A 144,179-nucleotide genomic window follows, 5' to 3' on the forward strand; every position below is an offset into this window, starting at 1 on the left:
AGAAGAGCATTTTTATGCACTTCCATAAATGTATCTATGAAACTGCCAGCATTTTCAAACAAGTGCCCTACCTTCTTTGTTGTTACTAAGGATAAATTGTCTATTTCCTGTCTAAAGTTATTAGGAGTAGGATTGTGCCCTTCAAAAATTTATGTACTGAAATATTAACCCCCAGCACCTCACAATGTGATCTGATTTAGAAATAGCATCTGTGCCAGTGTGATCAGTTAACATGAGGTCATAAGGTCATACTGCAATAGGGTGGGCCCCTAATGCAATACAGCTGGTGTCCTTATACAAACGGGAAATTAGTGCACAGACACTCACATAGAAAAGCCTTGTGAAAAAGACAGCAAGAACCAGGTGATATGCCCACAAGCTAAGAAATGGTAAACATTTACAGCAAACCACTAGAAGCTAGTGGTCAGGGACAGATTTTCCCTCTCAGACTTCAGGAGGAACCAACCTTGCTGGCACAGTGACCTTGGACTTCCAGCCTCCAGGACTGTGAGACAATATTTGCACTGCTTATGCCACCCAGTTTGTGGTACTTTGTTATCACAGCCCTAGAAAACTGTAACACAACACAACCCTTCCGTCCCCTGAAGTGACTCAATTCTACCCACTTGGACTACCCAAAAACATGGGTCCAGAAATGCTCCCCTTTTCTCCTAGTGCTAGTTCTTCCCTCTCTAACTGTACCATTCCCATCAGCATCCACACAGGCTGTTATTTGTCCCATATTAAAAAAAAATGTGTCATCCCTTGATCTGGCTTTCGCTGCCTTCTGTTACCTTTCTTCTCTGCAACACTTTGCAGCAAAATTACTTATGTCCATATACTCATTGTCTCCATTTCTTTCCTTTCAACACACTCAAACTAAGTTTTCATGCCCTTTACTCCACATAGAGTGTTCTTGTCAAGGTTACTAACAACTTGTGCATTGCTAAACCCAATGGCCAGTTCTCTGCCTTGTCCCTGTCTCAGCCACCAGGGATGTTGAACACAGTAGATCATTGCTGCTCGAAGCACTTCCTTCCCTTGGTTTCTGGGGGGACACATCCAAGCTTGGCATTCCCCTCTGCTTTTGCTTCTCATTCTCCTTGGGTCATTGCTCATCTTCTCCCAGACTCAGGGTGTGGAGACCGCAGAGCCTAGTCATCGGCTTCCCTCCGTCTGCACACATTCCCTCAGTGAGCTCATCCAAGCTCAAGGTTTTGATTACCATCTGTGTGCCAAAGGCTCCTATGTTTATACCTTCAGCCAAGCCTGTCCCCTGAACTCCAGACTCACATATCTCCCTGCCCGCTCCACAGATGCCACAAACTTAACATGTCCCAAACGGAACTCCTGATGTTTCCCCACAAGCCTTTTTCACCAGCATTCTTTTCCATCTTGGCTCAGCGCAACTCCATTCTTCCCAGTGCCCAAGCCAAAACCTGGTATTCACTTTTAGCCCCTTGCTTTCTCTCAGACCAAAGATTCAAGAAGTCCCACTGACTCTACATTTAAAGTATATCTGGGATCTAAACCTTTCTCAGCCCCTCTGCTGAGCTACCAGCATCTCTCACCAGGATTACTGTAATTGCTACCTAACTGGTCTCCTTACTTCTTCCCTTGTCTCCTATGCTCTTTTCTCAACACAGCAGTTGGAGAGATACTGTAAAACATGTCATATTAATCAAGTCCTTTAGTGGCTCCCCACTTGATTAGAGAGAAAGCTCAGCACTTACAGTGGCCCCCGAGGCCTTATGGCCCATGCCCACACTTAAGTCTCTGACCTCAGTCCCTCTCTGCTCCCACTCCCTCCACTCCAACCATGGAGACACTTGTTGGTTGGTCCAAGGGCATCACGACTGCTCTCACTGCAGCATCTGCACTGCCTCGTCCCTCAGCCTGGAACACTGGTCCCCCAAGTAACAATGCTTTTACTACCATCATTTCCACCACCATCTACACTCAGATATCACTTCCTCAATGAGGCCTACTTGGACCAATATATAAATTGTGATCCCTGCTCTCAAATACTCTCTTTCCCTTCCCGTGCCCCATCACTCCCTAATACACAATATAATATACTTATTCATTATGGTTATCATATATTTTGTCTCTCTGTGCCAGAATGTAAGCTCCAGAAAGCAGGGATTTGTTTTTCTGTTTTGTTTATTTATGTGTGTGTTAAATGCCCAATAAATATTTGTTCAATGAGTAGATGGATATAAAGTGTTTAGAATAGTATCTGGCACAAAGCAAGTGCTTAATAGTTATTATTCATCACTAATTATTATTATTAGTTTCCTCCTATTATCCAGATCTGATTTTGTAGCATGAAGATCTAGGAACTTGGTTGGCACAGTGCCCCTTGAAGGAAAGGCATTGGGGGTGGGCAGGACTTGCCAGTTAATGAAGCTCATCCATGGCTTGTTTGTTTCCAGTTGACTTTGCACCGGCTCTTTCCCTCCAACAGCTCTCTTGTGGCAGGCTTAGATAGATCCCTTGGACCCACCCTGGCAGATCTAAAATTCCTGCTGAAATCACTGCTCTGTGCTTCTCAGGAGAACCTCACGTCCAATTTAGCTGGCGGGAAATAAAAATTAATAACCTCAAAGAATTTGCAGCCTGTTTTTGCTGTTTCTTCATTTCTAGAATTTTTCAGTCCTTAAGAGGAAATAAGAAAATTAGGCCCAAACCCAAGAGCTCACAGTCCTTAATGCTACTGAACAAGAATGGGTAGATTCTGCTCCTCCTCTCAGGACATTCCAATGATCAGGAGAGAATACAAATGACTTTTATTTATTTTTTTAAGGAAACCATTTGGAAGGAAACTGTTTAATGTGACTTAGGTCTTACTGGACCACCCTGGCTGCAATTTTGAAAATACAGTGTAAGGAGGAAGGGTAGAGGAAGGGAGAACAGCTGGGAGGCAATAATTCTTGTGAGAGATGCTGGTAGCTGAGATCACAGCAGGAGAGGAGCAGTAGGATTTCCTGACTGGCTGGATATGTGGCCTGAGAGAAGCAGAGGGGTTAAAAATGACAGATGGTTTTGGAGCTAAGCCCCTGGAAGAATAGGGGCCTTCACAGCACCTCACCTCACCCATGGGACACTCGTGGTTCAGAACATATGTGTGTGGGTGCGCAGGGGGCAGGGAGAGGTAGCTATAAGTTGTTTCATACAGAAGTTGCACGCATCTTTTTTAAAGCAGATAGACCAGAGTTCATCAATTTCCTCAGCAACAAGAGAGAGGGTTTATGCTCACACTCCTCATCATTTCTCCTTGCCCTGCCTTTCCGCTCTGCCCAGGAAAATTAGTTTTCTGAATAATTCCCACAGAACAGAAGAGCCCCAGTCTGACATATCCTTCAATTGAAAATGTGATCTTAGCGATGTCCACACGCTCACACCCTTCCAGAGGGAACTCAGACCTCACTGTGTGGGTCTTGTCTGAAGCCCCAGCCTGGATTTAAGGCCACCCAGGGGGAGGGATGAGGACTCACATGACCAAGAGGGGTCCCAGCGAGAGGAGAGAGATGGTATGTTACATTTCTCAAAACTGGGTGAAGTGGAGCCCCGTTTTCTGGCCCAGAGTCCTCTGGGCTGTTGGACTGCTGTTTCTGCTCTGTCAGACTGTCCACTGACAGCGTTTACCCAGAAACAGAGCCCAGCCCAGAGTAGGGTCCTTGTTGGAGATGAAAAGGGAATAAGAGTGGGAAATGGGGGTCCAGGTTCTCCCAGCTCTCCATTATTAATACTAATTTACTTTGTATATGTAACCTGTGGTTATGGGAATTTAGGACCACATGAAGCAGTAAGATCAAACGGAAACCTTGAACTCCCAGGAATCATCTGCCCAGAAGGCTCAGGGCGCTGTGGGGAAGAACACAGAGGCCATGAAAGCATGGCTGTTGCCAGTACCCAGGACACCCAAAGTGGGCTGAATTAAGGCCAGAAGCCTGGGGCTCTCCCCTGCAACCCCAGAGAGGGCCTGCCCGTGGCTGCTGGCGCAAGGGCAATGCAGTGGCCATGCTCAGCAGGCGCTGAGTCACAAAGTGTTCCAATGATTCGCTGCTTTCCAAATCAGCTGAGACCTGGTTACCAGGTATGATAAAGACAGAGGGATCAGAGAGAGGAACCCTCAAGGGATGTGAGACTCAGAAGATGCCCTGGGATGCAGAGGTGGCCAGCAACATCCTGCCTATGTTCTCTGCATGATCACACTTCTCTGCCCAAACCTCAGTGGAGGACTTTGTGTTTTGCTTGAGTAATGGAGGTCCCGGTCCCACCAACTTATCTTCCAGGAAAAAGACTACTGAGGGAGAATGAGAAGGCCCAAGATGGTTGCAAATCAGCTGTGACCTCAATGTATCTCATACCATGGACGTGCCAGCCCCATTATAATCCCCCATCAACTGGAATTGAGGGCCATCAACTCTGCTTGGAGGTAACTTCCCCATATTTGTGATAATTGTGACCCTGAGTCTATGTCTTTGGCCATAAGAAGCTGCAGAAGCATTCAAATAAAAAGAGTAGGAGGATTGTATGTCAGCAGAGTGCTGTGTAAGCAACAAAAGGTGTTCAGATATGTTTTCTGAGTCTATTCTCAAACTGCCCCTGACTGTCAGCTTCATTAGGACACAGAAATCATGCCTGTCTCATGCTTCATGTCCATAGCACTTGGAGCAGTGAGTGGCACATACAGTGGTGCTCAATGCATATTTGTTGAGTAAATGAATCTTATAAGGTAAGAAAGCAGTCATTATCTCCATTTTATATGTGAAGCCAGGAGTCTCACAGTTAATAAAAGGCAGAGACAGAACCAAACAGAGACTCCCAACCCCCAGGCCATTGCTAGTCATTTTGTCCTGTGATGCTTCTAGGTCACTAGTTTGAGGAAGCAAAGAGCCCCAGCGGCACCTTTGAGATGCCATGCAGTCTACAGCAAAGCAGGCAGAATCTCTGGAGCTTTCCTGCACAGCGCAAGATTTGCAAAGAAAACTCAGGACAGAGGTGTGGAACCGTACCTGGCAGGAAGCTCACATGCTGCCCAGCAGCAGAGGCGTGTTCCCAGCCAGCAGGCACTGGCTGGGAGCATGTGTAGCTCTTTAGCCTCCCCTGGAGCAGAGCTTCAGAATGCAGCCTCTCCGGGCTGCTGAAGTGTTCCCAGGAAAACCCAGATCCAAACACATCAGAGGTGTGTCTAACTGATCCTTGCATGGTCTGCTATTTAGGGAATAGACTTGGGACTCATCACTCCCAGGACGTCTCTAGAAGAAATAACCAAGAGTTCAGTCTTTCTACAAAATTAGCTGGTCATTAAAACAGACCACACAACATTAGGTTCTTAAGGCTGAGAGGGTCCCAGGTGGCCCACTGCCTGGGTCCCTCGGATCCTGACAGGGACCCCTGATTCAAGTCCAGCCACATGAAGATCTAGAATTGCCTCTTCAGCCCCCAACTGTCCAGCTTTGCTCAAAGCCCAGGGATGGGCCTTTAATCTTTTGCACTGCAGCTCAAGCCATTTTCTGTGATCAATGCCTGCCTTTCACAGAGTGTGAGGGGTGGACAGGTGGTCCCACTGGGACATGAACAAAACCTCTCCCTCCGTGTGTGCAGAGTATGGGGTCAGAACTAAAGTTGTAGCATAGGAATGCTGGGACAATCTGCAAAGTTTGGCTGTAGGCACTGAAGGGCTGCTTTTAAATTTTATGGAAAGACTACTAATGACTAGTTGCCCCAAAGTGAGGTTTTCTAATGAGAATTTCTACTTATATGTCTCAAAAGAGGCTTATATAGAGGCCAGCCAGGCCCCGGGCTGGTGGCATCCGTGGGCTCCAAATTCTAGTGGCCTACCCCCAGGACGAAGTTTCAGCAATGAAGGCAAGGCCCGACTTTGTGCCGAAAGAGGTTCTCTGGTGCCATCTGGTGGCTACCACTTATTAATGCACCTTTTACGACACGTTGTACCAAGTTGCTATTTCTCATTTTTTTCAAGGATTTCAAAACTGAACTCAATTCAAACTCCTCCCTTTACACGCATGTAAATTGACGCTCAGGGATTGTCTAAGAAATGTGGCTAGTGGCTTATCCATGGCAGCCAAGATGGAGGCTCAGGTCTTCACACTGTCCATCTTCTCACACTGTACAATGTTCAACTTTTCCTATCTCTTCTTTCCCTAAGATAGGAATTTTCCATTCGGCACCGTGGTCTGGCTGGCTATCCTCCTCTATGGTCCCGCCATTCCCAGCATTTCCTTCTGTACCAGTATTCTCTACTCACATCATCCTTACTTACTTTTCTGTGTCATCACTCAACCAGAGACCCTTGAGAGCAGAGCCTGCTCAGCTGCGCTCCAGAGCCCAGCCAGGAGCCTGGCGCACATGACCAGGGAAGCGAAGTCAGCCGTCACCCAGGTGAGCGGCGAGGATGCGTCTGGGCCGAAGAGGCCTGGTAAGCCTGCCACTATGACTGCTGTCCTCCTGCCGGGTGCTATGGAGCCCCTATACTTTCGGGGTCCTAGAGAGAACAAGATGTCGTCCCCATTATGTGAGCCTCCAGTCAGGTCAGAGGCCCTGTGAGGCCAATCACTGACCACAGTACTGTGCACAATCCTTTCACGTGGGAGCCCTGGGGGCAAAGAGAAGATGCTGGGGGTGAGGCTGTGAAGCTCAAGGTAGTTTCAGAGCACAGGGTTCAAAGTGGTTTCTGATTTTTGAAGGTGAACGCATGTGAACTGAGGTGAAGGGTATTTGGCAGCAGGAACAGCCAGGCCCAGAGGTGCAAGCAAGTGAGTGTGTTAAAGGCAGACCTGGAGGACAGAGGGCATTTGAGAGTTGGAGGGAGAGCCCAAGCCAAGAGCTGCACAGGAGCCAGATCACAAAGGCTTTTAAGCCAGGATGTGGGAGCTTAGCTTTCATTTCTAGGGCTGAAATCCCCAAGAAGGGTGTAAGGGGAACAGTGAGATGAGGTCTGAGCAGCAGTGGGGTCAGTGAATTGGGAAACATTAGAACAACGTGTGCAACCTCGAGAAAGTCTGTAGAGCTGGTTCAGCCAAACTTCCCTGTGCCTTGGAGTCTCCAGGAGAGAATGCAGACCCCCAGGGCTGCTCCACAGACTGATTCAGGAGGTCTGGGCAAGGGCCCCAGGAGTGTGCACTTTTAGCAAGAAGCAAGGTCTTTGGGTGCTTCTGATACAAATGACTCTAGGGCCCCACTTGAGGCCCCACAGAACAATAAGAGATGGTGAGAGCCAAGGACAGAAGGTGAAGTGTAAGGGATGGGAAGTGAAAGGCACAGAGATGCCTCTGCTCAGGAACAGTCAGAGGGGTGGGGAGAGAAAAGGGAACAAGCAGTGCCTGTAAAACTGACAGAAGGTTGCTTTAAGGAGACAAGGATTCCCAAAAGAAAGCTCACCAGGAGGCTTCAATTAGGTGTGAACAGGAAAGGGTTGATGGGCTTTGGGCAACTGTGGGGTCCTCAGCTACTCTGCCCAGCTGCAGCTCTGCTGGAACAGTAGGAACAGAGGTGGACAACAGAGGGCAGGAAGCAACTGCACAAGAGGAATCCTGACATTCCGGGAAGCTCCTCCTCCAGAAGCTTGACTGGGAGAGAAAATTATAAAGGGGGTGGGGGCTGGATGAGAAGGGAAACTGTGCAGAGAAGGATTTTAGCTTTTAGATGGGAAAGACTTGACTATCTTTCTGTGCTATGCAGAAGGAGCAGGCAGAGATCACAGCCGAGGGCTCTGGGGGAGGTGTGGCTGGGGAAAGAAGGCCCTGGAGAGAGCAAGTAGGGCTGGGGAGAGGTCCAGAGCCGGGAGATGGGAGCAGGGCCCTCCTCTCCTAAGGCAGGTGGTGGAAGGAAGAGGGAAAGTATGAGTGAAAGTAGGTTTGCAGGCTGATAAAAGTTAGGGACAAAGAAAACCAACACTATAAACATATAAACTCACTTTGTCAAAATGTGAGTTGATATAAATCTGGGAGAAATAGTCCGTTAAGTAACGGAACAAACATTTGAAATTATATTAATAGTCTAGAATGAAGAGCTAAACACTAGCTTTAATAGTGCAAATATAACATTTTGTGCTCGGTTTAAACATTAGCTTCCACAAACACAGGAAAGCAACTTGGCCTAATAGTAGCCAATGATTTAAAAATAAATTGATGATATTCTGCATTTGACTAAAGTGAAATATAAGGGTTTTAGAAGCTGAGAATCAGAGGTTACCGATGTGGGATCCTGGAGTTGGCGAAATTCTAGCCTGTCAATTGTTACTGCACCCCTTTCTGACAGATGTGAGGGCAAAGAAGAGTGGGTGGTGCGATTGTTGAGACAATCCATATTTTAGCTATAATTGGAAACCAGTTCTTTGTGATCTATCTCAAAACTAATTACACTGATTTCGCCAAATGAATCTCACAAGTCTCCCTGACCACCTGGGAAAGTTCTTAAACCTCCCCCTGAAGAGATTAGGATTGTGTAGGTCTTGTGGCTGATCAGTTAGGTTTGGAAGCCAGGGGACTGGTTAGGAAATCTTTGGAGGTGTCTGGTTCCCACCCTCAGTAGACAAGGAGAGACAGCACATTCTTCCTTGTGCCTCACAAGCACCCAGGAGCCTTAGATTATGCTGTTAGTGAGTATGACAAGTATGCATACTTGAAATTATGGCTAGTTACAGTTTACTAATGACATTTGTTGGTATTGCATATAAAATTCCTTTTCTTGAAAGAGTTGTTTTCAGTATAAGTCTAATCACTGTATGCCTATACACTGTATGCATATATACTGTATATATGGAGTATATATATATTAGGTAAATATATATATTATATATGTAACATATATACATTAGGTAAAATGTATTTTTTACTGAGGATTGTGGTAAAATATTTTCTTGAAAAACATTTATCTAGGCAATGCCAAATAATATTCAAAATAAGACTCAAAGAAACAGTCCTGGAATAGGCTCACAAAGTTCATGGGACAGAATAAAGTTGGGACTCACAAAGTTCATGGGACAGATAAAGTGTCACACTTTACAGAAACAGAAACTGGGGCCTATGGGGAAAAGGTAACTGGCCCAAGTTTGTGCCAGAGTGCAAACTGGGGCCCTTCCTGGAAGCCACATCTTCCTGCAGCGCCGGATGCCCTGCTCTGCTCTGCTGCGGCTCCCTGTGCTGTTGACCCCCACCTCCAACTGAGGTTCTGCTGAGCCCATGTGGGCAAACAGCTGGGCAGGAGTCCCAGGCCAGCAGCCCACCAGTGCTCCTGACCCCTCTCTCCTCAGCCTGTCCTGGAGCTTCACTGAAGAAGTTTCCCCAGACAGCGCACTGCCCTGGTGGGTCTGACCCCAGATGACTGTTCCCTGTGTTCCTGTCCTCCCACCAGGGACAATGGAGTTGGCTTTTCTTCAAGGATTCTTCTTACAATGGAAAAAGAAAGCAGTGCCATCAATGTCAAATGGCTCTTACACAACGGCGCATCTTACTGGGAATCATGTAAATAGCCCAGGAACATATGGATTGAATTTCCCTCAACTTACCCAGGAATGTAATAAGTCAGAGCTGTGGAAGAAGGCTGCCACTTAGCCCTGGCATTGAGAACACTTGAAAGAGTCATTTCCCTACCCCAGGGACTTCTTATCCTGGAGCTCTCCCTGCCTCTCAAGTTCCAAGGGCTCCTTCCCTCAGCAAGACAGGGAGCACTTGGCTCTGTCCCTGACAGCCTGGCCTCCCTGGGACAGTGACATCCCAGGCAGACCCCTGTCACTTCCCTTCCAAAGAAGACTGTGCTCACAACCTCCCAAACTGGGTGGAATGCCTGCCCATGACTTCATTTATTCACCCACACATTCAATCAGTATTTATTGAGCATTGTGTTGGGGGGTAAGAATAGAACAGTGAAAGAGAAAGCATAGTCCTACACTCATGGCTTGTGAAAGAACTTTCTAGCACTCCTAGTTATCAAAGCTTTTGAGTAGGGGTGAGTTCCCAGCATTGACAGTGTTCAAGCAGAGGTGGACAGGGACTCAAGGATCAGATGAAGAATGGGCAGCCGGCTGCCAAGATCCCTCCCAAGTGCAAGCTTTCATGAGGTTTGAAGTTCCTGGAACACAGCCACCACTCCCACCCTGCCCGCTGCCTGCACAGTTCTCCATGGAAGGCACCTGCAGGGCCCAGAGGCTTTTGTTGGTTGGCCTGGGAAGCCCCTAGACAAGCAACACTGGGTCCAAAAAAAGCAGATGCCCATCTCTCCTTCTGAGAAAACCACTATCACTCCTACTTCTCTTCATTTTCTGTCTTCTCTGTCCCCTCAGAAGAGATTGGAACCTTCTCTCCCAAGGGAGGATAAGTGTAGAAAATAAAACCAAAATACATAAACAAACATAAAAGTTCTGGATAAAATGTTCCCATTGAGGAAAACTGCATTAAAGATACACAGGAACTCTCCGTATTATTTCTTATAACAGAATGTGAATCTATAATTACCTCAAAATAAAAAGTTTAATTAAACCCCTTGAAAGTCCTTCATAACTGTGCCATGAATATGTAAGATGTTACCTTTAGGAGAAGCAGAATGAGGGATCTAATGGGAATCTACACAGTTTCTGTAATTTTCTATAAATCTAAAAGGACTTGAAAATAAAAAGTTTAAAAACAATTTTTAAAATGCTAGAAACTACTTATTGATGGGTGGAGGACAGAGCACTTGGTAGACATTGACTTTTTATGTGACTTTGGGAAAAGTAACTTCTCCTTCTTGGCCTCAGTCTCTCCATCAATAAAATGAAGGTGTTCATACTGTGATCTTCGTGTGGAATGTCCTAGCCCAACTGTGCTCCAGTGTGCGGCCCCGTGTCATATCACTCTCACCCCTGCGCTTTACCATGTTCCCTGCCCAACTTCTCAGATACCACATCTGTAATAAAGGGATAAGTAACATTTGCTTTAAAATTTGTTATATCAAAAAGGAAAGGCAACAGTGCTTGCCAAGTGCCAAGTAAACATGGAATTCTCCTCCTCCCCTTCCCATCCCCATCCCCTGTTCCCAGAGCGAGGAAAGAGCCTTTAATGAAAATGGGAGGTTCTCACTGTGCTTGGCAAGAAGCTCAGGTCCTCAGTTTCCTTAGAATAATGGTTTTCACCATTGCGGTGCATCCAAATAACCAGGCGAGCTGGGTAAACACAGCTGCTGGGCATCCCCACCAAGTGTACACTTGGTAGCAGGTCTGGCATGCGGAACTTCAGGGAATGTGTGTCTCCAGCAAGTTCTCAGGTGGCACTGCTGCCAACATGGGTTCTTTGCAAACCCAGAGGACAGCTCCCTGTCCCATGGTCCAGAAGAAATCAGGCTTTCCAGGTAGCTGGCCCCAGAAGCTGGAGCAAGGAGACAGAGATGCAGACGTTGGGGAAGGGTGACAGATGGGAGGGGCTCAGGAGGTCAGAACGGGGACCCCTCCTGAGGTAAAGGAAGAAGTTGTTCCAGCCTTTCCTCATTTATTCTCCCTTCCCGCCCAAAATGAAGCACTGCTCTCCCAACCCCAGCCTTTGTACCTCTCACTCCCACCCCGGGAAGGCTCCAGAGCCAGGTGAGGTCAGGGCTCAGCGTGAAGCGCTGACTGCAAGGGTAGGGGGAGAGGAGGGCAGCAGGGCAGGAAAATCTCCAGGGCGCAGCACACACAAGCTGGGAGGGAATGGAAACTTGGTCAATTCCACACTGGTCTATTGGGGAACTGTTCCCCGATGGTTCGGCAAACTGCATAGGTAGGAGGTTGCCTATGGCTGTGTTTGTCAGCACCGGTGTGCTCTGGTGGAAAGTGAGATGCAAGATGAAGACGGGTTCACTTTTATTAAGTGTGCACATAAATGCCCAGTCCTGGGCTAAACTATACATTTTATCCCTGTGAAGTAGAAAGTAGACATTATCTCTGATCACAGAGGATAACACTTGCCAAGTTTCCCGGGTGCTCATACCAGGTGACGTCTGCCTTCAGGGCCTGCTCTCTCCCTGGGCTGGTGCTACCTCATGAACTTCCAAGCTCTGTCACTCCCAACAAGCTGTGTGACTTTGACCAAAATCAATTTTTCTGAGCCTCAGTATCTCTGTGAATTAAAAAAAAAGTTGATGTCCAATACTTACAGAAGGGTTTGCAGCACAGATAAACCAGCAGGTAGAACTGCCTAGTGAAATAGAGGTCTCTGTATGGTCATCCATACAGTGGCTACTCCACCACCCACCTGAAGGCTGACAGTAATGACTGTGGCCTCTGACATGCATGAGGGTAGCCACTTAGAGGCCTTACATTTGGTTCTGAATACCACTGCGTTACCATTTTCATACTTGTTTTAAATAAAACCATTACTCACCAATGTAACTAATGTTTTATTATTACTAATTCCAAAACCTTTATACCATGGAGCCAGAGTTTAAAAAGAATCAAATTGAAAACCAAAACATGTCCAGTAGCAATAACTGTTTCATAAATAATTTTTAGTCCAAATTCTAGCTTGGTACAAAAAGAGTTCTGGTATGTTTCATTTTTCAGTGTATGATATCCCCATGCAGAAACCTGAAATATTCAGAAACATAACAATAATAATAATCCTTCCCATGGCTACAGCACCAAAAGGCAGACTGAACAGCAACTTGTGTCCCTTCATTATAGTTGAAGAAACAAATCTAGGCAAATTATATGGGATGCTCGATTGTCAGAGCTGTGCCCATCCACCCAGGTAGTGTGGGTGCAGACGCGGCACTCTTTGGTTTGACCATGCTCCTTTCACAGTACATTTGAGAAAAGAACATTTCTCCCCACCAAATACCATCCACTCAGCCACGCCCCCTCTCAACCAGCTCCCTTTCTGCATGTGTGTGTTAGCCATCCACTGGAAATGCCCCCTCACAACCAAGACTCTGCTGGAATTGGAAAGGGCCTTGGAGATGGTCTAAAGATTAATATGAGGTATGAAAGTTGTGAGAAGTCTAAAGAATAGCCTAAGATCACACTGCGAGAAGGGGCTGGGGGTCTCCCCTCACCATCCTCAGCATGCAGAGATCTGAGGAGGAGGATTTTATTCATCAGTCCCAGAACTCCTGAGAGCAGAGGGTGCTGAGGTGGGATACACATTCCACCCCACCAACCCCTGACTGCTCAGTGTGCACCTGTCCAGTGCCAGAAGGATTTCTGGAACATTTGGATGTGAAAAACTATGCAGCTTTTCTTGAAAGCCCAAAATCTAAATTTTAATACATGTCATTGAATTACTAGTCCATTCACAGAAGTTTTTTAACTGTTGGAGCTGAATGGAATCCTAAAGAATCTATTCATTTTTCAAATGGGAGACTGAAGTGCAAAGCCTAAATGTGACTTGTTCAAAGCCACACAAATTTCATTGTAACAAAGACAATAATTAAAAACAACTACTTAAATTTAAGAACTAAACCATGTACCAGGCACAGTGCTAAGAGATTTCAATGTAATATCTCATGTAACGCTCACAACAATGAGTGAAGGGAAAGAAAAGGAAGTTTCTTTCCCAAGGTCAAACATCCAGGAAATGAGAGCCTGGATTCACAGCCAGTTCTGTCGGGTTTCAAGCTCATGTCTCCAACTCTCCAACCCGACCCGCTATTACCTCTAGTGATACTGTGATTTATGAAAAGAAATATATATATTGTCTCCATCTCCATTTCTGGGACAGAGCTCCTAAATCCCTTGGAACTTCTTAAGTGAAGGAAATGATCAAAGTGTCTTTTATTATGTTAATGAGGTGACTTTTGAACCCCACCTAAGGATGGGGACTGCTTGTCAGGGGAGCCAGCCAGGTAATTAGAAGGTTAGAACTTTCGGTACCACTCCCTGACCTCCAGGGAGGGGAGAAGAGCTGGAAATGGAATCAGTTGCCAATGGCCAATGATTTAATTAATCATGCCCATGCAATTAACCTCCACAGAAACGCAGCAGGACAGGGTTGAGAGAGCTTCCAAGTTGATGAACACATAGAAATTTGGAGGGTATGGAAATTCTGTGCCCTTTCTCTATACCTTGTTCTGTCAATCTCTTCTATCTAGCTGTTTCCAAATTATACGCTTTAATAATAAACTGGCAATCTAGTAAGTAAACTGTTTATCTGCTTTAGCAAATTAACCAAACCCAGGGAGGGAGTCATGGAACCTCTGATTTGTAGCCACTTGGTAAGAAGTACAAGTAACAATGTGGACTTGAGATTGGCATCCCGAGTTGGAGGAAGTCATTGGAAACAACAAAAATCTACAGCAGGTTGGTCAAAAGCACAAGTGACAACTGGCATTTGTGATTAGCATCTGATGGGAGGTGGAGGACAGTCTTATAAGACTGAGGAATCTGATGCTATCTCCAGGGAGATGGCATCAGAACTGAGTTGATTTGAGTTGCTTGGTGGCAGAGGGGAAAGCCTTCCCCCTCGACACCTTGGAATTGGGTACAGGAACTCAAATTACCTCGCAATCTTTGTTTGAGAAGGATTGATGGTGGACATGGTGGAGGATGATTTGGAAGTCATAGGCCTGGAAAAAGGAAAGACATGTCCTTTTTTTGGCTTTGAACAAGTCACATGTGAAACTTCACAGGTGGCCATGAAGTCCCCAATAACATACTGAGGGCTTGAACCAGGACACCATCAGAGCGATACTGAGGTGGATCCACTTCAGCATCTGCCTCATCCACTGCAGAGACTTGGTGCAATGTTAACATGAAGAAAAACGCTACTGTCCACAGGGAAGCCCCTATGGTCCACAGCATTTGTTCTAAGGAAGAGATACAGTTAGGAACAGGGTGGCCAAGAGTACTTCTGACGATTTTCTGAGCACAATAGAATGGACTTGGAGTACATTTCAGATACAGATTTTTGCCAGGACACAGTGGAGCACAACCAGTAAAAGGGGCTCAGTTGTTTAACATGCCTCACACCAGTGATGATGAAAATCACATAAGCCCATCAGGGACATTCTTGTGGACATCTTCACCTGGGTCCAATGGGATCTTTCTGAAATGTCTATAAATATAACATTATTTATAGTAATATTCAGTATGATAAGCTTTAATTGATTAAACACATGTTTATGGAGTATAAAGCATTCCTAAATATGTGGATCATTAAGCAAGTCACATTAAGCATAGAGCAATGAGGTAGTTATAGGTATGTTCCTCAAAGAGCCAACAGGATAGCAGAAAGTGTAAGACACAGATAAATGACCATAACAGATGAGCAGAGATAGATGACTTAGAAAGGTAATGAATCATGGCCTTGAAAATTGGAAGAAGATGCTTCTAGCTGGAGAGGTGTAAGGGAGGAGGCAGTCAGGGAGGCTTCCTGGAACAGGTGACAAATAGAATAATTTAGAGGGTTTTCCAGTATGTTCACTCCATTTCTCCCTGATTCTCTGGGATAACCCAAAGTAATGAACTGGAAAGGAATTATTATTATTATTATTATTATTATTATTATCACACTATCAAGAGGGATAATTTAGAGGGTTTTCCAGTATGTTCACTCCATTTCTCCCTGATTCTCTGGGATAACCCAAAGTAATGAACTGGAAAGGAATTATTATTATTATTATTATTATTATTATTATTATTATTATTATCACACTATCAAGAGGGATAATTTAGAGGGTTTTCCAGTATGTTCACTCCATTTCTCCCTGATTCTATGGGATAACCCAAAGTAATGAACTGGAAAGGAATTATTATTATTATTATTATTATTATTATTATTATTATTATTATCACACTATCAAGAGGGGGACTGAGGTTCTGGGGGGCAAATTTATTTGCCAAGGTTCACCCCACGTGAAGGGTGATAAAGCAGGACTGAAACCCAGATCTTCTGTCCCCTTCCCACTACGGATTTGGCCATGGCCCTGAGGCCATGTGGGAAGGGCTCCCTTACAGGTCATACCTTCCCGTCCCAACCCGAAGCAGCTGATTTTAGAGACCATTTCTCAGGCTCTGGGAGTGACTTTGAGCTGGACTTGACCAGCCAGCTGTGTTGGTAGTATTCTCTATAAGCATGTCCCTCAGGAGCTGTATGGATTCAAAGGGCTCTAGGAGTTTCCTGTTGAGACCATAATCCTGGAAAAAGCCTAGAATGACTCAGATGACCTGGTTTTTTCCCTCAGCAATATAAGCACGAGGCATTTCCTGGAGTGTGTGCTCACATGCTCTCTGACTCTTTTTCGTGATAGACAAGGGAATGTTGTGGTTAAGATTAGAGACTCTTGAGTCATGTGCATGTCACTCTGCCACTTGGTAGGTGTATGAAATTGGACAGCTTAATTTCTCTGGGCCTCAGTCTCCAAGTATGTACAACACAAATAATAATAATGCTTAACTCAGAGGTTTGTTGACATACAGTAAGTGTTTGATATATGTGAACTGTTATTTTAATTTTGCCTTTCTTCAAAATAATACGGACTCTTCTACTTCTAGTAAAAATATCTTTTAAAATCAAGGGCAAAATAAAGACTTTTCCAGAGACTTTTAAAATACAAAATTTGAAAGAATCCATCACCAGCAGACCCACATTAAAGTAAATATTAAAGGAACTCCTGAGGCTGAAGGAAAATATTACTAAATGGAAACATGGATCTACACAAAGGAATGAAGAGCATCAAAAGTGACAACATGGATACATTTTTTTATTATTATTATTTAGATGTCTCTAAAAGATACTGTCTTTTTAAAATAAAATAATGCCAATGTACTGAGTGGTTTATAGCATATGTATGAGGAGAATTAATGACAAGAGTATAGTGAGTGACATGAGGGGAAAATGAAAGTATATTATTGTCAGGTTTTTATAGCATGAAGTTGTATAATAACACCTAAAAATAGACTGTGGTAAGTTAAACCCCAAAACAACCAATAAAATTTTTAAATGAATTATAGTTAACAAGCCAACATATATATATATACTCAAACTCAACCATATCAGTAATCACATTAAATATAAATAATCTAAATACAAATTTGAAAGGCAGAGATTGTCATATGAATTAAAAATAGAACACAAGGCCCAACTACATGCTGCTTATAAAAAACACATTTTAAGTATAAAGAAAAAAATAGGTTAAAAGTAGAAAGAAAAAGATATACCACACTAACACTAATTAAAAGAAAGCTGGAGTGGCTATATTAGTATCAGACAAAGTAGTTTATAGAACAAAGAATATTACCAGGAATAAAGAAGATCATAATGCTAAATAAAAGAATTACTTGATAAATAGGATATAACAACCCTAATTGTATATGCCTAAAAACAGAGTCTTAAAATATATGAACCAAAACCAAATAGAACTGGAAGGAGAAATAGAAAATTGGCAATTATAGCTATAGATGTCAATATTCCTCCCTACATAAGTTGGTAGAACAAGAAGACAGAAAATCAGCAAGGACATAGAACACCTGAAAAACAAAATCAAGTGACTTGACATTTAAAGACAATTCCACTCAACCACAACAGAATATTTTCAAGTGCATGCAGAATACTTACCAAATTAATTATATTTCAGTCTAATAAGTAATCTCAATAAATTTTTTAAAGTTCAAATCATATGAAGTAGTTTATTTGACTAAGTAATGGAAATCAGTAACAGAAAGATTTCTGGAAAATCAGCAAATACTTTGAAACTAATCATTTCTAAATAACCAGAAGTCAAAATCAAAGAGAAAATGTTAAATGAATGAAAATGAAAGTGCAACGTACAGATAGATTCTTGTGGCAAGCTATCAAAGCAGTACTTAAGGGAAAATTATAACACTGAAGATCGAACCAAATTTAAACTCAAAGTAAGCAATACATATAATATTAAAGATCAGAGAGGAAATCAAGAAAATATAAACAGAAATATGATGAAGGAAAGTCAATGAAACGAACAGTCGTTTCTTTGAGGGTGTAATAAAACTAACAACTTTGCATATAAATTGATTAGGACAAAAAGATAGAAAATACAAATTACCAAATTCAGGAATAAGAGAGGATACATTATTAAACAGTTTAAAACATTAAAAGCATAATAAGGGAATATTGTGAACTATGTTATGCCAATAAGTTTGACAACATGGATAAAATGGATAAATTCCTTGAAAGACACAAACAACCAAAGTTCACTCAAGTGAAATAGATAACCTGAATAGTACCTATCAAAGAAATTGAATTTGTAGTTAAAAATCTTTCCAAAGATTTTCCAATCTTTCCAAAAGACAGGAGGAGGGGAACCTCAAGCCTAGATAACTTTACAGATAAATTCTGCTAACTTCTTAGGAAGAAACCATATCAATTCTACACAAACTCTTGCAGAAAACTGAAAATAAGAGAATAAGAGGTCAGTGTTTTCCTGATATCAAAACCAAACAAAAATGTTACAAAAAAAGTTCAAAGCAATATCCCTTATAACCATAGATACAAAAATTTTTAACAAAACCTTAGCAAATCAATTCAGTAATACACCGAAAGGATGATATAGCATGACCAAGCAGGGTTTATCCCAGGAATGCAAGATTAACTTTCCAGAAAAGTCAAGAAAATAAATCAATGTAATTTACCATATTAACAAATTCATTGAAAAATGAAAAATCATATGACTCTCTCAATAAATGCAAAGAAAGCAATTGGTGAAGTCCAACAAACATTCCTGATGTAAATGCTCAACAAACTAGGAATAGAAGGGAACTTCCTCAGCCTGATAAAGGGCAATTACAGAAAACCTATAGTTAACCTCTTACTCAGTGGTGAAAGACTGAATGCTTTTCTAGAAAGATCAAGAACAAGACATTTATGTTCACACTCACCACTTCTTCTCAGTATTATTCTTTTGGTTCAAGACAGCACAACAAAGCAAGGAAAACAAATAAAAGGCATGCATATTAGAAAAGAAGTTAAACTGTCTTTATTCTCTTAATGTTATGATCATCTATGTAGAAAATCTGATGGAATCTTAAAAAGTGTACTAGAATTGAACTGTGAATTCAGCAAGGTTGCAGGATATCAAATCAATATATAAAATCAATTGTATCTATGTATTAGCAATAAGCAATAAGGAATCACAATAAAAATATCATTTACAATGAAACCAAAATTTATGAAACACTTAGGGATAAATATGACAACAGGTAGACAACAACTATTCACTGAAAACAACAAATCATTACTGAGAGAAATTGAAGAATTATGAATGAATATATATTATATGTTACTAAGTCAGAACACTCAGTATTCTTAAGATGTCAACTCTCCCAAAATTGATATTTAGAATCAGCACAATCCCAATCAAAATCCCAGCAGACTTTCTGATAGAAAATGACAAGTTCTTCCTAAAACAACTTTGAAAAACAGCAACCAAGTTGGAGAGCTAACACTGTAAGACTTCAAGTCTTTCCTAAAGCTAAAGTAATCAAGACAAAGTAGTGTTGGCATAAAGACCAACAAATAGATAAATGAAAAGAATTGAGAGACCCAAAATAGATCCACATATTCTGAGACAATTGACAAAAGTGCAAAGGCAAATCAGTGGAGAAAGGATAATCCTTCTAAAAAATGGTGCTGAAACAATTGAGTACCTACACATAAAAAAAAAAAAAAAAAAGAACTTTGGTCCATATCTATGCTATATATAAAAGTCTGTTCAGCATGGATCATAGACCTAAATGTAAAACTAGAACTGTAAAAATTCTACAAGAAAATGGGAAAATATCATTGTGATCTTGGTGTTTCAGACTGAATGTTTGGGATACCCCAGAATTTATATGTTGAAGCCCTGACCCCAAATGTGATAGTATTTGGAGATGGAGCCTTTGGGAGGTAATTAGATTTGGATGAGATCATGAGGGTGGGATCCTCATAATGAGACGGTACCCTCATAAGAAAAGACACCAGAGGGGTTACTTCCCTCTCTCTTTCCCCCTCGTGAAACACAGCAAGAAAGCAGCCTGCAAGCCAGGAAGAGGGTCCAACTTCTGGCACCTAGACTTTGGACTTCCCAAACTCCATAACTATGAAAAATAAATGTCTAACAACACAGTATATGGTATTTTAGTGTGGCAGACACTTGGGCTGGGCAAACATATCCTTGACATGACACCAAAAGCATGATCCAAGGAAGAAAAAAATTAATGGATTGTTCATCAAAATCAAAAACATTTTTCTGCAAAAGACATTAAGATAATGAAAAGACGAGGCATAGACTCGGGGAAAATATCTGCAAATTATATATCTGATAATAGACTTGTATATATAACAGATTCATTATATATAAATAACAATAAAATTAGAAAATTAATTACACACCTTAAAATACAGGCAAAAATTTTGAACAGACACTTTACAAAAGGAGATAGATATAGTCATAATGAATAAATACATAAAAATGCTCAAAATCACTAATCATTTGGGAAATGCAAATTAAAACCCAGTCAGATACTGCTACATATATTTGAGAAGGACTAAAACTAAAAAGACTGACCTTAACAAGTGTCAACAAGGATGTAGCACAATTGGACTGTTCATTCACTATTAGTGGGAATGTAAAATAACACAACCACTTGGGAAAACTGGCAGTGTCTTAAAACATTAGACGTGTATCTACCATATGATCCAGCCATTCCGCTCCTACAGATGTACCCAGGAGAAATGAAAGCATATTTCCAAACAAAGACATGCACACAAATACTCACTGAAGCTTTATTTGTAACAGCTGAAACCTGAAAACAACCCATATGTCCACTAACAGATGAATGGATAAACAATTTGTGGCATATGAGCTAATGATGCATGCAGCAACTTGGGTGAATCTCAAAATAATTATGCTGAGTGGAAGAAGTCAGACAAAAGTGACTATATACTGTATGATTCCCTTTGCATAAAATTCTAGTAAATGCAAACTCATATGTACTGATACAAAGTACATACTGGTTCTTCCCAGGGAAGCAGAGGAAGGTGGAGTGGGGAAGGAGGGATTACAAAGGGACACAAGAAACTTTTGGGGGTGATAGATATTCTCATTATTTTGATTGTAGTGATGGTTTCAGAGGCATATACATATGTCAAAGATTTTCTCTAGAGAAGGTCAACAGCCTTCATCAAATCGTACACTTTGATTTTCTGTACCTCAGTAAAGCATCTTAGTAATAAAATAACATGAGCTACTGAGAAAGTATGAGTATAAACAGGTGAAAGAAAAGTATTAAATGATGCATAAGAATAATTTCGCCTTTTAAAAAAACCATGTACTCTAAGAGTTGGAAGAGTAGTTGGAAATCATTCTAATCACCTGCTTTTGCAGATGAGAATAAATATTGAAACTCAGGAAGACAAGGCCACATACCCAAAGTTGCCCAGGTAACAGGAATAAAGTGTGGTGGTCTTCCCATTAAGCCACCCTGTGGTATAGTAATTGCAGGGAGCAGGAGACTTAAAATATTTTATTATGAAATTTTTTAAGCATACACAAAATTAAGGAGAATGCCATAAAAACTAAAATATACTTTTAAGGTAAATCCCTCTCTCTACTCTTGCCTCACTCTTTACCTCCCTGATTCTCCATTTATTTATCTCTAAAGTGGAGCTAACAATAACTAACTTGTTGTGAAGATGGAATAAGATGGTGCATATAATGCCCGGCACACAGCAAGGGCTCAAGAAATCGTCCGTGCTGTAACTCGTTCTGCATGAGCCTTCTAGCAGTGATTTTCTCCCTCCACTTTCTCCACCACTGTAGCTCTTGCTCTTCCTTCAGCCTATTGAAATCTTACTCATCTTTTTAGTCCCATCCTGAGGGCCACTTTCTACTTAGACCATTCATGATCCATCTACCCCTACTTTCCAATTATGTTAATTGGTATTATTGGTTGAGTCCCCATAAAGTAACATTCACTTTGAAGGTGCTTTATAGACATTACCAAGGAGTTTTTCATCACTGATCCTATAAATACCCAGGTATATAAAAAGTTTTACTTGAATATATGTTTTTCTCTGGAGAAGGTCAACAGCCTTCATTTGCTTCTTAAAGGTATTAGTTATTTAAAAGATACTAAGAATAACTATGTCCTTGAAACAATATATAAGGAAAGTGTTATTACTCCCATATTATAGAGAAAAGAAACAAAACCACTCAGGCCCAGAGAGTTGTCATGGCCTACCTAAACAGCCACACCATCCTAGTAAATGCATCACTGAGCATTGTGTGCTGAGTGCTTAACTATTAAGGTCTGCTGGCATGTTTTTCCAAGAATCACCCTTTTTCTCCATCAGATATGGGTAAAGACAGAAGGTCCATAGGGCTTTGTGCCCCTTCCATGTCATCTGGGGACTGAAAATATTTTGAGCCCCAACCTTTTAAAACAATTGCCTGAGGGGTAGCCAGCTTTCCTAAAATGTTTTTTTGTGTGTGTGTGTGAACAAGTATTTTTGGTTTTTAAAAACCTGCTTTTAAAAAAAGTCATTGTCATTCAGGTTTGCTGTGTTGTGACAACTGAAGTGTTTAAATTAGCCCTGTGGTCTGGCCAGAGAATGCTGCCAGATACGAAGCCCATGTGCTCCACATGCCCCTGAATTTTAGCCAAGCTCTGCTCTGGGCTGGGTCTAGCTGGGAGGTCTTTCCTGCTCTTTTCCAAACTGCTTTAGGTTCATTATATTTTTCCTCGGCCTGGGAATGGCATGGGAACCAGGACGCCTGGGTACTTAGGTGTTGTTAGCTCCCTGGTTTATCCTCCAGTCTCATTAATTCATTTGTATCTCCTATACTCTTATCAAACATAATTTTTTAAACACTATAATCACTTATGAGTATATTCTCTCATACTGTAGATTGCCTTTTTGTTTTGCTGATGGCATCCTATGCTGTACAGAAGCTTTTTAGTTTGATCTCACTTGTTCATTTTTGCTTTTAGTTCCCTTGCCTGGGGAGACATGTTCAGAAAAAATTTGCCCATGCTTATGTTCAAGAGGTTTTTGCTTGTGTTCTCTTCTAAGAGTTTTATGGTTTCATGTCTCATATTTAGGTTTTTAAACCATTTCGAGTTTACTTTTGTGTATGGAGTTAGACAGTAGAATATATTTGTAAGTAATGCACCCAATAAGGGGTTAACATACAAAATATATAAAGAAATCATATGCCTTAACACCAAAAAAAAACACCAAATAATCCAATTAAAAAAATGGGCAGAGGATCTGAATAGATATTTTTCAAAGAAGAAACACAGATGGCCAACAGGCACATGAAAAGATGTTCCACATTGCTAATCATCAGGGAAATGCAAATCAATACCACAATGAGGTGTCACCTCACACCAGTCAAAATGGCCACTTTCCAAAAGACAAGCAATAACACTGCAGACACTGAGAAGTGACGGGTGGTTACCAAGGGGGAGGGGTTGGGGTGGGTGAAATAAGTGAACGGGATAAAGAAGCACAAAATCTCAGTCATAATATAAATCAGTCATGGTGATGAAAGTACAGCATAGAGAATACAGTCAATAGTTTTGTAACATCTTTCTATGTTGACAGATAGTAACTACACTGGTTGGGATAAAGATTTAATAATGTAGATAACCATTAAATCACTATATTATATACTTGAAACCAATATACTATTGTATATCAACTCTACTTCAATAAAAAAAATACTATAATCACATCAATCTCTATTTAAAAATCTTTTTTCTCTCTCTGTTCCCTAAAATTTCAACAGTGGTCTTCAACCCCTTTAAAATTCTGAATCAGTGGTAAATTTCCCGCATCTAGCCTGGCATGCAAAAACTCCTTACACCCCGACACCTGCTCACCTTCTACCTCTCTTCCCCATCTTGGTAAATGCCACCAACACATCTTAAGTCAGAATACTGAGATTTACCTTCACTTCCTCCCTTCATTCCCCACTCTCATTTTTTGACCAAATGCAGGCTTTTCTTCCTGAAATGTATATTTCATCTTTGTCCCTCGGCTCCATGTGCACTGCCTCGCTCTGCTCATTCAAGCATCTCTCTCCAAATCAGGGCTACTTTATGACATTCACGGGCCGTAGGCAATTCTGCCATTATGGACCCCTTCATCCATAAAAGAAAATTTTAGAAATAAAAATAATTTTTTAGTGTTGAATTGGTATAAAGGCAAATACAATCCAGGTTAGATTCATTATTATCTATTCATTATTTTTTTATTCTTTTTCTGAAAGAAATTAAAACAATTTCATGGGCCTCAGGCTCTGCCCACTGTGCCTCATGAAGGAATGGGCCCTAGTCCTAACTACCGCGACAGCCTCCTAGCTGGCCTACCTGCCTCCCCTCCTCCAAATCCATTTTCCTCACAATACTAGAAGGATCTTTTCTTATTGCAAATTGGATTGTGTCACTCCCCTGCTTCAACATCCCCAACCAGGCTCTAAAGGTTTTGCATTATTATAGATATGAATAAAGCCTCTCTGGACCACAGCCTCCACACAAGCAACTTCTTGCATTTGATACCTACTCTACATTTCTTCCAAGATCAATAGAAAATAGAAAAAATGTCTATGATATGTGTAAAATACGTATTGTTTGGTGAGCCAATTATTATTTTCATTAAATCAATGGTATCCTAGCATGCCTATCATTCTTCAACCTACACTTTTCAAGTTTTGGAGGTAAATCCATGTTGATACATTTAAATCTTTCTAATTCCTTCTAACTGGTGCTCCATATTTCATAGTAGGAATATATTATATTTAGTCACTATATTACTGGGACCCATTTTCACCATGACAAATACTACCAGAAGGAGCATGCTTGAACATGTGCTCCTCCGAGATACCTAGAAGTAAGATTCTTGATTTGCAGGCTATACACTCTTACCTTACTAATACCCCCAGATTGCTCACCAAGTGGCTTTGCCATTTTATATTCCTACATGCATTTGGAAATGTGCCTGTTTCCCCACAATTTCTCTAACATTAACCATCTCCAACATCCTACAGTAGTTCTGCGTAAAGGGCCTACAAATGGTAAGCTTTTAGAATCTGAGAATATCTTTATTTCAACTTTACTTGCATAACCATTTGGCTAGTGTAAAATGATAGGTTTAAAGGTATTTTCCTTCAGTCCTTTAAAATGTCTCTATTTCTTTCTTGTTTCCAGGTGGCTGATGAAAAACTCTGAATATTAATTTTCATTCCTTCTCTTTGCTCATTTTTAAGATTTTGATTTTATCCTTATATGTTGAAATTTCATTACAGGGGATCAGGTATAATTTGATGTGTATGTCTCACTTGGGGCTTGGTAGATCCTTTCAGTCTGAGAATTCATGTCTTTTCTCAATTCTAGGAAAACTGAGACCAACATTTCTTCAGAGATTGCTTCCTTTCCCTTCCCTTTGTTCTTTTTTTAGTGAAAATTTTATTTGCCACATAAAGGACTTTCTGAATCTATACTCCCTTTACATTTTTCATATTTCTGATCTCTTTAACTGAAAGAATTCCTCAGCTTGATTTTCCAAATCATTAATTAATTCTTCATTTGTGGCCATTCACCAATAAGTACAGCTGATTACATTTTATTTTTAATTTCCATAATTATGCTTAACATAATCATGTTTAGTAAATTATATTTAATAAATGCAAATTGTTTTGTTTTTATTTCTCCAATTATTCAATTGCTTTCTCTTACATTTCAACCTGTTCTTCTTTCAAATCTTCCTCCTCTTTTTGTTTCATAGATGGTGCTCCCCCTTTGAGCTCCCTGGGGATAACTTACTTTAAGATCTTGTTCTTATGGTTCCATTAACTATTTCCTTCCATGATATTCTTCTCATTGAGTTGATTATCCATTTTCCATATACTGATGTAAAAGAACTTAAAAGAAGCTCCCTGCTGTAGCTTCTCATCTACTGTCCTCCTTTTACAGACTTCTCATTTTCTCAGCCACAGATAATTCCTTTTCTTGATTCTAAGTGCAGCTGTTCATTTATTAATCTCATTTTTATGTCCTTCTTATTTTGCCTATGAACTGGGTACAGAAATGGAGAATTTCTACAGTTGCTGAAGTCCAGGTAGTATAGTCCATCATTTTGAACCTGCCAACTCTTCACTAACTGATATTCTGTTTAACTTAAATATCATAGCACCAAGATTTTGCCTATATAAATCAGGCCCTTCTGTTATTCTCTCTCATAAAACTCTTTTCTCACCCAACATAGTACTCATCGCAATTTGTAATTATAGATTCAGTTGATGTTTACCTGTCTTGATAACTTTTATAAAAAAGGTTTAGACATCTATGTATTCAAAAGGTATATATTGATCTCAAAGAACAAAGGATATTGTTCAGTCCCCCAAATTATTGTAGTGGAAGAGTGACAGAAGTAAACAAATATTCTATAATTTGACACATGCAGTAACTTAGAGCATGTGTAAGGAACAAACGTAGTGTTTACTTTTGTATGGAGTGATCAGAGAAGACTTCCCAGGGAAGCTGACATTTGAGAAAGATTTCAAAGGATAAGTAAGAGGAAGTTCTACAAACAAACGATGAAGAGAATGGCACTAAAGACCAAGAGAACCAAGTACATAAGTGCACACAGGCATGGTAGAGCATGACAGAATCTAGAATATGCAACTAGTTAGGTACCAGTTCCAAAGTGCGTGTGTACATGCCTAAATGTGCTGGTTGGGAGATAGAATATGGAGGTGAAAGGACAACCCCATATAGGAGCATTTTGTCAGTCAGATAGGCTAGACTGTCTACAGTAACAAACAATACCAAAAGCTCAGTGGCTCTTTTCCAACTCATGCACAGGCTGCCTGGGCCCAGGGGACTCTCCAGGGCAGCTGTCCTCCACATGTTGGCTCAGCAGTGCAGGCTACTTTAATTTCATGGCACCTCATGTCCACATGAGACTTGAGGGTTCAAAAGCTATTCCAGGACACTTTTATTTTATTCTGTAAGCAAAGGAGGGCTCTGAAAGTTCTCACAAAGGGAGAGAATTAGTGAGACTTGTATTTTTATAAGAGTGGCACTAAAGGCAGAGAAATCAACTAGGAGGTAGTTAAAATAATCCAGTGAGAACTAATGAAGCTCTCCGCTAATGTAGGGGCAGCAAGGAATATGCATGATGTTGCATTTGAAAGAAACTTAGGTGTAAACAATAAGACTTTTTGATTGATGGCATATGAGGAGAAATGGAAAAATAAATCAGGGACGACATGCAAATATCTGGCTTGGGTGTCTGAGTTGATGGTGGTTCATAGACATGGTGCAGGAGAATGAGTAAGAATGGAAAGATAATGACCTCTGTCCAATGGAACCTTCAGATGCAGGAGGGAGTAGACATTTGGTTTGTGGGTGAGGAACTGTGGAGAGACATTTAGGCTAAAGAAAAAGATTTGTAAGTGATCAGTATGTAATGGTATTTAAAACTATAGTTGTGGGGTATATGAGAAGTATTCAAGAAAAATGGTTCAAACTGAGATTCTGAGCTTTGTGGCCTTAGAAGGGCCATCAAACCCAGGAAATCATTTGCCAGGTTTTAAGAATATGTGCACATTTAAACTCTGTTGGAAGAAAGCACAAATGCTTATTAAGGTCCCATCATGTGCAAGTCCAAGCCACTATGCTTAGTACTGGAAATAGAGCAGTTAAAAGAAATACAGAAATATTTGTCTACTTGGAATTTCTGTAATTCTTGGGGGTGGGAGGCAGCAAGCAACAAACAAATAAGTCATTAACTAGTACCTTAAGTGGTGGTTAGTGCCTTGAAGAAAATTGAAACACAATAAGGGGATAGTGAGTGTGGGTGGAAACAGAAGTAATAGAACAGAGTGGTCAGGAGGGGCCCCACTGAGAAGGCAATGTTTGAGAAAGAATTGAGGGAGCTGAAGGGATGAACTCTGAGGCTTTTTGGGGTATTCCAGACAGAGGGACACTAGTTCTCATTCATTCAATTCTCAGTGATTCACCAGAAAGACAGAGAACCATTCCCCTGAAGTAAGAAGAGACTCAAGAAGCAGCTAGAGAAGCAGTAATCTGCAAAGGAGTGCTGGTGAGAGGTTGTGGATTCAGAGGAGGTGTGAAGCAACAGGATCTGATAGGCTGAACACTGAGTGTTATCCAAGGAGTGGATGTCTTAATGAGGTTGAAATCTAGATATAAGGCTATGGAAGGCACAGAAGATCTAGAAAGGTAGGAGATGGTAGTCGGAGAATGGGGCACTATGAGTTTAAGCCTTCCCAGGTGGATGTGGTTATGTGTATGTTAGATGGCTAAGGTGAAGTGGAAGAAGTCATCACTGAAGATGGGGAGGCCAAGGAATGAGAGCCCAGTGTCGACATCAGGAAGGACTGGGAATAAAATGTAAGCAGTGGCACCTCATGCCTAAATTCTAATGAAAGGAACGAAGGATAGGACCAAGAGGTTGGAAGGTGACAGTAACAGAGATGAGCAGGGTGTGTCCAAGTGATAGAAAAGCAGTGGAGATTGGAAGGAGGGTGGAAAGTAATGGTTATGAAACAACAACAGGGAATTAGAAATATGAAGTCCCCACAGTGATGTAAGTCCTGCCCCCAGCACGGTCTTATCCCAACTGTCCACTTGCTTCTTATGGGCTTATCAGCCCCGTCCTGTGGCTGGATCTGCTTGGGCTACACTGCCTCAGCACCTGGGGAACTTCTGGGACAGGGGAGACCTAATACAAGTGGGATACCAAAACTAAGGTCAGTATGAAATGGATTTAGGCTAGCAAAGGTAAGGGAGGTGTGGACGGTATACTAGTTTCCTAGGACTGCTGTAACAAAATAACACAGACTGGGCTGCTTATGCAGCAGAAACTTGTTTTCTCACAGTTCTGAAGGCTAAAAGTCTAAGATCAAGGTGTCAGCAGGTCTGGTTTCTCTTGTGACCCCTCTCCTCGGCTTGCAGAGGGACACTTTCTCACTGCGTGCTCACATGGCTGTCCCTCTGTCTGTATTATCTGTGTCCTAATCTCCTCTCCATGTAAGGATACCAGTCATCTTGGATTAGGGCCCTTCCAACAGCCCTCTTTTTAGCTTACTCATCCTTTTAAAGGCCCTATCTGTAAATACAGCCATATTCTGAGATGCTGGGAGTTAGGCCTTCAACATGAATCTTCAGGGGGGCCCAATTCAGCCCATAACAGATGGTATATGTCTCAAGTACTGAAGACCCGGGGGGCCCTTCCTTACATATCACTCCTTCTCCTGTCTATGAGGAGAAATAACCAAACAGGAAACCAGGTGGCCTGTGTTACCAGCTAGGCTTGTACCTGGCTGCACAGAATTGGGTTCTCCAGTAAAGCTGGGCAAAATGAGAAGCTTGCTTTGCCACAGTTCTAGGTGGAACTTCTCCAGCCCCTGCCTGAGCTTAACTCCTAATCTTCTTCTCCTACTATTCTTTGTCCAGGCATATGGAGAAAAAATGCTAAAGAGAGAGGCAGGCAGACCTACAGGAGACTGGTTCCATGGTTTTCAACGGAATGAAATAGGCAGGAAGCAGGAAAGGTTGACTCACTTTCACTGCCCACTAGTAAACTTAGACACTGTGCTGGAGAACAGGGAGGGAGAGGGTGGAAATCGGGTTGGGATGAGGGGTAGGAAAAAGGAAGAGGTGCTTGCTCTTATACAGAGATCAACGTAGGTTTTAGAACCCACGAGTCTGACGGAACCTGAGGAAACATGAAGATTTTGCTCTTCAAGGGAGGTCAAAACTCTCAGCATCTCTTTATTTGACAATACTCTGTGGTAGAGAGCCAGGCTCTGATGGCCAAGCAGTGGTCACTTTGGGCCTTAAAAAAACAAGTAAGTTTCTTTTTAAAGTACTTGGTGTCAAGTAGAGTAGCCTACAATATAGTATAAAAGAGCATGGGAGGAGGAAAATCTGAGTTCATGGTCTCAGCCCCACCACCTAATTTCTATGGGACCCTTAGCAGCACATTTCTCTCCTCTGGGACTCAGTTAACTCATCCCAATATTATTAGTCATCTCTGTAAAATAAAGATGATAATGTATGGCTTTTACTGGTTGTTTTGAGGCTGAAATGAGTAATAAAGGAGACGCATTCTTCTTGCAAATAACTTCTGTTTCATCCTAGAATGTAGTTTTTTTTAAAAAAACTACTTTTAAGATCTTCTAAAATTTTAACCCAGTATTAATGGTAGTAGATATGGTTCCACACACTAAAACAGAGATGTCATAAAGAGTTTGAGTAAGAATGTACTTTAAAAAAAACAATGCAAGACATCTAATCTAACATCTCCACTGCAAATTAGAAATCTTAGTCCCTCTAGTACACCGAGTAGTGTACTTTGAGCCAAGTGCCTCAATGTCTTCATCTATAAAAATATGGGAATATTACATGTAATAATATACTAGCTGGCACACACAAAGGATATTTCATCAAATCTAAAATGCCATCAATTTTAAGATACACCGTTATGTTGTATACCCAATACAGCAAAATCACACCATGGGGCTTTTAAAATGACAGATTCAGGAGGCCAGATTCATTGAATTTGAATCTCCTGGGATGAAGCTCAGAGGTTGGAAATTTTTTTATTTCCTGTATTATTTTGATGATCTGATAGGTTCCAAAGCAATGATTGACAGCATACTGTCAGTCAATGAGTTGTATAACCCAGAATTTAATTCTAAGGTGCAATCTATTTATCAGTTTATTAGATATTCTATAGGAAGCCTGGATTTCAGACTTTGCCAACAAAAACCTATTGCCCAAATATCTTACATTTTCTAGCACATTCATGGAATTCCAGAAAGTCTCTGCACAGGAATTGCATATAATAAATATTTTGGTAGAACGTGTAAACCAAGCCTGATTCTAGTGGTAGGAATGCTGTAACATTTGCTTTCTTTGTAGTAGCCTCCTGATCCCTTTCTCTGACTACAACCCAAGATTGTTAAACCACATCTGTCACTTTACACTTTCATGATTCTAAATGACATACTGTTAGCTCCTTGAAAGCCTATTTTAACCTCTTTTGTCAAACTTTGTCAAAACTAGCTGTGCCTTCATAAAACTTGTTTTTCTGAATACTTACTACTGAATCTTGAATAATACAATACTCTTATGATCACAGACAAAGCAAACGTCAAGGTTAGAGGGCCATTGTGGACTCCTTGACTCTCTCTAGAGGCATTGGCAATCCACCAATTCCAAAGTCCTTGCACCCCCACGTATAGGTGCTCACGATCTCAACAGAGTTCAGTCCCCTGTGTTTGCATTGAAGCAAACTGATGCTCTTCCCTCCGTTCCCCCTGCCGAGAAAGTAGGTGACGTGTCCAAGATCATATACAAGGCTACTGATACTGACCTACTCCCAGACCAGTATCCCTTACATTCCTCCTACTACCCATGATCTATTAATGATACCTCAGGGAGTTTTTATCAAAAGATCAAGACAATCTCACTCATGTAGTCCAGCCCTATGGGAAACTGCCCTGAATTCCCCCCCAGATAATTCACTGAGCCACATAGTTCCTGTTTTCCTGAAGATTCCATCTGAGCATTGGCTAGCCCCCAGAGAAGCACATATCAGATCTGCTAGATATTGGCAGAACTTTGGCTTAAAACATATTTCAAATGCCTCCCATTGAACATTGGCAGCCTTGAGAAACATGGCCAAGAAATTACATTCTGGGAAGCTCAATTGCTCTGACACTTTACAAGGAGAAGCTGATGGCTTTCCCTCCCAAGCTCTTCCCTCTGTGCCCAGAACAAATGACTGCCTTTCCCTGTATGTGCCCTAAATTAGGAGAGAGCCAGCTCAAAGGCAGCATGAATGAAGGGAATGTCCGCAATGGTCGGGGCCCTCTGCACCGTGCAGTGTACTTTGAGCCAAGTTCTTTCTCCTTCACTTTTAAAGCCCTCGTGTATTCCCAGAGAAATGTAGCCCATGTGTTTCTGATTCATTTACACTTAAATCATTAAAATGTTGTTTTGTGAGAGTTATTTGATGTCCAACGAGCCTGTGAGTCCTCTTGATGGGACTTTTAAAGGACTTTGTCTACTTCGCCTGAAACAGAAAGCAACATATTATCTAAAACTGTGCCCAAGGTCAAACACATTCTCTCTTTGCATATACTTGTACCCACATTATCATCCACAGCCTCTAAAAAATGCTAAGCTTGGCAAGACTGACATTTGACAGTGCTAAAATAGAGAAACTGGAGAGAAAATGGATTGAGGAGAATTCCAGTGAGATTCAAAACACTGTGCCCCAAAATGGGCCAGTGCATCATTATTAGAAGGCGGAGACTACATGTGTTAGCCACCTTGGTTAGAGTGGGTGGTAGCCCTGTTTTGGGTACACCACTGGGCAGCTGAGAAAACACTTCCACAAGTGTAATCTCATTTCAGCCTCTTAGCAATCCCTATTTTCCAGATGAGGAAAGAGGATCAAAGATGTTAAATATTGGGCCCAAAGTACACAGCTGGATTGCAAGGAAAGAGTACAACTAAATTCTGACTCAGAGTCTAAGGCTTTTTCTAAAATGCCTCAAATTTATTTTCTCTGTGAATGTTGTATGTGTTTGAAATGCCATATGAATTATATTATATTAGTGAGAAACAGTACAACATGGTGGGTAAGAGCTCAGATTCTTCCCCCATCACTTTCTAGCTGTGTGACCTTGGATAAGTTACTTAACCTCTCTGGGCAGTTTCCTCATTGGGAAAATGGGGATTGAAGGGAATTAACATTTTATTAGAATAGTGCCTGACACATATTGCTCAATAAATTTTAACTCTTACTGGTAATAGCACTAAGTAGTAATAAAGATCTGGATAATCTTGGCAAGTTGTAGAACCTCTCAGAGCCTTGGTTTTCTCATCTGTAAAGTGAGTGTAATAGTATGACCCTCACAAGTTTGTGGGAGTAATTGAGATTTGTGCCTAGCACTGTGTCTAACACAAAGAATGTTCTCAGTAAAATCTATTTTCTACATCCAGACATCTCTCTCTATTCAATACGGGTTATCATTATTGTGGAAAGAATAATTTCTTTATTATTCAGCTCAGCTAGATCTGGTGCTGCATTTCTCCACAAACTCTGGGTATAGACATGTATACAGACCTAGGTCATTCTACACCCATGGGCTGCAGGGCTTTCTTGCTCTGATGGCCGCTATCTGGGCTGGATTAGACCTCTGCACACTCTGCATTAGTAAACACCACAAGTATTGCTTTTAAGTGGGGAAGCGCAACCCACCATCTGCAGGACGTGATGCTGCCTCACATTCCCAGCTGGCAGCTCTATTCATAGGCAAACCTGTAGTTGTTTGCAAACAGACTGAGGTTTGAGATCAGAATCTCTTTTCTTCCCTAGTGTAGCTATTAGAGTTGCCTTCTTAGTTGGTTGTTTCTGTTTAATTAATGTCCTTTTGCCAGTGTCCTGAGGAAGAGCAGAACACTATAGCCATCTGGCAAGAGAGAATGAGAGAAATTAGACTTTGACCCCAGCCATTCTCACACACACACACACACACACACACAGTGATTAAAAAAATACCTTTTAGCTTCTCAGTTATTATCTCTCAAGGGCTGGAGCCAGTCACCAGGCTAAAGGAAGGTACTGGAGGAACAGATCTTTTAAGGAAGAAGACAGATTCTGTTCTGTCAGGTTCCTATGAGTGTGTGTAAGAGCGAATCAGAGGGGAGAGAGAGAGAGAGAGAGGAAAAGGCAGAGGGAGAGAGGGGGAGAGGGGATCCGTTGCAGGCAGGGGAAGGCGTGACCTGAATGGAGAATGCCAGCCAATTCCAGAGACACACAGGGACCTCAGAACAAAGATAAGGCATCGCTGACACCACACCGGGACGAGCTCACAGGAAAGTCAGGCCAGGGGGGACCAAAGCCAGGCAGCCAGGAGCGCCCGAGGCAGGAAAATGAGGTGAGTGCCAGGGAGCGAGTGGGCATGGGTGCCCCTCAGGGGCCAGGGCCAAGTAGCCCTGGAGGGTCTGACCTTGTCTCTAGGCAAACGCACCTGCATGTCCAGCGGGTGGTTCAGGGGGGTTCTCATCAATCCTTGAGGCTCTGGAAAGGGAGAACATGGGCTGGGCACCTTCCCTGGGACTCCGGAGACATGCAACTTGAAACTAAAAACTGTGCAAATCATGCCCAGTGCTGCCGAAGCTCAGACTTCTCCCTCTGCCAGCATAGGTGTCGTCTGCTGGCAAATGGGACTTTCCTCCTGTTGCCCACAAAGCTGATTTTTTTTGTTTTCTTCCCCTGTAAAAAGCATTGGTTTATCTCTTCCAACACTTTATGAGTTAGATATGTGTTTTTGTGTTTATTTGTTCTGACCGGAAAAGCAACCAGCTTCCCACAGTCCAGCTCTATGGTTTCTTAAACCTTCAGAAAGAAGTTTGCCAGTTAAAACCTCAATTTAGAAAACTAAAAACCTGTCCCCATTTTATAGTTCCTTATAAATTTCTGCATTTCTCACTGAAATCAGAGGCAGCTGGTGGCATGAGTCAGGCTACGAATTGTACAGAATGGCTCTTAAAGGGATACCACAATTTTTTTTTTAAAAAAAAGGACCCTTTGGAGTTCTGAACCTAGGACTTTAAGTACTAATTGTTTTTAAGCTCTTCAACATTTCCTATTCTTCAGCCTACACTTAGAGTTACTTGATCCTTATAAGTATTCTTCTGCAAGTCTCAAAACCTAAGCACCGTGTTTATTTTTACTACTTATGTGTTAATGCTGCTAAAAATACGAAAAAGCAAAACACTCTACAAATGTGTTTAGTCCCTAAACACCTCTTCTTCCCATTAACTTCTTCCCATTAATTTCTTGGAAAAGGGTTTCTATTTCTTTTCTGCAAAGTCACCTAGCAACTTTTGTGGGTCTGGGACCAGTAAGGTCTTCACACTGTATGAACTCTGAACTCAGATTACCTGTGGTTCGGAAAGCTAATCAGGTTTTTAAAGTTAATCCAGTGATCTGTTCTTTTTATATCCACTGTAATTTTTTAAATGTCATCTAATTTCATTTTCCTGCCTCCTCAAAGAGATGATATTTGTGCCCAGCTACATGGAATGATAATTTGATTGATGGCTCCCTATTCGAATCCCACACTACCACCCAGTGCCCCAGTCATACCAAATGACAAGACGGATTAACAGTTCTGTATCTTTGTGTGCACTCATCCCTTAACCCTGAACAGCTCTCCCCTTTATTTTCTACCTAGAGGACCCAATTGTTCAAGCTGGCTCCAACATCACCTTCTCTTCCCCGGCCAACATCCTTGGAGTGCGCATCTCCTCCTTTGTGCTGTCTCTGCCCTTGGGAGCTATAGCACTTCCTGTCGTTGTAATTTCCTTGTTTAAATGTCCACCTCCTCTTCCAAAAGTGACTGTTCCTTAAGGTATGGGATCTATGTCCTGTTCATCTCTGCATGTCTGGCCCCTAGCATAATGTCTGTTTTCTATTAGGCATTCGATAAATAGTGGCTGGGTTAAGTTCAGTTGTTGAATAGCAGACTGTCCCAGACGTCTACGAAGGGTCTTGCCTCGCATGGATGCAGCACTGAAGGGTTTGTAAAGCACCTTTATAGACACTGTCTCATCTGGTCTTCAGATTTTGGATGAGGTAGGGATTTATGGAGGAGGATAAAAGCAGAAGTTAAGCAACTTGCCCAAGACACAGTGATGATCTTGAAAGGCCCAGATTCCAACGTGCTTCCAAGTCCAGGAATTTTCTATTGTATTTCATCAGACTCTCAGTCAAATGTATTATTCTATACTGGCAGCTCTCAAACCTTGCTGCACTTCAGAATCATCTGTGATGTTTTAAAAAATGTTAATTACGAGACCTCACTCCAGACCAATTAAACCAGAATCTGCTGGGGAGGGACTTGGGTAGTATAGTAGTACTTTTTTTTTTCATTTCCAGATAAAGCCATGGGTTTTTTAATTATTTTTCACAGGATTAATTGCTTTGGCCAACTGCCTGGCATGATATGGGCATGCACCCAGCAGCTTCCTCTGTAAGCTTTTGTTATTCTCTTCTTCTGGTGAAGCTAATTCACCATATGGTATTGGGCATTACATGTCAGCTCTTGGGGCATCCTTTCCATCATCTGTCAAATAAGGGTGTTGTCCAAGGGATCCATACAGTTCCTTTCAGTTCTTCTACTCAAATAGTCTTTGTGTAGTGTAGGCTTAAGAGAGAGGAGTGAATGAAGAGGACAGAAAGTGCTACTCATTCCGCAGTCAGTGATATATGCAGACTTTTATGCATTCCTGATAGACTGCTCCTACCACAGAGCCTATGAAATTCCAGCTTTGTAGATTACTTTTGACATTCCAAGCAAATATACCTAAACTTTTTGATTAGCTGGAGAATAGATAGCAGGTGTCAGCCAGTACCTCGAGTATAAGAAGCCAAAAACATTTAGAGAGTGTGCTGGGGAAGGGAAGCCGCCACTTACATTTTTCCATGTGTAGCCCCTAAAGCAAGCAAGCAGGCATATGCTCAAGCCCATTTTGTTCAAGGAGGTATTTGTTTCATATGTTTGAAGCTGTTTTGAGATGCCAAAAAAAATAGAACAGAAAGTTTCACAGGCCTTCCTCCCACATGGACCAGTTGCCTACCACACGTGAGCCTCTGAGGCTAGGTGGGGCCGCCAGCCCCTGACAGAACCCGCACTAGGCGTCTCAGAGGCTCCTTCATGTGGTCTGGAAAATCAGATGTGGAGAAAGCTGACCTTTCAGCCTTGCATAATCTTGGTGTCTCTATTGCAGGGAAGTCCAGTTTGGGAGCCAAAGCTCATTTCCAACCCCTGCTTTTCGGGAAGCAGCATGATGGAGTAATCGTAACTGTTTGCCTAGGACTATCAGACAGTTAACAAAGTACTTTCCAATCCTCCTTTACTCTGGGCAGCCCTGTGGGAAATCATTATTATCACCGCTTAAGGAAGAAAGAATCTGAGATCTTAACATGGTTTCCCGCTCTCCCCTCCTCAGGCAGAACTGAACCAGAACTCCAGGTAACATCGGTGCATTTCCTCACTTGAAAGTGGGGCTGCCTGGACCCTGAAAGTTAGAGTTTCTGGACTCAGCTTTCCTATGAATTCACTGGATAACTTGGACCTATGCCTTCCCTTCCTGGTGCCTTGGAAGCGCTCATCCACACATTAGTTTTTAAAAAAATATTGACCCTGGCAATTGGATCAAAACATTTTGTTTCTTAGCTGTGCCTCACATGCTGCCATTGTAGGGGACTTGGAAAAAATTTAAATAACTTTATTATTTTCTTTTCATTGAAAAAAATAGTATGAGATACTTCTAGACAAATTTGAACGTTTCATATCCACAAAAATAAAATTTAAAACATTCATATTCTGACTTCAGAGATGAGAAGTATTAATACCCCAGTGATATCTTTCTAGGGCTTTTTGCACTTACCTATTTACCTTTTATGTAAATATTGTATGAGATAGCTAGATAGTCTATGTATGTGGTTATCCTGTGTTTATATAGTCAAACATTCATGTGTATGTATATATATATATATATATATACATATATATCTTGGTATAGTGGGGAGGAAGGACTGGGGAGAAATTAGTTCCTGATTAGCAGACATCCAACTATTAAGTAGTCCCCCCTTATCTGTAGGGGATATGTTCTAAGACTGCCTGTGGATTCCCAAAGCCATAGATGGTACGGAAACCTATATACACTATCCTATATATATATATATATATATATATATATATATATATATATGCATATTTTCCTATATATACATACCTGATCAAGTTTAGTTTATAAATTAGGCACAGTGAGAGATCAACAACTAATAATAAAACAGAATAATTATAATAACAATAGTGTAATAATAAAAGTTATATAAATGTGGTCTCTCTCTCTCTCTCAAAATATCTTAATGTACTCTACTTACCTTTCTTCCTGTGATGATGTGAGGTGATAAAATGCCTACATGATGAGATGAAGCAAGGTGGGTGAGATAGGCATTGTGATGCATTAGACTACTGTTGACCTTCTGACCATATGTTAGAAGGAGGATAATCTGCTTCCAGACAATAGTTGGCTTTGAGTAACTGAAACTGTGGAAAAGGAAACTGTGGAGAAGATGGAACAACTATAATCTGAAGATGCTAATATAATGTCCTAGCACTGACTTTTTAGGCTATATAACACTCTGGCCCCACTTTCACTCAATCATTCATTCATTCTTTCATTCATTCATTGATCGTCTCTTATATACTAGTCTCTCTACTAGGGCCTTTATAATCATCTTAAATGCTCATGTGAGTTCTTTAATTAGATATTTTAATCCCCATTTTACGTATGAGGAAATCGGGACTCAGAGAGATTAATTCCCCAAGATATCACAGCCTAAGTAGAATTTGGATTTGAACCCAAATACATCTAACTTCAGGGGCTGTGCCTAAAACAGCACAGTGTGATATATATGGAATGGAAGCATGTACAGGGAGCTGTGGAATCTGGAAGAGTGACGGATACTCAATAACCTTGGAGGTTTTGAGCTGGATGGTGGAGGATAAATAAAACAAGCAAGTAAGGAATGAGCAGAGCATGTGCAACGGGGTCAAGGCCTGGATGGCCCAGCATGCTCTCAGGATGACAGGCCAGGGCGGGCATGGCTGGCATGGAGAGGGAGTGGGGCAGGCAGATCAGCACTAAATCAAAAGCCATCATGGAAGCAGATGCTTTGCCCTGAAGGCACAGGGAGGATGCATGCCACATCTGTGCTTTAGGAAATCAACCTTAGCAGAAGACAGCTGAATGGTATAATGTGGTGAGCAGGGAGATCACTTAGGATGCAGTAGTAATAGGCCAGATAAGAACATTTAAATGAATTGACTGGAGAGAAGCAGGTGGATTTCCAAAATATAGGACACAGAATACATAGGACTTAGGGGAGAAGTTGAGCCAGGATTGAAATGTTCAAGTTCAAGGCCCTTGGGTCTTGGCAGGGGGAGCAACCTGTTAGACGTCTGGTGTCTATTGACCAGTCTAGGACATTCAGCCTCATTATTTCATCAGCCACTTTGGGAGTATTCTGTAAGTTCTACTGGGTTTTTCTTGACCTTATGCAACTCTTTTAATAGTCCATTATCTCTGATTTCAACAGCGGGAAATAAATTGTTGGGTTTTGATCCTTTTACAAGAATGCTTATAAGATGAAAAATCTGGATTTGCTCATCCTTTCTTAATTCAAAATTTTCCATACCTTTATTTTGTTAAATCTTTTTAACAGATCTATTAAATCTGTTTCAGTCTGATTGATACAGATCACATCATTGAGTATAAGTCTTATCCCAATGTTACCATGTTACTATTACTTTTTAGAAAACTGAATAATGAGTTTATAATTCTAAAATGAAGCTGAGCTGAAGAAATGTTGTTGACTTTTTACCTAATTATGACATTTAGATTTTCAACAGTGTAATGATGTGCATCAGAGTCCCAAATCTGGTACTTTCTGGGAAAGTTTAACACTATCATCAAATCTTCAAAACAATGTAACTGGAAGAAACCTTAGAAATCACTGAGTTACCATCATCCTGTATCATTGACTGAGTAAGCAAGGCCCAGAGGAGAAAAATAATTATAGCAGGTCAATGGAAGAGATATGCTGAGAACTCAGTCTCCAGGCCGCTGACTTTGTTAACTGGCAAGGACCTGTGCGCATGGTTCTAAGTAGATCCATTGGTGTCTTTCAGGTGGCTCCTTCTCTGTCATGCTCTGTGCTTCTCCTTGTTGAAGGCTTCAGCCCACACAGTGGGGCTTAATGATATGTTTGGCCAGATACAGTCACCTGGCTATCCAGACTCCTATCCGAGTGACTCAGAGGTGACTTGGAATATCACTGTCCCAGAGGGATTTCGGATCAAGCTTTACTTCATGCACTTCAACTTGGAATCCTCCTACCTTTGTGAATATGACTATGTGAAGGTGAGACCACTGATATTCCCTAACTGGGCCAGGTTCTCTATCGGAAAATCTGCTGGGAGTTAGAGAAGCCTAGGTGAATTAGATTTGGTGCTCACCCTCCCAGACTGACCGTCCAGTGAGGGAGACACTACAAGGTCACAGTGTGATGAACGAAGGCTGTGGGTGGTAATGTGAGATGCAGACTGAGTGGATAGACTTAGAAAGGACCACGAGGGAAACTGAGGCTGGCAAAGTGGGACTCAGCCAAACACCTCTCTTTTTTCTTTCTGTTCTCAAAGTCCTTAATGTTTCCACTAACTTCTTCTCCAAGGTCACCTTTAATTCAACAAGCAGAAAAAAGCAGAGACCCCAGAGTAAGCACTAATCAGACTTAAATATAGCCACAATTATGCCCCAAACTGAAGCATTAGAAAGCATTGTGCTATTCCCTAAGTGATGATCAAGTATTTGGAAAGTATAGGTAAGCAGTAGTAGGCAGTTAAAGGGGGGGTGGGAAGGCTGAATTAGGGTGAGATTCTCAAGGGCCTTGAATGTGATGCTAAGGAGCTTGGCCTTTATCAGCAAAGAGTGTGGGCAAGGTCTGTGGATGTAAAAGTCCTGTGGAAGAGGAGTAGGAATGATTACATCAAAACAATATTCCCCAGACTTTAAAGAGGACCCACAGACAATGCCATGGATGGGAAGCTGGTCCCCTTTAAAAGTGGAGCTAAGAAAAGTTGGAGTACCCGTGAGAGATCAAGTTTATTAAGGTCGTATCTAGTTCACAAAGATGTGGAGACCTAAGAACCTACTTTCTAAGCTCTCTCTGGCTGCCTGGAGAGGTTCTCATCAAACCACTCTAGAATACACTTTTGTGTGTTTCTAGTATTATTACAGTCTCATTTTTCCATAGCCAATAACTCAACAAGAGTTAACCTTTTATTAACCAGAGTGTTTGATCAACAGCAAAATAGTGAGTTTACAAAGTGCTTTTACACTTACAATCTCAGTCAGTCCTTAAAACAATTCTGAGAGAGGTATTACCATCCCATATCACAAAGAAACAAACCCAAGAAGATGTATCCATTCACCCAAGGTTGTATAGCCACAGCACGGTAGATCAGAATCCCAAACGCATGGCTTGTGACTTTCAATCCACGCTCTTTTGGCTACCAAGCCACTCACAAGCTGTGCTCCACTGAGCCCCAGGGCACTACAGGAGCTTACAGACCACTAAAGGTGGGAAGGTCTGGTGAGTGGAGCTGTGAACCCCTACCCTGTTTAAACTCATTTTAAATGTTGGGTGTTGCTTAATATAGATGTTGGGTGGGCATCACATATCCCATTTACAATAAGGTTTCTGTGACTAAAGACTTTCCAAAATTAATGCTCAATGGCAGAGTTTCTCAACTTTAGCAATATTGACATGTTAAGCTACATAATTTTGCTGAGGATAGCTGTTTTGGGAATTAAAGATTTTCAGCAGCATCCCTGGCTTCTACTCATTTGATGCCAGTAGCACTCCCCCTCCAGTTGTGACAACCAAAAATGTCTTCAGAAGTTGCCAAAATCTCCTGAAGACAAAAGTCTCTCCATTTCAGAACCACTGCTCTATGGAATGCTGCCCCTCTTGAATATTCTGTGCTAGGGACTCTGAGAATGTACGCATACAAAAGACCTGATCTGGTGCAAAGAAAGATTAAATGAGAAAAATAACCATTGCACAAGATGGAAGAGAGTAATGACAATAAAAGATAGACATATAAAGGAGGAGGAGGTAGGTTGTTGTAGGGGATGATATGGTTGGCAATCGAGAAAGATATGTAGTTTCTATAAAGTCATCAAAGATCAACTTCTCAAAGTCACAGGGATCAAACAAAGGGTATTCACTGAGACCCTAAGTGTTCATCATCATGAACTGAAATTTCTGACTAACGGGTCAGTTATGTCCTCCAGGATATAACCTAGCCTCTGCCTGAGCCAAACTCCAGGAGAAGATGCATTATAGACAGGGGGGCTTTAGGTTGGCAGAATCCTCCAGCCCATTTCCCCAACCAATGCTGGCCATAAAACCATGGCATTCTAGAATATTTGGGTTGAAGAGTGGACTTAACCAGAAGGAAAATGACCAAACATTGACTTAATATGACAGTAAGTTCCGTAGATTTAGACAAGGCTATATGTGAACTTTCTAACTGCCTTTTTCTGTATTTTCAAACGTCATCAGTCCAGAAATTTTGTCAGTGAAAACACTTGCTCTTATTAGGAGCTAAGGCCTCAAAACCACAAAATTATAGACTTTTTCTTAAGCTGTGACAATGACTTATTTTCATTATTCTCCACTCCCTCCACCCCAAGAATTGACTTCAGTTCATATACACTGAGCAATCATTTCTCACACGTTTTTCTCTTGTGCAGACAGATGCCAAGTTTGACCTTGTTAGGACTCCATTATCAAGATGAAAAACACACAGTGGAGGATTTAACTCATTCCTTTCCCCAAATAAATTGAGACTCCTGACAAGGCAGATTAAGGAGCTGACATCAGCTGCATTTTGCCATAGAGAAATGACAAGGTACTTTTCAAGGGCAACATCTTCTGACACTGAGTTAAGGACACTGGAATCCGTTTCTACCAAAAGCTTGGCCTTCTGGCTGGAGAATAATTTGGAAATTAGTTGATGGTTTCTATCCATGGGAGTAAGACCCCCTCCTGAAAGCCCATGGACATGGAGGTAGGCCCTCCAGAAGGGCACTGTGGGCCTGGGCTCTTGCCTGGGACTCAGGAAAGGCCCATTCTAGTCCCAGACCTGCTGCTGACTCCCCAGTGATCTGGAGAGGGTGAGAAAACCTCACAGCACTCCCTCTGTTCCAAAATGAGACTTATGACCTCTGGGCATAGCACGGAAGCACTCCGCCTGAGGCAATGCAGAAACTGAGCTGCCTACCTGAAGTGCCCTACAAGCCTTCATTTCTGATTCAATCACCTTTTTCCAATCCCTTTGGTTGAAGAGATTAACATATTGGGTAGGGAGGGCAAGATAAATTCATCTGCTTCCTTCTGATATGCTATCCCAGCCGTGGCCCTAGGTCCCCGTGGAGGTTCCAGCAGCCATGGGGCCTGAGCAGGCCCCCCCTTTGCAGGACACTGTACCCTGGCAGCCTGAAGCTGGTGCTCACATGGAGACAGGCGCAGTGCCCTTAGCCACATATTCTGGCAGATTTCCTCTCCCAAGAACTCACAGAATGTCAGCTCCCGCTGCCCTCTGGAAATTCATTTAGTCCCATGTTGTTGTCATTTTTCAAATATTTTCTCCCCAGTGAACATTTTCTTCTAACAAATCTTCTAGCAGGTCCAATTTATAAAACAGAAGTGGGCCTGCTCAGGTCAAAGATAGTTCTGAAGCCCATTCGGCTCACTTGTCCCCCTTGGTTGCCCTGAAGGACACACCTTGCCAGAGTTACTGCTTGTGTGCTGCTTCAGTTCCCATTGGACAGAAGAGGAGATGGAAGTTTAGAATTCAGGGACCAGACCAGGACCCCGGCCTCTGAACTCCCAGACCCAAAAGCCTTCCACATGCAGTTGAAACCCATTCACTTTTTCTAATTTCTCCCCTCCCTTTCACCCAGAAATAAGTCTCTCCTGCTTGAGAGGGAAGCTCTTCCCCTTCCATCTGCATAAAGCACGATCATGCCTTACTGTCAACTCAAGAAGAGTCAACACTCCTGTCTGAGATTCTCCTTTTCCATCTGTTCCTGAGAGGATGAGATGATCCCCAAGGTCCCTTAAACTCCAGAATCCTAATGCCAATTCTCGTTGCCAAAACTCCCGGGTGATATCACAAAACCCGCATTATCCTAGTTAGGATAATGCCAGAAAATGGTAATAATATGTTACCAGAGCCACTTCACAAAGTTCTATGGCCATAAGCACTCCAAGAAGAGCCTACAGTCTGCTGGGGATGCCTTGGTGACATGTCATTTAAAGAACAGGTATAAACAGATCACACCACCCCTGTCCTTTCCCAATCAACTTTAAATATCACTATTTCTGTTTAGTAGGATAAAATCCCATTTTGAGATGTTTTCATTGTGTGACTGAATGCCTCTGGCAGGCCTAGGAGTGGGCTTAAAGCCCTCTCCCCACCCAACTCACAGGAACCCTTTCCCGCTCAGCCCAAGCCACAAACCACCCTTCCACCCTAGCCCCTTAGGATGACTGTGACAGAACTGCTGACACTGCACATCAGTGACCTGAAGAAGAGCAGGACCCCAAGGCTGTGGTCCAGATGCTCTCGCTTTATGAAAATTCCTCACTGTCCTGATTTCCCATAATGCTCGGTCTTCAAGGCGCGCGCACTTCTGCAGACAGCATCTGTGGCCTTGGACTGTGGCTGCAGCGTGTGTATTCCTGCAGTGCAAGGACCAGGCAAACAAACCACAGCTGGTTAACGCCGCAGGCAAGGGCCAGAGGACGGCCACTGGCCGAGGAGTCAGGAAGCCCGGATCCTTGAGGTCATTCTCCACTAAGTCACCTTGACCAAGTGATTACTTCAAGCCAGGACTTCCTTTCCTTGTGTCTAAACACAGGGAATTGAGCCAGATGGTTTCTAAGGCCCAACTCAGCCTGATATTCTATGCATCGCAGACCTAGAAATCATGATTCAACTCCATGATTATAACCGAAACCCAGGAAAGGGCAATTCATTGAACAAGGTCACATTAGAGCCAGAATTTGTACCTGAGACTCAGTCTTTTCTTCTTTTAAGAAAATGTAAACAGCAATGGAGTCCCATCTTGTGGATGCTTAGGTTTTTAAGTATAATGCAATATAAGTGTAATATGAGGCAAATATTGCCTAAAGTCAAATTTCACCTCTAAAGTACAGTAGAGAATTGTCTTTTAGTATGTCCAGAAGGGACTTTTTCCCCCAGAAATTCAACAAATTATAGTTCCTTTAGTTGAACATCAGATGAAATGATCAACTTGAGCTTACAAAGGATCCCTGGGTCTATAGTTACTGAAGGAGGTACTTAGAAACTGGAGCCACCAAAGGAATAGCAGAGTCACCCATTGTATTTTCAAGTTCACTTCATGACATCTATCCACTGAAAAAGGAGACAACAAAAGCCTGAATTCAGTTTTTATGCTCTCTCTCTCTTTTTAATCATTCATTGTATATAGCTCAGTTGGCATCTGTTTAATGCTCACATGCTGTAGTGCCACCATTCTCCTGCTAACACTGTATCCTTGATACATTTGTTTTTCTATTCTCTCCACTGTCAGCCCCTTACTTCCAATTCTTATTCCTCTCAACTAGTCTATTGCAATAACCCCCTAAATAGCTCCCTAAATCTACCAGCTGTCATTCTCTCCCCAGCCAGTCTACCCTCGACATGTGTCCAGAAAGACCTTGAAACATGGCTTGGATTGTGCCACCTGCAGATTCTTTCAATGGCTCCCCACTCTCTATGGAATGAAGTCCAAGAATCCTATTGATAACCTACCATAGGCTGGACACCATACCAAAGACAGGGCCCACAGGGATAAGGAAGATGGTACCTGCCCTCAAGGAATTCACAATTTCATGGTGTGTTATGAGACAAATATATACTTAGTAAGTTAAAGCTGGGCAACACAGCACAGGGGTATTAGGGAGTATCTAAGGTGAGGAGTGGTCCTTCTGGGTGTTCAGGAAAGCCTTTAGAAATTGTTGATGTGTGAGATAAGTTTTGAAGGGTACATGGGAATTCAACAGTGCAATTCCCTAAGCTTCTCGATCTTCCCAACTGATTTTGTCATCAATACAAAAAGAAATTCCTGGTGATGCAACACCTTCGTCACAGGTTGTGGGAGGGTTTAAATGGAATGATGGCAGTAAGCAGAATCAGTATTGCACAAGGTGATCACACACACTGGCTTGGTGATCGGGACTGAACCTCTTGCTGTAAAATAGGGATAAAAGTAATGCCTATCTCACGCGTTTATGGTGAAAGCCAAATGAGGTAAATGCTTTAATGACATATATCCAACACATGTAATTAACTCAATGAATACTATTATAGTGGTATTTATGACAACAGTGTGAGTAATAAAGTACCTGTTAGTGTACTAGATCCTCAATGAATGTCAATTTTCTCATCTGCTCTGACTATCTGCCTGTCTCTGACTTTGCTGATGTCACTCAGTTTTTTCAGGCAATTTATGGAAATGTACTTTGAAAGGACTAATCAAATGCAGGAGGTTGTTTGTTTCTCCTGTATGTTTACTTTGTAATGACACAAATTTATGGTGATTTTTAATCTATTGCCTTATTTGAATCTCATGGAATTTTCTAATACAGAAAAGGAAAGTGAGCACAAAGAACTTAAGTAGATTTGTCCAAATCTCTAGAGAAAGCCAGGTCTCAATCCTTGGAGCCTTCGTACATCCAAGCTATGGTTTTGTCTCTCTATTTGGCCCTTCTCAGAACAGGTTTCATCCTGCAAGGGACCTGATGCTTCCTGGCTATGCGTTATTCCTAAGGCAACACTTCCTTTCAGGGTAATTCAGTAAAATTTAGCAAAATGGAAGGTCACTGAGAGTTCCTGTATTATCCAGATTTTGTTAAAGAACTTTCTCTTTTATCTCACTTTGAGAGGAAATACATTTCACAAAAATAATAAGAAATGGAGTCTGAACTATGAAGAATGGGAAAGTGCTTTATTTATGTTTGTAGCACACAAGTCCTAATGGTGAACTCAAGGTCATTCCACTGAACTGTCAGCCCCAGGGCTGCAGGGCCTCCATGTCTGTGTGTTTTTCTAGCAACACACACAGTCCCAGGGCAGAAGAAGAAAATACATATGTCTCCTAGAAGTGAACGTAAAGGAAAGGACTCAGGTCTAGAAATCAGCCCCTGATTCCTACTGAGCTGTTGGAGAAGTCACCTCTCTCCTCTGGGCCTCAGTTTTCCCATCTGCCCAATGAGAAAAGTGGGCTTGCTGCTCTCTCCAAGCCCTTCCACCTCTTACAACTCGCAGTCCAGTGTTCCCTTCCCCAGGCCTCCTGGGGTCAGTCGCATCCTGCTATGTAATTGAGAGATAAGTCCTCCCAAGGCCCTGCTCCAAGACTGACTCCTCTGACCCCAGCTCCTAATTTCTCTGTGTGCTCTGTGTTTACTCAGAACATGTCTTCGACCTTCAGGCGGGGAGTGACCCCATCTACTGCAGCAGCTCTGCTGATTCTCTGGGAGGACAGAAGGTCTTGGCCCCCAAAGGAATAGAGAAATGGATTCATGTTTCTCATGAATTTAAGTTCTAACCCCTAGTGGGATTCTTCTACTCCAGAGACAGCAGGTCCCAAACACCAATTCTAGCTAACTCAGAAAAATCAGGAGGAGAAAATGAGCTTCAGAAAAGTGTGACAAAAGCTCATTTCATGCAAAAAAGCACAAACAGCATAAACTCTGGGGTGATGGAAACAGAAAGAAGGTCCCAGTATTGGAGCAGAGCATGTGGTCAGTGTGGGTGTGCGTGAGGTGGGCATTCTCTGGGGTATGGCACATCTGGTGTGCAAGTCTGCATGCTTGTGTGTACCCAGACTGCCCTCCGACACACCTTGGTGGAAAGCTAAGCTTGCCTTTACTCTGATGTGCTCACAGAGGAAATGATAGGGAAGGGGAGGTATTCATTTATTCATTTATTCAATAGATATTTATTGACTACCTATTATGAACTAGAGCTTGGGGTGTAAGCTTGGGGTATAGCAGTAATTAAAACAGACAGAAATCCCCACCAGCCTTCTGCTTGTATTGCACTGGGGGAAAGGGACAATAAACACTAATATAATCCATAGGTAAACTACATAGTGAGGAATAAACTGATGGGCGAAGAAGTGAAATAGAGCAGGATAAAGAGGGCTCATGCATGAGTTGGGGTGGGAGTTATGATTTAAGGATTTTGGTCAGAGTTAGACCTCAATGAGAAGATGACATTTGAGCAAAGACTTGAAGATAATGAGGAAGTTTAGCCATGTGCCCAATCTCATTGGGCAGATTCAAATCAAAGCTTATACCTCAAGCTCTAGTTCATAATAGGCAGTCAATAAATATCTATTGAATAAATGAATAAATGAATACCTTCCCTTCCCTATCATTTCCTCTGTGAGCACAAAGGCCCTACAGTGAACAAGTGCCTCATAAGTTTGAAGACAGCAAGTATGTCAGTGTGGCTGAAGAAGGAGTAACAGGGGTGGGAGATGAAGGCAGAGAGGTATAGGTGGGCAGCAGGGATGGAGGACTCCATCACCAAGGGGGCTGCAAAGTAGGGTCCCTGCTAAATGCTGACAAGCAGTGGACAACTTCACAAGGTGCTTTCATGCCAATGTTTCATTTGACCACCTGATTAGAGGACAGTATTAATATCCATGTTGCAGGTTGTGAAAACTGAAGCCTGAAACAGCACGTGCTTGTAATGATTAACAACCTGATCTGGACTGGGGAATGGGTTGGGAGGGTGGGAAAGAAGAGATGCACAGTAACACTTTTCACCATTCAGCTTTGCTAGACATTAATAACCTCAAAAAGCATAGATAATAGCAAACTGCTAAAATAGGAGGTAATGAGGTTTTATATAATTCATTTGTTTTTAATATAATTTATTTAATTGTAAGTTGATGAAACATAATTTTTAATGATGGCTGTGTTTAATAATAGGGTCCCAAAGTCCTTGAAAAGTTGACAGCCAGCTCTTGTAAGATGGTACCAGCTGACTCCAACACACTACTGTCTGCGGAGGTTAAAGTGATACATGACAAGGGGTAGCCCAGGTGGTCTGGTCCCTATTCCAGCACTCTGTAAAGACATCCATGCAAAGATTTGAGGATGTACATGTGGGCTGGGGCAGGGCAAGATTCTCGGCAATAGCAGAGGAACAACTCAGCTCCCACATTCCTACAAACTCTGCCTGGTGACACTGGCCAGTGGCAGGTCTCCTCTCTCCAACGCACTTACTTAATCACTGCTTTCACTGCACTCCTGCCTCACATACCTTGAGCCAGCCTGTCTCTGCCACAGAACACAACTCCCTTTGTTTTTTCCTGTCCTTGAGCTATTTTCCTGCTCTGAACTGTTTGGGGCCCAGCCTCCCAGCCCCCGAGGGGATTTGCATGTGAATGAGTGGGATTCTGAAGTCCAGAAGCGGTGAGATATGGAGTCATTCACGAGCCACAGTGAGTGAATCCTTCCTGGCCCTCCTTCCCAGCCAGGATTCCCAGACTCTCTTGCCTCCCTCCCACCTCCCCCAACCCTGCTCCCGCTGAGATGGTTGGCACTGCCAGGTTCCCACCTGCGGGATGCCTGCTTCCCAGGCTCTCAGAGACCCCTCCCTGCCCCTGCCAGCCTTTCCTTCTCCTCACGCTCACACTGCCTGGAGACCATCCTTTTTCTGTCCAGAGCCCTCCTTGTGAATGGGCACTACCCCCTGGGAGCAGTGGGATTCTTGGACTCTGAGGGCCTGCCAACTGTGTCTCAGGCCCCCACATTATTAATACTGTCTGATATTTGCATGGCCACAATACCTTTTTAGGGGCTTAGCCAACTCTGTTAGGTTTTTACTGTAAATAACAAACACATAAGAACACTGCACTGGAACTATCTGTATACCTGAGCCCTGATCCAGGCTCTGCTGTTAATTGGCCATGTGACTGAGTTACTTCACTTCTCTGAGCCTTGGTTTCCCCATCTAAGAAAGGAAGGAAATAGACTCGATAACTTTTAATGTCCTTTCTATCTCTTATATGGTTCTCTGATTCCAATTACTGAACCTGGCTGGAAGTTAAGAAATCTGGAGTTTGTCTCATGTCTGCTACTCCCAGGCTGTGTGGCCTTGGGGATGAATGTCACCTCTCTGAGCCCAGAATCACTAAGTCTACTTGAAGTGCATTCATTTCAAGACTGCCATCAGAAGCAAATAAAATTAAAAAGGTGAAAATACCCTGTCAACTGGGAAGTTCACACAGTGTGGAGGATTACTGCTACTAACAGCATTAATATTATCATTGTTAGTATTATTATTATTATTATTATTATTTTATGGCCAAATGACTTGGGTCAGAACTGAAGCATCAACTTCCAGCCCCTCTCAAATGAGGCCAAGTTGAATTTAAACCTACCAGCTTTGCTATTTTTGTGTACATGGCTTTCCAGAGCTTCTGAAATGCAAAACATATACACACATACATGTCCCCCCCCTTTTTTTCCCCAGTCCCAGGTCCTTGTCTGGCATTTGGTACCTTTAATTTGCTCCTTCTCATGATCTTTAACTGCAATCTGGGCAACTAGGTAAAGTAGCAAGATTGGCTATTAGCCCCTGGTCCAGTCCCTGGCAGCGACAGATGTGGGGTGAGAGTGACCCTAGGGGCACAGAGCACTCACTGTGAGTCAGAAGTCTTGGGCCCTGCGCTGTCTCTGAATAACTGCCTTAAATTTACACACCTAGAGAAATCCTCTGAAACAATAGTGAAGAGATTCGTAGACCTAATACCAGTATCTCTTGGACAGATGCTTTTAGAAATTCCATACTTTGCTGTGTCAAATAAGGCTAATACCCTTTCCATGTCAACAATCTCCCAGGATTGTCAGGAGGCTTGTAAACTGCAGAGAGCCAAAGGGACCTAAGATGGCACCTGCCAAATGGGAAGATTGGGCTGCGAGGGCTCCTCGGTTTCCCTCCCAGTCTGTCAGCTTGGGATCTGGGGTCCTCATCAAAAGGGAGGTCTGTGTTGATGGCTTCATGATGAATGAAGTTAAAGGCTTATAACAGAAATTGATTGTCTCACAGTTCCAATGTCTAGAAGTCTGAAATCAAGGTGCTGGCAAGGCCATGCTTCCTGCAAAGACTCTAGAGAAGAATTCTTCTTGGTCCCTTCTAGCTTTCTAGTGGTTGTTGACAGTCCTTGGTATTCACTGGCACATGGCAGCATATCTCCAGTCTCTGCCTCTGTCTTCACACTACCCTCTGTGTGTGTCTCTATGAACCAATTTCCCTCTGACAAGGACCCCCAGTCACTGGATTAGAATCCATCCTAATCCAGTATGATGTCATTTTAACTCAATTACATCTATAAAGACCTATTTCTGTATAAGGTCAAGCCCAGTCCAAGGGCTAGGAGTTGAACATATCTTTTTAGGGGACACAATTCAACCTACAATACAGAGAGTTTAAGTGATTTTCCCAAAAACTCATATAAAGATGAGATCCCCCATGATCTAGTCTCAGGAAGTATCTCTCTCTTCTGTTTTTCTCTCACCCAAGAAACAGAACACTTAAAAAAAAATTCACAACTTGACTCACTCTCTTGAGAAATCAAAACAGGGCAGAGATGCTCTTATTGCAAACATTCTTAAATGTCCAATCCGCTATCCCACCCTACACACGCTTCTCTTCCTTCCCTCCAAGTCTCCATGAACTCCATGTCAAGGAACTCTTCTCTCTCTCCCCTTACCCATCCATTTACACACCACCCACTGACTCCCTCTTGGACTTCACAATCACAAAAACTGTCCCCAAACATGTGTCTCTCCTTGCCATGCACAACCATAAATGAATTTTAGGTATCTTAGTTTCTGAATTATTTTATCAGAATTTTATTTTTCACCATATTATTTGTACAGAATTAAAGCAAGGATTTTCACTCTCTTTTTCAGCTCTGTTGGGACCCAAGAGTTATAATAAAAGAAGGTGACAGGGTGATGAGGAGTCTCCACACCAAAGACACAGTGGTTCTGAGCTGGAGGGATGGGAAACCAACCCAGACCTTCCGGGCTGATTTCCCTGCCCCTTCTCTGTGCTCCCTCTGCTAGATGACCTGAACTGACTGATTTTATGTGACTGGGTAGAACCTACGGGGAAGTCTCTGTGGGCCCAAGTTTCACTTTAGAATACTTTTTAAATATAAAAACAGAGGGAAAAGAAAAACTACCTATAGTTCAATTAACTATTGTTAAAAGTTTGCTCTAATTCTTTTTCCTTTCTGTTTATAATGCATACTTTCAATGTAGCTATAATTATATGGTAGATACATTTTTCCTGCTCTTTCACTTAATATAACCTAAGAATGCTTCCAGATATTGCAGAATTCTCCATTAATGTGATAATTAGTGTCTATCTAATATTCACTAAGTAAATGCTAATTTAACTATTTCCCTGGAATTGGATATTTACATTGTGTCTAGTTTTCCATTACTAATAATAACTGCTATAAACATCTTTGTTCATAATAATTTTTTCCATACTTGGAACATCTTTCATTAGGTTATATTCCCAGATATGGGGCCAAACTTTCTAAATCAAGATTAATTCAAAATGGCCTGATCTATCTCTGAAGGTAGTGAGTTTCTCATCTCTGCAACTGATCATGAAAAGGTGGTATGATTTTTAAGGGTGTGGTAGAAAAATAAGAGGTTAGACAAGGTAACTTTCAGGGTCCCAAGAACTCATGAAATTGTGATTCTCCAAAATTCACCTCACAAATATCAGTCTTATTTCTGTTCCAAATTGCTTCCTCACTCCCCATATATATGCTGTGTAACAACCACTCCAAGACTAAACAGCTCAAACAGCATCTATTTCATGTTCTCCTGGTGCTGTCGTCAAGAGTTTGAGCTGGGCTCAGCAGGATGGTCCTTTTGCAGATTTGCCTGAAGTCATTCATGTGGCTGTAGTCATTAGAGGCTTGACTGAGACTGGAAGTCCAAGATGGTCTCACTTACCCATCTAGAGGTTGGTGATGGCTATCAGCTGACTGGTACAGAGACCTCAGTTGGGAAATCTTATCTCTGCCCTATGTGGCCTTAGCTTATCCCATAGGCTAAAAAGGGCTCCTTCACATGGTGGCCTCAAGGTAGTATTCCACATGGGGAAGAGCTACAGGGCCCTTTGGAAGTAGGACACCATTTCTGGTACATCACATTCTCTTTGTCAAAGCGAATTACAAGGCCAATCCATAAGCAGCAAAGTCACTTTGGAAAGGGTCCATGTACAGGAATGGAAGGGTTCCTTGTAAATATTTTACAAACAAAATACCACAGTCCATCCTCTGGCCAAAATAATTCATGTCCCTCCCTTGTGTAAAATATACTTTTGCTCCCTCTTCCCAAAAGTCTCATCCTATTAGCATTTCAGGCTTGGAGTCCAAGACCTCATGATTTAAATCAGGTCAAGAGGCAAATGAGATACCAAGGATGTAGATCCTTGAGTGTGGTTTCTCTTGATCCAGAGATCTCTGAACCCGAAAGAAGAGTTATCTGCTCTCCAGAGACCCAATATCTTCTTGTCTTGGTGATATAGGCACAAGATAAGCCCAATAGAACTCCCATTGAAAAGTGGGAGAAACAGAAGGTGCGTAACAGTAACTGCTCCACAGTATTTCTGAAATCCAGCCAGGCACACAATCCCCACCCCAGAGAGCGCAGTGCTCCTTGATTAGAGCCGAGTCCTGCTCCCTAGGAGCGGTTCCCCAACCTGTTGCTCTCTGTAGCTTTGGTTCTGCATGGGGCTTCTCAGCTTCACCCTGAGACATTCTTCCTTCTGTCCTGTGAGAAATGGCCCGTGTTTGCAGCTGAGTAGTCCTTTACACCTATTTCCTGTGCATTGAAATTTGGGGCCTAGAGGCTCTTTTCATTTTTAATTATTTCAGTTGTTAATAGTCCAACCTGGTTGGTACATCTACCTTAAAATTTTTCTGTGTCTTTTATAACAGAATAAAGTCCACTGTGTTAGACAGAAACTACACCCATGGTTCTTTTCAAAATAGGCCTCTTTCTATTTTGGAGGGCATGTCAGGGTGCTTTGGGACAATTCCCTTAAGATTCTTGAATGCCCTTTTGTCTAACTAACATGGAGTCCTTGGCACTGCCTTAAATCGCTATCTTCACAAAGGGTTTTACAGCCATAACTTTGACTTGATTTTTATCCAGAAGCCATTTCTGCTTTTAAAATATTTTGCTAGAGGAAAGACGAAGGATGAGAAATGGTCTTATTTTCCAACCCAGCTAGTCCTGGGTTCTTTGAATTTCCTCTAATTTCTGCTTATGCACTGAAAACTTACTTCTTCCTAAAGCACCTTGTCACATACAGCCTGAAGCACACACTTTCAACACTCGGTCCAGAGATCTCACTGGCCAGATCCACAAGTTTATTGTATACATTTCTCTACCCTCGAAGTTGCCACAGGCAAGTTCCACCAATCGTTTCACGTGGCAGAGGTTGGCTTGTCAGACCTTCCATGGCAGCTTCCTCACTGCTTTTCTGGCCTCTACTTGTTAGCCAATTCCCAAACCAAAGCCACATGTTCTGATATTTTGTTACTATGGCATCCTATTTCTGTATCAGTCAGAATTCAGTCAGGAAGTCAGAGCCTCTGTAAGTATTGTGAAAGAATGGCTATTTGTGGGCATTAGGACTCATGTCATTACAGGAAGAGCTGAGGAAGTAGAGGTCAGGGACAGAGAGTTGGAGGACCACAGAAAGATCACCAGTCCATTTTCCTTAAACCCTCCTGGGTAGAAATGTGGGCATCTGCAGAGGAATCTGAGAATTCAAACCCATCTAAGGAGCCAAAGTGGGACCATGAGGAGGATGGAGAGAGGTCTGTGAGAGGTCGGCTCTGAGCAGCTAACAGCAAGCATCTGGTGGTAGGTGTGGGCCACTGTTGGTCAGCAGAGTCAGTAGCTGGAAAGAAGAGCTGGATGCAGAGTGGAGGAGAGTGAGGATGATTAGAACCTCCTGGGCACATCTACATCTACCCTCTCTGTCCCTGGCCCCAAAATAACATTCAGCAGGTGAGGACTATACTACATTCTAAACTCACACAAGTTTCTTTTTTGGTCAACCTACCTGGGAACTGTACAAGGAAGGAGATTCTGGAGAATGTAGCTTCAAGATAAACTAAATTGATAACAGGTCAGTTCAGCACACTTCCTGAATGTCTGCCTAACTTAACTCAGAACTAAGCTCTCCAAGAGCCCAGAGAACATGTCAGTGGGGCCTCGGGGTGCAGCTCAGGAACATTGACAAGCAAAGCCGTGAAGCATTTGAATCTGTAGGACAGACTTTGTTGGCCTCAATGCCTCAAAAGAGCACCAGCCTTATTGGCTAGGGAATCAGGATGCTGCACTTGCGGACCTGGAGCCACCACTTGCTAGATAATGGCCTTGCCCAATTTATTTAAATTAAAGGGCTTCAAGTTTTTCATCTATGAAATGAGAACAGCCACTCCTGAGCTACCTTTACCATACATTGCTCTGATGCGTAGCTGTCAAAGTATTTGTTAAACTCAAATGAGATCGGATGACTTAATGGGCATATGGAGAACAGCCGTAGTTGTCCTCCCACAGAAATGTGGCCAACTTTCCTGCTGCCCTGATTTAGTTTTTCCTAGGATGTCTGTGCTATTTCTATTAAGATAGGAAATACACAGAAAACAGACTCTGGCTTCTCTTACTCAGATCTCTCTTCTCAGCCCCCAGTCCTCAACAAAACCCCTTTCCTACATCAGGTGGTGGTGGGAATGGAAGGGGAGTCGACCTGAACACCCAGGCCTTTACTATTTCCTCTGCCTTGAGGCTCTCCCAGCTGCTCCCAACCTTCCACCTAGTATTTTTACCGGCCTAAAACCTAATGACGTTTCAGTCACCAGCTCAAAGAAACATGCTCTTCTTCCTAAATGTTTTATGATTTCTCTCAGCTGGATGCAATTTTTTCCTTCTTTAAATCCCTGGGCCTTCCTATCTTTCACTGCAATAACTATACACTGACAATTCCAACACATACACATTTCTTATTCTTATACTAAATTTCCTTATTCTCCTACTAAATTTCACATTCCCAGAGGCAAGGGACTTGCTTACTAAGCTCAGCTTAAGTAGTTGTTGGTGTCCTCCACATTATAGTCCAGACAGAGCTTGGTATATAAACATTTGTTGAACTGAGTTGAAAGAAACAACTTGAGGACATGCATCCATGTGCTGGTGTCCTAAATAACAATAGTCTAAAGGAAATAGCTGCCAAAATAAGACATAGAAAAATGAAGAGTGTGTGATTCCCAGCCAGATGATTCCCTATTATTATGAGTTGATAAGGTATTTCCCTCCATCATGTTAATATGACGACCCTAAAATGGGATAGTCCAAACAGAAGTTAGTGTTCCATCCTCTGCCTGTAATCAAAGGTAAGTGATTTTTGTAGAATGTTACCATTCATAGCTGGGGCTGCAAATATTAGCCAAGGCCAGTGACCTCTCTGTTTAGGTTATAGCTGGAGCTGTCACTGAGCCACATCCTCTCTGGGAGACAGTCCATGCACTCAAGATACTGTTTCAAGAGTTCCCTTAGCCAGAAATGTTGTTTGGCAACATGCCTATCTTTTGTCAAATACTCTCTGGGTTGGTGGGTTCCTTTCTCCAGGGTCAGAACAGTTCTAAAAGCAAAACTGATGTCAGGAAATGCTCATGGTTATCGCCCTACTCTTGAACAAGTCACTGCCCCTCTCTGGACCTCAGTTTCCTTTAGAAGGAGAGGAACTGAAATAGCACCTAAAGATCCCTCCCTCGCAGTTCTAATATTCCAGGACTCCACTTTGAACTGAAGACTGAGTTCCCAGGGACACAGGCCCTCCCTCACCTGCATCTAAAAGTGGGTATGGCTCAGATTTTTCCATGGGTCTCAGCTGAGGAAGGCTTACCTGCTCTGGAATAGTGTGGCTCTGCAGGCAATGACTGTGTATCTGCCATCATAAAAATATACTTAAGCCTGGAATTTACAAGAAAAGAGGTTATTTACCATAGGCCTTCAGTAGGTCTCTCCCTAATCCAAATTATCTCTGGGTGGTTTCACTTGAAAGTGTCTATGCTACTGGCACTATAGAACCCAAGAGACCTTGGCTGCTGTATCTAGAAGTGTTAATACTCAAATCATGACGATTCATTGTATATTGCATGGTTATAGACCACAGACAAGTTCAAGTTCATCAAGTTCTTCAGCATGAAGCAATCTATGTGTTGAAACTCCTCATCATCTTCTAGTTGGCTTATTTAATGTATGGATATGATGACTTGTTAGAATACCAGCATGTCAGGATTGGAAGAGAACATAGAGCTCAGCTAGCTAATAAGCCCTGTTTTACCAGGTAGGAAACTGAAACCAGAGACGAGGTGCCCTATAACAGTTTATGGTAGAGTCAGGAACAGGGATCAGGACCTCCAACTGCCAAATCCATACATTACTCCAAGCAAAGATCACCAAGATAACACACTCCAGTTCATGCAGCTACTCAAAGAAGAAGCCCTTTCCCAGGCCTTCTCTCTAAATCTATTTAATCTTATTTTTACTATCTTGTTTTATTCTAACAAAAGCAGCTTAATTGGCTTTTATTTTGAAACATACTTCAGCTAATAAACTGATGAAAGAACAGAAAATAAAACACTACATAAAGACGACATAAGAATTGCAAAGACATTATACTCTGGGGATGTTCAATGCAAGGCAAGCAAGTCACACAATTCAATATCCCCAAGATGGCTGACATTCATAACAATGTCCCTGGGTCACCAAGGAATGGTTAGCATGTTTCACAAAGAAAGGAGGGATTTATATAAGGCACTTTAGAAAGCAACAGACCAAAAAAGAAAAACAAATAAATTACACTTAGGTAAATCTTCAGCTCTTCGGAAAACTCAAAAATAACAAACCAACTGTGGCGTTCAAGGAAGTGACGCTTCAGCTATGTGCAGATACGTACATTCTACAGTAAAAAGGCTAGTGTGAGTTTGGCTAGTATGTGCAGAGGAGAGGAATAAATACCAAAGCCATGATCTCATCCTCTGTTTACTCTTCAATTCCCAAAGTTAGTGATTAATTGTCCTTGTGTTTTGTTGCCAGGGCAAATTGTTTCTCTTTAAAACTCTCACTTATTTTAAATAAATAAATCATTAGTTTCAAAACAAAAGTGTCATATGTCAAGATACTTCTGACATATTAAATTAATGAACAAAACAATGAATGCAGTAGAAGCTGCTAGAGATAGGCAGCCTTTGAGAATTTTCCTTTAACAACTTCGAAAGACAGCAGAAATCATTTTTAGTAAGAGATTTTCTCATGCATCTTGTCTAAAATGTCAGTCTAAAGGTTGTAAACACATATTCAACCTTAAAAGATAGTGATGGGTAAGCCAAGTTCTTAGTCAAATAAATACACCAACCAGCTAACATAATATGCTCCCCAAACTAAACTTACTCAAAATCAGCTTTAGGCAACCAGCTTAAGATCTCTACATGGGTCTCTGAATTTGCTCAGAGTTTCTGGCTTTTCCAGTGCAGGGAATTCTTTTAGCAAATAGGCAAATTTTGCATCTACTCTTAACACAAACACAACTATTTCTGGGTGATTCCAGTAGTTTGTGAATTATTAAGACTATTAAACACAGTTTCGATTACATGACTTCCCTGTTCAAATGTTTTCTATGTCTTTCCTTTACTCATAGAATTTAGATTCACTTACTGTTAAGGCATTCAAGATCAACCATAATCTAGTTTCTACATATCCTTCCAAGTCTATCTCCTCCTACAGTCCCTACAGACTTCTGGCTTCTCAGTGTTCATTCTCAGAATGAGTCTTTGGTAATAAACATTTATTGGGTAACAGCTGTGTGCCAGGTCCTCTTCCATGCACTGAAGAAGCACCTGTAAAGAAAATAAAGTCTCGCTCTCCAGTAGGTCCCATTCTTATGGAGATCTATCACCTTTCTCTGAGTGTGTTCCTAGTGTTTGCATTCCCATTAAAGCATGGGTCACATTGTACAACAGCTCTGTCTGTGTTTTCATCAGTCTGAACACTGCTCTATGTCTCACTCATCCCCTAAGCCATGCTTTGCTTAGTGACAGGCACACATTGAATACTCAATGAATGACTTATATTGTACATAAAGGTTCTTCCTTTGGAAATGTGGTCAGTTTCTGTTCCATATAGAATCCATCTGTGAGTTTATCTAGTTTATCTAACTTTTTTTGAATTTTGACATTGAGTTATTTTCAACAAATAAGCCATTGAGTTGTCAACAGGAATGACAAATGTCAAGCTACTTCTGATGGAACTAAAAAAAATAAACAAAACAGTGGCTGGACATCCACATTGACCTAACCTGTAATGTGGCTCCTCAAATCCTAGAATCCATACTCCCCTTTCTTTGGGTTTCCCAGGCTGCCTGGTCTACTCGTGGGCAGCCCTTCCTCCTTTTCTCCAGCAGAAGCTGACGTGGGCAGCAGCTCATCTTGTTTCCTCTCTCCTTGACCCCAAAGGTAGAAACTGAAGACCAAGTGCTGGCAACTTTCTGTGGCAGGGAGACTACAGATACAGAGCAGACCCCTGGCCAGGAAGTGGTCCTTTCCCCTGGCTCCTTCATGTCCATCACTTTCCGGTCAGATTTTTCTAATGAGGAGCGATTCACAGGCTTTGATGCCCACTACATGGCTATGGGTAAGTTGGAGAAGTGGGTGGCTGATCCCCGGGTTTTCCATTCTCTCTAAACATTTAAAGTACCCTGTGCCCTCTTCTTTACAATGAACACTTGTATAGTCACCATGTAGATTCTGCCATTAATGTCTTACTGCATTTGCTCTCTCACATATCTATCCATCAATTAATCTGTTTTGATGCCTTTCAAAGTAAATTGCAGACATCAGTACACTTCCTCCAAATACTTTAGCTTAACATGCATATTATTTTGTTAGAGTTCAATGTCTCTACACAATTATTTCTTTTAATATAAAATTTATATTCAATGAAATACACAAATCTTTTTTTATTAAGGTATTATTGATATTTACTCTTACAAAGGTTTCACATGAATAAACAATGTGGTTACTACATTTACCCATATTATCAAGTCCCCACCCATACCCCAATGCAGTCACTGTCCATAAAGAAATGCACAAATCTTAAGTACATTTGTTGAGTTCTGAGACAATTATATTTGTATGTAATTCAAACCCCTAACAAGGTGTTGAACTTTACCATTAACACAGAAGTTCCTTCACGCTACTACCCAATCACACCCAACAACCACATCCCTTAGAAGCAACATTTGTCCTGATATTTTTTCCACCATAGATTAGTTTTGCCTCTTCTAAAACTTCATATAAATGAACACACACAGCATATATTTTGAGATGAGAATTCTTCTCCTCAGCATAAAGTTTTGGGTCATACTATTCCAATGCCTCAGTAATTTTCTCCTTTTCATGGCTGAATAATATTTCATTACATAAATATACTACTATCTGTTCATCCATTTTCCCATTGATGGACCCGTGGGCTCTATCCATTTTTTGGCTCTCTGAAGTTTTTATAAACCTTCTTGTATAGGTCTTTTTGCAAACATGTTTTCACTTTTATTCTGTAACTAGGTACAGAATTCCTGCGTCATAGGGTAGGTGTGTGTTGTTTAATAAGAAATTACCAGATATTTTTCAAAATCTTTGCACCATTTTATATACCTCCAACAGTGTTTGAGAGTTCTGGCTTCTCCATATCCTCACTAACATTTAATGTTGTCAATTTTTATCCTCACCAACATTTGATATTTAACCATTCTAGTAGGTATGCAGTGGCACATCATTATGGTTTTAATTTGCATTTCCCTGGTGACTAGTAATATTAAGTATCTTTTCATGTGCATGTTAACCATTCCTATATTTTTTGAGGAAATGTATGTTCAGATTTTTTAATTGGACTGAGAACATACTCTTTTAAATCTTTGTTTCTTTTAATCTTGTATTTCCAATCCCAAAAACAAGACTTGCCCACATTAGGAACTTAGAAAGAGAGAGGCAGCATAGATCAGAAGTTAAGAGCCCAGGTTCCAGAGCCCACCTGGATCTGAGTGCTGGCCCCACCAGTTACTACCTGTGTCACTTGGGGTCAATTCCTTAATGCCTCGATCTGTTTTTTTCATCTGTAGAATGGAGATACTAACAGTCCTGGTCAGTCTTATCACAACTGTTAGAAGATAGTGGCACTGTCAGGTGTCAGGTTGCCTGGGTTTGAACTTGGCTTTCTGTGATCTTGGGTAAGTTGCTTCACCTAAGTTCCAGTTTCCTCATTTGTAAATGGACATAATGGCTCTTTCTGGGCTTTATGTGAGGCTGTAATGGGGGAATACATATACCTGCCAGCACAGTGAATGGTCCATTCTAAGTGCTCTGTAAGTGCTGGCCTCTGTCTCCATCATCACACATGGACTGACTGACTGAGAGGCTCTGCCGGCCCCGCAGATGTGGACGAGTGTGCGGAGCGGGAGGACGAGGAGCTGTCCTGCGACCACCACTGCCACAACTACATTGGCGGCTTCTACTGCTCCTGCCGCTTTGGCTACATCCTCCACACAGACAACAGGACCTGCCGAGGTAGGGCCCGGGATGCTTCGATGCACATTTTCCAGTAAGACTAAGGGAGGCTCAGAGGACAGACAGATATTCAGTAGGAACAATTAAAAATGGGGTCAGAGAGCTGTGCCTCAGCTACCTCATGAATAGAAGTCCAGGTTCAGGTTGTCAAAGGACCACATTTGAGAAGCCCTAGTCCCTCGGCCACCTTTCTTCCTGAGCAGCAGGATCTTCTGCTCTTTGGTCCCTATCTCCCTTCCTACTGTAGGTCAGCAGCCGGGCCAAGTTAAGGGAAAGTCCAGGCTTCTCAATCCTCTCTCCTGAGCCTCACCCAGTAGTTCTTTTTACCCCGCTCATCCATAGCCCCTCAAGTTCCTCTGTGATAGAACCTCAGTCCAAAGGAAGGAAGAGGGAGGAGAGAAGCAAAGACAGAAACAGCATGAAAAGGCCCATTCCTTCTCTCTCTCTTTGTTTCCACCTCTCATCAACATACCTACTCAACTATCTGGGCTGCATACCCAGGGTTTGGGGAGGGATGGAGAAATGGGAGGGTTCAGCCACCTCCCATGAGGACCTTCCCTCTAGTGAGGCCATAGCCCCTTAACTAGAAGGTGACATGTAGTAAAGGCCATGAAAGGAGTGTGGACACAGCGCGGCCAGACCTGAGTCTGCATGGCGAAGTGAGCACTTCCCAGAGATGGTGACCCTTAATAGAAAAGAAAGAAGAAGGAAAAGGAGAACACCCAGGGCAGAGAGAACATCCAGGGGTATGGTGGGACCCGGACTGTCTGGGGAATTAGCAGTAGATTGGTATGAACTGCAGGGGAAGGATCTGTGGTTCAGAGAGATCACTTGCAAGCTGAGTAAGGGATCACTGGAGGGCAGTAAGGCTAGAAGCAGGAGTGCTTTCCTTCCTCTTCTGAAGACTTCTACTTGTTTCCAACTAAAACCCTTATCTGATTATCAGTATAAAGCAGGCACATACAGGAGCTTTTTTTGAAGAGGATAATGTTCTATGGTTTTCATTCAATATTTGCTCAATAGACCATCATACGTTAGATAAGGTAGATGAGAACGAGCAAGATTTCTAAATCTTTTTTTTTCTTTTTCACCTCTACCTCTAGGAGCCTTTTTAAACATTTTCTTAATTGCCCTTACTCATGAAATCTCAATACCACAGATACACTGTATATATGCTTACATACTATGTCCAATTGTGCATTGTCATAAAAAGAATAACAACTCCCACCCCCCTAACCCCCATTCCTGCAAAGAACCAATCTGATCCCCCTTGGGGGTGATACCACCCCCATGAATGCTTGGGGTGGAAAATGAAAACAGATGGGGATGCAAGAGACCTTATCTAAACCTCATTCAGCAACTCGTAGCTGTGGGGCTTCATATTAGTCACTCCCTTTTCTGAGCCACAGTTTTCTCATTTGCAAATAGACAGATAATAAAAGTTTAGAAAGGACTGACATCCCAGGTCTAGGATGGGTCAACCAAGGACAAAGGTTCAGTGGCAAAGGGTCAGGACACTGGGTCCTCGGTTGTAGCCTTAGTGGGAAACAAAGCAAACCCCTGATCTTAGAGAACTTAGAGTCTAGCCTGGGCAAGAAAATCCACTAACAAATATGTTACATAATGGCAAATAGTGGTCAGCAGTCTGAAGAGAAACAAAGGAAGCCCAGGGGCCAGAGAGCGAGGGTATGTGTGAGGGTCCTATGTTACATGAGAGATGGGGGAGGCTTTGAGCAAAGATACAATGGAGTTTGGGACTGAGAGAACAACAGGACAGAAGAGGTCCAGACTTTTCCTCCTATTTCTCCACCTCAAAATCTTTCCACCTCAGAATCCCTCCTGCCCCTACAAGTCCAGAGAATCTGACCAGAAGTCTTATCACACTCAACTGCCTTTGAGTCTTAACCATGCAAATTACTGGGTGTGTGACCTTGGATAAATCACTTTCCCTCATTGAACCTCACTTTCCCCATCTATAAAATGGGGATAGTGATTCCTTCCCTGCTTGCCTCTCAGGACCACTGGGCAAGTCGTACAATAACAGTTAAGAAAGGGGTTGCCACGGCCATGGCTTTGGTGTCCACTTTGCTCTGGTATGTTTCCCACAGTGGAGTGCAGTGACAACCTCTTTACAGAGAGGACCGGCGTGATCACCAGCCCTGACTTCCCCAATCCTTATCCCAAGAGCTCTGAATGCTTCTATGTGATTGCGCTGGAAGAGGGTTTCATGATCAGCCTGCAGTTTGAGGACATTTTTGACATTGAGGACCATCCTGAGGTGTCTTGCCCCTATGACTTCATCAAGGTAAGCCTGCAATGGATGTTTGCTCTGGGGATGCTCAGAAATATTGGCTGAATTGGGAAAATTGATATTCCTGGCTCTCTGTCTTCCCCCCAGGATAGAGGTCCAAGCAGTTTGCTTCCCAAAAAGTAATTATTTAAAATAACGTCTACCAGCTTAATCAGACCAAGTCTAAGGGATCTCCCCTGATCCAAAACTAGCCCCTTGACCACCTGCAAAATCCCTTTTGCCAAGTAACCTAACATCATTATGTAGGAACAACACAGGTGAAGGTTATGGGGACGATCTTGGAGTTCTGCCTACCATACACAGTATCCCAGGAGATACCCTGTGAGCCTTACCCAGGCACTTAGCCTTGGGGCTTCCCTTTTCCCCCCAGTGACAAGATAAAGATATCTATAAGATCCACAATTGTAGAAGGCACCAAATGAGGGCTGAAGAGTCCTGGTCCTCAGAGGTTGAAGAAGAAAGAATTAAAGGCACAGGAAAGACCCAGAACTTGGAAATCCATAACAGCTAATAATGCCTATTACCTTCTCTCTGCTCCTGCTGCCTCTCTCCTAGTCCAAACCCCGTTATCTCTGGATCAACTGCAAAGTTTCCTAGCTGGTTTTCTTACTTCTACCCTTTCCCTACACATTCTGTTCCCCCATAGTATTGAGGCTGAACTTTATAAAAGCCAGGTTGGATCAAGATTGCACTTAGAAGTAAACATTAATTCCTCAACAGAGTGCCTTGCCTGCCTTTCCAGCCTCATGCCATGGTACTCCCTCTTTCCAGCCATACGGACTTCCTTCCTGTTTTTCATACTTGCCAGGCTCTTTCCCACCTTTGGCCTTTCCATATGCTCTTTTCTCTGCCTGGAAAGTATTCTCCCCTCCTCTTCAAATGACAAAGTTCCTGTTCACCCTCCATGTCTCAAGTCCAATGTCATCTCCTCAAAGAGGCCTCCCTGATCACCTATTTAAAGTTACAATTTATTAAATAATGACTCATATATAGGCCACACAGATTTTATCATATAAATTGTAAACATACAGCATACATTTATATCATATATGTCTATCATCCAGATTATTTTTTATAACATTTACCACAGCTTGTAATTATTTATTACCTATTGTTAGTCTTCCCTGACTAGACCACAGGGTTTTTGAGAGCAGAGGCCTTTTGTCTCCTGTGGACCTGGACAGACCTTCCCTCCCTTTGGAGCCATAACGTATCTGCTCAAATAATCATCTTTGAGCAGAGGATTATTACCCTGCCTTGTCTCTGCCTGTTCCTCACAGATTAAAGCTGGCCCAAATGTTTTGGGGCCCTTCTGTGGAGAGAGAGCCCCAGGACCCATCAATACCCAGAGCCACAGTGTCCAGATCCTGTTCCGCAGTGACAACTCGGGAGAGAACCGGGGCTGGAGGCTCTCATACAGGGCGACAGGTAACACAGCCCCGCCGTCTCCCGGGCCACAGTTTGCCATTGTGCTCACCTCTCCTGGTGCAGTGGCTGAGGGATGGGGGAGTGGCAGGCCTGCGACCCCTCTGGAGTGTGCCAGGACTCCCCACTCTGCTTCTCAGCAGCTTGGGCCCAAGCCACATGCTCTCTCCTGACTCCGCTTCCCAGCCATGAAATGAGGGCCAGGACAGCAATGACCATGAGTTTGGATCAGACAAAATTTTCAAAACTGACTGCACTTCAAAATCACAGGGATTGATGTAAAAACAAACCAACAAACAAAAACACTTGTTTCCTGAACGCTACCCCTTCCCACTGTGATTCCTGGGGCCTAGAGAGGACCCTTCCCATTCCAGCCCTCTCCAAGTCTGGGGCAAAAATTCAGATGTTGGGCCTATAGCTCAAAATGTTTCATTATGGCAGTTCGCCTCCTTGTGGCCTCCCAGACTGGCCAAGTTCACTCCCCAGTACTCTAAGGCAGCCAGTCCTGGCTCAGAGCTGGATAGGGTCTGCAGTGATGGGAGGAAAAAGAGCGTAGACAGAAGGGACAAGACCACAGCTAGGCATGTAGGCATGACTGATCCAGTTCCTGGATTGATATCCTGGCCTTGCCTGCATATTCTCATTCAGTGCCCTGCTCTGCAGAGAGGAGTTTAGGATATTAACCAAAGAGAGTTTGTTTAGGAAAAAATTTCAGGGATAGACCCAGGCAGGCAGACCCTATCCAGTTCAGCCTTTTGAAGAGAAGTCTCACGGGCATATGCTCACAGTCTCTCTAGCACTTTGAAGGATGGACTTGGGAAGAAAACAATTCTGAGTGGCCCAAGAGGGCAAACTATGCACAGTGAGTAAAAATTACAAGGGTATAAATTTCAGTTGAATACGAAAACCCTTTCCTTTAATCAGAGGAGTCCAGTATGAAAGGCACAGATTTTTAAAGGTATTGAGCTCCCTGTCACTGTAGGAATCCAAATAGATGTTTGATGCTTAGTATGGAAGATGTTGTAAAGGAAGCATCAGACAAGGGTTCCACTCAGTGACATTTAATATCCTTTCCAGTCCTGAGTTTTGATGAAATCATCTGGCCAACCACCTCATTTTATAAACAAGGAAACAGAGGTCCAAGTTGGAACATGACCTGCTCGAAGACTGTCTTCTTCGGGGCCTAGGAGATCCAGGCCCCCGATACCAGCTTCTGTGGTGTGTCTGCCTCCTTCAGGTCTGGCGTTATAGGGCCTGCCTCTTGCTGCCAGGCTTTTCCTGTCCCCTCACCTGTTATCCTTTCATTGCTTCCCACCAGGGAATGAGTGTCCAGACCTACAGCCGCCTGTCCATGGAAAAATTGAGCCTGTGCAAGCCAAATATTCTTTCAAAGACCAGGTGCTCATCAGCTGTGACATAGGCTACAAAGTGCTGAAGGTACAGGGTCCTGCCTGGAGAGGGAAGTCAGCAGGGCAGAGAAAGTCTCCCAAGCCCCCCAGGGCAGATGGGCTTCCAGAGTTTGGCATGGTGCCACCACAGCTTCCCCACAAATCTTCAAAATGCTCCAGAAATTCTGGCCTTCAGAAAATTCAAGGCATGTGTCCCAGCTTCTCTCTCCTGCAGGTGATACCAAAGTCTTTTATCAGCGCAATGCCTGTTTGAATTTCAAAGAAACATAGCTCTGTTCTGCCCTATAATCAGGACTCACAACCCTAACAAAGTTCCCCAGACTTATTGGGGGAAATGGGACAGGAAGCAGAGACTTCAGAGGTAGGAGACAGGCGTTGCTCACTCTCCCGCCCTCTGAAACAGGGTTCTCCCAAGAACTACCTGGTTAACATAAAAAACAAAATCACCTGCCGGGCCCCACTTGAGATCAATTAAAGCAGAACCTCTGGGCCCGGACACAGTGATTGGTTTTTCTGTTACTGTTGCCCACATGAGTCTCAGGTGAGCCAAGCTAGAGGCCCATTGCTCTCAAGGAATGACTCTGTCATGGGGTTCCCACAGCAGCATCACATTACATGTTAGAAGCAAAGTCTTGGTCCCCAGGCCAGACCCACTGAAGCAGAAACTCTGGGGACAGAGCCCAGCAAGCTTTGCCAAAGCCCTCATGGACACTGATACTTACTCAGGTTTGAGAGCCCCTGAACAGCAAAAGGAGACAAGGGTTCAGGCGCCACCTCCAAGACAGGTGCCTGCACTGCTTCTCTCACACAGTCCCAGGGCTCTTCAGAGAACAGGGAATATGAATCAGCAGCTCTTTCCCTTACTTTCAAGTTTTCCCTTGGAGGGAAACTTGCCCACAGTCAGAAATTCTCAGCCAAGTTTAGAGTTTGAGCTGGTTTTCCTGGGAAACAACCACCAACCCAACCCCTCCTCCTTCTCCCACAACTTCATGTTTCTTCCTAGGATAATGTGGAGATGGACACATTCCAGATCGAGTGCCTGAAGGATGGGACATGGAGTAACAAGATTCCCCCCTGTAAAAGTAAGAAAATAAAGTTGGTTGTTTATAAGGATAATGAGCTCTCCGGCACTGGTGAGGGTGAGAACCTGGCCATCCACTCTGACAGGGACGGGGGCAGGAATTCAACAGACACATGAGCATTGGGCAAGAGGCTATTAGTGTTTCTTGCTGCAGTAAGATGTTAGGATTCCACTGGAAACTTGTTGTGGGTCCAAGTTTACTTTCTAAATACTAATTTTACCTCTGCCTGGAGACAGATTGCCAAACTTGCTAAAGGAATAGCTTGTGTCCAGGTTTGAAACTAACTCTGGCAATTGCTTGCTCAGGAAACTATTTTGACAATGGTACCCAGAGCCAGGTGACCTTACCAGTCTCTATGTGGCCATCAGCCATAACCACTAAGTTTTCTGGACAGCTTATGATTTAGATTCATGCAGGAAGGGCTATGGGGTCAGCACCATGGACCTGTGTGAAGCCGGGGACACAGCTCTGCACTGGCTCTTGAAACACAGAGTTCTTGCTTTAGTTCTGCTCCTAGCCCACCATGTGACCATGGGCAAGAGCTTTCATGGCAAATGTAAAGAGTTTGGACTAGCTTTATTATTCTAGAATATATCCCAGTGGTTATAAAATAATGTAGCTCATATAAATATGTAATACCTAATTGCCAGCCACCAAGCCCTCTCCCCCTACCCAGGTGACTTCAGTGCAAGACTTGTGACAACCACCATTTGAGGAAACTTATCTATGGCAACATCAGTGGAAAGATGCACAGTGACAGAATGGGAAGGGAGGGAAAAGGCTTGCTTTAGAATGGAGAGGGGTGCCGTCAAGGGTTGGGGCTGGCCCCTGGCCCCCCTCATTTAGGACTTTCAGTATTCTTTGGAGTGGTATCCTCCTCCCTCCTCCTAAATGGCTCAGATCCAGTAGACAGATGCACTTCCACTGCCCCAAGGGGACACTGTCAGGGTGGGGCTCCCTTGAGGATTTGCCAAATCCCAGGCAGAACTTTGGAGCAGAGTGTGCTTATTTTTAATTTTCCTTTTTTATCAGATGTGGCTGGCTGGCATCCAAGCCCAGTGTGGGAAAGGGGGACATTTTATGGCTTCAACAGGAAGTTTCCATATTGACTGGATGCCCATGCAGAGGTCTGCAGGGAAATTAGGTGTAAAAGGCAAGGTCTAGACACCGAGAAACCCAAACGCTGCAGACATATCCACCACCTCCCCCAGCACATGGCTTGGGTGTGGTGCTGCAGCTGAGTTCTACTCACAGCATCTGCACAGGGCAAAGCAAGGGATAGTCTGAGGGAAGAGGTAAAGGAGGACGTGGGGTGCAGGGGGCAGGACGTTGCTTTGGAGTCAACAAGTTCAAGATTCAAATCCAGGCTTGACTGAATAAGTGTCCCTCAGCAGTTTACTCCACTCTTTGGCTTCAGTTTCCTGCGTTCCTGACTGTTCCAAGGTGATTGAATTAATGCAGGTACCATACCAGTGGAGCACCAGAATAAGTAAAAGCTCAATGAAAGTGTATTGCTTCCCTCAAACCCAACCCCCATGAGGAAGAGGCTTGGTTTCTCTCATTCTCTCATTTTGGAAGAAGGAAATTTTAAAAATAGCTTTTTCCCTGATGGTACAAAGCACACATACCTTTGATTGTTGCGGAGATGTTGACAGAGTAAGGCACTATTGTATTCGTGGTACCATCTTACATGACTTACTTAGTATACAAAAGAATGCCTATTATTTGTACTAAAGAAAAGAGGAATTTTTTTTTCTCCTTAATATGATCTGGTTCTCCCAGCAAAGCCTGAATTACAACTATTAGGATCTCCCTTCAGACATGCTGGCATGTCTGCTTCTTCATTGGGTAGATATTTATTGAACACCTCTCTGTCCCAGGCATGTGCAGGGTTCTAGTGGAGATGCCAGACCAGAGTACAAGGCTGAGAAGTTGCGAGTCCCCAGGGACTGTGAGCAGTGGGTTGGGAACAGACAGGAAGTACGCATGTGAAGGAACTTGGCCAGGAAGTAGAAATTAGGGGTTGTTGTTCTGGCCCTGCACCTCGCTGTGGGTACCCTGGACAATTCCTGCTCTGTTCTGAATGTCATCTGTCAAAAGAGGGTTTGGACCAGATGAAGACAAAGCTTGTCCAGGGGCAGAATGTTATAACCTTCATGAGCCAGCATTTATAACTACAGATTCTCAGAATGGCACAAATTCCACAATCCCAAACTGTCTTTCACACTGGCTGTACCTAAACTGTGCATTCTTAATCAGTTCTGGTGGAGTAATTTCTGTATTTCCTGCATGAACTGTTTCTGCTTTGCTTGCTAATTTTTCTTTCTCTTCTTTTTCTCTCTCCCTTTCTCTCTCTGCTTACCTTCTCTTTACCTCCTGACCCCTCTTTGATCTTCACCATGGTGGCAGAAACCGAAATGGATGTGGAGAGCCAACACGAGTCAGAGCAAGTGACAGAGTGAATGAATGGCGGGACCCCACACAGTGCAGACACCAAGGAATGGATCACTCCCAAGTAGCCCCAGAACTCCACCCTCCCACCCCACCCACACTCCACTCTCATTCCCCTGTGGATTAATCACAATGATGTGGAAGAAAGCAATACAGTCTCAAGCAGCTGAAATTGCTGCGTGTATGAGAACAATTCTCCGTTTGAGGGTTCACCTGTCATTCAAATGTTACTTTGGAAAATAATGAAAAGACAATGGGGGATTTTTTTAGCACCTTTAAGTGAACTGTACTCTTCTCAAAGGAAAAATGACTCTGGCCCTAGAGTCACAAGATTTAATAAACAGTCACATGGCCTCAAGCTGACCAGGTCAAAGTGAGCCTTGGGTTCTAATCGGCTCCACACTTCAGGTTTAAATGGGCCAAAATGCCTGTGACTTTATAACTTTAATATCTTTACCCATTGTTATTTTCTTTACAAACATGAGTAGGTGAAACTAACAATTCATATAGCATGAATTTTTAGAAAATCTAGACATATTCTCATACCCAAAAGTTTCCTTTCTACCTGTACCTGATACAAGGGCTGAAATTCCATTATCAGAGGTTTATTCCCCTGGGGCTTAAAAATTTTGCATGTCTGAAAATGCCTGATTAAAGTTTTTCTAAAGATAGATATCACACTTAAAAACAGTGGTGCTCAGCTCTGGTGCCATGGGACATCACTGGGTCACAAGTAAAGATACAGAAAGGACTGTGGAATGGCAGCCAGCATGCTAGGAATCTCTATTTAGCCTGAACAAAATCTGGATAGACATAGCAGAGAACCCTTGCATTACATTGGGACTACTTGGCCTATTTTGTGATTAAATGGGTTCTTGCTGAGGGCAAAACCCTGCAAGAATGGTCAGTAAGAGGTCTAGGGACTGTAGTACCATCCTAGGGCAGGGTAACCCCTGAGAGAAGAGACGGGGTAGGCATTAAGGAAAGGCGCCAGTTGAATAAATATGTTTAACCCCACAAAGTGTAACACATATGGTACTCAGCATGAAAACATCATAATTTAGGCAGAAGACTTTATACAGACCCGAAGAACTGCAATACCAGGCAACAAGAGACACAAGTACTAGAGATAGCTGGGCAGAGGGCCCTGTGAAGAGAAACAAGGGAGCAGCCCCATTGAATTAGAAGAATAAGGAAAGGCTTTCAAGAAGAAGTGGTGTTTGATCAATGCCAAGGCTGGATCCAGAGCAGGGACCACAGGGCCTCGCACGTGGGGAAAGTCACAGACAAGACAGTGCACACTGAGGGGCCTGTGACACTGGGGCACAGGTATATCAAGGCAGGGATGAGGCTGAGGCTGGGGTGGGGGGCAGCCCTGGAGCCTGTATGCCAGGGCAAGTCTGCTGTGCCTAGTTCTCTGTGGAACCCCCAGATTGTGGCAAAGCATGCTCAGGAAAGCAGGTCAAAAAAATGTGTCTGAAGGAATATATGGCAGCAAAAAATGACAGGGGAGACAGGGAGTAGGGTGCTACATTCCATCCCAGAGGATGATGAGAAGGTTGGCCAAAGGAATGGGAAAAGGAAGAGAGTAGAAGTGGCCAAAGGAAGCCTTAGAGAAAAGGATGAGACCCTTCCTAAAATAAACAAGATAAGCAAGCTGAGGAAGCATGGTCTGGATATAGCACCTCAGGTTGGGCCAGGCAGAGCTGCTCAAGCCTCCTGCAAAGGGGAGTTGTCTCCAGGTACCAGAGAGACATAGCTCTTTGCCTGCCACTGTAGCCTGGGGTGGAAGTGCAGCCCTCCCCCACTCACTATAGCCAAGCTGAAGTGACCCTCTATTTTCCACTGTTGATCACCTCCTCTATCTGGTTGTAGATCAGCAGGCAGTTCCTTCTCTGGAGTGATGGGAAAGCAGGCCTTATACCCAGAAGTATCATTGCTGGCCATGGAACAGACTCTCAATAGCCTGACCATTCAGTCATGTCAAAGAGCAATCCTGGAATTCCTTCACCTGGATCTAGGTATTAGATCTTGAGGATATTTTAGGCTAAATGAGCTGCTATACCAAAGTTAAGGGAAACAAGAGTAGTACCGAGATACAGGTACCAATCAATGGCATTTCCTAAAAGAAGGAAGAAAAAATATGCTTGAGACTCAGCAGGAAAATACATTTAAAAATGTTAATAGCTTTAAATAATAATAAATATCATTACCTCTTGTTATCCTAGTGCTGATCTTCACAGAGCAGAAGAGGGTCTCTGTTTGGGGTGATCAACAAATGAGAGTGGTTTGTACTGGAGGACTGGAGCTCAGGACAAAACATTAGCCCGTTCTCTTGGCTGTTGCCTCTGTGGATAGGAGGTACCTGAATTTAACCCCATCCCTCTCCCCTCACCTCCACCCTGGAGGGCCTCAGAGGCATCTGTATTTTAAATTAGATAACTCTTTATTTAACCTAAAGATTAATTTGGAGTCCTGAAGTTAATAAAATAGTCACAATTTCTGAGTCATCTCAGGGATAAACTGCTGTCTCTCTGTTTTCCAAGGAGGCAGGAAACTTCAGAAATTCTGCCAGGCCCTTCAAATGCAGTCCTCTGAAACTATCAGAAGATTGACAGCTAACGGCCATCATTACCCAGCTGATATTGATTCTAGGCCTTTCAAACTAGAAAACAGATCCTTAAGAATTGTCAGTTTGGTTGACTTAAAAGAACACTGAATTTAAAGTCAGGTCTAGTTCTCTGACCATAACTCACTGGTGACCTGAGACCAATCAAGCGTCCTCTCTGGGCTCATCTGTGTAGATGATATTCTGATTGTCTGCTTTCAGTGTCTTTTCCAACTATGAAGTTCTATGATTTCTCTATGATTCTTCAACTCTAACACAGGCTGTCATATCTAAGATTAGGATTTCCTTAAATAAGCACCACCCCCTAAAAGAAGTACTGAAGATACACTGACAAGTTGGGTCCTCGACCTAGGACCTGGCTTCCTGCAGACCCTGCTGGACTCTATAGCTTCTGGCAGCTCCCCTAAGACCTGGTTGGACTTGCAAGCTCCCCTAAGACCACCTCTGAGGAGCAGGCATCTTTGGTCTTGTCCTACCACTAGCCCCAATGTCTAGCCATGAACAATGGGAGAAAATGAGCAGGTGATGAATTAAAACACAGTCCAAACCTGTGCCCAGCTCCTGCCATGGTCTATGGCTAAGCAAGATATCTGCAGAACGCTGGCAGGGTGGTTGGGGTGGGGAGGTCGTGCTCATGCAGAAGTTGGCTTCTTTCTTTTTGTTTTTGTTTTTTTATGCTAGGCTCCAATGTGAGCACTAACTGCTCTTACTCAGCATATGTTTGGGCCTGGAAGAACTGAAGATTCTTTGGTTCATGTCAGCCAGAATTTTCTCACTGAGCCATAGGCTTCATGCTTGGGCAGAAGAGGCTAAGAGGATTGCACAAAAGAAATGGAAATCAAGGAAAGGGCTATGGTGGGGAAGAGACTGGGGTCTGCGTAAATCTCAGCACCAGGCCAGGTGAGTTGACCACACAGTAGTGCCATAGTAGATGAGAAAGGCCCCGAAAGCAGGGCCAGTGGTGACCACTCAGGTTGTACCCTGCACAGTCCCTGGGGCACCATTCTCATAGACTATAGCATTGCTTTCTCAAGTTGGGTGCAGTGCACAACCTGCACATCCATATGAGACAGACTCACCAGAGGCCTCACTGGAGGGGGTCTCACTCTCTTCTCTTGTAGTTGCAGACTGTGGAGCCCCAGCAGAGCTGGAACATGGGCTGGTCACCTTCTCCACCAGGAGCAACCTTACCACATACAAATCTGAGATTAGATACTCCTGCCAGCAGCCCTACTACAAGATGCTACACAATATCACAGGTAAGCCCTCCATGCTACACCAGTCCACTCCCAACTCACACCCTTTAGGTCTTACGGTTAGACTGGGGACTGAAACACTCAGTCTGTTGACTACGGTTTGGGAGGAATTAGGAGAAGAAACACATGGAGACATGTCTCACCTCTCCCTGCCTCAAACCACCACTCTGAGAGTTAGGCCACATGGCAGCCAACACCCTTACATTCACACTCAGAGCCCCCAGCAGAGAGGGAGATGGGAAAGCTAATCAGTTGGGCCTCTGCCACAGATTCACATTAAGAAAATTCTCCTAATTTCTCTAAGCTTCCAAGTCCTCATTTTCAAATAGGGAGCAGGAATGTAGCCCACAGAGCTATTGTAACACTAAAGTGAGATGATAGACTTGAGTGTGGTTTATTAAAGAGGTTGCTCAGTGGGGAAGGGAGGGAAGGGAAAGGGCACTAGCAGACCACACCAAAGGCTGCATGACTGACGACAAGGAAGTATGCCTCAGGGACCGACAGGGCCAGGCAGGCCTGGGCTGGAGGGAGAGCCCCCAGACGGGCAGGGGTCAGCTTGAACAGAGTCCTGGACACTATGCTAAAGAGTGTGCTGTTTGTTTTTAAGGGCAGTAGGACCCATTGATGATTTTGAACAGAGGAACATGGTCAGATTCCTATTTTAGAAAGATCTTTCAAGTTGCAGAGAGGGCTTAGAGAGAATGGCATCAGAGAAACCATTTGGAGACTTACAATGATCCAAAAGAGAGGAACTGAGAACCCAGATCTATTTTCCATATGCTACAATTTACCCATTTTCTCCCTCATCTCCAACCTTTTTTCACTCTCCCAGGTATATACTCCTGTTCTGCCCAAGGAGTCTGGATGAATGAAGTCCTAGGGAGAAGTCAGCCCACCTGCCTGCCAGGTACCTCACTCTAAGTCCTCTGCCTCAAGTTTTCCCATCCAAGGCCTCAGGCCACAGGTGCTCTGGCTGTTAATGGAGTGAGGGTGGGACAGGGAATGATGCTTTAGTTATCTTTTTAAGAGGTATCTTCAGAGGGTCAAAGGTCAGAGAAGCTCAGCCTCCCACCTCCTCAAACAACCAGCATCAATAGTCAGCCTGTTCTATCATGCCAAGAACCTTCCTTTCTTCTCTCTCTGCAGTTCTGCTCCCTTCCCACTAGGTGCACACCTTCTGTGCACCAAGGAAATCAAGAAAGTAAGACACCCTGTCCTAAATCCCTCACTGTGCTGTAGAGGAGATGAACAACAGACAAATAACAAATAACTGTTCTTCCAAAGAGCAGTGTGCCCAAGTCTTACTGATAACTCCCTTCCCGTGGTTCACCCACTGACCCCACTTTAAAATGAAAACAGAATTTTGTGTTAACAGGAAATGGCACTGAGTATATAGATTTGGGGGACATTTTGTGCTATTTGCTTGAGCATTCAAAGTTTGGATAATTTGCTGTGCAATCATAGTGCAAACATATATGCAAATCAGCTTATTGGAAAATTGTAGCTCCAAATGCACACAGTAGAGTTAAACAAATAATCAACAAAACATTAAATTTAATATTTGCAACACAGAAATTTACACTAAAAAAACAGCAGTAATTGGAAGGTGCAACCATTGAAGACAGCACTAAGGAGCAGTGCCTAATGGAATGTGCATTTGCTCAAGCAGCAAGAGCTTCTCAGGATGGGAGAGTGTTGGGTGGCATTTTACTGAATTATAATGTTGGGTAAATTAAAACAGTATCTTAAATAAGTGGCACATTTTAGTAACTCCATTATTTACTCAGTCGGCTTCTAGATGTTAGATTCAATGTTAAATTGGAAAGGCTATGGAGTCGTCTACCATTACCCTTAAGAAATGAAGAAAGTGTCAGCATGTGGGAGTCAGTTTTAGCCATCACAGGTGCTATGAGATCCTAGAGAAAGAGGAAGTCAACTGCACGTGGTTCCTGGGGAGTGGAGGAGTGAAGGCTAGTTAGGAAGACTCCACAGAGGAGGGCTTTATGCCTGAGAAAGGAATCACGAGGAGGTGGTTCAGGGGAAAGGTCAAACCGCCCATACTCTGCTGATCCCATCACCTCATTTAGGCTTAGCCAGGGGTACACATAAGGACCACAGATGGTGAAGCCTCAGGGAAGATGAGGATTGGTGAGGCTGTGGCTAACTGAAGGATCAAATCCCTGTTTTGCTAAAATACTTGGGGGCCAAAGAAACAACATTGTGGGTAGATTCCATCCTGGACAGCCATGTTGCGACTTCTGGAAGGGAAGAGCCACTGACTGGGAGTCAGGAGCCTAGGTTAGTCCTGGGGCTGTAATTTTTTTAATTGTGAACTTTGGTAAGTAATGTTACTTCTCTGGGGCTAGGATTCCATACCTCAGAAGTGAGGGAACAGACCCAATTGATTCGTGATATTCTATGATTCTTAATGGTCATCATCTTCTATATTTACACAGAGCATCTTAGATACAATAAGTTATGAAATTCTTTTAACACCTGGTGTTGGGCAGTCCATGGTGTATCATTGGATCAGGCCAGAGCTTTCTAAACTCTCTCTTCCTAAATCACCAAGATTGAACCAAGAAGCAAGCCAGAAGAGAGAATGCCATTTCATCTAGCATCGTAATATTTACCTTCCCAAGAAAACTTGTTAAGTAAATACGGTTTGCTCCTTATTTTACACGTAAGAAAACCAAAGAATCAGTGAGGTATAATAATCTATCCAAGGCTATCCTCAGAAAGTCAGGGACAGAGCTGGAAGGTGAACCCAAGACTTTTCAACACAAGCAATACCATCCTCATGAACCCAAAATTCTTGAATATTACATTTCTGTTTTAAGCTCAGAGAACAAATCTGGCTTTAGCACAAGGTGAAGCTTTAATATTTCAAGAAGAATTTTTTGTTCCATGAAAAACTGGACGAGAATGGTAGCAGCCAAAATGTAGCCCAATTTCAATGAGCTCTCTCAAAGGCTTATTGCATCATTCAACCCCTTGAAAGACAAGAGCATCTCAACAAGAAAAACAGATTTTTAGCACAGAAAATGAATCTAGATCCAGAAGAAATGGACTCTACTTCTGGCTCTGCTACTAATGAGTTTGAGTGCTTGATTTCTCCATCTGTAAATTAACTGTTCTCCATTAACTGGTATTCTGTGACCTGGGGTATTCCACTGGCCCCTTGGTTAAAGAAAAGCATGATTCAGGACTAGCTTTGTTGTGACCATGGACTGAGCTTCAGGGATGTCCCTCACCAGATGAGGGCCTTTCAGCATGAGATGAGTTATTATGCAAGGCCAGTCACACTTGCCTTGAGATGTCACCCTGTAGGCTGCTGCTTTTAATTGGGAATATGGCGTTCTTCTCCAAAAGGCCAGGCCACATAGAGTTTGCAAAATGCAGCTCACATCTGGCCTGGTGTAAACAATAGAGTGCCTAAGAATCACATAAGATGCTTCATGTAGAGGAAGAGCATCTGAAAAGCATTAGGTGGCTGAAAGCCTGACCTCCAAAAGTTGCCAAGAAAACTCAAATGCTCCTCGGTCTTTAAAGGTTTGTTGAAAGTGTTCAGGGTCAAGGAGTACAGCCTGGACATCTGCCAGCAGAAGGAGGCCCTTGCTCACACCAGGCTTACCTTCCAGACCTAAGAACTGTACTGGGAAGGGCCCATGTGAGGTTGTTCTTAGCCAGTGAGAGGCTGGTACTGAAGACCCTCTGCTTACGTGCCAAAGGTATTTGGCTGCAGGAGGCTGGTGGTGCATGTGCATGCTCAGGGTACAACTCAGTGGAGCGAAGTTTGATCATACCTTTCTTCTTCCCCTCAAGGTACTACATGGTTCCTGGGTGCAATGATGGGTGGCTCAGAGCAGAGCCCATGCATCATTGCTCGTAGATTATGCCATCATTCCCCTAACCTCTGATGTCCTGGGCATCCACTCACAGTATGAGTCCTTCAGGCCAAAGAAGAAATGGTTAGAGGGCCCACGACCACGATCTTAATATGTAATGGGGCACTGTGAGACATTGGTCTCAGAATGTAGTTAAGCCCCTGCTGATGCTGGAATCTAGTTAATGCCACTGCTAATGTAATAGCTATGTGGCTAGTTGCTTAACCCCTGGAGAATTTTACTCACCTCTAAAATGATGGTGACCAAGGTAAATGAAATAAATAAAAATCAAAGGAATTTGGAATTTGAAGGATTCTTGGAGACCATCTTGACTATCTGCCTCATTTAGTAGTAGATCAAAACTTAAAATCCAGAAAGGGAAATCTACTTACCCGAATCACATGAGACATAGGAGACAAAGGCCAGGTCAAGGCCCAGGTGTCTTGGCTCCCAGTCCAGTGTTTGCTGTGACCTGCTATATAATCTGTTAGTATCCTTCCATCTCTCAGAGCCCATGGCCTCTGGTTTTCAGAAGCTGTGCCTGCTGCATGGACCATGCCTGGAACATGAGATGTCTTTCTAGGAAAGAAAAGGGAGAAGTGACCACTGCTAGAGAGAATCCTAGCTAACGATGGTCAGGCCAAAAGTGATCTTGGCTGGAAATGGTTCAGGATGGTGAAGGCCCACACATGAAATGGTTTGGTCCATAGTGGACTCTGACTATAGATGGGCCAGACTAGAAAGACTTAGGCCAAAGATGACCCTGTGCAGAGCTCTTCCAGGCTAGCCTGGCCCCATGAGGTGGAGAGGGCCCGTGATGGCATAATTTACTGCGGGGAATGTGAGTTTCTTTTCGTGGCTCTTTTCGTGTGGTTGCCCTGACCGGTCCTTGTCTCTTGTCCTCGCTCCCTCCTCCTCCTTGCAGTGTGCGGCCAGCCCTCTCTCTCCCTGCCAAACCTGGTCAAGCGGATCATCGGCGGCCGGAAAGCCGAGCCTGGCCTCTTCCCGTGGCAGGCCTTGATAGTGGTAGAGGACACCTCGAGGGTGCCCAACGACAAGTGGTTTGGGAGCGGGGCCCTGCTCTCTGAGTCCTGGATTCTCACAGCAGCCCACGTGCTGTGTTCCCAACGCAGAGACAACACAGTGACACCCGTCTCTAAGGAGCATGTGACCGTCTACCTGGGCCTGCATGACATGCGGGACAAGTCGGGGGCTGTTAACAGCTCAGCTGCCAGAGTGGTGCTCCACCCAGACTTCAGTATCCAGAACTACAACCATGACATAGCTCTGGTGCAGCTGCAGGAGCCCGTGCCCCTAGGACGCCACGTCATGCCCATCTGCCTGCCAAGTCCTGAGCCTGAAGGCCCAGTGCCCCACATGCTAGGCCTGGTGGCCGGCTGGGGCATCTCCAATCCTAATTTGACAGTGGATGAAATCATCAGCAGTGGCACACGGACCTTGTCAGATGTCCTACAGTACGTCAAGTTACCTGTGGTGCCACATGCCGAGTGCAAAACCAGCTATGAGTCCCGGTCAGGCAACTACAGCGTCACAGAGAACATGTTCTGTGCAGGCTACTACGAGGGCGGCAAGGACACGTGCCTTGGAGACAGTGGCGGGGCCTTCGTCATCCTCGACGACTTGAGCCAGCACTGGGTGGTCCAAGGCCTGGTGTCCTGGGGGGGGCCTGAAGAATGCGGCAGCAAGCAGGTCTATGGGGTCTACACAAAGGTCTCCAACTATGTGGACTGGGTGTGGGAGCAGATGGCCTCCCCACAAGGTCTGGGTGAGCTCCAGGTGGAGCGGTGAGCCGACTGGCTTCCCCAGGGCCTGCCTGCCCGCCCTGGGCTGAGTGGGGCCGCACCCCACACTTCTGACGGCACACTCCGTGCTGCTCACCAGATCGGCGGAACAGAACACGCTGCTCCCGTCCTCCTGAGGCAGTCCCCGGGACTCTGAGAGGCAACTGTGTGGGAAAGGAAAAAACCTCTGCACAAGAGACTGGGTCCACGGCCCTGCCCCTCTTCAGGACTCACTCCCCCAGCAATCAGATGAGGAGGCCCGGCCTCTGGGCCAGTGCCGGCACTCCCAGAGCACTGTGCCCCTGTGGCCTTACCCACTCCTATTCACTTAGCAGCCCCTTCAGTCCCACTGTAGCTGTAAGTGGGCTTGGACCTGAGTGGTAGAAAATGTTTCCTTACATTGAGCTGAACTCTGAGTCCATATATTTTCCCAGTTCTGCACCTGGGCACGCTCTACCCCTGCCCCCAGACAAGCCTAGTCCCTCTTCTAGGAGAAAAATGCTCAGGTATTAGAAGGCTGGGATCATACCTCGGAGGACCCTCACTCCTAGTATAATGCTTTGCAGTGTTTATGTCCCAGGGGTTTCTCTCCCAAAAACTCCTTGCAGTACAAGCCTTATCCCTTCTGTTCCCTCTTAAAGGAATTTCAAAGAACAGAGGGAATGTTGGGAAGGTTTGTGGTGACAGTGGGGAGAAGACAGCAGGGGAAGCCCCCAACACTGTTAAATCACTGCTGGCAACTCAGAACATGTTATTTGGGCCCGTGTCACCCTTGACTACCAACTGCCAATACTGGGTGTTGCTCTAAAGAATATACCTGCCACTATAGACAAGCACAGAGAACCTCCCAGCCTTGAAATACATCATCTGTAAAGGCTACCCGAGCCCCAGGCACGGAGACTCAATTGGATTCCTTGGAAGAAGAAGTGTGCTCGCTGTGTCCCACTGTGCTTCTGGGCAGGAAAATGGAAGAAGGGTGGGCTCAGGACATTAGGAGTGACCTAATCCTGCCTGACGCCCAGTGTGCCCAGGATCTGAGCTCTTCAGAGAGTGCACCCAGCATGAGTGTTCAGAGGGATCCACTCCTCCTGGTTTCCAGAAGCCAGAGTCAAAGGAAGCAGAGACTTGCTCACAAAAGATGGTGAGAAGAGACAGCCGAGCGAGCGCCCTGGATTCCAGCTCCAGCTCTGCACCCAAGGCTGTATAACCTTTACCAAATCACATTGCCTCCCTGTGCCTCAGTTTCCCTATCTGTACCAAGGAGGCATTACATCCCCCGCAGGGTCCTTCCAGCTCCAGCACTCAGTGCTTCCGATTGCCAGCAGCCTGTCCCTGGCCCTCACAGTGCTGATCTCCTGCTTCTCCCCAGAGCCCATGCTCTGGAGACTGCATAAGAGAAAGGCAGCCAGAGAAGCCCCTGAGAGGGAATCCAAGAAAGCAACTGGGGAGTGCCCACTGTTTCAATCAGTCCATGAAAGCACACTCCTATGTCTATGAATGGTGCATGTAGAAGATGCTATATTTTGTATATTTTATATCACAAGCTTCACTACTCTGTATGGCACCTCTGTTTCTCCTGTCAGGGGTCTACAGTGGAAATAAACTCTCTGGATAACCAACAGTCTTTGCTTTGGAGTTTGGTTATTGTTGGTGTTGGTTTGTTTTGACCTTTTGAAGACAAACTTACCCTTTCATCAAGCCAAAATATCTCCCATTACAGAGTAGAACTTCTGTCACCTGGACATCATCCAAGAAGGAGTAATGAGGAAAGAATTTGGTTATTTCCAGGGGGCCTCTCAGGCCACACATTCCTTCACTGACATGCCCGCCATTTAAGTCCTTGATTTCAAAGCACTCACCCTAGCATGCAGGACAAAGTCATGTGCATCTAGACGTCACACAGGCAGAAGCAGTGAAATATCTGTTGTAAGAGGAGTGGAGATTGCAGTATGACGGGAACTTAAAGGAGGGAGAGAGTCACATCGCTGAAGGGCATCTGGAGAGCTTGACAGAGAGGGTGCCCAGGATTAGTCCTGGAGAGAAGAGAGCTGACAACGGGAACAGACGGAGAGGAGGATGGCTGAGGGAGTTTCCCACCCGGCGGGCTCTGAGTAGCTGCCGGGAATGGGGAAGGGATGATAGTGGCTTGGGGCAGCTGCCTCAGAGAGGGAGAGTGAAAGCAGTGGGAGAGGCTGCCATCCATTCATCTGTGATTTTCCCCAATCCTACACTGCGACAAAGAAGGCAGATGGCTGCCTGGATCCAGGGCCTGAGCTATGGGTGCTCTGGGAAGGAAAGAGTTAGTGGTGCTAGCCAGAGCGGGAAAGCCCAGAATTGAAGTCAGCTGACCTAGAATTACGGTCCTGCTACTAATTCATAGGGTAACTTTTGGCAAGTCGCTTCCTTTCTCTGGGCCTCAGTTTCTTTAGCTGCATGATGAGAGAGAGACTAGATGGTTTCTGAGGGCTGTTCAGCTGTAGGGTTCTGTGTGTCTATATCTGTGAATCAGATCATGCAAACAATACATGGAGCAGGCAGACTGGGGTCTTCAATACCCCAAGGCTCTGAGGTGGGGCTTCTCTGAGGAGAAGAGATCCTTGTAAATGGAGCATGAAAATTCTTTATTAGTTAAGACTCTCATGTATGTGACAGAAACCCAACACAAACAGCTTAAGGGAAGAGGGAGAGAGAGTGAATTAGAGGCTCTCAGAGTTGTACCAAGAGGCTTTAGGTATGATTACATTAAGGGTCTCATATATCAGGATACAGTCTCTCACCTCACTCTTCATTGTTCATCTCTGTCTCTAACATCACTTTCAAAGACTCCCCATAAAGTGATTATTGACAGATATGAGCATGTAGCCAACAGCTCAGCATCCCCAGCAGAGAAATATCTTTTCTTATTCTAATATTTTTAGCAAACTTCCAAGACAGGAAATTGGCCTGATCAGGGTTACATTCCCATATCCAAAAGCAATCACTGTGCTCAGAGGATGAGAGATTTTAATTAGTTAGGTCTGGAACACATTTCTACCCCTAGAACCAGAGGTAAAGTCATTCCAACTCAGGATATATGGACTAAGAATGGGGGAAGAGTGGACCCTAAAGGAAAACTATGGTGCTGCTACTGAAAAGGTCAATGGATGTGGAAGATCAAAAATAACAGATGCAGAGGGCGATGAGCTGGTAACTGCTGAAGGGCCAGATGGAGCCCAGAGTGTGATCTGTCCTCCCTCCCTCCCCTGGCTGTAGTGTGTGGGCTCCCCAGGGTTGCCCGGAAGCTGATGGCCAGGATCTTCAATGGACGCCCAGCCCAGAGGGGAACCACCCCCTGGATAGCCATGCTGTCATACCCGAATGGACAACCCTTCTGTGGGGGCTCCCTTCTAGGTAAGGAGAAGGTGGAAAGGGTGGGGGTACCAGGTTGTGGGGCAGGGTTGAAATGAAGGGACCTGACCCTCTTCCTGGAGACTGACCAAGATTTCTTCATTGAAAATCACTCTCCAACTAGTAACAGGAACTAGGAGCATAGTATGGTGGAAAGAGCCTGCAGACATGTGCCCCTTTTCTAGCTGGCTCCTTCGGTCAACATGCACCTATGGAATCCCAGTCAATTTCTGGCAGTGAGAAGGAAAAAGAGAGTCAGACCCTCAAAAATGGATTACAACACAAGACATTTAAGTGCAACTCAAAGGCAAGGTGTGCCAGGGCTTTGCGGCCAGGCAGAATCAGGACACTCACCCTGGAGAAGTCAGGGAAGAGAGAGTTACAAACACCTTGAATGTCACACTTAGGAATTTAGATCTATCCCGAACACTGCTGCAGATTTATGAGCATTTCTGGAAAGTTCTCTCCAGGGGCAGCATGTATCTAAAGGAGGACAAATCCAGAAGCCAGTTCAGTGAAATGGCTGTTGCAATTGTGGGATGGGAAGTCATTAGTCTCAGAATAAGGACAAGGGATGGAAATGAGGCAGATTCAAAAGCACTGGGGGATAGAATTTCAGAATTTTGTAATGGATTGATGTGGGTGGAAGTGGGAACAAGGGTGAGGACAAAATGGCTGATGGCTCTTCCTGCCACAGTTTGGTCCAGATGATCTAAGGTCTAGTTTAGCTCTGACGTCATAGGAAAAGTGAATAGCAATCTAGAGTTCCTGGTCTGATGCCATCACAGAGGAAGGCTTGGCAGTCTGGCCCCTCACTGACTAAACTCCTCTAGAGTGCAATCAGTGAGGGCAGCTCCCCATCAGGGATCCCCCAGGGGCATCAGGCTGTGGTTCAGACACCCCAGGATATGTGCTTGGCAACAAGGCATTAACTCTCTTCTGTGAGACATTAACCCTTATAGTCCCACAGACAGAGGTGAATGGTTCCACTCTGTGGAGCCTCCCCAAGAGGCAGGGGAGTGTGCACAGGTGTTCAGGCGACAACCAGTGGGGGAGTGACAGCAGAGAGGAGGCAGAGGAGGGGAGGACAGATGGGGTTAGAAGGACAAAGACAGGAAGGACAGCAAGAAAGAGACAAGACCAGGAGAGAGACCTAGAAAATGAGAGAGAGATGTGAAAGAGATTAAGGAAAATAAGAGGAAGCAAATACAACAAGAGGAAGAGACCAGTGGGCTGAGATGCCCAGGAGAGGAGCCATGCAGAGACGGAGAAGGAGGAGGGGCCAGAGGTGAAGGAAGGGCAGGAAAGAAGCAGAGACCTGGGGAGGAGCAGGCAGGGAGTGTGAGAGGCAGCAAAGATGTTTCCGATCATGTTAGAATGTGAGTGAAGAGACGGATTATGGGCCCACAGTTTTAAGAATCAGTTTTCTTAAGCCCTGAGTGTTTATGTTGAATAATGTTCAGTGCTTATTTTACCTGCTTTGTGTTTATTCCCTATTACTTCTGCATGGAAAGATGTTTGAAGTCTGCTTCTCTGCCCTCAGCCAAGCTACAGGTTCTCTCACACTCTGCCCTCCCCACAGCCCTCCTGATCTTGAACCTCTTTCCTCCTCCTGTTATCCAGTATTGTATGGGGCGGGTAGGGCGGGGGCAGAGAACGCAAGAGAAGAGGCTGAGGACAGATGGGGGGAAAGCACCACCATTTTAGAGCCTGGCTCAGGGACTCTGAGAGTATTCTCAGAGCTCTGAGGCAAAGCCACAGTTTTGGACTCGCCACTGCACACCCCTGGTTTCTCATCTAAATGGCCCAGAACCCAGCTCTGAGGCAGGCTTTCCTACCTGGCTGTCTCTTCCTATTTTATCCACCTGGAGAACTTGGCCAACAGCCTCTGGCTGTGAACAGGGATCAAAAATACCTCAAGAGGAAAAAGAGCAGCCTGCATGGAGCTCTACCAGGACCCCAGAGCTGGAGCACATAGCTGCTCCTGAGAGGGCTGCATGGAGCCTGGGACCAGCTCCAGGGAGGTAGCTCTGCCCTGGACTCTGAACTGACCTGATTCCCACAAACCCCGTGCAAAGCCCCGGGACCTTTCTTTCCATGTGGTTCATCCTAGTTATGCCTCTGCGTTTGACTGCTTATGGGTTTGTTATCTGCTCCACCTAAAGGATGAATAGGAGCCTGATTCTATATTAGGCAAATGGCAAGAACCTGCTCATAAGGGGAAAAGATAGCCATGAGACAAGAGATGCTCTAGGCTGATTGTCAGGAGACCCAGGGGCAGGCCCTAGTCTGCCACTAGCCTTCTGGGTGACCCTGCTTTCTTCAAGGCTTCAAGATCTTTATCTATAAAATGAGATGTTTGGATCAGCGCAGTGGTGGAAGTAGAATCATCTGGGGAACTTTCAAAATACATCTGTCCCTGGGCCCTGCTCCCATGACTTAGCTGGTCTGGCTTCAGGCCCAGGCACTGGTTTTTTGTTTGTTTGTTTGTTTAATTCCCCCAGATACTTCCAACATGCACCCAAAGTTGAGAAGCACCATGATAGACCAGTGCTTCTGAAACTTTCATCTGCATAGGAATTTTTTGAGGATCTTGTTAAAGTCCCCAGATGTTACTTCTAAATGCAGATTCTGATTCAGCAGACCTGAGGATAGGCCTGAGAGTGTGTAGTACTAAGAAGTTCCCAGGTGAGACTGATGCTGCTGGTCCAGGGCCCACCAGGCCTGAGCGGCGATCAATAGGCACAAGGTTTCTGTGGGCCCACATTGGGCTCTCTGGACCCCACCCACCCCATGGGTTTAAGGGAGCCCTGCAACCCTGGGTAGGATGTTCAGCCTTGGCCTTGGTCAACAGGCAAATGCAATCACAGATTTAAGTCTTCATCTTCAGATGAGGATTGAGTGAGTATCTGACTCGGGGCTATGAAATGTGGTAGAGAAGGGTACCCTGGAATAGTTTTCAGGCCCTCAGCTCAGGACAGAGGCAGGCAGGCTGGCCAGTGTGTGTGTGCGATTCTGTTCTCAGGATCCAGCTGGATTGTGACCGCGGCTCACTGCCTCTACCGGCCTCTCAATCCTGAGGACCCCACTGTATACAACTCATACCTGCTCAGTCCTTCTGACTTCAAAGTCATCGTGGGTGAGTGAGGGACAAGTGGATTCCTGAAGCCAGTAGTGGTTCTGGGAATGGGGTGTGTCCACTCATGCGCACATTGGGGCGGGACACCTGGGGTGAAGAAGCAGCTGGGCCTGGAATCCAGGAACCTGAGTCCAAGCCCAAGGCTGCAGTTTCCAGGTGGTCGGTCAGTGGGCAAAGGGTAGCCCTTGGTTATTATAGTGGTCAAATAAACAGCCCAGTCTAGATAATTTCCAATACAAGTCTTTATAAAATCAAGATCACCAGATGATTCCATTTTTCGGTATGTATTTACGTAGTGATACCATGCCAGGATATAATAAGAACACAGGTATAATTAAGACCTAGTTCGTGCCCACAAAGAGCTTACAGTCTAGTAAAGGAGTAAAATGTAAGTACAGACCTGTAATCAAAGACAAGAGTCAGTGAGTTCTGTAGGAAAGGAACAGATAAAGAGCCTTAGGAGTTTGTAGGAAAGAGATTTCCAACTGAAGAATCTGAGAGACATTAGGGAGGAGGTAACACACCACCCAGGCACTGAAGAGTGATTGTAAGGTGTGGACCTGTGGTGAGGAGCATTGGAATGAGCATTATAAGGCAATGGGATCTGTCCATGAAAAAAGACAGCAGTTGGCAGCCCTTGAAAGTCCATGGGGAAGGGCATGTCAGGTGGGATGGCCGGGAAAGGAGGGGAAAGACAGTAAGAAAGTAAAGAAGAAAGTAAAGTGTGGAGACGTTGGTGGTGGGGGGACAGGGAACATGTGTGACCTTACCCTCCATCCCTCCACTACCCCCATGCCTCATGTGCCTTCTTTTTGCCCAGGCAAGCACTGGAGGCTCCGTTCAGATGGGAATGAGCAGCATCTGAGAGTCAAACATGTTTTCCTCCATCCCCTGTACCACCCCACAACTTTTGAGAATGACGTGGCTCTGGTGGAGCTGTCGGAGGGCCCGGTGCTGAACGACTTTGTGATGCCCATCTGTCTGCCCCACCGGCCCCCGCAGGAAGGTACTGCTCTGGCCTCTGCTCCAGCCTCTGCTCCTGCCTCTGCAGAGCAGCAGCGCCCCCACAGGGACTTGTGGGCATCCGTGAGGCTCTGGAGGACCGCGTAGCCAGCTGTGCTGCCAGATTCTCGCCGCTCTCCCCACAGCAGCCGAGTCAAACTGGCTCCCAGGCAGCACCAGCAAATGGGCAGGCTAGGGCAGTGCTCTGGGGTGAGGAAGCAGTGCCAGGGTGAGGCCAACAGTACAGTAAGCCTTCCTGGAGTGCCCCAATTGTCAGAACCACCCCCCTAAGCAGAACTTCCACCTCAGAGTCTCCTGTGAGGCAGCACAAAGCTGAGTATGGAAGGGTGAGTTTGGAGCGGAGGGGCAATAGCTTGATCACCAGCACAGATTGCAACCGCTGGACTGCTATTTCTGAGGTGCTGACCCTGAGGGAGCTGCTGAACCTGAAATCCCTTACTCCCACACTGAGGACACACCCCCACAGGGTGCTGGCACTATTTCAGTGAAATGCTATATTCAAGTATTTCCCACATAGTGACAGTCCAACAGGGGCCGTCGGCTTCCTTTTCATCCTGTTCTAATTCAGTGGTGCCAGTCACAGCAAACCTCCTTTAGTTCAAAAGAAGTTGTAAAATATGACTGAATGGAATCTGAGAAGTATTTAGGGGAAGTGACCCAACAGGAAAGGCATAGGTATGGCTCTGATTCATCGGATGCCAGGTCCCACCATGTACCAGTTGCTTTCCAGTCACTAATTTATTGACTACTTGTAAAAGCCTCCTAAGGTGGAATTGTAGACCCATTTTCCAGATGAGAAAACTGAGCCTCAGCCAGGTGAAATGACTGAGCCAAGATAGAGCATGTGAGAAGCAGATCTGGAGCTAGAACCCAGGTTTTCCTACTTAACCGCCATGCTGCCTTCAGTCCCCAGGCTCCTTTTCAAATGAAGAATAATCACTGCTCAGCCCACTTCCACATCACCCTGAGATTTGCCCACTTCATAGAATGGTAGAAATATCAGGGCTGAGATGGGTTTTAGAGAAAACTAAGCTCAGCTTCTTCAGCATAGGGAAACTGAGGCTCAGAAGAGGAAGGAGAAGGGAGAGCTCTTTAAAGGCAACAACATTGTGGATGAAGCTGGACTTTTAATTTTTTCAGTTATTGATTGCACAGTATTATAGGTACTAGGATGCAGCAGTGAACAAGATAGATGAGAAGACAGCTCTCATGGAGCCTAGGTTCCTTGCTAGCTGGGAGTGGGAGACAACAGATCACTAAGCACATATACCAGCTAAAGTTGCCTAGACACAAATGCCCAAACCTCTGTTGCAGGTAACCTCCCACCCAGCAGTCTCCCTCCCCACCATGCTGCCTTTCTCTCAGGGTGCAAATTCAGCCCTTCTTCTACAGAGAAGGATGGGGCTGCAAGATGCAACCCTCTGAACCCCCACAGACAGCCTCTGTGCTCTCCCTGTGTCCTCTTTCCTCCAGGGGCCATGGTCATCGTCAGTGGCTGGGGGAAGCAGTTCTTGCAGAGGTTCCCAGAGACCCTGATGGAGGTGAAGTTCAATCTGTGCCCTACACAAAGTGACACCTTTTCCCTGCGTTGGACCTTCCAGCTCTATGTTGCCCCTCAGGGATTGGGAGGCTTGGGCAGAGGGTGGGTGAGAGACACCAGGACCCAGACGCACGTCCAAAATTTGCCAGGTCTTTGAATCCCAACAAGCTTAACCTATCATGGGGCTCTACTCTCTAAACATTGTTCAGTGTTTGAGTAACTTATTTAAGTCCCAGCTTATGGAAATTCTTCCAGGAAATAATAGGCTTGGACCCCCAAAGGGTGATCCATCTGTACATATGAATGGGCTAACCAAGAACAGACTAAAGTAACTGAAGGGGCTAAAGAATAGACTCTTGAGAATCTCAGTCCTTGCAGTAATGAACTTGACTGTTGCATTTAGAAGTTCACATTAATATCATTTCACAAAAGAGCACTGAACTAGGAGTAAAGAACTATGACTCCAAGTCCTGGCTCCTACTAACTTGCTGGATAATCTTATACAAGTCATGTGCCTCTCTCGACCATAGTACAGTATCTCCAGCTGCAGAGTCAGGGCCGACCCCAGGTGTCCTCCAAGAGCTGTCTGGCTCTGGTGTTACTGGGTCCTGTGCCTGCCACGCCAGCATCTAAATCCTTCAATATATGTTATTTTAACATGCTTTAAAATTTCAGATTGGCAACAGCCATTCATCCCTTCATTAATTGACTCCCAGGTGTTTATTTGGTGACCCCTACTCCCCATGTACCAGACATTGCCCAACTGTAAGGTAAGAGGGTAGATCTGGCCCCTGGCTCTCTTGGGCTTGTAGTCAAGCGGGAGAAGCAGCACCTACCAAAGCGACGAATGTGATGAAGGAGAAGTGCAGGGACGCACAGCAGGGGGTCTGACCTCGTCTTCGGGGTTCTTTTAACTGATACCTGAACAGTAAGCCCAGGTCAGTCAGGCACACAACAGTTTGCCGAGGACACATGCTCACGGCCTCCCTGCCGTGACTTCCTCTCCCCCACTACCCAGGAAGGCCAAGGCCTAGGGGGATCTGAATGGCCTCTGGTCGTCTCCCAGCAAGGGCCAACAGGGGCTGTATTTGGGGGCGTATGACCCAATCAATTCTTGGTTTGTCTCAATGAGACTCACACAGTCTCCTCATTTTATTCCAGACATCTACTCCAACATTTCCCCTCAGGCTGAATTAAGGGCTTTAGAAACCACAGTACCTTACTTTTATGTATCAGCATATCATCTCAATCTAAAAAGATATTTCGTGAATACAGACTATGTTCCAAGCTATGTAAGACAGAAACAGACAAGATCCCATGTCTAGAAGCTCATGCTGTAGTAAGGGAGGACATAAATAAACACTTGCTGCAAGGCAAGTCGTAGTGACCCTTACAGTACCTGACATTTATATAGTATTTGTCATTTCCAAAGCACCTGCTCATTCATCTCCTCTTTGTACAATTCCATGTGATTATTATGTCAAATATTGTGATTTCCATTTTTCAGTTGAGGAAACAGAATCTCAGGGGCCTGAGGAGTGATTAAGCCACACAGTCCAGGCCCCATGCCCAGAGTGGTAGAGACAGGGGACAGAAGACTAACTGCAGGTTGTGCATACATTGCCATATTTGAAAAAATGCATGTATTAGGCAAATATTATTATCTCCATTTTAAAGATGAGAGAATTGACGCCAGGGAGGGCAAATGACTTGTCTAAGGTCACACAGTAAGTTCATGCCTGGGACTGTACTGGAACATTGATCTCCTGATTCTCCATTCAGTGTTCCTTCCCCTGCACCCTAAGGCCGTTTCTGAGACCAGGTCTCAGGTAGACCAGGTTCACCCAGGAGGGAAATGGGAGGAGCCATGTCCGGGGTGTCAGAGCAGCAAGGATGGCTCAGCATGGGTGGGATGGGACCAACAGTGGCCTTATGTTCCAGATCGAAATCCCAATCATTGACCACCGCACCTGCCAGGAAGCCTATGCCCCGGTGAAGAACAAAGTGACCAGGGACATGATCTGTGCTGGGGAGAAAGAAGGTAGGTTAAGAGGCTGGCATAAACAGGGCACCAGCAGCCAGGCTGTGGTGCAGAGCCCAGCAATGGGAGGGCTGGAGACCTGGAGCGTGTTAGGCTAAACAGTGGAGGAGGAGCAAGAATACTGGAGGGTGGTGATAAAAGCATTCCACTGAAGAAACTGTATCAAAAAGAAGAATGCTAAGACATTTCCATCACTCCCTTCTCCAAGCCCAACTTTCCCCTATGAAATGAGAGAGTCTGGAACCTACACTTCTAAAATCACTGAGCCTTGAGGAGGTCTGACCTGGCCCTGCCCAGAGCCCAGGTTGGAGCAAATGGTCTGCTGCGCCCCCTGGTGCCCAATTCTCTGAACTACAAGTCAGATGTGCCGAGCTGGAGGTGCCTAAAGGAAATCCTTTAACCTGTATCTCCTTTTCCTCTAGGCGGGAAGGATGCCTGTGCAGGTGACTCTGGAGGCCCCATGGTGACCCTAGATACTGAGAAAGGCCAGTGGTACCTGGTGGGCACGGTGTCCTGGGGCGATGACTGTGGGAAGAAGGACCGCTATGGAGTGTATTCCTACATCTACCACAACAAGAACTGGATCCAGAGGGTCACCGGGATGCAGAACTGAATTCCACTACTCAGCCCCCTTACCACCCATCTGTGGTCAGTCAGTAGCAGAGGATAATTATCTGGTGCAAGACGCCCCTTGCTCTTCACCCAGCTCATCAGCCCACCCATACATTCAGACCAATAAAGGGGGCATCTCAGCCCCCTTTTCATTCATTTTAAAGGAGAGTAGTTGAGTGATCAGAGCACAATGTCATACCCAGGCCCTATCATTCTCTGGCTTTGCAGCCCTGGGCTTTCCCAAACTCACCTCTTTGAACCTCAGTCTCTTCAGCCATATTATAGAAATAGCACACCTGACCTACCTCAAAGAAGTCTGATGAGGATTCAATTAATTAATTTACACAAGAACTTAGCACAGTGCAGGCATAAACTAAGTGCTCCATAAATGTGACTTAGCAGAAGATCAGTGTGTCTCCCAGGCAGCCGAAGTTCTCTTACAAATCCTGGCTTGTGGTCTCAGGGCTGATCAGTGTGCACCCTTACCCTGAGCCTTGACCATCTCCTTCATCTGCCTCCAAATGGTCTATGCTTCTCTGCTACCGTGCACCCCTCCCAAACCCAATTCTCGCTCCCTATAAAAAAGTAAAAGAGACAAGGTTTTTAGTCCTATAGCATGTCCCATGGCAATGCACTTATGAACATGAACTAGACACCAAATTGTGAGAGCGTTGAAAGAAGCAGGGCAGGGAGGGCTCCTCAGACACCAGGTTCTAGAACCAGCTGTACCCCCAGCTCCCTATGTGACTCTATATGCAAGCCCATTCCTCTCACCCAAAGGACCCTCCCAAACTCTGACAATCTAGGATGCTACAGAGCCATTTTTCCCTCCCAGGTTCTGACAATCTAGGAGGCAACAAATCCATTGTTCCTTGATGAGATGCATTAAAGCCAAAGTGACCAAAAATCAAAAAGTATTTCGGGTTCCAAAGAGCTTTGACGTGAATCAAATACCACTGTCGTATCACGCATCCCTTGTCCACCATATCCTGGTTCCTGAGGTTGTAGGCCCGGCAAAGTGCTCGCCAAGGAAATTTGCCTTATTCCTAAACAGCATCTACTCTAGACGCCCGCCTCCTTCCCTTCGTAGGGGCCTGAGCTGCATAAAGTCAGCCCTGGTAAGCTAGACCCAGGCCCCCTGCACTCTCCCTCCCGATGTCCACAGCTGACCCCAAGCAGCCATTCCTCTGTTCCTCACCCCTGTTCCTCACCCTGATCACCCCAGCCCTACAAGGTCATTAGTGTTTCCCAAGCAAAACGCCTTTCCCCTACAAGAGCTACCTCCTCTCTCAGGAAGTTTCCAGACACCTCCCCTCCAGAGCTCTGAGATTTAAGCCCTCACGGGATCAGAAGCCCCATGACCCTGTCCTCTGTTCTATCAAAATTTGTCTTCATAGGAGATTTCAGTTCTCAACCTGCCCTGCAGCTGCTGGAGTCATTCAGGGTCTCTTGCTGAAAGAAGATACAGAGGAATGAGAACTTAATGGACACTAAGCCCTAGGCCAAACGCTCAGGGGCAGCAGTTCACAGCCTGCCTCTGGTTCAATGAGCAAGTTGTTCTACCTTCTGTGCTCTGCTGTCTTCTCCAGAAAGGGAAGATGGCAATGGTACCCAACTCCATGATTCATCAAGCAAACTGGAGCTCTGCTTCAGACACCAAAGAACTGCAATACTAAGTTTTAGGATTGCTCTAAAGCATTCCAAAGCACCATACCTCCCCATTTCATGGCACAGCCTAGACAGCCCTCTGCCAGTGCTGACTGCTCTGGAGATTACAGAGATGAGGGGAACATGACTCATACCTCCCAGAGCTCCTCCAGGAAGAGCTGACACATGCACAAATGACTACCATGAACAGAATGGATCCCACCAAGTGCTATGTTGTGGAGCAGCATGGAGGCAGAAGAATGGCCTTTCCCGTATGGAGGCACTGGAGAAGGAAAATCAGGAAGGCATCCCAGAAGAGATGGTGTTGGAGCTGTTCAAACCTTCGGGAGGGTGGGCATTTCCACAGGCGTGATGGAGGAGGCCCTCCAAGTGGAAGGAGAACATGAGTCCACTCAGGCTTTCCTCCGATTGCACTAGCTTCTCTCACACAAATGACAGCCTAGTAAGCCAGCATTCTGATTCTGGAATCAGAACCAACATCTAAGAGTCTTTCTCTTTCCTTAAAGTTGGACAACAGTGGGACTTGAAACAAGCTCCGGATTTGTGTACAAACACTGACTTCTGGCTATACCCAGTTTACCGAGTTTATTACCCCAGTTGCACATGCATCCTTATTCTGAGGAACTAAATGTGCTAAATGTGTCTAAATGTGCTGTGGAACTTCAGCTCACTCTTAATCTACAGCATTTATTACATGTCAGGTCCTGCATGGCTGCTAAGGTCCCAAAAACCCAAATCTCTCACACAGTCATGGAAGCAGAGGGTTGGAGTATCTGTTAGGACCACCTTGTCTAACTCCACAACCTCATTCTTGAGCATTTCAAGAGACAGGAAACATTTCCTCCAAATGTAGCCCATTCCAACTTCAAAGGGTGCTGCCTCTTAGAAGGATCTCTCTTCTATGCAACCAAAATCCACCTCCCTAGAATATGGTTCCTATATAAAAAGCTATGATTTGATACCATGGATGTTGTTATCAATAGCGATCATGCCATTTTTATCATCAACAGAAGTGGTTGTTCCTGTGGGTAACTACACATTGGTCCCAATAAACATCTGCATTGAGTCAAAGCATTCTACTTGGCTTGTGTGTTTCTCATGGGCTGATAATTCTGGTGAGTTCATGCTTTCATATGTCATTTCTCTGTCTCTGCTGAGTATCACTGAACTGTGAAGAGAGAGGTTAATGGGAAGATCCTATTATCAATACAGCAGCATCCCACAGGTTTTTCAGGCCAGTTCTGATTAAGTACCTTGTCCTTTTGTTCCTGTAAATTATCAAAATATCCCAGGATGCCAATCTTTCAGCATGTAAATTACATTCCTTGATTGTCACTCACACCTAGACTAGAAAAAAATTTTATTTCTTATGTGTTCGATTTCTTCACTTTGGTTCGGAAAACACAACGCCATGTCTATGAATGGTTTGTTCTGGGTTGGAGTATGTACTTTCCCTCTGCCATGAGTTAATCTTGTTCCCTGGTGGCAGGAGTCAGAATCAACACCACTAAGAAGCCCACCAAGTAAAGGTAGGCAAAAATCAGGGAGGGGAAATCTATATCACTCATGCCTCAGAAATGGTGGCCAGTCTGAGTCCAGACTGGGCTATTTATGTAAATAGTTTGCTCTAAAGGAAATGAAACATAAATCTCCATCCCTTAAGTATGGGCTGCACACTGACTTTCTTCCGAGGAGTACAGGAAGGGAATGGGGGAAAGGGTAGCTTTACAGTACAGAAACCTGGTAAAACACTACCCCAGCCAAGTGATCACTGTTACCATCAACAGTGATGTCAGGTTGACAGTGTGTGACCTTGCTATGCTGTGATGAAATGGCACTGTACCTCTACGTTCCTTCTCCCCAAATCTCATAACCCCAGTCTAATCACGAGAAACAGATCAGAAAAATGCCATTTGAGGATATTCTACAAAATACTTGACGATTATTCCTCAGGGTTGGTAAGTTCATGAAAAATAAGGAAAGTCTAAGAAACAATTCCAGCCAAAATGAGGCTATAATGGGTTGAATTGCAACCCAAAAGAAGGTATGTTGAAGTCCTCATCCTCAGCACCTCCAAATGTGACCTTATATGGAAATAGGGTCCTTACAGATGTATGAGTTAAGACAGCATCATACTGGAGTGGGGTGGGCCCTTCATCCACTGATGTCCTTATAAGAAGAGAAAATGAGACGCAGAGACACTGGCTCAGAGGGAACACCTGCAACAACAGAGCAGAGACTGAGGTCTTACAACTGTAAGGGTTGCCAGCAACAGCCAGATGCTAGAAACAGGCAAGGAAGTATTCTCTCTTACAGGTTTCAGGGGGAGCATGGCCCTGCCAACACTTTGATTCCAGATCTCTAGCCTCTGGAACTATGAGACAATAAATTTCCATTGTTTGAAGCCATCCAGTTTTGGATACCTAGTGGTTACAATGACAAAATACATGTTATCTTAGATGGCATCCTGGAACAGTAAAAGGATATTGGATAAAAATGAAGGGCATCTGAATAAAGTATGGGCTTTAGCTAAGAATAATGCATCGATACTGCTTTATTGTGACAATTGTGACAATGACCCACACTATAGTGAGATATTAATAACAGGGGAAACTGGTGAAAGGTATATGGGAACTTTCTGTACCTCTTTACAATTTGTCTGTAAATCTAAAATTATCCTAGAATTAAAAGTTTATGTGGCCCAAGATCTCTCAGTTAGGAGATGGGGAACCAGGATCTTAAATCAATTCTGATGGATGCTGGAGTTCAAGCTCTTACTTTCTTGGTTCTATACCAGTGGTCCTCAAAGTAGGCTGCATGCGAGAGCCACCTGGGAAGTTTTCCAAATTACTGATGTCTGCATCCCACTCACAGAGATTCAAATATAATAAGTCTAAAGCATATAATACATCATATAATTTATGTAATATATAATTTATATAATATTATAAATGTATATTATATAATACATAAAATTTATATAATATGGAGGACTCAAGAAGGTGGCATGAGCAGGGTGGCAGAAATCTCCTCCCAAAACCATATATATTTTTGAAAATACAACAAATACAACTATTCCTAAAAAAGAGATCAGAAGATATAGTACAACATCCAAGCTACATCTACATCTGCGAGAACTCAGCATCTCACAAAGGGGGTAAGATACAAAGCTGTGGTCCCATGGGACCCAAGCACTCCCCCCACCCCAGCTCACCAGCAAGAGGAGAGGAGTCAGAGCAGGGAGGGAGTGGAAGCACAGGACTGCTAAATAACCAGCCCTAGTAATCTACACTGGGAGTGCAGACACGCATTGCATAGTGTGCTGGATATTAGAGAAACGGAAAAGTAAAATCCGAGATGGAGAGACTGCGAGAGGGTCCCCACAGCCAGCTCTCCTGGGACAAAACAAAAGTGGGCGATTTTTAGAAGTCTTGAAGGGACAAGGGCTCAACAGCTGAACAAAATCATCCCAGCATACTCAGCCCAGCAGGCTGGGAATTTTTGAGGATCTTCAGGCCCCCTAACCTCTGGATGGGGAAAGCAGCCCCGAAGTCCCTCACGCTGATAAGCAACTGCCATTCAGTCCCTCCGGCTCGTGCTGCACATGGGAACAGCCCACCCACAGCAACCATACACAGTCTCCTCCCAGTGTGCAGCTAGCCAGGATGGGCAGCAGAAGCCAGTGCAAGGCCCCAGAGGCACAAAGGGGCACCGTTCTCACAGGAGAACACCCCTGGCATGGCTGCAACTCCACACAGTGCTCTAGGCTAGCCTGAAGGTGGCCCAGCTCCAGGGATCCCAGACACTGCCTTCTGGTGTGCAAGCAACTGGCGCAAGCAGTGGAAGCCAGAGCAAGACCCGGGAGCCACAAAGGGGTTCTGTTCTTGAGCAAGAACACACCCAGTGCAGCTGCGACCCCACACAGTGTGCTAAACTAGACCAAAGGCAGCCCTGCCCAGGGCAGCTCAAGGGATCCCAGACACTGCCTCCTGGTGCACAGGTAACTGGCACAGGCAGCAGAAACTGGAGTAAAGCCCAGGAGGCATGAAGGGGCACCGTTCTCCCAGGAGAACATGCCCAGCATGGCTGCAACCCCCCTGCAGGGCTCTAGGCTACTCTCAGGCAGCCCCACCCAGGACTGCTCAGGGGATCCTAGAGACTGCCTCCAGATGTGCAGGTAAATGGTGCAGGCAGTGGAGAAGGGCACGGTGAACAATAAGCAGGAAGGGATTCTGTTCTCCCAGCTGACACACGTGCCACCCACCTGTGACCTCTTCTATTCCCATGAGAAGACAGAAGAATCTGGTCCAGTCAAAGATCACCAGACAACCCCAGAGAGAGGGCCTAATGGGATAGATTTAATCAGTCTTCCTGAAAAAGAATTCAAAATAAAGGTCATTACCATGCTGATGGACTAGCAGAGAAGTATGCAAGAGCTAAGGGATAAAGTCAGGAGGGAGAATACAGAAATAAAACCATCTCTGGAAGGACTTAAGAGCAGACTGGATGAGGTACAAGAGACGGTTAATGGAATAGAAATCAGAGAACAGGAATACAGAGAAGCTGAGGCAGAGAGAGAGAAAAGGATCTGTAGGAATTTCTCAACAGAAACATTACAGGCCAGAAGATAATGGCATAATATATTTAATGCAATGAAACAGAAGGGCATTGAACCAAGAATACTGTATCAAGCATGATTATCATTTAAATATGAAGGAGGGATTAAACAATTCCCAGACAAGCGAAAGTTGAGGGAATTTGCCTCCCACAAGCCACCTCTACAGGATATTTTAAAGGGACTGCTCTAGATGGAAGCACTCCTAAGGCAAAATAGATGTCACCAGAAAAATAAAATCACAACAAAGAAAGCAGACCAACCAAATACTAACTAAAGGCAAAAAATAAAATCAACTACTCACAGTCAAAGGAAACACAAAAGAGTACAGAATAAAACACCTAACATATAAAGAATGGAGGAGGAGAAATAAGAAGGGAGAGAAATAAAGAATCATCAGACTATGTTTATAATAGCTCAATAAGAGAGTTAAGTTAGATGGTTAGACAGTAAAGAAGCTAACCTTGAACCTTTGGTAACCACGAATCTAAAGCCTGCAATGGCAATAAGTACATATCTTTCAATAATCACCCTAAATGTAAATGGACTGAATGCACCAATCAAAAGACACAGAGTAATAGAATGGATAAAAAAGCAAGACCCATCTATATGCTGCTTAAAAGAGACTCACCTCAAACCCAAAGGTATACACAGACTGAAACTGAAGGGATGGAAAAAGATATTTCATGCAAACAACAGGGAGAAAAAAGCAGGTGTTGCAGGACTTGTTTCAGACAAAATAGATTTCAAAGAAAGTAACAAGAGATAAAGAAGGACATTATATAATGATAAAGGAGTCAGTCCAACAAGAGGATATAACCATTATAACTATATATGCACCCAATACAGGAGCACCAACAATGTGAAACAAATACTAACAGAATTAAAGGAGGAAATAGAATGCAATGCAATCATTTTAGGAGACTTCAACACACCACTCACTCCAAAGGACAGATCAAACAGACAGAAAATAAGTAAGGACACAGAGGCACTGAACAATACACTAGAACAGATGGACCTGACATCTACAGAACTCTACACCCAAAAGCAGAAGGATACACAATCTTCTCAAGTGCACATGGAACAGTCTCCAGAATAGACCACATACTAAGCCACAAAAAAAGCCTCAGTAAATTCAAAAAGATTGAAATTCTACCAACCAACTTCTCAGACCACAAAGGTATAAAACTAGAAATAAATTGTACAAAGAAAACAAAAGGCTCACAAACACATGGAGGCTTAACAACATGCTCCTAAATAATCAATGGATCAATGACCAAATTAAAATAGAGATCAAGCAATATATGGAGACAAATGACAACAACAGCACAAAGCCCCAACTTCTGTGGGACACAGCAAAGGCAGTTCTAAGAGGAAAGTATATAGCAATCCAGGCCTATTTAAAGAAGGAAGAACAGTCCCAAGTGAATAGTCTAAAGTCACAATTATTGAGATTGAAAAAGATGAACAAATGAGGCCCAAAGTCAGCAGGAGGGACATAATAAAAATCAGAGAAGAAATGAGTAAAATTGAGAAGAATAAAACAATAGAAAAAAATCAATGAAACCAAGAACTGGTTCTTTGAGAAAATAAACAAAATAGATAAGCCCCTAGTGAGACTTGTTAAGAGAAAAAGAGAATCAACACACATCAACAGAATCAGAAATGAGAAAGGAAAAATGACAGACCCCACAAAAATACAAAGAATTATTAGAGACTACTATGAAAACCTATATGCTAAGAAGCTGGAAAGCCTAGAAGAAATGGACAACTTCCTAGAAAAATACAACCTTCCAGGACTGACCAAGGAAGAAACAGAAAATCTAAACAGACCAATTACCAGCAATAAAATTGAATCAATAATCAAAAACTACCCAAGAACAAAACTCCTGGACCAGATGGATTCACGGTTAAATTTTATCAGACATATAGAGAAGACATAATACCCATTCTTAAAGTTTTCCAAAAATTAGAAAAGGAGGGAATACTTCCAAACTCATTCTATGAAGCCAGCATCACTCTAATACCAAAACCAGGCAAAGATGCCACAAAAAAAGAAAATTACAGACCAATATCCCTGATGAACATAGATGCAAAAATACTCAACAAAATATTAGCAAACTGAATTCAAAAATACATCAAGAGGATCATACACCATGACCAAGTGGGATTCATCTCAGGGAAGCAAGGATGGTACAACATACAAAAATCCATCAACATCATCCACCACATCAACAAAAAGAAGGACAAAAACCACATAATCATCTCCATAGATGCTGAAAAAGTATTCAACAAAATTCAACATCCATTCATGATAAAAACTCTCAGCAAAATGGGTATAGAAGGCAAGTACCTCAACATAATAAAGGCCATATATGACAAACCCACAGCCAACATCATACTTAACAGCAAGAAGCTGAAAGCTTTTACTCTAAGATTGGGAACAATACAGGGATGCCCACTCTCCCCACTGTTATTCAACATAGTACTGAAGGTCTTAGCCATGGCAATTAGACAAAACAAAGAAATACAAGGAATCCAGATTGGTAAAGAAGAAGTCAAACTGTCACTATTTGCAGATGACATGATATTGTACCTACAAAACCGTCAACTCCACTCCAAAACTATTAGAACTAATATCCGAATTCAGCAAAGTTGCAGGACACAAAATTAATACACAGAAATCTGTTGCACTCCTTTACACTAACAATGAACTAGCAGAAAGAGAAATTAGGAAAACAATTCCATTCACAATTACATCAAAAAGAATAAAATACCTAGGAATAAACCTAACCAAGGAAGTGAAAGACCTATACCATGAAAACTACAAGACACTCTTAAGAGAAATTAAAGAGGTCACTAACAAATGGAAACTCATCCCATGCTCTTGGATAGGAAGAATTAATATCATCAAAATAGCCATCCTGCCCAAAGCAATATACAGATTTGATGCAATCCCTATCAAATTACCAACAGCATTCTTCAATGAACTGGAACAAATAGTTCAAAAATTCATATGGAACCATCAAAGACCCCGAACAGCCAAAGCAATCCTGAGAAGGAAGAATAAAGTGGGGGGGATCTCACCCCCCAACTTCAAGCTCTACTACAAAGCCACAGTAATTAAGACAATTTGGTACTGGCAGAAGAACAGACTCACAGACCAGTGGAACAGAATAGAGAGTCCAGATATTAACCCTAAACATATACAGTCAATTAATAAATGATAAAAGAGCCATGGACATACAATGGGGAAATGACAGCCTCTTCAACAGCTGGTATTGGCAAAACTGGACAGCTACATGTAAGAGAATGAAACAGGATCATTGTCTAACCCCATATACAAAAGTAAATTCAAAATGGATCAAAAACCTGAATGTAAGTCATGAAACCATAAAACTCTTAGAAAAAAAATAGGCAAAAATCTCTTGGACATAAACATGAGTGACTTCTTCATGAACATATCTCCCTGGGCAAGGGAAACAAAAGCAAAAATGAACAGCTTCTGTACAGCAAAGGATGCCACCAATAGAACAAAAAGGCATCCTACAGTATGGGAGAATATATACATAAATAACAGATCCGATATAGGGTTGACATCCAAAATATATAAAGAGCTCATGCACCTCAACAAACAAAAAGCAAATAACCTGATTAACAAATGGGCAGAGGATATGAAGAGACAGTTCTCCAAAGAAGAAATTCAAATGGCCAACAGACACATGAAAAGATGCTCCACATCGCTAATCATCAGAGAAATACAAATTAAAACCACAATGAGATATCACCTCACACCAGTAAGGATTGCCATCATCAAAAAGACAAACAACAACAAATGTTGGCGAGGTTGTGGAGAAGGGGGAACCCTCCTACACTGCTGGTGGGAATGTAAATTAGTTCAACCATTGTGGAAAGCAGTATGGAGGTTCCTCAGAATGCTCAAAATAGAAATACCATTTGACCCAGGAATTCCACTCCTAGGAATTTACCCTAAGAATGCAGCAGCCCAGTTTGAAAAGACATATGCACCCCTATGTTTATCACAGCACTATTTTACAATAGCCAAGAAACTGAAGCAACCCAAGTGTCCATCAGTAGATTAATGGATAAAGAAGATGTGGTACATATACACAATGGAATATTATTCAGCCATAAGAAGAAAACAAATCCTACCATTTGCAATAGCATGGATGGAGCTAGAGGGTATTATGCTCAGTGAAATAAGCCAGGCAGAGAAAGACAAGTATCAAATGATTTCATTCATCTGTGGAGTATAAGAACAAAGAAAACACTGAAGGCACAAAACAGCAGCAGACTCACAGAACCCAAGAATGGACTAACAGTTACCAAAGGGAAAGGGACTGAGGAGGATGGGTGGAAGGGAGGGATAAGTGGGGAGAAAAAAGAAGGGGCATTATGATTAGCATGTATAATGTGAGGGTGGGGCATGGGGAGGGCTGTGCAACACAGAGAAGACAAGTAGTGATTCTACAGCGTCTTATTATGCTGGTGGATCAGCAGCACAGGATCTGAACAGACACTTCTCCAAAGAAGATGGGGTATGTGGTGGGAACTTGGTGATGGGAGGAGTCTAGTAAACATAATGTTCCTCATGTAATTGTACATTAATGATACCAAAATAAAAAAATAAAATTTATGTAATAACAAAAATATAATCAGTCTGAAGTAAAGCTTGGACAAGGGGCAGGATGGAGAAGAAGGTGTTAAAAGTTCCCCAGGTAATTCTGTTGTGCAAACCATTTGAGAACCAGGTTTCTAGGCTCTCCTGCCATGTGTGATGCCTAAAGAGTATTGGGAGCCTGTTTCCCAAACGTGGATCTTTTTCTTCAGTCACACAGTTGGTGAGAGGCAGCAATGAGGAGGGCGCCCTGCTGTTCTAGCCTACAATCCAGGTTTTTCTGTGACTCCATAGCAACACCATCGCTAACATGCTTCTGCACTAGTGTTTTCCTGGAAAGAAGAGTCTCTTTTGCCTAGCACCAGTAAACTGAAGAAAGAAAGCATTCCAGGCATGCACATGCAAGAGCAGGGGTACAAAAGGGCAGTGGGTGTCCAGTGGGAAACTGAAGGAGTTGGTGCACTTGGAGAGCTGGGCAAATTGAGAGAAAGAGAAGCCCATCAGGAGGCCTGCGTGCAGACTGGGTGCTCAGCTTGGTCTGGGGAATGGTAGACATTTGAGGTTTTTGAACCAAGGAGAGATGTGATCAGTTTACCTTTCAAAGGAGATCTTAATGCAGACAGGAACCTGAAGAAGATGCTAAGTAGGGAGACTCTAGATAGCTTCCAAACACCAGCCATGGGGCCCTGGTCCTGAATGAGGATGGGCCTGTGGGTAGGGAGCTCAGGAAGCTGCTTCCTGGAACTATTAGAACTAGGGCTGGGCCTAGAAAAGCCACGTTTAAGAGATTCCCAACCTCTGCTAACACCTCAGAGTGAGGTCAAGAGGAGACAGGGTGGAGAATAAAGCCCAAGAGCAGCAATAGTTTCTAGGCCCTGGGCATTCTGTGATGTGCCACCCTCAGTGTTTTTTTCTAAAAAGGGAGCCATGGGGCTGAACTTGAGGGGAGGAGACAAATATGGCCTTTAGAACCATCTCCTACTTCTGGTATGTGTCAGGCATTTTTTTTTCCCCCAAGGAAAGGAAAATGCCACTTGGATGCAAAAACACAGGCTCAATTCCCAGGAAAGAGCTTCTGATCACAGGAAAAAGAGCCAGGACTCTTTCGCCACCTAGACAGATGACAAAGGCTCTGAGGGAGTCCCCGCTGAGGAATGTGGTGTTGGGACATGACAGTGTTATGACAAGGGGAAGGTGGAGCAAGCCCGGACTGTGCCCAGGGCAAGCATGCTGAATGAGGAATGGATCGTTGTGGGTGGGAACACACCTCCCCACCCACTGCCAGGCCCAGTGGAGGCCTCTGCAAAGTACTAGGTTGCAATCCCCGATCCACACCAATAGGCCAGAACCACCCAGAGCAAACTCCAGGCATCTGAAGGGTACCGTGTAGATGCAGTCCAGGCCTGAGGTCTCAGAAGATGCTGACCTCATTTGGAAGTATGGACTCTCATCTCTCCGTGAGCTGTTCATCCTGTTCCATATTCCGTCTTTCCCATTGTCTGAGACTATCTGGCTTATTTAATTCATGCCCATTAAAGGCTCATTTGTGGTTCAGGCCTGCCCGTGGGATCCAAGACAGCAGAATCCTTCCTTTAAACAACTCTGACAACATGTCCCTTTGGTCTGAGTTTATGTGACCAATGCCCAAGTCTATGTTGGCAGTCTAGGCCTCCCACAAAGTCTTTTAATTTTAGTGCATTTTAAAATTATGAAATAATTCAAATACACTAAGAAAAAAACAAATAAAAATCCACTTCCTGCTCAGACTTGATGAAATGTCCATGCAAAGGAGATGGGTAGGATTCCAGTCCAAGGAGAAAGTGGATGCGGTGCCATGGGAGAGAGGAAGGAGCTCCAGGCCAGTGGAAAGAGCTCTGAACCCTGACTCTGAAAACTGGCGTTCCAGTCCAAGCTCTGCTGCCTAATGGTTCTGAAAGCTCAAGCAAATCATGCTGTCTGTGCCTCAGTTTCCACAGTCCCCTGTGGGTTTTCCCTTCTTTCCAGCCTCCCTGCATGGAAAGCCACAGGGCTTAGGCCTCAGCCACTTTTCTATCTCTCCTCACTCCCTGAATAATCTCACCTAACCTCTTGACATTTAATATCTAAATGCTGATGGCTCTGATTTTACCTCTAGTTTGGGCCTCTCCTCTGAACTACAGGTATGAATATTCAACCGCCACCTTGGCATTTCTCACCTTTAATATCTAACAGAATGCCTAAAATGCATCTCAAACTTCACACATCCAAAACTGAGCTCCCGCTACTGTTCCCACATCTGTTCCTCACACAGCCTTCCTCATCTCAGGATGTGGTAACTCCATTCTTCCAGTTGTCCAGGCAAAAAAATTGGGGCCCTCATTGACCCCTCTTTCTCTCAGACCCCACATCTGAGTCATCAGAAAATCCTCTCCGTTCTACCTTTAAAATACATCCAGACTCAATCCCAGTCGCTACCGCTGTGGTAGAGGCCAACACCCTAGAATAGGCCACTATCCCTCTTTCCTGGATTACTGCAGGGGCCTCCTAGTTAATCTTTCCTCTTTCCTTCCTGTCCCTCCATGGTCTATTGTTGATGTAGTGATGGTAAATGTGGTGTATCATCCCACTGCTCAAACCCTCTAGTGGCTCCTGTCTCAGTCTGTTTAAACACTAATGTCCTGACACTGACCTGTGGCTTATATACTCTGACCCTCATTAGCACTCTCCCCCATTACCGCTTAAGAATGACTAAACCCAAACTGGCCTCCTACCACACTGGCCTCCTCACAGCTGAACATTCCAGGCTGCTCCTACCTCAGGGCCTTTGCAATGCCATTCCCCTTACTTGGTTCCTTCATCTTTTTTCAAATGTCACCTTCTTAGTGAAACCTTCCCTAGGTACTCAGTCTAAAATTGTAACTCGATCCTCTGCCCTTTGTATCCCCCTTACCTACTTAATTCTTCTCAGTAGTCAGCACTCTCGAAATATACCACACATTCTACTTACCTTACTTAAGTCTAGTTCCTCTGCTATCCCTAAGGTCAGTGATTTAGTTGCTTCGCTCTCGACTATACCCACAGCACTGAGAACAATGCCCAGCACATAGTATGTACTCAATAAACATTCACTGAGTGAATGAGTCTTGAAACTAAGGAATATCTTATTATGTCATCAAAATATTACTATGACCCAATTAAGACAGCATGAAGAATTATTAGGCTTATTTTGGAAGTGAGGGGATAAGACACAAACTGAAATTCCATCACTAGCATCCAAGTTCTTGTATAATGTAATGCCTCTCAAGGTAAACTGCCTTTCAAAATGTGAAGAGCTTTAGAGAGAGGTCTAGTTAGAGTAAGATGTATAAGAGTTTACTTCCAGAAAGGAAAGGAAAGAAATATGTTGTGGTTGTTCAGGTAAGACGGTCAAACTCCAAACTGACCTAGGTCAACTAAAATCCTGAGGCAACAACTAGATGACCTGCTGGAGGGGTCAGAGTCAGGGCAACACTCCAAATTCCTGAGGACAGATAATGTTAAGCAGTAGTTTGTGAACAAGGTCAGAGTTTTCAGGGACCCTTCAGATCACCTTATGTCTTTGCTTTATCTCTTATGGGAAATTGCCCAAGGGAGAGGAAAGACTCACAACGTAAGGTGCCTAGATGCCTAGATAATGGCTAAGCCAAGGCTGAAACCCAGGTTTCCCAGACCCCAGGCCAATGAGCTTCCTATACCACAACCACCACCCCACCCACCCTTACAAGCCCCTGTTACAAAATAACCATAACAACAGGTAGATCTCATTTCCCTGGTGCATGTGGCAATACCCACGCAACACCAAAAATGATTCCAAAGGAAATTCCTTCGTGGGGAGTCCTGCAGAGAACCAGAATGGGACTTGGAAGAGAACGAAATTCCTCCAGGGTATTTCAACCAATGGGAAAGGAGCCCAGAAATCACTGGTGTTCTCTGTTTGGGGACATTTTTTAAATAGCTATTTTTGAAGAATAAAAAGTGGCTAACATACCACTGGAAAAATGAAGTCATTGCTTTGAAATAAATGTGAGGGGAAGGAAAGAAATGACTCTACATATATTAAAATAAACTGGGTCTCAGCCTTAGGCAGGATTTCTAAAGCGTACATATTAAAATAAACCAGGAAGTTAACTCCTGTCTTCCCTTTTTTTTTCCTAAAGTATTTACCAACAGAGGTGAAACACAAAGAGAAAGAGCGCTTCAGGACTCGAAGGGGAGACTGTCTACTGAAAGAGAAAAGGGAAAATAGAAGAGGATTAGCATATGCTCTTTATCAGGCATGTCACAGACGATGTATTATTCATTCCTTAAAATAGCTCTCCAAGACAAATAGTATCATTCCGACTTAGAAAGGAAGGAAAGACGCTAAAGGAGCTTGAGTAACTTGCCTAAGACCATACAACTGGTAAGTAGCAAAGCCAGGATTCAAGTGTTTCTTAACCCCAAATTTCATGATCTTCCCTTAGTCCATGCTGTGCAAACCTGGTTGAGTTCCTTACTTTCTCTAGGCTTCAATTGCTATTCATGACATAAGGGCCTAGTTCAACTCTGTCTTATAGTTATGATGGTTTATGGACTTACTATGCTGAGATTTGTCCTTGGTTGGTGATTTCTTGATTCTCAGGGTTCCTGACCTCAGGAAGTGTTCTCCAAATGGGCTGATCCCTTGTCCTGATGACTTTGAGGGAAGTGATCCAGACGGCACTTCTTGCCAACTAAACTGAGGATTTCAAGGATTTCAGCATCTGGAACCACAATTCAGTGCCTGTAGGCCTCCTCCTGGATTGAACATCAACACCAATGCACAGAAGCTCCAGTGGGAGAGGCCTAGGATGTTGGAATGTCCCTGGGGAATTTATTTATTACACCTAGGGTACATCTAACAAGTTTGTCATGTGGTATAGGGTAATGTGAGCAAAGAAAGAGCTGTTCTGAGAAGTCTTTGCCAAGACAAGGGCTAAGCCATGAGTAAGCCTACAACTCCCCATCTGACACAAGTATGAGGACAAATAAGGGAGACAGAGAGGACCTCCTAGATTGTACATATTTTCCTACAGATCAGGAAGAGGTTTAATGCTTTAGGAAAGAGTTTTGGGCTATAACTAGGTGAGAACTGGACTCCTTGCTCTGTCCCTACCTGGCAACGGGACCTCCCATACTGTGACCACATTCTAGCAGGGAGTATAGCCACAGAAAGTAAATAACAACAAAGTTTCATAAGTTTCTGGGAAGGATGACAGCTCAATCATGGAGCCTCTTAGAACAGGATAAATGTTGTAGCAGATAGACAGGCAGAAACAGGAAGGACTGAGGGAGGGTAAAGTCCCCAGGGCAGGGAAGGGGAGTGACTAAGGAAACTGAGCCCTAGTCCTAGAAAATCCAAGTTAGGTCGTCAAAGACCTCAAGGCTCATTATTACAAGAGTGGATGCAAAAGGAAGATTGTTCCTCAGTTAGAGAGCATTATACCAGGCAGCATAGGTGGACACCTGGAAGTCTTATTCTAATTCAGATGCTTAGGCCCCATGCCCAGAAATTCTGATTCTATTGGTCTGAGGTAGAGGGCTAGACACTGGTATTTCTTTAAAAACTCTCCTGGATTTCTAAAGTGCAGCCAGGGCTGATAACTTCTGCAGTAAGCAAAGATGTCGGAGAGACACGGCTGCCCCTTAGTGCCCACTGGATCCCAGCACCCAAATCAGGGCTTGCCAGATGGAAGGTGCTCAGGTTATGTGGCCTGAATAAAGGTATGACTACTGTATGAATGAAAGGAAGGAAGACTTCGGCCAGTTACAAGAATTAGAGCAAGGGCGAGAAAAAGACTGACCTTAGGCTGAGTGCCCTGAATGACTGACCAAGGACTGCCAGCATCCCTCCTGACTATGACACATTTGGCCCAGACCTAGAAGCTGGAGCTAGATAAAGTGGGGGCCTCTGAAAGAGGGGGCTTGAGGGATGGTCCAACAGCCGATCACAGATCAGGGACACTGGTGAATCTCAAACACACATGAATGACTACTAAGCTTGAGTGAAGATATCCTGTCTTTATTAAAGTATCCCATCTTTATGTAGTCCTCCTCCCTCCACCACTACAGATGGTGGTGACTTTCCATTATAAAGGGGAGCACTGGAGGAAGGGAAAGAATGAATCGAGTTATTAACAGACAAGGTGAATGAGGACCCTCAAAAGCACAAGGTGGTGTCCCACCTCCTGCTTTCTCTCTCCCCCATCTCCCAATCCATACCTCCACTACCAGAAAGTCTTCTCTCCTCCTACTTCAAACCATATAACACCTCATTTTAAATCAGTGTAAGACTCTTACGCATATCTATGCCCTTCTGTATGGGCAAAGCACTTCACATCTTTAATGTGCCCCCTCTTGCTAACAACTCCCTTCCCTCTGGTTCTGGGTGGACAGCTGATCTTTGGTGAGAGGGCCCGTGCATAGCCCACGTGGGAAAGCCTCTCAACTAGGGTTTCATCTGACAGCCCAGGAGACCAGGCCCCCGCTTTTGTGTGCTGCTTATCAGAACCACTGAGAATCAGTCAGACTTGGTTACTGAACTCTGGTCCCTGAACCCTGAAGTCTCTTCATTAAAATGAAAATCCTGGGGATTTTGTGCTTTGCTTCTAACACTCTGCCTTCTAAACCTCCCCTAAATCCTTGCCAATTCATATGCAGTGGGTAGGAAGCCTAGCTCTATGGGACTTCACCATCTCTGAGCCAGGTAGACCCCAGAACCCATCGAGTGGAGGGCGCTGGAAGCTGGGAACAATACAAGTAGTGGACCCTGTGTGCCCAGCAGCAAAGGGACATCCTAGAGCCTCCCCTCCTTCGCTGAGTCCTCTGCTGTGTGCATGGAGGCAGGGCTTGGATGCAGCTCATACATTAAACAGAGGCTAACTTAGGGTGCTGCTCCAGATGCAACAGATAATGAGGATAGGGGTGGGGAATTAACAAAAAAGCAAGGATGAATTCATGGCTATAGAAAGGCCTTGTGAAGCCACCTAGTCAGGTAATTTTTAAACTTTTTAAAAGCAGTTGAAATTTTTTTTCATACAAAAGGTGTTGCTGTTCTGGGAGGAGGTAGGCATTGGGAATGGGTGGTTGACCCGGATGGGAAACCCACTCACTCAGCCTACGTTCAAATCCAGAACTCCCTGAGGTACCCATGCAAAACTCTGGGGCCCTGGGTTTAACTTTGCAAAACCAATGGTCTAGCCAAACACTTAACTTTACAGATGGAAAAGCTGAGTCATTTGTCCAGGTCCCCACGGAATCAGTGGTGGCACCAGTATAGAACTTAACCCCACTCCCAAACCAGGTCTCTCTTCACCCCCTCCCATCAACTGGCTGGCGCCCACAGGCTTTGGGCCCTGAGAGTCCCAGGGGCCACCAAGGGAATCTTAGACAGAGCTGCGGAAGGAGAACTGCAGGTAAATGATCAGCAGCAGGACTGTGGCCCAAAACAAGCACCAGGGGATAGAGAAGAAGTTGCAGCCAGAGCCTGCCTCGGCCTGCGGCTTAGTGGGGCTGGGTGCCCGGGAGAAGGTGTAGGTGGTCGCCTCCTCCTCCAGCAGCTTCTCGCTGGGCTTCCAGTGCACGATGCCCTCCTGGCAGGCCTCACAGAACTCGCCGCGATGCCGCCGGGTATCTTGGCGGCTGGCCACGTGGATGCGGTACTGGCCACCACGCTCACCGTAGCACTGCTCGCGGAGGCTGGTGATGAGGTTGTCCACCAGGCTCTCGATGTTCTCCTCCAGCATGCTTGACTCGTCCAGATGCGCCGTGCCGCACTCGTAACACAGCTGCTTGAAAACGCGCATGCGCACCGAGCCAGCCCGCTGGGTGCGGTCCAGGTACATGTGGAAGAGGATGACCACATGGGGCGACTGCCAGGTGTGCCAGCACCAGGAGCAGTGGAACCTGTGGAGAGGGCGAGAAGCAGAGTCAAGGCCCTGTAAACAGCCTCAAGAAAGGGGTGAGGTACAGGAGGAAGAGCCTAGAGGTGGAGGCGATGTCTTTATAGGCCCTGAGTTTGTCAGCTTTCTCCAGGTGTCTGCCCTGCCCAGCCTGCCACCTTGTGTGTCCTGCTTCGACCAGAAGGGCTGCTCAGGACACACCTGGCACCCAGCAGTTTTCTGGCCTCACCTGCCCACCTCCAATGTGCTCTGCAGAGGCCTCAGCTCCCTCCATCCTATGCCCTTGGGACTTTAGCTGTCATCATCTTTCCACATCTATAAAATGTTCACAGTGCACTAGATGAGTCCTGCCTACACAGACCTCCTTGAAGTCTGATATAAGGGATGGCCTGAACCATATAGAAAACGCAAAATCCATCCACACAGTCTTACCTGTCAACACCGACTGTGAACAGGCTAGACCCAGATCAGGAGAAAATAACATCAATTACCACTTTTCAGCCTCTGAGCCAGTGCCTGGGTTAATGGATCCCAAGGCCTGGAAGTGGAGGCAGTCTGTACCCAGAGGGGCCTGACAGGAGCCAGCCAGTGATCACAGGTCACTAGCTGAGTCTGGAGGAGCCCCCAGGTCCTTCTAACTGAGCCTCATAAGCTTTCCAGGTCTTTGAGAAGCTCCCTGAGCCATGCCATCAAGTGTCTAGCCCTTTGCCCCCTTTCCATAAGCCAATTTAGGGGTTTCACATTTTCCTTCAAATTTCTTCTCTTTCACTCGTCCTCGGAGTACTATTTCCCCTCTCTCAGATTAGACTACAAAACTTGGATTGGATAATGTAAGAAACGGAGGGACTTTAGAAATCACCTAATTAACCATTTCATTTACACTGATGCTCAGAGTAAGAAAGTGGTCCATGTACACGCAGCTAATTAGAGGCAGAGCCAGTACCCAGTGCATAACAGGTGCTCAACAGATGTTTCTTGAGTTGAAGTGAATGGACTGAACTGGGGCAGGAAGGAAGGCTTTGGTTCTGACCCCCTAGGCTGCCCCACCCAGACTGTCTGATGTCCCAAAGGTAACACTTTGTATAAAAGACCCATGGACAAGAGTTCTGGAACGTCATCTCAGATATTACTGTACATCCAATCACCTAGGGCTTGTTGAAATGCAGATTCTGATTCAGTAGGTCTAGCATGGGTCTAGAAATTCTGGATCTTTAACAAGTTCCAGGTGCTGCTGCTGGTCCATGAACCACAAGGATCTACACTAACCCCCTCCTTTGCAAAAGGAAAGTGAGGTTCAAGAAGGAAATTGAATTGTTCAAGGTTCCATGGAGATAATAATGAGCCAGTTTCTAGCATACCACTTATGTTCAATATTTTATATTAAGTCAGACTCAATTAAATAGGTTGAAACTGAATTGTCCCAGGACCAGAGCACAGACCTCTTGGCCCCCAATGGAACTCATGCCCCCTCTTCTCTTGGTTTTCAACCATTTTTAAAAGATGACTAAAATCTGAAAATACATAAGAGATCATGAATTTAGGACTAATCAATGTATTCCACCTCTTTTCCAGAAGGAGAAACTGACTCCAAGAGGTAAAGTTACACAGTGTTCAGTGGAAGAGCTAAAATCAAACTCAGCTGTCCCAACACTCAGTTAGAGACTCTATCTCTGCCTCCAGTCTATACCTAACCAACAGTGACACTGACCCTAAGCAGCTGGGTTCTCTCTGCCTCTCTCTTTTCTTGAAAGATGCTCCAGGGGCTGTCGGCAGGGCTCCTTATTAGAGGGCTACTCACCTGCCAGAGGCATGCAATTCCAGGTACTGCTTCCAGCCAGGGGCCAGCACATTGTGCTTGAGGTTGGGATCTATGATGAGGTCCCAGCTGTCGGCTGGCTTTGCCTCCTCCATCTTCTCATAGAAGACTTTCTTCCACTCACCTGTGGTCACACTTTTACACATGGTCTCGTCAGTGGCAAAGGAGGGCAAGCTACACTTGAGCGAGAAGACAGAGAGCGAAGGCAGGTGCAAGGCAGGGCAGCGCAGTCTCCAAGGTCTAAAAATCCTCATCGACAGGACCAGGAGGAAGCAGGACCCAGCTCCCTCCTTTGTCCGCAGTGGAACCTGTTTCCACAGCAACCAGGCAGGGTGCCAAGAGACAGAGTTTGGGGAGGAGGGAGTCTCTGAAGGGGTGTTTCTGGGCCTGATTTGAGGCTGTCCAGGCAAGATTTGTGATTCTAAGTGATCTGAGACAGAGTAGCAAACATGGAAAGAAGCTGAGCTTCAGACCATCTCACTTTGGCCTGCGGAGGGCCTGCGGAGGGCCTGGGGGCTGGATCCTCTTCACCTTGCTGCCCCTGGAGGCGTCATCAGCCTCTGGCTGCTGTGGTGACACAGTGCCTTGGGGAGCCAGAGAGAAATGAGGGATGGAAAGATGTAGACCTGTTAATAGACGCAGCAATAACAATAAACTCTCTCTCTCTGCACCTTCATCCATCCTGTGATTACCACTTTGCCATTAACAAAAACCACCAGATGCCTTTTGACCCATAGTTGTTATTGCCACTATACACAGCAGGAGGCCAGGACACATCTACCTTAAAATGGCAGAGTTGTATCCAAATCTAAGCTATTGGGCTCATTTCAATTCATTATTTCATTCATTTCAATTTCAACCACCTCTATGCCAGATGGTTGTAACTGGGTATGGACCCAATGACCAGAATGCAATGGGATCCATGCTATGACAGCCAAGTGCAAGAGCAGCCACCTGTGCACAAAGGTGGGGGCCATTGCATCAGCCTGCACAAGCATAAAAGAGGATTTTCAACTTATTACAGGAGAGGAGCACAACGTCCCTGAGAAAAACAACTTCTATTATAGGTGCCTTTCGTATTTTTTTAATAAATTATTTTTCCATTATGAAAGTCATACAGGTTTATTATTAAAGAATTGGAAAATATAGATAAAATAATACAAAAGTAAGACTCTAATACCACATTCAAGATAATCGCTGTTACTGTACTGCCTTACATTTTTCTGAAAATGTATGTATGTGTATACATGTGTGTATGCATGTATATGTATATGTGTTCACATATTCTACATACTACACTGTGATCTATTTTTTAAATAACTATGTATCATGAACATTTTTCTAAGTCATTAATATTGCATCTTATAGACTGCCTATATCCTGTTATGTGGTTGAGCATAATTTATTTTGCCAATCCTCTGTTTTGCTACATTATGGATTTTTTTCAGTCTCTCACAGTTACAGTCTTTCTTCCTTTCTGTATAAAAGTTATTGATGAAGCTTATGGACCTGTGTTCCAGGTACAAGAGGCAATGCTTCCTCCATCTTTCAAGAAAAGAGAGAGAGCAGTAGTTGGCTCTACTCTCTGCAGAAGCTCAATGTATCTTAAGAATACTCTTAGCAGACTCTTCAAACAGTATGACTCATGGACAGACCCCAGTTGAGGGTATGGGAGACTGTATCCCAAGTGCTCCTCCTGCCTCTGTACAAATGCTTGATGCCTTGAAAAATTTTATTTTAGCCTCAGTTTATCTTGGCAATGGGATAATAAGGCAGCAGTATCTGCAGTGATTCAAAGCAGGGCACTGGAATCACTTACCTGGGATCTTTTTTTTTTTCCATAATTCCTTTACATCTTCCTAGATAGCTATTCCAATATATTTAACATATAGCATTTCATTCTAGCAAAACATGTGTTACTGTTTTATGTGACCACATTTTTAATTTGCATAGTAACAGCAATCACTATATAGCATTTAGCTAGTATCAGGGGTTGTCCTAAGTGCCTTACATACATTAATTCATTTCATCTTAACAACCGCCTCTGTAGGTAGGTGATAGCATCAGCCCCATTTTGCAAATATGTAAGCTAAGCAGAGAGGTTAGATAACTTGCCCAAGATTCAACTACCAATAATTAGGGTAACACGGGTTTGAGCCTCTATGACTGCTTTCAAAGTTGCAGTTTTAATCACTACACTGCCCAGAACTGAAACTAGAATAAAAGATTTGCTAAATAAATGTGGCTTTCTACCTTCTCATCACCAGATATGGCCATTCCAGACTCAGAGAACTGAAATTCATATCCTTCCAGCAAATGGCTCACTAGGGCACACCGCGGCCATGGCCCATGAGGAAAGGAGTGAGGTGTACTTGACCTGACCAGCTCCTGTCACTACTGGGGATACCACCTCTGCTGCTGAATTAATAGAGCAACAGTGTCCATGGACCCCGATGTCCAGCATAAATATTTTAGAGCTTAAGGAGAAATTCAGCTTGAAATCTTAGCAAAGAAAATACAGTGCATAAAGCTATCTCTAGATCCACCACTGCTGTGAAGCCATATCGTTTGCTGACAGGCAGCCTGGTTCCATGGAAAGCACTGACCTGGAAATCAGGAGACATAACTGTATATCCCAGCTGCGGTGGGCTGCCTTTGTGACCTAGGACAAGTCATGGTTCTTCTCTTGGCCTGTTTGTCCATCTGGCATTCTGAGGGATTAGGGTGGTTAACACCACCATGGTCCCCTCTGACTGTAGCCATATATGATTTCTAAGAGCTTTTTATAGTTAGAAACCTGAATCCTTGGAGGGCAGGACGTAGGATGGAGGCCACTGGATGGAAGTTCTGTTTGCCTCCTTAATTTTAATTTGTATAGTTCATTAAACTTTTTATCCCTCAAGTCAGTATTCTTGCCTCTGAATTGAGGCAATCAGTACCCAGGGAAGTAAACTGACTTAACCAGCCTCCGTGGTATAATGGGAGCTGTCTCAGGTTACAGCCATGGGCCAAGGTGAGAACAGAGGCTGAGGACATTCCCAGAAAGTGTGTGAAGCTGAGAGAAGCTCATACAACTTTTCCTGGAGCCAAAGTGCATTACCCAACACCAGGAATGAATTCCCAAGAACTATTTTGCAGTTGTTGCTATAATAAACATTATGATGAAAAACTAGAACACAAAAGGTAAGAATCACCAGAGTTGTGTGTTTGTGTGAGTATGTGTGTGTGTGCATGTGCGTGTGTAACTGGCTGATGCAATCCCCATTGGCACAAATTAAGTTTAATTTAGAACCTGAGCTTGCTATGCAAGAGACAATGCAATATATCCATCTGTATAGCAAAATGCTTTCTCTAATAAAATATGATTTCTATTAAGACAAATATCAAGACAAATGGTATTACAACTTAATCTCTGTCAGATGAGCTCTGATGCCATGAAATTCACAATTTAGAGACTGCCAATCTAGACATCTTTAACACCAATGGCCTTACCTTCTCCAGTTTCTTTAAGTTCATGATCATAATTTAAATCCATAAGATGGTTTAAATCTAAATCTCCAATTAGAAAGTGAAGTGGTGGGGGAAAAAAAAAAAGAAAATCATGTCTCTAATTTGTTGTTTGGCTCAAGATATATTTTATAAAGCTTATTATTCTATTATTGCTTAACAATATGTTATAAAAATAAACATTGTCACTCTTGAAATGATGCACTAATGAAAATTTATTCTCAACCGGAGGCAATTCCACATCCCTAAGGAGGGTTAAGAAGGGGAAAGGGTGTGTTTGGATGCTGGATCCATCACTAGAAGCTTCTACTGGCACTCAGTGCCCAAGGACCCAAGATCTAAATGCACCTGACAGTTCCACAACAATGGAATGTCCTATCCAGAAGGTCCCACTATTGCTGAGCTCAAATATTAAGCCCCTCCATAATCTGTTGGTTTACTGACATAAAGAGCCCAGGAAGTAGTCTCAACTTCCAATTTAATGGAACCATTGCTTTGTTCTCTGGTGGAAATATTTCTCCCTTGGGAGCCAATATCTCTAAGCCAGCAGAGTCCAAATTTGTGGGGACAGGAAACAAAGAATAAGCTACAAAACAAAAAAAAATAGTCACTAGTGTACCATTAGGGGTAATTCTGAGGGAACTTTTCTACCTCCTGGTTCTTGGAGCTGGGAAAAACAGCACCAAGTCTTGGTTGCTAATTCAGAGCATATGCCACATGCTGGAGAACTTGACCCCAGCCCTGCAGGGTGCTGTCACCTGGATGGTTCTATAACTGTCTTCCAAAGGCCATCCTACTATTCAATCAAGCTAGCCTCTTCAGAATGAGGGGGTATATGGTAAGATAAATGAATTCCATGAACATGAGCTCATTGCCAGATTTCATTTGCTTTAAAATGGGTTTCCAATCAGTATCGATGTTACATGGAGTATCACAATAGTAAATAAGCTATTTTCTCTAAGCCCACTGCTGAGCATCCAAATGCCAATAGTAGAGGTCAATACTGAACCTCTGTTTGGGCATGATTCCGTGCGGTGGAATCCCTGGTGGCAGTTTGACTGTACTGGACCAGTCCTCTGTTCTCCCTGGGACAGACAACTACCATGGATACGGGTTTGCCTTCCTTCACCACAATGCCTCTGCCACTTGTGTACTTTGAGAATGCCTGGCTGCCTCTCACTGTAGTCCTCCACTTGGGCCTCTCAGCTCAGCTACTTAGGCTTCCTCAGAGCATGGTGGGTGGTCTCCAAGAAGGAGCTTTCCAAGAGGAAGTTTGCGAACATGCCAGTCCTCTTCAGGCCAGGGCCAGAAATCCCAGAACGTCATTCCCATCACATTCTATTGGTCAAAGCAATCACCGGGCCAGATTTAAGGGATAGGAAACAAACTCCACCTCTTGATGGGGAAGTGGCACGTGACTACAGGGAGGTAAGAAATTGGCAGTGACATTCTTTGGAGACTACCGCAGCACCTGATCATTTTTCTTCTCTTCCAAAAAGCTTAGTGGCTTAAGAAAGCTAATGTCAAACTCTATGATGTAAGCAGACATTGACATTATTTGCAAGAAAAGTAAACTAAGTAGCCAAAGAATAAATTACTCCAGCCACCCAACTCCTAAACCTAACCAGAAAGAAGCAGTAAGCGCCGCTCACCTTTGAACCCAGCAAAGGAAAGCCTCTCAGGGACTCAGCCCACCACTCCCACCCACTCCTGCAAGCCCAGTTATGACGCACAGGAGTCCCTTCCTCTCCTTGTCTCCTCCTGTCTCTACCACCAGTGAGCTTCTCTTTCATGCTAACACTCAATTTTGTGCATCTTATGTGCCATTGTTCTCCAGGACACTATCAGAGCTACATTCATGCCTTAGCCTTGTTTATTTCAATCACAGCCCAAAATCTAAAATCCCCCAGTCTTCATGCTCTCCAACTCTTTTCATCATAAAACTCTGTTTTTCTTTTGTATTTATTTGAGTGCATGGCCTGGCCTGGTCTTTGAAAGGTCATTTTTCTAGGCAGTGTTCTACAGTTATTAACAAGGGAACAGTGCCATGGATCAGGAGGTAAAAGAAGGATGTATTTGAGGGAAATTACGAAGTCCTCAAAAACATTTGTTTCCATTTTAGGATATTTGATATTTGAAGGAAGATAGTTTCCTTTCCTTTATTCTGAAGAAAGGGCAAGGCCAGCAACATCACACATCAGGAAGCAGCAAATTTGCTACTTAAGAAACTAAATTCTCAACTGCCACGTGCCAGGCTCTAAGCTAAGACATCGGTATAAACATGAAATAGCCCCATCCATTCCATGTCCAATGCTATTCATCAGCCAGGTGACCCAGACTAACGTAGAGCCTTTTATTGCCTCTGACATGAAGACTGGGCCTTATATATGCCCCTGCTGCCCGGCAGCCTCAACACTGGAAATACATCTTCTTTATATCTTCTTCAAGATTGAATTGTGCCCCGCCCCAGGGATTAGCTCCCAGGGTGGTTTTAGAAAGATCTGCAGCTGTTCAACTCTTAACAGCTGTGTTTTCTTAGACTTTCTAGGAGGGGACAAGGGCAGTACATTATCAGAAAGTCTTACTAGATTGAATGTCAAGCTTGTGAGCTTCAGAGGATAGGGTACAAATTCCCTTTCCTTTTCCGTCGAGTCACCTGTCCTCCACTGAGAATCCACCGAGAATGCATGGCAAAACTTTTCTTCCTCTCTCTGATCTCGCCTCTGTCTTCTCCTCTTCACTCTCTTCTGCTTTCTCTCTGTTTAGATAGAAGCCTCTATCTAAACAATTTGTAAAAGTATGTGTTGTCAGAACACCACTGCTCGTTTTATTCTTTTAAAATGTATGAAAGCTTTTATTAATATCTTTCTTTTTATTAATATCTTTCTCTCCAAGGCCCTGATTCAGTCTTCAAGTGGGGTACCTACGAGCAAATAAACCTTTCTCCTATTAGTACTGACCACCCACCATTGCACAACTTTAATTCATTAGCAGTTCCTGTCCCTTCATTCTATTTTATCAAAGATCCTCTACTCACAAAGGTAAAGGGAAGAAAGAAAGTAGGGGATGGAGGACAAAGAAAATTTTTTTATGATGAAACATTTTATAATAGAAAGTAAATAAAAAAGCAATTATTTTCTTTTTCTCATTGTTTCTCCTAATGTTTTGCTTTCAAAACAGTGAACTCATGCTTCTTGTACCTTGTTGCTCTAAGCTTCCAGTTTAATCTAAATGTGGTCTAAATTTTTCCATACATCTTCTTATCCCTGTAATGGCAACCTTATATATAGAAAATAGTCTAAACATGTTCCACTTACAGCTTCACAAACACTTACCAACAAATGCCTGTAGTTGAAATACACGCTACACACCTAATAGGTAAGTAATTAGCTGTTCTATTATCCAGAGACCTAGCTTCTCAGGCCAAAAGAATTTTCTACTAAAGGAACTGGACAAGCCTGGTGAAACATAAAAGTCAAATAAAGCTCCATTCATTTAACCGCTGTACATTGAGTAACTATTGTATGTTAGATCCTGCACAGGCTCAGGTTAATGTGATAGTGTTGATCAGAATGAAAGTCCATAGGGATCCCTAACAGCTACGATATTGCTCCACACATAATAGATGCTCAATAAATGTTGGTTGAGTGAATATGTATGAGTACATTGTTGGAGATCACATTCTAAAGCCCAGCCTCCCAACAATGAATTAATTATTGAGAGGTGACTTTTGAGCTCTGGAAAACAATAAGAAGGATTTACTCTCCTATATTCATCTTTCTAGGGCCTCACTTTTTGACTCGCTTTGGTTTGGAGGTTAATTTATAAATTTAAATATCCCTCTTTAGTTGCAAAATTGTATATAAGCAAATCAAATTAGTGAGTTAGGTGCAGCCTGTGAACAGGACAAAAGAATGTTGGAAAAAACAGGTGCATCCTTCACAACTAGTCACATCAGCTGTTAAGTCAATTGCTTTACCAACAATCGCTCTTACTTTCTCTTAAAAGTTAACATTCATTTTTCAAGGATCTAAGTTTTCCCTTTGTAGTTCTGATTCAGGGACTGAGGAGTAAAAGAGTCCTCACATATTAGCAACTTGGGAACCAATAATCTTTAGACTCTAGATTCTCTCTCCAGTGTCCCAGGGGAGTTACTTTCTTCCCTGGCATCCAATTCTAGACCTAGATTGACTCCTTGAAAAGAGTGTGGCTCTCATATGAATGAAAGAGAGAAATTCCAGGGAAAGAGTGCCCTTTCCTGAGATGGATATAAGCCACATCTACTTTGGCTTGGTGGCAGGATATTCAGTGCCAGACATAACCAAGAAGAGAAGTAAGAAAGTGAACCCTGAGGCTTGAACTGGCACTGTCTCAGGATTGGGAGGAAGGCTCACCAGGCAGGTGTGAGGCTTGTCTTCCTGCAGGCTGGCTGGGCCACCAGCTCTAGAGGCTGCGTTTCTCCTCTGTTAGCCACTAGAAGCCAAGCCATTGCTCAGGGATCCTGACAAGCCCCACAGGAAGTGAGATGGCTTTCATACCAGGTGGAAGGCTAAAGGGCCTGAAGCCCCTTATCTGAGTGCCTGTGAGGAACAGGGCCAGAAAGCCCAAGCAGATGAACACTCCAGCCCAGAATGGGCCAAGTCGGCACCATTGTGAGCTTATGGGTCACAGTGACCCAGGCATTGTCCTTCATGGCAGCCCCCCATGCCTAACTAGGCTTAGGGCTTCGGCATCTACAGCCTTTCAGTTCAGGTGGATCCTTTACTATTTCCTGTGGACTCTTTGCTATTGTTTGACCAAATTGCATTTTAGACATCTGGACCCATGCTACTGGAAGTAATTGGCACCTGGTAAGACTAAGTGCTGCCACATACCCCTGCATATATGTGTATATATATATATATACATGTGTTGGGTATAAATATACTCAGTACATATCAACAAATATAAACTCTCAGAAACTACACGAGAGAGAGAGAGTCTGCATTCTGTCACTAACTTGTTATGTGACCTCTATGGTGCTACATTTCTATGTTCCTAAAATTGGTAGAATTGTACCACATGTCTATCAGTTTGCCCTATGCTCTAACAATCTGTGGTCCCACATTATAAGACACACCTATGGCTTTGGTAAAGGCAGGATTCCCCTCTCCACACCCCCCTCAATCTTCAGAAACATGTGCAAGGAGCTACTTTCTATTTTGCCTGTGAAGAGATATTGCTACACCCATAATTTTTCCTTATTGAATATTTTCTGAATAAAGGACTGATGGTTGTCTAGAAACTGCCTCAGATTTTTAAATGACAAAATGTATAAAATAACCACTTCCTAATCCAGACAGTTCTAGGTTATATCTTTGCCTGGATCTATGTGTCTTCCAAGTTCTTTCTGATTCCAAGTAAACTCAGCAAGGTCTCCAAAAGAAGGATGCCTAAGTATAGACATCACCCCCTGCTGTCACACATCAGGACCACCCACTGGGTTAGCTGCTTAGCTGGGCAGTCAGTTTCCCCGATCTGGTCTCAGTGAAATTTGCCAAGCAGAGCTTCTGCCACCTTTCCCTTTCTCAACCCACCTGGCTGCCTCTCTTTCCCCAGACAGGATCTGGAATCCCACCTCTTCTTTTGTTTTCTGCTATTTCTCCTGCCTGCCCTGAAATACCCTGGTCCTGCCTTCATAAAGTATGATTAACCCAGTCTAGCATGCTTACTCCTCTGCACTGAGCCAGGGCAGGAAGTTCTGTGTTCTCTACAGCAGCCCACATTTTCCATACCACACCATTTGTAAGGGTTGCTAGCATTTGCAGAGCTTTTACTGTATATGCCAAGCAGTCACCCTGCCAAAGATTTACATTTTATGCTCCCACTTTTCATAATGACTCAAGTATGCCTTGAAATAGTGACAACCTGCCCTAGGCACGTGGCTGGCAGATGGTGACTTGAACCTGGACAGTCCCATTCTCTTAACCATGTAATGTAATGGTAAAATCCTGCCTGCATCAGGAGGATTCCCCAACGGTTCCCTGTGAGAGCATGTTCTCTCTCCTCTAGGCAACTATAAACCATTTCTGGCACCTCTGCTACACTGACCATGCTCTTTTGTGTGTGAGTGAGCTGCGACAACGATTCTAACAATGTGCAAGCCCATTAAAGGCAGAGGCTGTGTCTGCCAGAACCACACAGGCTCCTGCCGTCATCTGGGAACCCAGGCTGACTTCCTGAAGGAAAGAAAAGACCTGTTGGGTGCCAAGAAATTATGGCTACACTTCCTGCCTTCAGGGACCTCCACTCAGACTGGAAAACCTAGGTCACACATTCCTAGCCCTGCTCTCACCTCACAAGAGAAGCAAAAATGATCACTGCCTAGAGACTGTCAAAGACTTGATAATCTCATTGCCACTCTGAGGTAACAGGCAGCAGTGTGTCCCTTGGGTGACAGTGTCTGTAGACATTTCATAGACTGCTGAGCTAAGTAACTCACCAAGTGGAGGGGACATTTGCTAGCTCATCAAAGGCCATTGCTGTTGCTCCTGGACTCTTCCTACTGATTCCCTCAGTGTCACACCTGCTGCTCAATGATGCCACCAGTTCAGACACCCCAGTCTCAGGAGAAATGAAGACTGGATTCTGAAGTCAGCCTGTCTGATTTCAAATCCTGGCTTCACCTCTTCTTGGCTTTGTGAACATTGGTGTATAGCAAATGTTGAAAAACTGTTAGTCATTATTGTATCATCTCTGAGCTAGAATGGGCTTTAAAGATCATGTAGTTCAACTGCCAATCCCAGAGAAAGAATCTTCTCTATAACTTTGTCTGCATTTCCAACTTCTGCTTAAATATCTTCTCCTACAGTCAACTCACTACTTCATAACCTGCCTGATTTTGACAGAGCCCTGTCTTTCATTGCACTCTTTTTTTTTTTCAATGAGGTGAGCTATGTATTTTTGTATTCCATCTGTATAGTGATCTTAGATTTGCCTTTCCAGGCCCACACTACCTAAGTGTTACACACACACACACACACACACACACACACACTTCATGACACGTGTCAGATACTTAAAGGCTGCAGCATTATTATCCTTGGAGTTTTCCCAACCTCATCTCAAGGCATGAGACTCAAAAAATGACTCTGTGGCTAAACTTCCATTAAACACAGGCTGCTCAAGTCATGGGGCCTCTCGGGAACACCTCCACACCTGCAGCTTCCTGCCATCTTACAGGTATTAATACATGAAAACATATCCAGAGGAAAGTCCCTTGAGCTTCCCTTTCACTCCATTTTATCCATTCTGTGCTTTAACCCAGGTCTTAAAACATGTTTATTTGAGAAATCAGGACTTCTTTATTCACAATGATCTGGTGTTTGAAGATCCGCACAGATTTTAAAGTTCTTCAAAATTATTCCCTCTGTCTATATTCTTGCTGCTACACCCCTCAGGTCTACCTCTCAAAATTTGGCCTTTCTCTCAGGTCCAGTTCAAAACAACAACCCCCAGAGAGAATTTCCCAATCCTCCCCTGAGGATGGTATCTTCTCTTCTTGATCTTTTCCTTGTTCCTTTGTTATCTTCGTCACTAGCTCTTTGTACATGTGTGAAGGCCGAATCCCTGTCTGATTACCCTCTGTCTCATCCATCACTGTGGCTGCAGAATGAAGAGTGTATTGAGTGGGTTGAAGATAAAGCACCCATATTATGTACATCCCCTAGCTATCTCTCCAGATCTCCACCCAGATTCCTTCCTCTCTGTAGACGCCCCCATCCCTCAGCTAGGAATAATAAGAAGGCTGTTGGCTCACTGGGAATTGCCCTTCACCGTAGGCTCCCCAAGGCCAATGACCAGCTGATTCAAGGATCCAAAGGCCTTCCTCCTTGCCTGATGTGGGACGACTCTGAAGGGCTCTCTCAGTTCCAGAACTCCTCCATAGGGTTGGCTGAGGCTCATTTACAACCTCATTGTGTGAATTTTTCTGTGGTACCCTGCCTTCCTTACCCACCTACAGGTATAACTTCTGAGGGCACATCCCAATAAATTCTGGAGGCAACTCTCCATCTCCAAGTCTGTTTCCAGGAAAGCCAATCTAAAGCACCCTTAGACTCCACATGGGGCATCACTACTGTCACACACCTGGTGCATCTTACCCTCCATAACAAGCCTCAGCAAGTGAGCATGGAGTCAAGGGAATCTGATGTAAGACATGAAGTCAAATGCTGCGAGGGAGGAAGCCACAGGAAACGATTTCCTCAAGGAGGTTCAGGGACTGAGAGGACCTGGGACTTCAGACCCCAATACTCCCTTCATGACATAGGATGGAAAAAAGGGGAAGAGTTAAAGATGTCCATCATGTCATCCTTACCAGGAGCTATATACACTGAAAGGGATAAAGGGAAAATAGGAAAGTCAGATGCAGAGGGAGGAAGGAAGGGATGGGGGCAAGTGGAGGGGAAGAAGGAGAAGAGGGTATATGGCTGTGGCTCCAGGAGGAGGGGGTTCTGCACTCCAGGCAAGTTCACTATGAATTCGAGGAGACCAAATAAAAACTACAGAACATTATGGGTAAAAAGGAGCTCACACCAAGTCTTATTCTCACGGCAGGAGGTCGAGCGCTTGACTCCCATCTGCCCATGTCAGTCTCTGCTCCGGCTCCAGGCTCCACTTCCCAGGTGCAGCCTCTGCTCACGGCTCCATCTCTGCTCCCTCCTGCTCTTAGCAGAGGGCTCTGCTCTCCTCTCTCCCCTGATTCCCTCTCCCTAGGCTCCATTCTCTCTTCCTAGCAGGAGTCTCCAGCAGTTTCTCTTCTTAAAGCAATATAGGCCCTAAACAGTTTGCTGCCAAGAGGTATGCAGGCAGGTGATATTAAGATCAGGTGAAAATCCTGGCCATAAACCTTCCATTTTCCCTACAATAGCATAGCAAAAGACTCATGGAGAGGCACTTGGAAGCCCCAGGAAGAAGGAAAGTTGGAAAGAAAAGAAGGAAAGTGGAGTCTTCTAAAACATACTCTTGATTCCTAGAGTAACTTCTTTTAAGTTTGTACTTCTTTATAACTTTAGAGTATTACTATGCTTTTTTGTGACTTAATTGTTTTATAGATTCCATTTGGATTGGGTTTTTATTTTAATTTGACATGGGTTTTTATTTAAGTTGTTCTTTTGGTTTATCATTGTTGTTTTGTTTGCCTATTTGTTTATTTTCCTATTTTATGTCAAATTTGAAAGCAGATCCATGGACTCTTCATGTTTTCCAGCAGGCAGGTGGCATAGATCCCTTCATTCAAACCGCACCCTGGAGGTGGGTGGCCTACCTGTAGACAGCATCAGGAGTGACTCACTGCGACTAGGAAGGAAGCCTTTGCTTCTTGCACTGCCCATATGAGTGACTATGAAGAGACAGGTTAGGACCATCTTACGATCCCTCATTTCAGAAAGCCACAACAAGAAGAAGCATAATCCAAAAAGTCACAAACCAAAAATCCAAATAATGTATCTATTTATTGGCATCTTCAGAGAGGTGTCAGATGGGGAATTCCATTGTATAACACAAAACCCAGTGACCTAAACTTCCTTTTCATGCATTCTTTCCCACTTACTGGAGCAGTTACCCCTCTAAAATCTTTTCTTTTTCTTTTTCCCAAACCACACAGAAAGCCACCCAACCCAGGTTCTGTTGAATGCCTCCCCCAGTAAAGCTGTTGACTTGTAATTCTCCCCTTCCATTACTTCTACTGACATAACATAGGCTCATGGGGGGCATGAGGGGCAGGGGAGAGAGGAAATAATGGTGCCTACCTCACAGCATATTGTGAGGATGAATGGAATAAGCATATGGAAATTTCACATTTACTTTTAAATCTTGAGCTAAAACCAGTGGTGGGCAGAAAAAAAGCAAGGTGTCTGCAGGGTAAATGCCAGTATCTCCACAACAACCCAGAGCTAACCTTTGGGCAGAAAGAAATAGAATCAACCAGGTTCCCAGAGTGTGGCTTGGGGCAAGGGCAAGGGCCAAAGCAGTCTCAGGTCTGCATCTTGCCTGGTCTACAGCAAATGGTCTGAGCCACTGCACACAGATGGTTAAATCCTCTCTGTAGGAAAGAATCCTGAATTCAGGCCCCAGCTTTTCCACAGATGGAGAGCAACTAAATAGAAGATTACAAAACACTACCCTCAGGGAATGGGTTTCCAGTCAGCCCTCAAGGCCCCAGGGACCTAGGCCCAGAAGGCAACTTCCCCAGGACAGACTCTTGCTCAGGGCAGATGTGGCTACTCCTCAGGGTTTGAGCAGGGTCTACCTGACTTCAGTTTCCCCTTGGACAGCAGACGCACTTGCCAACATTTTTGACACTTCGTTTATTCTGTTCAGCTACTGCATTGGCTGTGCTTAGAGTCAGGCTTTATTTTCTGTTGCTGTGATTTCTCTTCTTTGGGGGGTAGTTTAGTTTAGATTTGTGTAATTTCATTCCAGAAGACCTATAGTCAAGCATTAGGACGTAGTGCATACCTGGTATGACCCAGCCTTGTCTTAAAGCTCTGCTTATTAGAAGGAGACATACCTATGTTGTAGGTATGTGATTGGACTTCAGTTAGTATGTAAGCTGTTGCATATATATGAATTCATACACAACTGTTGTCACCAACTTCAATCTCAATCTAGTTGTATCTGTAAATGCATCAGGTATTTACCTCATGAAGACTTGATGCTATAGTCCACACAGATCCATCTCTATATGGCATAATGTTCCAGATGCACTCTACAAGGGCCAAGTAAGTGATTACAGAACTTCATTCACTTGCTTTCCAAAAGAAAACAAAAATTTTCGAACTCACAAGCTGTAGTAACATTTTTCATATTCCTGAGAGTATTTCTTGCCCTCTCATTTTTACCCTCTGCATCCCCCGGCACCTCTCATTTGCTACCTCCACCTCCCTACCACTCCGCCCACCTCCAGCCTTTGTGTCCCCACCTTCTTCCCTCTACCTTTCTCCGTAGCTCATCTCTCCCTGCCATAAAATCCTTCTTGACCCAGTTTCATAAAAGTCTATAAACTGGTCTGGTAATGAAAAATTTCGGGTGTGAGAAGTAGGAAGAGACTAGGGAAAGATTGATGTGGCAATACTGGTGTTTACTTTGGTAGACCGGAGCAAGAGAATAATATATGATAGTCCCTGATTGATATTACTATTCACAACAGAGTCTTATGCCTGTAAATGATAGATATACATGCAATCATAAACTTACTATATTATTACTTAATAAAAAAACATTATTATAATAAAACTTAAAATTAATATATGCCCCAACTTTTTAGAGTTTAAAGTAGCTTTCAAAGATGCACAAAATATAACAATGTGTTCTCTGTTTTAAAACAGCCAAAAATATGTAGTGAAATAATATATGCATTTCCTTTCAACCCCAAAATCTTATGTTTAAAAATCTAGTCCTAAAATATACTGGAAAAAATTGAAAATGATGTACCCAAAAAGCTATTGCAATGCTATTTGCAATAGCCAAAGATTGAAAACAACCTAAATGTATATCAGTAGGGTACTAGACAAAGAAAATATGAACATCCACCAAAGGGAGAACTATGGAGCTGAAGAAAGAAGGAGATTGTCTCTAGAAGCTGTTATGGAGTAATCAGCAAGATATACTCTTAACTTAAAAAAGAAAAAACAAGGGCAGAATTGCATGTAGAGATTGCTATGTTTGATCTAAGGATGAGAGATAAATGTTTGTACATATTAAAAATAAATGGAAGAATAAGTTTAAAGACAAAGAAAGTTCCTGCCTATCAGGGAAGGAGGGAACAGGGTGGATCAATCATGAAAAGAAAGACAATCAGACATTATGTGCCTCCTTATAGAATACCATAGAAATTGTGCAACTCTAAACATGGAATATTAATATCAAAAAATTAAACCTGAATCTGATTAGGCCTCCAGTCTTGAAGAAATACATGGTATGGGGGAACATCTCAAACATCACCACGAGGATGCTGTCAGTAAAGCCCAAAATGCAGAAGATTCTGCAAGACACATAATTTTTTTGCACAAATAAATAAATGGCAAAGGAAAAATAAGAGAGAGTGAAATACTATAAATTAAAAGAGAATTGATCTCGATATACAACCAAATGTGATATGTGGACCTTCTTTGAACAGTATTGAATCAAAGAGACTACAAAAAGGCATATGTGAGATAACATGAGAAATTTTATTATGGACTGAGTCAGAGGATTGTGAGGAATTACCAATAATTTTGTTAGGTGTGATAATGTCATTAAAAACTTGCAGGTATTTGTCCATAATTTTTAGAGATGCTGACTGAAATATATCAGGATGACATGGCATGCTATTCAGGGCTTGCTTCAAAATTCTCCAGCCATAAGCAAAAAAGGAAAAAGAATCAATGATGCAAATGTTATCAACCTCTTGATAAATCATTCTGGAGAAGGATGTATGGAGGCTTATTGCACTATTCTCTCCACTTCTCAGTATTTCTGGAAATCTCACACTAAAAATGTTAAATCAGTAAAAACAAAAGCAGAGAGTAAGAAAGAGTAGAACTGTAAATAAGACGCATCTAGAACTAGAGTTCATGCATAAATGAATTCCCTGTACTCCTATACACGCATGTCAGGAGTGGCCACAAAACTGGCTGTAAGTTTGTAGCCACCCACAAGAAAAAGGAGAGAGTGAGAAGGTTATCTCTGTGTCTGTACAGCAAAAACAAACAAGACTTTCAGGTAGAGCACCATTACCGATGCTGAGTCCTAAGCAAAACCTCTCCTATGGGTCTTCATTAGACAGCCACTGAGAAGTGCCCTGAAAACACCATCCTCAACTACGCATTCAAAACAAACTCAAGAAGGCTTCCCTGGGGCTGTGACTGACCTCCGGGCCTGCACGTCACCTTCTAGCTCCCTTAGTTCTGTGAGACTCTGATCCACAGACATGCCTAGAACTCAGACCGGGGAGCAGTGAAGACAAATCACTAACTCATTTCCCTCTGTTTTCTCTGAAATGCTCTGGACTAAGGACTGCACTCTGTTCTTCCCCACTGGGAGCTCTTTGCAGAGCCTCTGGTTGGTCCTTTGTAATGCTCTCTGAATGAATAAATGAACACTGGCTTATTAAGGAGCTTTTGCATGGGCTCAGATGCCCCGGGCTATCAAATTTATGTTTTCCAAAGTGAGCTCTGTTTGAAACACGGTGAACGTGGTTTTTACTGGAAGTAATTTGCCCAGCCATGTTTTCTATCTTTAAAAATAAAATTCAGATTCTTTCTGTCACTACAGAGTTCAAATCTGAGTGGACAAATTTACACCAAACTCGGATGGTAGGTTTGGAATAGACTGATCTAAATTAGAGTCTGTATGGTATGTATAAAGGTTGTGAAGGTCCCTGAGTGGCAGAGGGCAGGAACAGTCATCCTTCAGGGTGGCTGGAACAGAAGTATAATGGGAGGCCAGGATGAATGCTAATCTGCAGGAGCATGCTGTGCCCACAGAGACTCAGCACAGAGAAAAGAGTGGTTTCACTCAAAAACTCAACAGTAATATGGAAGCAAGGATATATTTACTTCAGGATGATTGATGGTATTTCCAAGAAATGCTAGAGAGGTCAGCCATGTCCAAATTCTTCACTTCCTGAATATGACCTCCAAGCCACACCATGCCTTTGATCATGCTATCCCCTTCCCTGATTCTCCCTGAGATGAGAAAACTGGCATCCTGACAGGTAACGTGACTAGCCACAGTCACAAAGCTACTACCAGACTCAGCTAGAGTCCAGACCCTAGACCACCTGCCACTAAGCACAACCCTCTTTGCACAAAACCAAGATGGTTCTATAAAGACAGGGCTTGAGGGGAAATGAAAGACAGGAGGGTGAGAAATGCTGTGCAAAGCAGAAGAGGCTGAAGAGAGAGTTGAAAGGCATCCAATGTTTTGTCAAGTCCCAAGTTATGAAAAAGCCTGAGCAGTGTTCCCCATGAAACAGGAGCAGGGATGCACCCCGAGGGAGGAGGAAGAGTAACACAAGGCTACTCCGACTCCCTAAGCTGGACCCAAGGATGTCACCTACCTTGCCCACTTTTTCTCATATCAGTTCTTGAGTCCAGCTCAGGCTTACACACACACATGCACACTGTCATCTGCCTACATTGATCTGTTCAGTTCCTGAAACATGCCATGCATTTTCACATTTGTGTGCCTTTGAAAAGACTCTTCTCTCACCAGGAACATACCACTGGTTCTTCACCCAGTAAACTACTCATCTTGTATAATCCACATCAAATCGCACATCTGTGAAGCATCTCCTGGTTTTCCTAGACAGGATTATCACCTCCCTCTTCATTTCTCTGGAAGCTATGAGTAGGCTGGCATCATTCAAGAGACATTTCCAAAGTGACTGTACAATTTTACATTCCCACCAGCAACACTTGAGTGATTCAGTTTCTCTTCATCCTTGCCATGATTTGATATTGTCATTATTTTTTATTTTAGCTGTGTGCAAAGGTATGGTATTAGGCCTCTTCTTAATTTGATTCACCACATGTTTAAAGCCTTTATTCCATAACCCAACTACCTGGGTTGTAAGGCCAAAAAAAACCTTTACTGAATCATTCAAAAGACATTTGTTAAAATCAATTATATTTCAGTACATGCACTAAGAGTAGAGTTTATGTTTATAAATAAGGTGGTCTCTGCACTCAGAGAACTCAATCTGTTGGGAAAGGCTCTCATTAATACAATCATACAATCATGCAAAGACAAGACATGTCATGAGAACGAATAATCAGTGTGTCTGGAAATACAGAGGACATGTATTCTGACTCAAATTTCAAATTTTCAGGACAAGTCAAGGTGTTTTTCAGAGATGTGGCATCAGAATAACATGATTAATGTGGGTAGGGTTGGGCTGCAGGGGATATTACTCTACATAAAAAAAGAACAAAGGCGCACCTGAGGACGGAAGAAATCGCGCGTTTTTCCCCTTTTTTTTCTCTCTTTTTGCCGAGTGCTTTTTGGAAGCCTTGAAGGGACAGGGACCCCGGTGCTAGGGAGGCAGGGCGGCGGGACTGGTGAGCGGGTGCCTGGGACCAGTGCCTGAGGACAAAGAATATCGAGCGTTCCTTCCCTGCGGGACCGGTGGGTGGGTGCTTTTTGGAAGCCTTGAAAGGACAGGGACCCTGGTGCTAGGGAGACAGGGCAGCAGGACCAGTGAGCGGGTGCCTGGGACCGGCACCTGAGGACAAAAAAAAAAAAAAAAATCGCTTGTTTTTTCCTTTTTTTTCCTTTTTTTTTTCTCTTTCTTTCTGTTCCCTCTCTCATTGTTGCTGCTGTTGTTTTGGTTTGGAGAGTGCTTTTTGGAAATCTTAAAGGGGCAGGACAGGTCACTTAGACCAGAAGCAGGGAATCTGGGGATCTCTGGGCACTCTAACCCCCTGGGCAGCAGGGAGCACAGAGGCCCCTTACGGAGATAAATAGTCTCCTGGCTGCTCCCCCTCCAACGGGGCTCCACCATTTTGGAGGAACAGCCCCAGCCAGGCCAAGCCCACAGCAACAGCGGAGATAAACCCCAAAGCAACTGGGCGGGAAGCAGAAGCCCTGTCTGTGCACAGCTGCCCAGCACAAGCCACTAGAGGTCGCTATTCTCCCAGGAAAAGGCTACAAACCAACAAGAAGGGAAGCTCTTCCAGCGGTCACTTGTACCAGCTCTGCAAACTATCTCTATCACCATGAAAAGGCAAAACTACAGGCAGACAAAGATCACAGAGACAACACCTGAGAAGGAGACAGACCTAACTAGTCCTCCTGAAAAAGAATTCAAAATAAAAATCATGAACATGCTGACAGAGATGCAGAAAAAAATGCAAGAGCAATGGGATGAGATGCAGAGAAAAATGCAAGAGCAGTGGGATGAAGTCCGGAAGGAGATCACAGATGTCAGGAAAGAGATCACAGAAGTGAAACAATCCCTGGAAGGATTTATAAGCAGAATGGATAAGATGCAAGAGGCCATTGAAGGAATAGAAGCCAGAGAACAGGAACGTATAGAAGCTGACATAGAGAGAGATAAAAGGATCTCCAGGAATGAAACAACACTAAGAGAAATATGTGACCAATACAAAAGGAAAAACATTCGTATTATAGGGATACCAGAAGAGGAAGAAAGAGGAAAAGGGATAGAAAGTGTCTTTGAAGAAATAATTGCTGAAAACTTCCCCAAACTGGGGGAGGAAATAATCGAACAGACCATGGAATTATACAGAACCCCCAACAGAAAGGATCCAAGGAGGACAACACCAAGACACATAATAATTAAAATGGCAAGGATCAAGGACAAGGAAAGAGTTTTAAAGGCAGCTAGAGAGAAAAAGGTCACCTATAAAGGAAAACCAATCAGGCTAACATCAGACTTCTCAACAGAAACCCTACAGGCCAGAAGAGAATGGCATGATATACTTAATGCAATGAAACAGAACGGCCTTGAACCAAGGATACTGTATCCAGCACGACTATCATTTAAATATGATGGTGGGATCAAACAATTACCAGACAAGCAAAAGCTGAGGGAATTTGCTTCCCACAAACCACCTCTACAGGGCATCCTACAGGGACTGCTCTAGATGGGAGCACCCCTAAAAAGAGCACAGAACAAAACACACAACATATGAAGAATGGAGGAGGAGGAATAAGAAGGGAGAGAAGAAAAGAATCTCCAGACAGTGTATATAACAGCTCAATAAGCGAGCTAAGTTAGGCAGTAAGATACTAAAGAAGCTAACCTTGAACCTTTGTTAACCACGAATCTAAAGCCTGCAATGGCAATAAGTACATATATCTCAATAGTCACCCTAAATGTAAATGGACTTAATGCACCAATCAAAAGACATAGAGTAATAGAATGGATAAAAAAGCAAGACCCATCTATATGCTGCTTACAAGAAACTCACCTTAAACCCAAAGATAAGCACAGACTAAAAGTCAAGGGATGGAAAAACATATTTCAGGCAAACAACAGTGAGAAGAAAGCAGGGGTTGCAGTACTAATATCAGACAAAATAGACTTCAAAACAAAGAAAGTAACAAGAGATAAAGAAGGCCACTACATAATGATAAAGGGCTCAGTCCAACAAGAGGATATAACCATTCTAAATATATATGCACCCAATACAGGAGCACCAGCATATGTGAAGCAAATACTAACAGAACTAAAGAGGGAAATAGACTGCAATGCATTCATTGTAGGAGACTTCAACACACCACTCACCCCAAAGGATAGATCCACCGGGCAGAAAATAAGTAAAGACACACAGGCACTGAACAACACACTAGAACAGATGGACCTAATAGACATCTATAGAACTCTACATCCAAAAGCAACAGGATATACATTCTTCTCAAGTGCACATGGAACATTCTCCAGAATAGACCACATACTAGCTCACAAAAAGAGCCTCAGTAAATTCCACAATATTGAAATTCTACCAACCAATTTTTCAGACCACAAAGGTATGAAAGTAGAAATAAATTCTACAAAGAAAACAAAAAGGCTCACAAACACATGGAGGCTTAACAACATGCTACTAAATAATCAATGGATCAATGAACAAATCAAAATAGAGATCAAGGAATATATAGAAACAAATGACAACAACAACACTAAGCCCCAACTTCTGTGGGATGCAGCGAAAGCAGTCTTAAGAGGAAAGTATATAGCAATCCAGGCACACTTGAAGAAGGAAGAACAATCCCAAATGAATAGTCTAACATCACAATTATTAAAACTGGAAAAAGAAGAACAAATGAGGCCTAAAGTCAGCAGAAGGAGGGACATAATAAAGATCAGAGAAGAAATAAACAAAATTGAGAAGAATAAAACAATAGCAAAAATCAACGAAACCAAGAGCTGGTTCTTTGAGAAAATAAACAAAATAGATAAGCCTCTAGCCCAACTTATTAAGAGAAAAAGAGAGTCAACACAAATCAACATAATCAGAAATGAGAATGGAAAAATCACGACAGACTCCACAGAAATACAAAGAATTATTAAAGACTACTATGAAAACCTATATGCCAACAAGCTGGAAAACCTAAAAGAAATGGACAACTTCCTAGAAAAATACAACCTCCCAAGACTGACCAAGGAAGAAACACAAAAGTTAAACAAACCAATTACAAGCAAAGAAATTGAAACAGTAATCAAAAAACTACCCAAGAACAAAACCCCGGGGCCAGACGGATTTACCTCGGAATTTTATCAGACACACAGAGAAGACATAATACCCATTCTCCTTAAAGTGTTCCACAAAATAGAAGAAGAGGGAATACTCCCAAACTCATTCTATGAAGCCAACATCACCCTAATACCAAAACCAGGCAAAGACCCCACCAAAAAAGAAAATTACAGACCAATATCCCTGATGAATGTAGATGCAAAAATACTCAATAAAATACTAGCAAACAGAATTCAACAGTATATCAAAAGGATCATACACCATGACCAAGTGGGGTTCATCCCAGGGATGCAAGGATGGTACAACATTCGAAAATCCATCAACATCATCCACCACATCAACAAAAAGAAAGACAAAAACCACATGATCATCTCCATAGATGCTGAAAAAGCATTTGACAAAATTCAACATCCATTCATGATAAAAACTCTCAGCAAAATGGGAATAGAGGGCAAGTACCTCAACATAATAAAGGCCATATATGATAAACCCACAGCCAGCATTATACTGAACAGCGAGAAGCTGAAAGCATTTCCACTGAGATCGGGAACCAGACAGGGATGCCCACTCTCCCCACTGTTATTTAACATAGTACTGGAGGTCCTAGCCACGGCAATCAGACAAAACAAAGAAATACAAGGAATCCAGATTGGTAAAGAAGAAGTTAAACTGTCACTATTTGCAGATGATATGATACTGTACATAAAAAACCCTAAAGACTCCACTCCAAAACTACTAGAACTGATATCGGAATACAGCAAAGTTGCAGGATACAAAATCAACACACAGAAATCTGTAGCTTTCCTATACACTAACAACGAATCAATAGAAAGAGAAATCAGGAAAACAATTCCATTCACCATTGCATCAAAAAGAATAAAATACCTAGGAATAAACCTAACCAAGGAAGTGAAAGACTTATACTCTGAAAACTACAAGTCACTCTTAAGAGAAATTAAAGGGGACACTAATAAATGGAAACTCATCCCATGCTCATGGCTAGGAAGAATTAATATCGTCAAAATGGCCATCCTGCCGAAAGCAATATACAAATTTGATGCAATCCCTCTCAAATTACCAGCAACATTCTTCAATGAATTGGAACAAATAATTCAAAAATTCATATGGAAACACCAAAGACCCCGAATAGCCAAAGCAATCCTGAAAAAGAAGAATAAAGTAGGGGGGATCTCACTCCCCAACTTCAAGCTCTACTACAAAGCCATAGTAATCAAGACAATTTGGTACTGGCACAAGAACAGAGCCACAGACCAGTGGAACAGATTAGAGACCCCAGAAATTAACCCAAACATATATGGTCAATTAATATTTGATAAAGGAGCCATGGACATACAATGGCAAAATGACAGTCTCTTCAACAGATGGTGCTGGCAAAACTGGACAGCTACATGTAGGAGAATGAAACTGGACCATTGTCTAACCCCATATACAAAGGTAAACTCAAAATGGATCAAAGACCTGAATGTAAGTCACGAAACCATTAAACTCTTGGAAAAAAACATAGGCAAAAACCTCTTAGACATAAACATGAGTGATCTCTTCTTGAACATATCTCCCCGGGCAAGGAAAACAACAGCAAAAATGAGCAAGTGGGACTACATTAAGCTGAAAAGCTTCTGTACAGCGAAAGACACCATCAATAGAACAAAAAGGAACCCTACAGTATGGGAGAATATATTTGAAAATGACAGATCTGATAAAGGCTTGACGTCCAGAATATATAAAGAGCTCACACGCCTCAACAAACAAAAAACAAATAACCCAATTAAAAAATGGGCAGAGGAACTGAACAGACAGTTCTCCAAAAAAGAAATACAGATGGCCAAGAGACACATGAAAAGATGCTCCACATCGCTAATTATCAGAGAAATGCAAATTAAAACTACAATGAGGTATCACCTCACACCAGTAAGGATAGCTGCCATCCAAAAGACAAACAACAACAAATGTTGGCGAGGCTGTGGAGAAAGGGGAACCCTCCTACACTGCTGGTGGGAATGTAAATTAGTTCAACCATTGTGGAAAGCAGTATGGAGGTGCATCAAAATGCTCAAAACAGACCTACCATTTGACCCAGGAATTCCACTCCTAGGAATTTACCCTAAGAACGCAGCAATCAAGTTTGAGAAAGACAGATGCACTCCTATGTTTATCGCAGCACTATTTACAATAGCCAAGAATTGGAAGCAACCTAAATGTCCATCTGTAGATGAATGGATAAAGAAGATGTGGTACATATACACAATGGAATACTACTCAGCCATAAGAAGTGGAAAAATCCAACCATTTGCAGCAACATGGATGGAGCTGGAGAGTATTATGCTCAGTGAAATAAGCCAAGCGGAGAAAGAGAAATACCAAATGATTTCACTCATCTGAGGAGTATAGGAACAAAGGAAAAACTGAAGGAACAAAACAGCAGCAGAATTACAGAACCCAAAAATGGACTAACAGGTACCAAAGGGAAAGGAACTGGGGAGGATGGGTGGGCAGGGAGGGATAAGGGGGGGGAAGAAGAAGGGGGGTATTAAGATTATCATGCATGGGGGGGAGGGAGAAAGGGGAGGGTGGGCTGCACAACACAGAGAGGACAAGTAGTGACTCTACCACATTTTGCTAAGCTGATGGACAGTAACCGTAATGTGGTTGTTAGGGGGGACCTGATATAGGGGAGAGCATAGTAAACATAGTATTCTTCAGGTAAGTGTAGATTAAAAATTTAAAAAAAAAAAAAGAAAGAAAGAAAGAAAAGGGGGATTACTCCTTAACAGGATAAAACTATTGGTAAATCAAAGATCAACGCATGCTTTAAATATCCTTAATGTTGATCACTTAAAGGGTGTCAGATGATCAGCTATGGAGGTACTCTTTTCTGATAATATTCCTTTCTCTTAATTAAAAAAAAAAAAAAAAGCAGTTACTGTGTGCTGACCTCCAATGAGTTCTGCACAGTGGTATAGAGGGCATGTCAAAGTGTGGGCAAAGGGTCTGTTTGTTTCTACGCAGAAGATCAAGGCCTAGCTTGGATACCCAGAAAATGAACTAAGATACGATATGAGGAGGAGCTTCCGGCATCAGCACTCTCTGGAGGACTCGTGCCGGGGGATGATCATCAAAAAGCCTCCACAGGGATCCGGACGATGCTGCGGTTGTGGCTGCATCCAGCCCACCGTCTCCTGGACTTGCCATAAGAAGGAGGAGGGAGATGTCTAGGCTGGCATGTGCATACAGTGAGACAACGAATTTGACTGGATCTGTACTGTTGGAACTCAACCAGGAGTTGGGAGGGGTGCAAGTTGTAGCACCCCAAAATCTCATGACTATAGACTATCTATGGTTAAAAGAACATATGGGATGTGAACAGATCCCAGAAATGGGCTGCTTTAATTTGTCTGATGGTTCAAGTACAGTTGGACAATATCCATCATATCATAGATAAATTTTCACAAATGCCTACGGTGCCTAAATGGTTTTCTTGGCTTCACTGGAGATGGCTGGTAATTATAGATTTGCTTTGTTTATGTCACCGTATTCCTATTATGTTAATATGTGTGTGCAAATTAGTTAGTAGTTTAAAACCTATACATACTTAAGGTACTATACAAGAAGATATGTCAAAGAAATAATCAATCCTCCCAAGTTTCCTTCATATGCTACATCTATAGCTTTTCTTCTTCCTTCCTAATTACAAACCTTAAATAGAATTCGTGCCTCATATCGAATTTACCGAGTATCATAATTCCTCCAGGTGGTAAAGATACCTCGAGACAAGTGCTGGGCATAGAAGCCACAGGGCATAAATCTGCAAAGAAGTAAAAAGCTAACCTTTGCAAACAATATGGCTTCTCTCTCACTTACCAACTTTACATTTCCCTGTATGGCCCCGGAAGATGACTGGTTAGCCAGAGACGGGTAAGATTCCTCAAGGGAGGAACAACCTAAGACAGGCACAGTCGCAGGGGGGCCATCAGGTGAGAATTTGGGGATCAACAGAGGTGAGGCTCAGAACCTCACCCCCCCTGCTTTGAGAGAAATCTTCTGCATCCGTGGATGTCTTGCTGCCCTTGTCTAGCCTGGATTAATACTTAGTCCATAGGCACACACCTGATCATCTGATCATCTACATTTGCCTTCTTACAGCACTAAACTATGTTTTCTACCTTTATCTTGCATCTACCTACCACTTCAGCATTTTATTAAAAATAAAAATAATAATAATAATAGGAGAAATGTGGGATCAACATATAAATCAAGTACAAAAATCAAATGAATATTCATATTTGACCTGATGGTTTATAGGTCATATTGCATGATCAAAACCGAAAGTTTCTGTGATGAATGCCCTTGTACTGTTCACCATGTAAGAATTTATTCACTCTGTAAGAATTCGTTCACCATGTAAGAACTTGTTCGTTATGCTTCAGAAGATTGGAGACTGACGAGAATTAGGCTTGAGATGGATTAATGATTGTACATTGAGCATTGACCCCCCTATACTGAATTTTATTGTTGTTAACAACCATTTGATCAATAAATATGAGAGATGCCCTCTCAAAAAAAAAAAAAAAAAAAAAAAAAGAACAAAGGCATAGAGGTGGTCTGCTCATTCTCCTGTGGTGGTGAGCACAGTGACAAGCATTTATTAGGTATTAACAATTGCCTGTCAGTCAGAAAAATTACACACAAACTGTGATAAATTCCCACAGATTGTGATATTCAATCACAATGCCCAAGGGCATTTTGTGACCATTCTCCTTTTTGAAGTAAAACTAATGAGAGATTAATCGATAAGACAGTAGCAGGGTACTTAAGTTTGTTTGACATTTGTCAGGCCCTTGGGATGAACTTGGTCCTTTGTGTTGACTTTCAGAAATGATGCAGACTCCTAGAAAGTCATATCTATGTCAAATGTTTCACATATAAATATGAAATGCTTGTTTCAATGTGTGCATGTCTTAGAGACATACCTTCACATGTAAATATATATATATATGTATGTTTGGTATGAAGTATAATTATCTGTAAGCATATAGGTTTGTGATGTTATTTTATAAATTGAATGAGGCCATCTATTTTCAGTGTCTAGAGAAGTATTCAATATGAGCTTCATACCAATACACAGGTGGAAAAATCTCTAAAGTGATGACATCTCACCATAACCAGCCTTAGACCGTGTCCAGGCAGCCAGAAACATGCGGCTTTCCAGTGCTCTGGAGAATTGCTAAAATTAGCTACAGGATGAAGATATAGACATACCTTAAGGATGCTCAGGATCTGACTCTAACTTCACTTCTTTTCAAATCAAATAAGTCTCAGAAAGCTATAAGCTCTGGACTCAAAAGGATTTCAGAATCCATTTGATCTAAGTTCCAACCAATGTGTTGGAGTAGGACTTGAATAGGACTGAATTAATTAATTATCTATTGCTGTATAACCAATTATACTTAAAGTTCTTGTCTTAACAGCAAAGTTATTATCTTATGCAGTTTTTGTGGGTCACAAGTTAATGAACAGCTTAGCTGAGATCTTCTGGCTCATGGCCTCCCAGAGGTTGCAGTCAAGATGATGACAAGGGCTGCAATCAGTCATCTGAGGGTGTGACTAGAGTTTGAGGATCCACTTCCAAGATGGTTCACTCACATTGTTGGCTCTTGGCAGAGGTCTCCTTCTTGTCACATGGACCTCTCCATATGGCTACTGACACAGTGGCTGGCTTTCCCCAGAGGGAGTGATCCAAGTGAGAGAGGCAGAACCCACAATGTCTTTTATGACCCAGTATCAGCAGCCACAGTCATTTCCGTATCCTATGCATAACCTTGGTCAGTGTTATTCATGTTGGAGGTCACTGCACAGGGCATAAATACAAGGCGGCAAGGGTCATGGGTGCCATTAAGGAGTCTAGCTTATCCACCAAAAGACTCCCACCTCTGCCTGGAATCTTCTAGTGATCAGAGCCCATTCCACAAGGCAATCTACTTTACCTTTAGACAGCCTTGACAGAAACCTCTCTTGCTTTGAGTTTTAATACTACCCCTGTCTTTTTAGTTCTATCTATCTGGAGGTTTACTAAACAATTCTAATTCTTCTTTAGGAAAAAATATTCAGATATTTGAAGATAGTAATGCTGTTCCTCCAAGTTATCCTATGCTACACTCCACTCCCATCCCACAATTCCTTAGGCCCTTTTTTGTGGAGCTTTAGGACAAGATTGTTTATTTATTTAAAAAGAGATAAGGGCAATTATCCTCTCTTCAGCTATTCCATCAACCTATTCCCCCAGCCCTTATCTCAGAGTCTACTCTTCAACTTAGCCAGGTCATCTGTCCTGGGAGCAGTGCCCAGGTACCATCTCACCAGCTACCAAAGCCAGGCTCAATTTTTAATCAGTAGTTCAACTTCATACCATACAAATTTTACATGGAAGCAAAAGAGAGAAAAGAGAGCCCTTACCCACCAGGGTTTCTCATCAACACACTAACCCCAATAACCACTGACCCAAGACACAAATGTGTAAACAGTAGTGAACTCTGTCTTACAGCAGTCAAATGTAAGATGACAGGAATATCCCTGTTCAAAAAACCCTAGAAAGCTACAGAAGGACGTTGCCTTCTGACTAGATAAATGCCCCAAATGGAGGCTTAAATTCCATACTTGCATGCTACCCTCATGGCCCTCAGAGCAACAAGCCCAAAGGTTCACAGTGTAGTTAAAGATAGCACCTGAGGCTCACTGTGAATGTTAGAATAGATTGCAGCTGTGATAGAAATGGATTTCTCTCCTTCAAAACTGCCTGCACAGACAGTGTAGGGCTGGTATGGTAAGTTCTTGGCATCAGGGACCCAGGTTCCTTCAGTCTTACTGCTTAGCTAAGCATGACCTGACCTCATGATCAAAGAGAGCAGTATCCATGCTCCAGGGAGGAGGACTAAAGTAGAAGGAATAAGGAAAAGCAAAGGCACATGCCAACTGCCTCATAAAGAATGTTTCCAGAAGATAACATATGATACTTCTACTCACATTCAACTGGCCAGAATTTAGTCACAAGGCCACATCTACTCCAAAGAGGCTAGGAAATGCAATCCTTATTCTGGAGGATTTGGATCCAGCTAAAAATTCCATTACTATGGAATTCAGAGACAAACTACCAGGTGATAATCAGCAGTCTCTGCCACAGTCCTTGAGAGAAATCCTAGGTCATTAACTCCATTCTGATCAGATTGTAGATACAGCTACATGTGTATAATTGAACTATGCACTTAGAATTCCTTAGCTTGATGTGTTTATTTAGGGAACTGGGTACAATTAGAATAAAAAATCCTCATGATTTCCAGAAGCCACTTGTATATTATGATCTTGCATCAACTAAATATGGTTTGGTCACCGTCAACCTCAACACCTAGAAATAAAATGGCATCCACCTACATGATGGTTAATTTTTGTTGTTAACTTTTTGTATATAATGGACAATTTAACTCAAATGGTTAACCAGGTATCAAATATTAGGCCAAACGTTATTCTGAAGGTATTTTATATGAAATCAACATTTAAATTAGTAGACTGAATAAACCAGATTATCCTCCCTAATGTTGTTGGGCCTCACACAATTAGTTGAAGGTCTGAAGGATACAAAAAGACTGACCCTTCCTCTGAGTAAGAGAAAATTCTTATTTCCAAGCAGGCTTCAAGCTAGGGCACAGGCTTTTTCCTGCCTTCACAGTAGAACTGAAACATTGACTCTTCTAGCTTGCTGGCCTTATGGCTAGAAGTATACCAGTATCTCCTCTGGGTCTCCAGCTTTCTGACTCACCCTGAAGATCTTGGGACATGTCAGCCCCCATAGGTGCATAAGCCAGTTCCTTATAATAAATCTCTTTATAGATATTCATTGTTTCTCTGGGGTATCTTGACTAATATAGTCTATAACTAGGGTATTTTCATTCATTGCTTTATAATATGAAGCTATAAACACTCATATAAATATGAAGTTTACTTATAATGTTGGAATCCATAGGGATGCGGGATGACATATTCTATATATCAGTTAGCTATGAAATGCCATTTGGATGAAAACCTACAAACACTTCAATAACTACATTGGTCAGCTAAGGGATTATTACTTGTCTTATTCTAAAAAATATTAAAGCATCAAATCAACTTACCTACAAAGTCATGCAAAGGATAAACAAAGAGTAAAGAAAATGATACCTAATATATAAAGAATGGAGGAGGAAGAAAAAGGAGGAAAAAAAAAACCTTTAGGTTGTGTTTGTAATAGGATACTAAGAGAGTTAAATAAGACTGCCAGATAGTAAGGTAATTACCCTTGAATCTTTGTTAACCGCAAACTAAAGCTTGCAGTGGCAATAAGTACATACATATTGACAATCACCTTGAATATAAATGAACTAAATGCATCAATCAAAAGACATAGAGTCACTAAATGGATAAAAAAACAAGACCCATCTATAAGCTGCCTACAAGAGACTTACTTCAAACCAAAACACATACACAGACTAAAAGTTAAGGGATGGAAAAAGATATTTCGTGCAACTAATAGGGAGAAAAAAGCAGGAATTGCAGTACTTGAATCAGACAAAATAGACTTCAAAACAAAGAAAGTCACAAGAGACAAGAAGGACATTACATAATGATAAAGGGGTCAGTCCAACAAGAGGATATAAGTATTATAAATATCCATGCACCCAACACAGGAGCACCTACATATATGAAACAAACACTAACAGAATTAAAGGGGGAAATAGAATGCAATGCATTCATTTTAGGAGACTTCAACACACCACTCACTCCAAAGGACAGATCAACCAGACTGAAAATAAGTAAGAAGACAGAGGCATTGAACAACACATTAGAACAGATGGACATAACAGACATCTACAGAACACTCCATCCAAAAGCAACAGGATGCATATTCTTCTCAAGTGCTCATGGAACATTTTCAAAAATAGATCATATACTAGGCCACAAAAAGAGCCTCAGAAAATACAAAAAGATTGAAATTGTACCAACCAGCTTCTCAGACCACAAAGGTATGAAAGTAGAGATAAATTACACAAAACAAGAAAGCCCACAAACACATGGAGGTTTAACATGCTCCTAAATAATCAGTGGATCAATTACCAAATAAAAATAGATCAAGCAATATATGGAGACAAATGACAATAATTCAACACCGCAAAATCTGTGGGGCACAGCAAAAGCAGTGCTAAGAGGGAAGTATATTGCAATACAGGCCTACCTCAGGAAAGAACAATCCCATATGAACAGTCTAAACTCACAATTAATGAAACTAGAAAAAGAAATGAGGCCCAAAGTCAGTAGAAGGAGGGACATAATAAAGATTAGAGCAGAAATAAAATCAAGAAGAATAAAACAATAGAAATAGTCAATGAAAGCAGGAGCTGGTTCTTGGAGAAAATAAAATAGATAAACCTCTAGCCGGACTTATCAAGAAAAAATGAGAGTCTACACACGTAAACAGAATCAGAAATGAGAAAGGAAAAATCACTATGTACACCACAGAAATATAAAGCATTATGACATAATACTATGAAAAATTATATGCTAACAAACTGGATAACCTAGAAGAAATGGACAACTTTCTAGAAAAATACAACCTTCCAAGGCTGAACCAGGAAGAAACAGAAAATCTGAACAGGCCAATTACCAGCAATGAAATTGAATTGGTAATCAAATAACTACTTAAGAACAAAACACCTGGTCCAGATGGTTTCACTGCTGAATTTTATCAAACATTTGTGAAGACCTAATACCCATTCTCCATAAACTTTTCCAAAAAAGTAGAAGAGGAGGGAATACTCCCAAACTCTTTCTACAAGGCCAGCATCACTCTAATACCAAAACCAGGCAAAGACACCACAAAAAAAGAAAATTACAGACCAATATCCCCGATGAACATAGATGCAAAAATGCTCAACAAAATATTAGCAAACCAAATTCAAAAATACATCAAGAGGATCATACACCATGATCAAGTGGGATTCATCTCGGGGATGCAAGGATGGTACAACATACGAAAATCCATCAACATCATCCACCACATCAACAAAAAGAAGTACAAAAACCACATGATCATCTACATAGAGGCTGAAAAAGCATTCAACAAAATTCAACATCCTTTCATGATAAAAACTCACAACAAAATGGGTATAGATGGCAAGTACATAAACACAATAAAGGCCATATATGACAAACCCACAGTCAACATTATACTTAATAGCAAGAAGCTGAAAGCTTTTCCTTTAAGACTGGGAACAAGACAAGGATGCCCACTCTCCCCACTTCTATTCAACATAGTACTGAAGGTTC

General features: G+C 43.4%; 2 protein-coding genes across 7 annotated transcripts; one reads left to right on the forward strand and one right to left on the reverse strand.

Annotated features, from left to right (window-relative positions):
* The first annotated feature begins 33,702 nt into the window (after positions 1-33,702).
* On the forward strand, positions 33,703-94,129 carry MASP1 (MBL associated serine protease 1). Of its 6 annotated transcripts, XM_073231953.1 has the most exons (18): positions 33,781-33,918; positions 35,221-35,397; positions 39,748-39,979; positions 59,291-59,468; positions 61,265-61,396; positions 63,505-63,701; positions 64,988-65,135; positions 66,451-66,569; positions 67,545-67,623; positions 73,825-73,962; positions 74,792-74,866; positions 82,901-83,038; positions 86,061-86,174; positions 86,995-87,180; positions 88,671-88,738; positions 90,679-90,778; positions 91,201-91,426; positions 92,788-94,129. In XM_073231953.1, exons 2-17 carry the CDS (start codon positions 35,360-35,362, stop codon positions 91,389-91,391), a joined length of 2,133 nt encoding a protein of 710 aa, XP_073088054.1. In that variant the 5' UTR covers positions 33,781-33,918; positions 35,221-35,359; the 3' UTR covers positions 91,392-91,426; positions 92,788-94,129. The 6 variants fall into 6 exon arrangements, with proteins under 6 accessions (XP_073088055.1, XP_073088054.1, XP_017522602.1 ...); XM_017667113.3 differs by having other exon boundaries at positions 91,201-94,129; XM_073231951.1 differs by lacking the exons at positions 82,901-83,038; positions 86,061-86,174; positions 86,995-87,180; ... (2 more) ...; positions 91,201-91,426; positions 92,788-94,129 and adding an exon at positions 78,772-81,269.
* A 14,240-nt stretch (positions 94,130-108,369) lies between these two features.
* On the reverse strand, positions 108,370-112,679 carry RTP1 (receptor transporter protein 1). Its single transcript, XM_017667074.3, has 2 exons — positions 112,048-112,679; positions 108,370-110,253 (listed from the first exon to the last, which is right to left on the reverse strand). The coding sequence occupies exons 1-2, from the start codon at positions 112,317-112,319 to the stop codon at positions 109,734-109,736; spliced, it is 792 nt and encodes a 263-aa protein (XP_017522563.3). The 5' UTR covers positions 112,320-112,679; the 3' UTR covers positions 108,370-109,733.
* Positions 112,680-144,179: the final 31,500 nt, after the last annotated feature.

This window comes from Manis javanica, chromosome 3 (genome assembly GCF_040802235.1).
Source record: "Manis javanica isolate MJ-LG chromosome 3, MJ_LKY, whole genome shotgun sequence".
NCBI lineage: Eukaryota > Metazoa > Chordata > Mammalia > Pholidota > Manidae > Manis > Manis javanica.

What these genes read in the sequence shown, in the direction of transcription:
- MASP1 (XM_073231951.1), top strand. Translation starts at nt 35,360, where the DNA reads ATGTCCACCTCCTCTTCCAAAAGTGACTGTTCCTTAAG. An exon ending in AGACAACAGGACCTGCCGAG is followed by an intron (nt 61,397 to 63,504) that starts GTAGGGCCCGGG and finishes TGTTTCCCACAG; the next exon opens with TGGAGTGCAGTGACAACCTC. An exon ending in GCCCCTATGACTTCATCAAG is followed by an intron (nt 63,702 to 64,987) that starts GTAAGCCTGCAA and finishes TGTTCCTCACAG; the next exon opens with ATTAAAGCTGGCCCAAATGT.
- RTP1 (XM_017667074.3), bottom strand. Translation starts at nt 112,319, where the DNA reads ATGAGGATTTTTAGACCTTGGAGACTGCGCTGCCCTGCCTTGCACCTG. An exon ending in GAATTGCATGCCTCTGGCAG is followed by an intron (nt 110,254 to 112,047) that starts GTGAGTAGCCCT and finishes CCCTCTCCACAG; the next exon opens with GTTCCACTGCTCCTGGTGCT.